The following is a 113,640-nucleotide window of genomic DNA, read 5'->3' as shown; positions in this document are numbered from 1 at the left end:
GAACAAGGTGCTTGTAGTAGAAATTCTTGATATCTTTTAAAACACTCCAGTCCTTCCCTATCCCAGCAAAATCTGCAGCAGTACATCCAACACTCTCACTATTTTTGAAATTTTGTGGCAATTTTATTTATTTGTGTAAAGCAATTTATTTTATTTATTTGTGTAAAGCATTTATAATGGCATTATTTATCATCAGTAACAACAGCCCTTCCAAGTTAGCTACATTCTGAATGAATGTGATCAGATATAACTTGGTGTGCCCAATGCACCCATTTATACACCTTGCTTTAAAAGCCAGAATGGTTGTTTTTGTACAAGCCAAACAATCCATATTTTGGTTTAACAGGATGTGTCATCCTAGTTGCAATCTAACAATCTCAATTCATAATGAAGAAAAAATTATGGGAAGGAAGTTCATGTCTGATTTTCTAGTTGCAATCATTTACTATTACTATTACCTGCGCCTGTAGTGCAGTGTTTAAAATGCAGTACTGCAGGCTACTTCTGCTGACTGCAGGCTGACTGCAATTTGGCAAAAAAGGCTGTTCTGGATCCTGCTAGCCGAAATTCCTTAGCTGATGGGATTCACAGTAGGCCTTTTTTGCCAGGACAAGTGGGGTAGGGGGACAATCCCGTTGAGGAAAGATGGTTCTCTTTCACCTATAATTGCACTGAAAGCCAGAAGGTGTTATTAGTTTTCCTATGATAAATTTGCTACCTTCCACACATTTCTTATTTCATTTAACACGCACATTTCTTCTAGGGTTTTTTATTTTTGTATTGTTTTTTATGGTAGGGAAAATAATGTCATTTTTTTTCTCTCCATGAAAATTTCAGTGGCATTTTCACAGAGGAGATGCAAGCTTAGAGGTGACATATGGTATGTATGAATGTGCTGCCGTTGACTACACAGGTCCCTTTGTCCTGAGGTTTAAAGCCTGATTGCATTGCAACACTGCAAATAAATCCCAGAATCAATATAATCAGTCAACTTTGTTAGCCAGCCAGAATATTTGTAAGATAGTAAAGGTAAAGGTAAAGGTTCCCCCGCACATGCATGCTAGTCATTTCCAACTCATCTCCGTTTCAAAGCCAAAGAGCCAGCGCTTGACCGAGGACGTCTCCGTGGTCATGTGGCCGGCATGACTAGACACCAAAGGCACACGGAACGCTGTTACCTTCCCACCGTAGTGGTCCCTATTTTTCTACTTGCATTTTTACGTGCTTTCAAACTGCTAGGTTGGCAGAAGCTGGGATGAGTAACAGGCGCTCACTCTGTTACACGGCACTCGGGATTCGACCCGCCAAACTGCTAACCATCTGATCGACAAGCTCAGCGTCCTAACCCACTGAGCCACCACATCCCATGTAAGATAGGCAGACATATAAATTGATTAAAAATAGTAAGATAATAAAAAGAAATACTATCAAAAAAATCCAAATATTTTGAAAAACAAGCTTCGCTAGGGATGTGAGAGAAATCAGAAGATACAGCAAATTTGCTTTTGAAAAAGAACCAGGATCCATTTCCTGTACAACCCTATGTATCTCTTTTCATCTATTATAACATTTTGAATTTAGTGAGTTAACATGTATAGAACTGAAGCCGGGTGTTTATTTTAAAAACTATTGTTATTTTTGACTGTTTCTAAAGCTAGTGAAGGACTAAAAATGATAGGGTAGAATGGTTGCTTGAGGGATTACTTTTTTAAAAAAAAAATTCTTAATTGCATTGCTTTTTCCTGTTTTAGTTTAGAATTGTGGTGGGTGGTGGTTTTAGCTGTTCCTTTCTTTTTTAACTGATGTGAGAATTTTTTTGAGGATGGAATATAAGCAAAGGTAAAACAAATAAATGTGTTTTCAATCTATCTTTGCAAAAAAAAGGGAGGGTGAAAAAATTATGTTCTGATTTTTACACCTTTTTACTGAAATAACTGACTTTACATTATTTTTTTAATGAACTTAACTTTCCAGCATAGAGATTAATTCTAGAGCTTCCTCTTTGTCCTGAAAAATGTTGTACAGGGCTGTTCCTCATCAGTATGTTAATGTGCATTCCTCTCATTTTTCAGCTGCCAAAAAGGTATGCTGCCATAATTGTGTGGACGCAAGGCTAAGTTCTATTCTACCTCAGTAATGAGGCTGGTGGCTGGTTCTGTCCTTATAGTTTTCTTGAGATATATGTCAAAGGCAAAGAATGGTGGATTCCCCTGGCTGTGTTCTCCCTGCCATGCAATGTCACCTGCAGGCTAGAAAAACAGTCATCAATTGCTGTCATTAATGTATGGAAAGGCAGGTTTGAGTAAAAGTGACAGGTGCCGGGGACAGAACCTTTCAATAGCTCTGAAGCTGCCTAAGTGACAGATTGCCAGCATGGAACTTATTCATGCCTATAACCTGTAACTCAGGTTATGTTCTATGTCTGAACAGAAATCTAGCAACCTTCTAAAAAATCAGCAAACCTGAGTTCAACTCATCCTATGCTTCTCTTCCATTTCCTCATCCTATCAGCCTGGATATTTTTGAACTTGGCTTTAATGGTTAATCACTTAGTTGCCTTTTTAGAAATAGCAGGAAAGTCAGATCACTATTGTGCTGAAGGGGCTGCAAGGAGTACCGAGCAATCTTGGACCAACTGTTTGCTTGTGGCCTGGCATTTAGGCTAAAAGAGATAACAGACAAAAGGATAGTTGGTTTAGCCTTAGACTTAGAATAACTTTATTGTCCCCTTAAAAGTACACTAATCAGCATACATTAAAATGAGATTACGTTGCATACAGCAAAGGGTAATCACCTCCAATATAAAGGGAGTGCAGAATTATTAGGCAAGTTGTATTTTTGAGGATTAATTTTATTATTGAACAACAACCATGTTCTCAATGAACCCAAAAAACTCATTAATATCAAAGCTGAATATTTTTGGAAGTAGTTTTTAGTTTGTTTTTAGTTATAGCTATTTTAGGGGGATATCTGTGTGTGCAGGTGACTATTACTGTGCATAATTATTAGGCAACTTAACAAAAAACAAATATATACCCATTTCAATTATTTATTTTTACCAGTGAAACCAATATAACATCTCAACATTCACAAATATACATTTCTGACATTCAAAAACATAACAAAAACAAATCAGTGACCAATATAGCCACCTTTCTTTGCAAGGACACTCAAAAGCCTGCCATCCATGGATTCTGTCAGTGTTTTGATCTGTTCACCATCAACATTGCGTGCAGCAGCAACCACAGCCTCCCAGACACTGTTCAGAGAGGTGTACTGTTTTCCCTCCTTGTAAATCTCACATTTGATGATGGACCACAGGTTCTCAATGGGGTTCAGATCAGGTGAACAAGGAGGCCATGTCATTAGATTTCCTTCTTTTATACCCTTTCTTGCCAGCCACGCTGTGGAGTACTTGGACGCGTGTGATGGAGCATTGTCCTGCATGAAAATCATGTTTTTCTTGAAGGATGCAGACTTCTTCCTGTACCACTGCTTGAAGAAGGTGTCTTCCAGAAACTGGCAGTAGGACTGGGAGTTGAGCTTGACTCCATCCTCAACCCGAAAAGGCCCCACAAGCTCATCTTTGATGATACCAGCCCAAACCAGTACTCCACCTCCACCTTGCTGGCGTCTGAGTCGGACTGGAGCTCTCTGCCCTTTACCAATCCAGCCACGGGCCCATCCATCTGGCCCATCAAGACTCACTCTCATTTCATCAGTCCATAAAACCTTAGAAAAATCAGTCTTGAGATATTTCTTGGCCCAGTCTTGACGTTTCAGCTTGTGTGTCTTGTTCAGTGGTGGTCGTCTTTCAGCCTTTCTTACCTTGGCCATGTCTCTGAGTATTGCACACCTTGTGCTTTTGGGCACTCCAGTGATGTTGCAGCTCTGAAATATGGCCAAACTGGTGGCAAGTGGCATCTTGGCAGCTGCACGCTTGACTTTTCTCAGTTCATGGGCAGTTATTTTGCGCCTTGGTTTCTCCACACGCTTCTTGCGACCCTGTTGACTATTTTGAATGAAACGCTTGATTGTTCGATGATCACGCTTCAGAAGCTTTGCAATTTTAAGAGTGCTGCATCCCTCTGCAAGATATCTCACTATTTTTGACTTTTCTGAGCCTGTCAAGTCCTTCTTTTGACCCATTTTGCCAAAGGAAAGGAAGTTGCCTAATAATTATGCACACCTGATACAGGGTGTTGATGTCATTAGACCACACCCCTTCTCATTACAGAGATGCACATCACCTAATATGCTTAATTGGTAGTAGGCTTTCGAGCCTATACAGCTTGGAGTAAGACAACATGCATAAAGAGGATGATGTGGTCAAAATACTCATTTGCCTAATAATTCTGCACTCCCTGTACACTGCGTAAACAAGACCCCCCCCCAAAAAAAGTTCTATATATTCCAAAATCTTGCCCAGAAGAATTCAGTGCTGACAGTAGGTGGCTATAGCGAACAGATCTCACTAGCCCAGAGATTACACAAAGTAGAAGCTGAATAGACAAAGTGGCTCCCTCCAGGTATAAAAATGGTAAAAAGAATGGCCACACAAAGCCACCCTGTTGGTAGCAGTGAACATTGCTTATAGTTCTCTTTTCTGGTCTAAATCAAGCAAAGAAAGGGAATCTGCAGATATCAAAGAAGTCAAAACTGGTACTTATGACCATATGATCAAAGCCCTGCTTCTTTAAGGTCTGTTGATTTTTTAAAAAAATTCTCTGCAGCCGTCTCTATACCAGAACATCAGTACTTTTAAAATATATAGATATAGCAGTCTTTCAAACAAGTATTAAATATGCTTTTTTAAAATAAGTCTAAATTCTTCCAGAAAAAGCATTAAACCTGCATGTATAAGACTGTGTAATAATGCCCAATCAGGCAGCCTCTGTAGTTGTCTGGGAAGGAGACAAAGGTGATATCACGCAAATGTTTGTGTAATGAAAATGTGCCCTCTAAAGGCAGTGAGGCATCTTTATGTATCATTTAGTAGGATGGGAGGCTTAGCCTTTGGCTAGGTTACAATTTTATAGACACTCCATACTACACTGTGACATCAAAATTGACATCAAATTTGGTGTCAGCTTAGTGACCCTATGAATACTTTCTCTCCAGAATGATCTCTCCGCAGTCTTTTAGGTCTCCCAGTGGTGCGTTCATCTAACTTGTAATTGAATCTATCATTTTACCACTGACTGTCCTCTTCCTCATTTTTCAACTTTTGACAAATTTTCTTCAACATCAACTGCAATAGACACTGCACAACTGAACCACAAACAACCCAATCACTTTTTAGCCTAGCGTGTTGAGCGAATCCAGCTGATGTGGTTTACTTTTTACTTCAGGATGTTCTCCAAACTAGAACATTATTTTTAAGTCTGAAAACCAAGCTTTTAAAGGATAATCATGTTGTACCAACACAAGCCAAGACTTACATCTGAGTTGAAATGCACAGGATCTCATAGCAGTGATTTCAGAAGCAAGCGATCAGAGGTTGAACAGTGTATCTGTAACGGAAAAGGAGCTTCTAAAAGAGTGGTGCAAGGCAGGAAAAGGGGCATTTTCAGGGATGGTACTCCTGCCCCATAGAGTAACTGAACCATTTATAGTTTTATACAATAGTACTTTGAGAACAAGTTCTTATTTTCTCAGGATTTTTGGTTTCATTTTTAGCATTTTTATAACTTCTACCAGTATTTCCATTTTCTATTGCCTTATTATATTTTTATTGCCATTATTACAGCTGCTACTGATTTTTGCAGCTGTGGTCTTTAAAAGGTTGCTTTAATACCATGCAAACTTTATGCAGAGCAGGATACTGAAGAATAAATCATTTGTGAAATTGGCTTTATTTGTATGCTGCCCAGTCATTTTGAGTGGAATAGATTAATAATAATAATAATAATAATAATAATAATAATAATAATAATAATAATAATAATAATAATAGTTGGAAGGGACCTTGGAGGTCATATAGATAGATAGATAGATAGATAGATAGATAGATAGATAGATAGATAGATAGATAGATAGATAGATAGATAGATAGATAGATAGACAGATAGACAGACAGACAGACAGACAGACAGACAGATACGGGAAGGACCTGAATGTTCTCTCCCCTTATGTGTAAAATCCCAGGAGGACGGGGTTGTGGGCGCTTTTCCACCTTAGAAAACAGAGAGATATTGGGTTAACCTTCGATCCCAATCGTATGTTGATATTCTTAAAAAATGCAGGCGCACCAATCTCCCTCGTCCAGTGAGCTCGTAAGGAGCCGCAGGAGGAGGCTCGCGGCCCCTTTTCTCCAGCCTGGTCCCGTGAAGGCCGGACCAGCCACACCCAGGGTACAGAGACGCTGTTATTTTCCTCTCCGGGAAATGAATCACCCTCGGCCAGCTTGGCTCTGAATCCCGTCGGCTGGCCGGGGCTTCCTTGCAGAGAGGAAGGCGGGAGGAGAGCTGAGCGGGGAAGCGGCACCATGGCTGGGATTGCCGCTAAATTAGCCAAAGACAGGCAGGTCGCGCAAGGGCTGGGCTCCAACTCCAAAGCCGTGAAATACTTGAACCAGGACTTTCACACGCTGAGGGACGAGTGCCTCGAGGCGGGCAAGCTCTTTCAAGACCCCTCTTTCCCCGCCGCAGCGGCTTCTCTGGGCTACAAAGAACTAGGGCCAAACTCGTACAAAACAAAAGGCATCGTCTGGAAGAGGCCGACGGTAGGCGACCATCTCGCAGATGCTGGCGGGAGGGAGGGAGGGAGGGAGGAGGGAGTCCCCCGGAGAAGGGGGAGGGGAGGAAAGGAAAGGAAGCCCAGTACCATTTTAATGTCGCGTTTCTCTCCTGTTCGGGAGGAAAGGAGAACGACCAAGGGGCCTGAACGGCAATGGGTGGTTAATTACTGGGAAGAAACCTTTCTGTTTCTTTCATCCAGATCCCCGAACGCGTGCGCGAGGGTGTGTCGAAGGTCACCACTGACGCCTTGCAGATCGGGTCGGGGTCGAGTTGTGCTCCAATATCTGCGTTGGCTTCAATGCTTCCGCCGGTTAGATAGAAGGAAACCCAACCAAAAAAAAAAAAAAAAACAACCCCATCAGCCAAGACTGCCCTGGCAAATTCGACACCACTTTTTTATTTATTAACAATATTTATTTGGTGCCCAATAGTCAATCTCTTTGAGAGGCTTACAAGTAATTCTACAAAGAGTTTAAAATGCCATCAAAACGAGCAAGTAATATATGTCATGGATTCGGAAGGTTGAGGAGTCTGCTAAACGTTTTGTGCTTTTCAGTCGCCCCACCGCCTACTCCTGCTGATGTAGGATTGGTATTATATTGCAGATTATTTGGAATGTGGGATGATGATTATTCAGGTTTTAGGTAAATTGTAAGGAAGGATATCCAGTTGTTTCTTGGATGTTCTAGAGTTAAAACTATCTTTCCAGTATTTTTTCAACTAATCATTTTTTTTTAAAAAAGGCATATGCTTTTAATAAAATGTGTTAGGAAAAAGTGCTATTTATTATAGATTGTTGATATATTTTGTTTTTGCCAGCATAGACAAATACAACTCTCCTCTTACAAAATTCTTTCAGTATGACTCAGTCTGCCTCAATGCCCTTCCGCACAGAAACATTTCTAATGCCTTCAGCAAGAAACCAACAGACCTTTATTGTATTATCTGAAAAAACGATGTAAAACTAAAACTCAAAGTCCTGTTTATAGTGGACTTTGTGTAAGGCTAAGCCATTCCCAAATTTTATTAGAGACTATGCTGAGAGAGAATTATGAGAATCTGAGATCTGGAGAATACTAGATTGGGGAAGAACGATTTGCATGCCATATTTACCAGCACACGGATACTGTCATTAATATTTTTTTTCATGGTGAAATCACCTTGGGAATAAATATGCCTATATTAAGAGTGTCTGTGCCTTTACTGAATGGTTTCAAGCATTCCGTCTTCCATATTTTACAATTCAGAGATTGTACTCCTCGTACATTAGATTTCACCCTACATTCATGCTGTCACCTATTCCTTCTTGGGCCTTCAGGAGCAAAGATATGTCATCATTGCTTAATGTGGTGCTCTCCAGATGTGTTGGACTGGAATTACTATAGATCCGATGCTCATTCAAATGCTCATTCAAATTAAGTGGGTAGTCCAACACACTTAAGAGTGCATCCTGATGTTCTGTCCTGATGTTTCACATTCTACTTCTTTCTTTTATTTATCATAAATATGAAACTCATCATATTCCATTTACACATTGTAGTTATAAGAACAATAGTCCAAAAATATTTGACAGGCTGCACTTCACTGCACTTCTTCGTTTCCTTGCCTGCTCTTTTTCACCAACCTTGATTTCTTAATCTCCTTTAGATAAATTCATTGATGCATCTTCTGACATCAGTTAACTTTACATCAGTTTACTTTGTAGAAGCAGCTGATTGCATATTTGCATCCTTTAGTTACCAAGCAGAAGGGGCTTGTTTCCTTTGTGACAGAAGTCTTTTTGATATAAATGGAATATTTGGTTTAGAAATCTCAGTATGTTTCCCATTGCCAGGGATACATGCAAACATGTTGGTATATGCAACTACATATACACAGACCTACATTTTATAAACATTCCTGAGTGGATGCCAGCCATAACTCCAGATCCCACTCAATTCACTCTTTGAGGATGAAAGGACAGTTGAAGAAAACACAAGCTATTTATTCAAAGAGCTGGATTTACAAGAGTCGGTACAAAGTTTGCTGCAGGTTTTACATCAGTTTATAAGGTGTTCAAATATCAGTTAATCCAGAAGAATGTGGTTTTCTAAGAGCCAGCAAAATGAGAAGAAAACTACACAGATTATGTTAAAGCAATAATAAAATTAAAATTGAACCGTGCCTGTCCATGCTCCCTTCCAAGAACTTTGGGATCTCAAGATACTGGTTTTAATTACCCAAACATTTAAATATTCTAGCTCTCTCTTGTTACAAACCTGTCGTATCTGCAGAAGAGACTCATCTGAGAACATTGACATTAGCCAAAGCCTCTTCTAGAAAAACATAGCAATGTATGTCACTTCCAAACTAGTGCAATTTACAGCACTTCATTTAGTGTCTGTTCAAAGATACAACAGCACTGTAAAAAATTGACTTATGACCATTTTCATACTTACAACATTGCAGCATCTCCATGGCCACATGATCAAAATTCAGATGCTTGGCAACTGGTTCATATTTACGGTAGGATGTTTGTGTCCCAGGGTTATATGATCACTTTTATGACCTGACAAGCAAAGTCAATGGGGAAGCTGGATTTACTTTAACAACCGTATAACTAACAACTGCAGTGATTCATTTAACAACTGTAGCAAGAAAAGTAAAAAATGGGGCAAAATTCCCTTAACAAATGTCTCAGATAACAGCAGAAAGTTTGGGCTCAGTTGTGGCTGTTAGTTGAGGACTACCTGTGTGCACAATTGCCAATGGTCTCTATGTCTTGGTTCTTTTTAGAAAAGGAGCATAAGGTGCATCTTTTTAATTTGGCAGTTAAAACAGAATAACTGGAATACAAAATCAACAAACAAAGGAAAAAAGCCAAACAGTGCACCACCAAAATGGAAGATCAGGCTGGAAAATAAGATCCGCATGCTAAGATCAGATAAGGTAAAGGTAAAGGTTAAGGTAAAGGTTCTCCCACACATGTGTGCTAGTCGTTTCCGACTAGGGGCCGGTGCTCATCTCCGTTTCAAAGCCGAAGAGCCAGCGCTTGTCCGAGGACGTCTCCGTGGTCATGTGGCCGGCATGACTAGACGCCAAAGGCGCACGGAACGCTGTTACCTTCCCACTGGAGTGGTCCCTATTTTTCTACTTGCATTTTTACGTGCTTTCGAACTGCTAGGTTGGCAGAAGCTGGGACGAGTAACAGGCGCTCACTCTGCTACGTGGCACTCGGGATTCAACCCACCAAACTGCTGACCTTCTGATCGACAAGCTCAGCGTCCTAACCCACTGAGCCACCGCGTCCCTCAGATCAGATACAAGCAAGCTAAAACAGTTGGAAAAAAAGAAGCTGAAGAAAAGAAAACCAAAAGAATAGTGGATTAAGAAATATCGCCTAGAAACAAGGAAGATTAAAGAAGCACTGGAAATAATAAAGCAGCAAATAACAGCTATAGCCAAAACAAGGAGCAGATATGAAGCTTGAATTGCTCACTATAGGCATAATCTCCAATTTCAGTCAGAGGGGCTAATTCTGGGTATCACAAAACCAAGCCTTAAGAACACATTTATGCAAAGCCAGAACTGAGAAGACAACAATAGACAGCAAATACTGCCTCTGCAAAGAAGCTGAAGAAACAATGGACCACCTACTTACTTGCTCAAAAAAGATTGCACAGACTGATTATAAACTGGCATGACAAAATACCAACAATGGTGCATTGGAAGATCTGCACGAAATGCTATTTGCCTGCAAGCAAGAACTGGTGGAACCATAAAATAGACAAAGTAATTGAAAATAAAGAAGCCAGAATGCTCTGGGACTTTAGAATTCAAACAGACAGACAGAAGTACCTAGAGACAGCGGAATAGAAGAGAACTGGGGGGGGGGAATCATAAAATACAAAGACCTGCAAATAGAAATAGAATAACTGTGTCAAAACAAAGCAAAGATATTATTATTAGTGATAAGTACCTTGAACCCCAAATCCCAAAATAACTAGAGCACCACTTGAACACCATCAACACTGACAATATCACCACCAGTCAGTTACAAAGGGCAGCTTTACTTGGAACAGCTTGCATCCTGTAATGATACAATAACAGTGTAATAGAGTTAGAAGGGACCTTGGAGGTCTTCTAGTCCAACCTCCTGGAGACTCTATGCTACTCCAGACAAATGGCTGTCCAATGTCTTCTTAAAAACCTCCAGTGACAGAGTTCCCACAATCTCTGGAAGCAAGTGGTTCCATTGATTAATTGTTTTCACTGTTAGGTAATTTCTCCTTAGTTCTAGGTTGGGTCTTTCTTTGATAAGTTTGCATCCATTACTTCTTGTCCTGCCCTGAAGTGTTTTGGAGAATAGATCAACCCCTCTTCTCTGTGACAAATCCCCAAATATTGGAAGACTGCTATCAAGTCATTCCTAGTCCTTCTCTTCATTAGACTAGACATGGCCAGTTCCTGCAACCATTCAACATATGTTTTAGCCTCCAATCCCTAATTGTCTTTGTTTCTCTTCTCTGCAGTTTCTAGAGTCTCAACATCTTTTTTGTATTGTGGTCAAAACTGGACACAGTATTCCAAGTGTCTTACCAGTGCAGTACAACATGGTACTAACAGTTCACATGATGATATTATCCCTCTGTTGATGCAACCTAGGTCTGCATTGGGTCTTTTGGCAGCTGCAGCGCACTGCTGGCTCATGCTTAAGTTGTTGTCCACTAGGACTCTTAAGATCCTTCTCACAATTATTGGTGTTGAGCCAGGCATCCTCTATTCTATCCCTATGGTTTTTCTTTACCTGTGTAAAATTTTACTTTCCTCATCACTGAATTGCATTTTGTTGGATAGGGCCTTCTGGATTTTGACCCTATCTTCTAAAGCAGGGGTATCAAACTGGCAGCCCGTGGGCCGGATGCATCATACCGAAGCCGTGCCCACCCCATTGCCGGCAATGCAAAAAGAGTCGTGGTATATCGTGACACATCACGTGATGTGGCGAGTTTGACACCCATGTTCTAAAGTGTTGGTTATTCCCCCTAGCTTGGTGTCATCTGCAAATTTAATGAGTTCCCCTTCTATCCTCTCATTTAAATTGTTTATGAAGATGTTAAAGAGCTTTCCTCCATATAGATGTAGTTCCATGGAGAACTATATTAAATTATATGTTTAATACCATCAGACAACAACATCTCCCTATTCCAGGTCATTGTGAAGGACTTTATAGGTGGATAAAAACGTCAAATCTAGTCTAAATTTAACTGACTATGCAGTGAATGATGATAATGCTTTTGGGTAATGCTTGAATGGTCCTGCTTAGGTTATATAAACAATGGCAGTCATACCCTAAACATTGGAAATAAAAGTGAATTATGTTTATCTCAGTGGTATGAAGAGCTTCACTTGCTGTTCAATTTCATTTGTTTAAACAGAGTACTTTGTCTTCTGTGAGATTTAGCTAAGTAATCTGATTGAAACATTTATGATTTATGTTGAGAAATATAATCTCAGCATCTCATAGACATTGATTCCACAGCTCAGGGGGTCTATAAATAAAACACAAACTCACCTTTCAGTTGAAGACTGACTTCTGGTGACTAGATCCAGATAAGATTATTGACCATGTTATGGAAATTATGCCTTCTTTGAGATGTTTTTTCAACTCTCCAGTCTAGCAACAACCCTGCAATTCCCAGAAGAAATCCTCCATCTAAATATTAATCATATCCTTAAAACAATAACTCTAAAAGTTTTGTTTTATTCTTTATTTTCCCAGGAATTGTGTTCCAAACCTCAGTTTATTATTGGAGGTGCCACCCGGACTGATATCTGCCAAGGGGCTTTAGGTAAGGTATGATTCATATGGTTTACTTTCTTCTTGAAGCATCCTTAACATTATGTCTACATTGCTGAAAATGCCCTTTCAGAAACTGATGTGTTCTTTTCTGGGCTGCATGCAATCCACGTTCTTCACGGCTTTTAATGCATATCTTATCTTGTATATTGTATTGTTGTTGATGGTGAACAGACAGCTGAAATTGGAGGGTTCTGTTATAGCTCAATTCTTGGAATTAAAGAATTCCTTAACTTCTCTCAGGGCCCCTATTTTCAGGGTGGCCTGCCATTCTGGGGGAGGGGGGAGGAGGAGGCGCTGGGGGAGCATTCTTTGCATGCTTTTGCTTCTGCTGTAACAGCATGGGAATTAGGGAGGGGGATTGTCTTTAGAGATGGAACGGACTCCCTCCCTGCTGGTTCCAGCCTGACTCCAAGGCCACTGTGCCCTAAGGATGACTCATTATCTCTCCTGTACCTCAGAGTTCTCAAAACAACCCTGCGGCACTGTAGAGCAATTAGCGGGATTGGGTTTCAAAGTGGGAAGAATAGCTTGGTGCTTTCCGCGGGAATGTTAGATTCCGCTTGACTTTACTGCAACCACTGTTTCTCAGTAAAAGTTCTTTTGATTAACCACATGGTGTCAAGAGTCACTTTCCTGAGAGGGCCAGCTGGGGCAGGTCCTTACAACTTCTTTGTTTTTGAAGGATGAGAAGCATTTAGTCATACTAAAAGTAGTTTCTGTCTTATGTTAATTATTTGGAAAGATTTGTAATATATACAATCATCTCTTATGTATGATAATTAGAAATAGAGATGAGAATTTAAAAAGACAAAAGGCAATTTATAAATCTTTATATGAACATGCTAGAAGTTGGAAACCACACTTAGATTTCTTTCTCTTACCTCTTATCTCCTGTCTTTAATTTATTTTGCTTGCTACTTTTTCTATTTTTCCATACTTTGCATAACATTATTTACCATGCAAATGAATAGTTTGACGGGTATGTATTTATGCATAACATCTGCATAATACTTAATCTACAATTAAAGATCTTCCCACAGGGCAATAAAACATATTTTTTTTTAAAAAATAAAGATCTTCCCACAGGGCAGTTGCTGAGAGTAATATTTGTGAATGGGGAAAATTCAGTTAAGCCAGCTTCAGGGATGATTGTTGCTTGTTTTCCCTTTTTTTTTAGAGAGAGAGATAGTTTTAACAAATGTAGCTGGACTTCCAAAAGCTGGTCCGCAAACTACCCATTTCATTTTAGTTTAACTGAGCATATAAAAATCATGTTATCCAATATATTCTCGCTCCTTGCATTTGCTTGAATAGATAGAGTTAGAGTTGTTGGTGATTACCAATATTAAAATGACTTAATTTGGCTTCTGTAGACTGCAATGTGTTTAGTTAAGATAAGATTTGTCTTATAAACATTATGAGATATAATTGTTTTACCTGTTCACATGTAAGATAGCTATGTTTACTTAAGAAATGTAACATAAGGATTCTCTGTCTTAGAACCCATGAAAATTATAGGCATTTCAGTATATATTTCCATATGTTAGAATTAAAAAGTAATAATGATTTTAAATCTGCTTTTAGTTAATTTATAAATTAAGAAATTCCTTAAAGATCCATCATCTCAATAGCTTCTTGTTGAAGTGTGGAAATTCACTAGCTTCCTTCTGTTCCAGTCAAGTTTCCCAAGTTTGCAGTTCTGCCACTTGTGAGTCATCTGATGAAGTGAGCTGCGGTTCACAAAAGATTGTACCTTTAATAAAACAGTTATTCTGAAAAGGTGCTATCAGATTCCTTTTGATTTTTGAATAACATCATTTAACTGGCTGTACTCCTACAAGTGGAAAGTATGAAGATCAATTCTGTTTTCAAGACCCCAGGTGCTTAGCTATTATATAGGGATGCTGGATATGAAGCACTTTATTATGTTGCAGAAATAAACACGCACAGTCTCAATTTGTAGAATCAGAAAGACCATGGAAAAATAAAATTGGCCATTTTGAATCCATAAACTCAACTCTGACAAAAGGTACTCATGAATTCCAACAGTGACCTCCAAATATTGATCTACAATTACCAGTGTTCTTTACATTGGCCAGTTAGTATTCAGTAACCGCAGGATCCCTATCCATACACTTTTAAATTGAACCAGTAGAATTTCTCTTTCTAGAAAAGTCTATAGAAGTTGAATAGTGGCTCACAGAGAAATCCAGTGTTGCACTCCCACATTGCTACCAAACAATGGTAAGAAGTGTCTGCCATCTTGGCCACTAGTTATACTGGTTGGGAATCTTGGAAGTTATAGTTCCAGTACATTAAGACAGTTCCAGATTTCAGACATCTTAAATAAGGGGATGGAAGGCTTGATAATCACTTTCTAGTCCTTTGGTTACTTTGACCAGTGGGAATTGTGATGTGAACCACAATTCTGCCCAAACTTGTTTTCTAAAAATGGTAATTGTTCAGACATTTCCTTTCAAGAACTAGCTATGCTATGCAAGTGCAGAAAAGGAATAAGGAATACTGAGGCAAAGAAATTAAAAGTATGAGATATGTAAAAGAAAAAGAAACATAGCTGAAGCCTAGTTTATAACAATACATTCACAATTCCTCTCCGTGAATTTTTGCAAATTAGTCCTTGTTTCTACCACAATCATATACCACTTCATACGTTGCCTTTTATTCTTTTAACTTCTTACTTCTTTCTTTGTCAAGATTGCATCTTCACCATCCAACCATGAGCTCTTTGGTCTTCCCCTTTCTCTCTACCAATTCACTCTTCTTATGTTTGTTTTACAATTCAATCCTCATTTATTCTGTGTATAATGAAACAGTTCCAATGTACTTCTTTTGTACTGATCATTTTTTTTACTCAGTCCACATTCATTCAGCACACATTCATTCTTGTCGTGATTTCTTCCTGATTTACCACATATGCTTTAGCTCATTTTCACTTTTATTTATATCTGAATTTACATTTAGACTTGTCCTGATATGCCCTTCACTTGTCCCATATAACAAAGTAGACAGAAGCATGCTCTTATACACAGCCATTTTTGCTTCTTCTAGCAGTCAGTCCTGGCAACAGACCATATAGTACTTACTACCTGTCTCTCAGCATTTATATATTGTGCACAAATTGTTCTATTTACTGCATTTTTTACCATTTATATATAATTTGCAATCATTCACTCCATTTCCCCTGTCAAATACCAGTATTTTGGGATTTGCTATATCAGTTTTCAGATACATACTTCTCATTACATCATACAGTTCATCTGACAGTTACTGCAATCCGTGATAACTTCTCTAACAGTCTTCAAACCAATTCATCTGTCAGAGATGTTCTAATAGATCCTGTAGTGCTCAAGAGGTTGGACGGCATGTTCTCTGAGATAACTCAGAGATTTAACTCTATGATTTTATCATTTTTGAAGTAATAATTCTTGTACATGATTTCACCTTATCCACAGTCTCTTTCATTTTGTTATTCTGTCAAGCATCCATTTTAAAACATTTCGTTAGTTTAGCTACATGCACTTCTGTGGCATTCCATAATATTTATTTATTGTTTATTAAATTTGAATTTTTAAATAATGAGGTATGTTAGGCTGAGAGAAAGAGACTGCCCATCATGGTTTTGGTCAATAAAAGCTTTAAGTGATGCTTTTAAGTAAGATGGAGAAGGTATATACTAACATTAAGGACAGTGCCAGACATTTTGGCAATGGGAGACTAAACCATGAAAGTAGATAAATCAGCAGAGGCAGTTTAGAAAGTTTTTTACTGCTTCAACCTGTTCAATTTCAAAGGTTATAGCAGAAAAAGAAAGAGAGGGAAAGAAACAAATGTGTTCACTGCATACTGTCATGATGCTATCAAGTTGTTCCCCGCTCCAAAAATCCTGCTCCCTCTACAGACAGTTTTAGTGAATAAAACAAAGAATCTTCACAGTATGGTGGAATGACATCATTATAGAAAAATATTTCTTTTTCTTATGCAAATATGCTTTTTAACGTAGGATACATCTGCCCCCTCCCACTTAGAGGGAAACTGTTTAAAGGTCATTGCTGTAATACCATGGCAACATCTTTGGGAAAATGTATAAATATTAAACATGTTTTTTCTATGAAGACATCATTAATTTCCTTCCTTTTGCTTCAGTGATTCATTATATCCAATGAACTAAACTTCATGATTATATGCAACTATGCACCAATAACATAGACATTTATTTAGCTATATTAGAGCTTTAAGACAAAACACTCCTCAAGTATACTAATGAATACCCAGAGAGAATTCTTTAAATCCAAGCTGTATGAATCCTACTTGGCAAGAAATTTGTGAAATCTTTCATGTGGAAATTATAAAATTGATTTGGCTTGTGCTACAAAGTTACTGTGAGCCATAAATGTGGTAAAAGATCATTAATAGTAACTATTTTACTGAACACATTGTATAAAAAAGTGTTTGGATCTGGAAATACCTGGTTTCCTCATATAATATCATGATAAAATATTGGCAGCTATTACAGCCCCACTGTACCCAGATAGCATACTTGTTTAGGCTTCAATGTTCTCCCCCAGGTAGGATTGGGCTTTAAGATAGCAATCCTATGGGAGGCAAAGTGGGAGGAGACTAAGGTTTTGAGACGTTCCTCTTTGCAGGTAGAGAGAGATACAGACAGTGGTGGGATCCAAATATGTGAACAACTGCTTCTCTGTGTGGATGCCGCTTCCGGAAGTCCATTCTAGGCCTGGGCAACAAAAAATTAGCTACAGGTTCTGCCAAAGTGTTGCGAACTGGCTGAATCCCACCACTGGATAAAGAGAGAGAACTCTTTGGAAAGTGAAGGTCTACCACCAGAGACCACCAGTTTGCTCTGGTGGTATGGAATATCAGTGGAGGACTCAGGAGGCCTTTAATCCAGAGGAACCAGAACTCTGCTGACTCACAACTAAAAATGGAAAATATTATGCCAATCCTATCACAGGCAATCTTTCTTTTTCTTTTTAATGTCAAGATTGTGGTAATGTAGGAGGCGTGATGGCTCAGCAGTTAAAGACGCTGAAATTGGCAACTGGAAAGCTGACAGTCCAATTTCAAGACCTGAGCACCATGTGAAGGGGTGAGCTCCCATTCCTGCCCCAGCTCCTGCCCACCTAGCAGTTCAAAAGCATGCAAATGCAAGTAGATTAATTGGTACTGCTGTGGTGAGAAGGTAATAGTATTCCATGCACCTTTGGTGTCTAGCCATTCTGGTCACATGACCACAGACGATGTCTTCAGACAACACTGTCTCCCTTGGCCAAGAAACAGAGATGAGCACCTCGCCCTAGAGTTGGATATGACTGGAAACCTTTACCTTTTTTTCTAATGTCAAGAAGAGTTTAACAAAGCTGAATTGTAGGTGAGAAGATGCTTCTTCTACACTGGAAAAGCTCAAAAGCTACTGATTAATCTCACTGGGACTCTGTCTCTCCAAACCTATAAGGTTGTTTTGATTACCCACACTGATTCATGTGATATTATAGCAGCCTGGGAGATACAACCCATTGCTACAGAGTGTTTGTTGCTACGATAATGGTTGGAATGAGAATCTTGTAGATGGACTAAAAGGCCTAGTTCTTTTTCAAAGAAATATCATCAAGAAAATAATAAATAAATAAATTAGGTTAATTTACCTTTATCTTTTTTTCATATTTCATATGAGAAATATATGGACCTTGCCAAAAATATTGATACAAATGTCATTTTTGCAGCAGAAGAGAAACCAAATAAATAAATAGTACTAATAATCTATATTATTGAGTTAATGTATTCACGTATTTCCCATTTCCAAATATCTGTGAACATTTTGACCAAATTCCCTGTTATATCTTGCCAGAGAAACTGAATAGCTGATCATAAGACAAGGCACATGAAGACAAAGCAGAAGCACATCTAAGATAAACTCTGCTAATCCAAATCAAGAGTTTCCAGCCAAGAAATCAAATGAGAACACAAGAGGCTATGGATAAATAGAAATATTGTACCAACAACATACTGGCGGCAACTTAGCCATTTATTTAGCTCCCTTATTCTCCAAATGTTCCTGGAGAATCAGCAGGATCCTGAGCCAGAACACAAGCTGATTCTTATTTCTCTTTTTAAGGAGAGCTAAGCGATAGGAAGTTTTTGCTACTGTGAGAGACTGGGAATCAGATGAAGGAGGATTTCAGTGGGTTTAGGAGGTGAGGTAATGGGAAGGAAATATTTCAAAGAGCCTCTGCCTTAATTGTCTTGCTTGCCTTGGAACCTACCAAATCTTGAACAACCATCAAGGTTGTTTTTATCCCTAGCTAGTATTAAAGATACCTTTCTGAAATCTGTATCTTTCTTGGATTTTGAGTTAGCCAGCTATTGGAGCTTGTCAGCTAACAATTGTGTGATGCAGCTTCTCATTTGGTCCTCATTTGTTCTTGCTACTATCTCTAGTTCTGGGATTCTAAATAAGGTGTAAATCCAATTGAGGACATTTAATTCCCTGACCCCACAGCTTTGTTTTAAGTGGCTGTTCTCCATGGTGATAGATTCAGGATATCTCTTTAGGTATACTGTTCCCTCCTGTTTCTGGAATCAAGTCTTGATTTCCTACACCTAAATGTGAGCAGTGACTAACAAGCAAGTATTGGGGTGCATAACACTAGAAGGCAAAATCACAAAACTGTGTCTCATTTACTTTGGCCATGTAATATGGGGGAATTCACTGGCGAAAGCAATTATGTTTGGAAAAGTTAGTGGTAAAAGGAAGCCAGGCCATCATAGAACACGGCTGGACACTATCAAAGCTGACAAAAGGCAGAGTATAGAATAAAAACTCAAAGAAACAGTGCAAGATCAGAAGATGTGGAGAGACCAGGTCCATAGAATTGCCAGGATCAAACTCAGCTGAATGAATAACATCATCATCATCAAATGTGAGCAAGGAGATGAAACTTATACAAACTGTTTTTGAGGACAGAACCTATATTAAAGTACAGCTGATTAATTATGTGCCATGAAGTCAATGTTGACTCTTAGCAACCACTTAGATATACTTTCTCCAGGATGATCAGCCCCTAGCCTAGCCCTTTACATCTTCTAAATGTGAACTCATTCAAGTTGTAATTATATCCATCTATCTTATTGCTGATTATCTGTTAGGCATAAAAGACCAGGACTGTACATGAAGTTCCAATTAAATTGCTTTATTGCTCATGTCTATGCACAGGGAATAGGGATGCGGTGGCTCAGTGGGTTAGGACGCTGAGCTTGTCGATCAGAAGGTCGGCAGTTTGGCGGGTCGAATCCCGAGTAGTGCCGCATAGCAGAGTGAGCGCCTGCTACTCATCCCAGCTTCTGCCAACCTAGCAGTTCGAAAGCACGTAAAAATGCAAGTAGAAAAATAGGGACCACTACGGTGGGAAGGTAACAGCGTTCCGTGCGCCTTTGGCGTCTAGTCATGCTGGCCACATGACCACGGAGACATCCTCGGATGAGCGCTGGCTCTTCGGCTTTGAAACGGAGATGAGCACCGGCCCCTAGAGTTGGAAACGACTAGCACTCACGTGTGGGGGAACCTTTACCTTTACCTTTTTATGCACAGGGATCTACTCACTATTTTTGGCACTAGATAAGAGTTAATGGAATTCAAGGGGGGTTGGACTTAGTCTGCTTGTGTCTACATAGAGATTCTAAGCCAATTCCTCTTTTGACTCCACTCCCAGGTTCTGCCAGTCCTTCTCCTACATTGCCCTCTTTTTCTATTTAGTTTTTCTGTTTACACCTTTCTCAGGCTCTTTGGATAACATGTCCAAATTTTAATAAGGACATTTGTGCTTGTGTAAAAACAGACTTGATTTATTCTATGATCTCAAAGTAATATTATATTCATTTTAACTCACTGCTCATTGCCTGTGCCCCATGTGTGAGGCAAAATACTATCCCAACTGGAACTTGAAAATTGTTAGTTATTCTAGGCAAAATTGTTACTTATTCTTAAAGATATCTTTACAAAAGGAAAATGTTGTGAAATCAAATCAACATTGTTAGTTATTTATCTCTGGATACAGACTGTTTCGACCTCTGAAGCACAACCAACAACATTCAGTGCCTGCCATAACGATCAGCTTGCATTAAACATAAAATCAAAGAAGCCTGTTATGTATGACTGGTTGAGCTGAAGAAGGCAAAGTGAACTGTCTAGTCCCAAAAATTCTTATGGGAGATGAACGCATGTGTAGGAGTGGCATGTGTAAGATGAAAGCAGAACTGCCTTGAATGGGATGGGTAACTAGAATGTTGCTGGTTTAGCTATGAGGTTCTTGGTTCCCTTTGAAACTGTTGTTGCCTGCACAATCCTTGATAGGTAATTCTAGGAGTGTGGGTGGGAGTGCGGCATCTGCTGTTTTCAATAATTTGGGGGATATTTCTGAAGCTTTTCCTGATAGAACATATTTTGGATATAGTGATTGTTCTCACACGCATAGCAGTGGCAGTTTTTATCTGGCATTGATAGAACAAGAGTCATCTGGAAACCCCAATGTATACCAGTGGAGCCAAGGGCAAAAGACGTAGAACTGAAGCATTCTTTGTTTTGATTACCAGAACTGAATGGGGCTCATTTTCCCTCTGAACAAAAATCTGTTCAGAATCATCCCAGATTGTACATTTCTGCTGTACAATTTGGGCAGTTGATGTCACACCCTGTTGATCTGCAAATCAACCAATAGATTCTATTCTGGTTTCTTCTTATCCTAATAAAATGGTTGCTCTGAATTGGTCAGTGGGACCAATTTGTTAATTTTTGTTCTCTGCCTTTAAGTAGCATTTGATTTTATTTTGTTTTTTTCAGGAGACTGTTGGCTTCTAGCAGCCATTGCTTCTCTCACTTTGAATGAAGAAATTTTGGCTCGTGTGGTTCCCAGTAATCAAAGTTTCCAAGACAGTTATGCAGGAATCTTCCATTTCCAGGTATCAAGGAGTCTGCTTTTCTGCTGTCTCACTGGGGCAAAGTTTACTGGAAGAACAGAAGGGGCCCTTCTAGATATAATTTGTCCCCAGGAAGGTCATGGTGCTTTCATGGCACTTTCTTAGCAGTGCTTTTCAAGTAATTCTCCACTTACAGATACTGATGAAATATAAATTTCCGGGAAATGTTGAAGACACAAAATGAAAGGGGAGGATAAAATTCTAAAAAATGTTAGAAAAGTATACATTAATATAGAGTTTTGCAAAATGTAGCCTAAATAGAACTAGCATAATAAATAAGTATGTATAGATATTTAGTCAAGGCTAATGACATGAACTGGTGCCATGGTGTTGATCAGCAACACTGGTTTGAAGTTTTGGAGTAATGTAACATAAATGAAAGTGATTTAGATTTGATACAAAAATCATTATCTTAGCATATAAATGGTAACAATAGGAACAGCAAGCATAAAGAAATCATATGTGGGAAAATCTGTCAACAGTAGAATAGTTACGAGATGATGTGGGTTCTCCGTCTGGATTTTTTAAGAAAAGCATGGACAGCCACATCTCATGAACAGCTTAACTAGATGATGCTTGTAGTCCTTTCCAGCTCCACAGTTCTATAGTTATATATTTCAATTGTTCTTGAATAAAACCATATTCTTTGCCAGAGCAGTCTTCCCAGCCTCCAGAATTTCCAACCAGCATTGTTGATCGAGAAAAACATGGCTGTAGTTCATGTCATTGGGCTTTGATTGAATTGTTTTCTTTCTCCTTTCAGTTCTGGCAGTATGGAGAGTGGACAGAAGTTGTTGTTGATGATCTATTGCCGACCAAAAATGGAGAACTACTTTTTGTTCACTCAGCAGAGAGAAATGAATTCTGGAGTGCCCTACTGGAGAAGGCCTATGCCAAGTAAGTAAAGATTAAGAACATTCTGCTGCTTTATGCCAGCTTCAGAAATCTTCTCTTATTTTATACTAGATTTGTTTCCCATAAGTGAAATGCAAAGCTAAGGGATGATATTGTGGACAGGTTTATGACTCTGAAAGCACTACTTAACATGTTTGAACCCCAAGTCTGGTAGCTTGAACCTGGCTGAAAAGAACAAACTTAGAATGAAAGAATTCAAAGGCTAGAAATTTGTTCTAACAGAACTACTAAACAGAGTTCATAATCCTTGCACACACAATTGTATTTCTAATTTCTCCTCTCCCATACCTTTAATGTTTTGGTAACTTTCTATTGCTTTTCCTACTAACATTTTGTAAATATCCTATGAATAATACTGATAGTACATTTTAGTAACACATTTTTAAGATAGTAATAAAAGCAATGTATTCAATATCCATTAATCTTTTCCCTTAATTTATAGATACAGGTAGGTAATCATGGCTGGATAAAAGAAAGAAAAAGAGAAAAGAAAATTAAATGTATTATGGGGGCAATCCTTTTCCAAAATGTGTTTTTCTGGTGTTTTTTAAAATAATACCTGCAGGAAGAGGATTAAGTTGGATAATTTTATTTTGCATTTTGCTTCTTCGTTTCTGTGAGCTAGAAAGAAAGGAAGGAAGGAAGGAAGGAAGGAGGAAGGAAGGAAGGAAGGAAGGAAGGAAGGAAGGAAGGAAGAATTATCTCCCTGTTAATTTGTATTTTCTGGATTAATATTTGAACCAAAATATGGTTCCCTCTTTTCTATCATTTGTAAGATAATTATCAGCTCAGAAATATTTTTAAAGGGCTTATGTTGAGGAAAATTTTAAAAACAGATATTTGAAAAAAAAACTGCATAATTTTGGAGGCACTGAACAGAACAGCTTTTTGATTTAATATTGATTAATATTATGCCAAGTAGAAAAAATACTGATTTCAGCATCCATATTCCATACAGTATTGTACTTCGGGGGAAAGCTTCTTTAGTTAAGCTTTGCCCATATTCCTCATAAAACATTCATTTCTAACTTTCACAACCCATGACATTTGTTTGGAGCCAAAACAAGAGTAACATAAAGCCATACCCATAACATCAGGACATAGTTTACATATGCATAAACTATATATACATAGTTTAATACGACATAATGGTGGATAACAGGCTAAGGGAGAAATAACTCTTTCTGATAGAGTCACGTGAATAGAATAGAGCTGGAAGGGACGTTGGAGGTCTTCTAGTCCAGCCCCCTGCTCAAGCAGCAGAATCTATATCATCTCAGACAAGTAACTTGTCTAGTGTCTTCTTAAAAATCTCCAGTGATGAAATGCCCACGATTTCTGGAGGCAAGGTGTTCCACTGATTAATTGTCCTCACTGTCAGGAAGTTTCTCCTTAATTCCAGGTTGCTTTTCTCCTTGATCAGTTTCTCAAACCATTGTTTCTCATCCTTCCCTCTTTGGTGAATAACATGACCCCCTCTTTTTTGTGGAGCCCCTCAAATACTGGCATACTGCTATCATGTCTCCCCTATTTCTTCTTTTCTTTAGATTAGCCAAACTCAAGTCCCGCAGCCATTCTTCATATGTTTTAGTCTCCAGGCCTTTGATCATCTTAGTTGCTCTTCTCTGAATTTTTTCCAAACTCTCAACATCTTTTTTGTGATATGGTGATCAAAATTGCCTGCAGTATTACAGGTGTGGTCTTACTAGGGATTCATAAAGCAGTACTAATACTTCGCTTGATCTTGATTCTTTGCCTCTGTTTATACAACCCAGTATTGTATTAGCTTTTTCGGCTGCTGCTGCTGCACACTGCTGGCTCATAGTCAAGTGATCATCCACTAGGACTGCGAGGCCCCTCTCACAGTTACTGTTTTTGAGCCAGGTCTCACCCAATCTGTACTTGTACCTTTGATTTTTCCTGCCTAAATGTAAAGCTTTGCTTTTCTCCACATTGAAGCTCATTTTGTTGGATAGAGCACATTGTTCAAGTTTGTCAAGATTTTTTTGGGTCCTGAATTTGTCTTCTGGGGTGTTGGCTACTCCTGCCAGTTTGTTGTCATTTGCAAATTTGATGAGTTCCCCTTCAATTCCCTCATAAGTCATTGATGAAGATTTTGAGGAGCACTGGGCCTAAGATGTAACCTTGTGGTACCCCACTGCTTACTTCTCACCATGTGGATGTGCTGCCATTGAGAACTACTCGTTGAGTACGGTTTGCTAGCCAGCTACAGATCCATCTGGTGGTGATGTTGTCTATTCCACCTTTTTCTAACTTACCAAGGAGTAGGTTGTGGTCTACTTTATCAAATGTTGATGTTTGATTTCTCAAGAATGAAAAAAGAGACAGTGTAGACATCTAAGAATCGAGTTTCATCTCTGTTAAGAAGGGATTTCAAAGACAAAGTTATTAAACATTAAAGGTTTGGGTTGCATCTTTCACAGGGTGAATGGTTCCTATGAAGGTCTTTCAGGGGGGAGCACTACTGAGGGCTTTGAAGACTTCACTGGTGGAATTGCAGAGTGGTATGAGCTGCAGAAAGCACCTCCAAACCTGTTCAAAATAATCCAGAAAGCTCTTCAGAAAGGTTCTCTCCTTGGGTGTTCTATTGATGTAAGTTAATACTATACTCTCAAAGTTCTTTTAGGTGCAAAGGAATTGTTTGACATAATGGCATGATAGTGCAGAATTTCAACTTTCTTGCTAGAACAGAAATCATACCCAAAAGCTGGAGAATCCATAAGTCTTCCCTTCTTTAAGAATGGAGGTACAGCTTTGAAGTGGGCCTTCTTTGTCTGCCAAAGAGCAAAAAAAAGGCCAAATGAGTTGTGCTAGAACAGGGGTGTCAAACTCAATTTCATTGAGGGCCGCATCAGCATTGCGGTTGCCCTCAGGGGGCCGGGTGGGTGTGGCCAGGGTGGGCGTGGCCTACTGGGTGGGCGTGGCTAGAGTGTGTATGGCCTACTGGGTGGGCGTGGCCAGCTCTACATCGTTCGCATCAAGGGTGCCTATGGGGGCCTGGGCAGGAGTGGGACAGATCTGAGGGTCTCTGGGCCAGGGCCAAGGCAGTGGGGGCCGTTCCCTCACTGTTTCCAGGATGGCTTCGCGGGCCACATGAAACCACTTCGCGGGCCGGGTCTGGCCCCCGGGCCTTGTGTTTGACATGTCTGTGCTAGAAGGATGAAAGCACTGTATCTTCCCCTATATTCCTATGCTGCTTAGCCTGTCTTGCAGCAAATATATGGATTGAAAAAGGCTATAGATGTGGAATCAGCTGCTGCTCTTAGTGTCTAGGCATCTTTCTACATTTAGATAAATAAACGCTAAGCCTCAAACCTTCTAATAGCTACAGTGATTGACCAGAACTAGGCAACATTCCTGGAAATCTTCGCTGAAAAACTTGAAAGTAAAAAGTGAGCCATTTTAATTTCTGGCTAACCAGCTTAGTTGATAAGAAGCAGATATACAGTAAAGTAAAGCAACTGACTCAGTAGCAGATTCTGAGCAAATCATTAATAGTGAACATTGTTAAACTGTTCCTCTGCCAGTATTAAATCTTGCTGGCATGAGCATTCAGATTTTCTTTTGCCCTTTTGAAAGCACTCTGAATCCAAACAGAATAGAAAACCCTCACAGTGTGGCAGAAAATTATCTGAGATAATGCAAAAGAGGTCTTTTGATGAGTTCCACATATAACTGTGGTCTCTCCTGTCAATCCTGGCTCTTTGTTAGCTGTGAAGCAAATGCAGATATTCTCTGTAAGGTTTTCTTTTGTACTAAAGTGGCTATGATGACTCTTCACTTATATTTCTCAGTATACAGTAATTGTCTGCAGAACTAGACCAAACAGTAAAGCTTCGACTATTAAGCAGACTTTCTCAATATTAAGGGCAAATGCCAAGGAATTATTTATTGACTATGTATATTTCTCTAATGTTGTTGCTGATATTATCCAATGAGCTTCTCTACTCTCTAAGTTTTATCACAACTGTAAATTAAGCCAAGAGAATTCATACAGTATGCTAAGCTCTAAATCATGGCTTATAAACCACAATTGCTAGCTAGATTATGTATGAATCCAACCAATGACTGCTTTAATTCAGCTGCCAACCTTTACAGCTGTGATAATGTCAGATCTGAAAACTGGTCTCTAAATAGGGAGTTAACCCATCACATGTAAACTTTACCAGAATTTCATTTTAAATTGTAGGAGGAACACAAAAAAATGAGAACAATGCTGAATCCCCCCCCAATTTTGGGAAACATTTTCTACCTACATACTATTCACAGCAACTTTCCTACCAGCAAAGATGATTTTTAGAACTGAAACCCAGTTGAGGAAAACGACCTAGGGCATGAGCCAACTGTGACACAGGGAAAAAATTGGCTGATGAGAGCTTGTCTTTGCTCGATTGTTGTGGCCGTTCTGGCTGTCCATGTGATTAGGGCAGATATATGTTGAAAACCTCTTGGGTGCTATCATCACATGCAGTTTCATTCCAAATAGGAAATTGAGGTGGAAATTCCCCTCGCCCCAATTAAAACATCCTGATATTTTGTCTCAACAAATAGGAAAGAAAATAGGAAGATTGTTTTCTTGCTACCAAAATTAATGCTAGTTGCATGAGTTTCAGGCTGGCCCCTCTCCAATAAAGTTTTAATGAAAGATACAGATGGCTCTAGTCCTCATAGGGGACTTTTTTCAAACAAATGACAAACATTCAAGGTGGCAGATAGCCAAAAAGGCAGAGATGGGTGGGTGGTGGGAAATGGCTAGGTGGGGGGAGTTGAAATGCTCCTGAGGTCATAAGTGCAGGTGGGCTGCCAAAGTTTTGAATTTTGTTCACATGATTGCAGGAGTGCTGCAACAGCCCTAACTTAGGGGACCTGGCATAACTACCATTTGTTCAGTGCTGCTGTAACTTTTTCAAACAGTCACTTAATGAATGGTTGTTAAGTGAAGACTATCTGTACCACCAGCCTCAGTCTGTTGTTGTGCTAAACCACTTTAATCATGATTTACCAAATAAATCACAGCAGACTGACTATATAAGGCATGCACTATGATGATTTATAAAACCAAATAGTGAGTTCTTACAGTATCTTAATCCAGTCAACCAAACCAACCAACCAACTATCCAACCAACAAGTCACATTATGGGTTAGCATGGTATGGCAACCCATTTCTGCTTCTGACCCAGACATTTCCATTATTCATCAGGACTACTAGCTATTGTAAAGTTAAACCTCTTTCTAGTGGATTCTGTACCCGTTGCGTTCCCCAGTTAAGATCTGTCCTATTGCTGCCTTAGTTTTCTAGAACTTAATTTCTTCATGTTTCTAGATCACAAATGCTGCCGAAACTGAGGCAGTCACAACCCAGAAGCTGGTCAAAGGTCATGCATACTCTGTCACAGGAGCTGAAGAGGTAAGGTCTTCATTTTGGAAAAAGGGAAAAGGAGTGTTAGTATTACATACTTGACTCATACTTGAATCTCAGGGTGGCGGCTATTCCAAAGAATATGGTGGCTACACGAACATGATAAGATATTCCCATGAACCAGTTTTGTGTCCAGTGCTCTGATGTTTCCTTTGCTCAAATGGTTGTTCTGTGAGATGGTTGAGTGTTCTTCCCTCTTGTGGCTGCGTGGTTTCTTATCAGTCAGTTGGTTCATTTAACCTGAAGAGATTTTTGTATGGTTTATGTAATTTGCATCATGATGTCTCACACAATCTCGTGTTATTTGTGTAATGACACTGTGATTCATGTATCATCCTTGCCTCTCTTTGCCTCTCCTCACTTTCCCATGCACAGGATACCAATAAACAAACCACTTTACATTTAGCTTTTTTGCCAAGAATTGCACGAGAAGCTGTAATTGGCCCCTCTCCCACTAGAGAGCTATTTATTTCATTATCATAGAGACATATATACTGTATAAATAGGTGCATCTATGTGCATGTATGTGTGTGTTCGTAGCCAAAAATTTTAAAGTACTTTGCTTCCTTTTTCAGTTACCCTGTCTATTTAGCTTGATTTTTTTCCCCCTTCTGATCCTACCAGGTGAATTTCAGAGGCAGCATGCAGAAACTGATCCGGATCCGAAATCCCTGGGGAGAAGTTGAATGGACTGGAAAATGGAATGATAAGTGAGTGTTAAATGCGCAGGCCAGAGCTATTTGCTGCCCAGTGTGAGCAAATGTTTCACATGATGTTTTGCATCATGAATTATGACAAAACTTTAAACTTCCTTGAAAGCTTGCTGGAAACTATTGACCCAAATTCCATGGGTTTTCTATAGCACTTACTGGGATATCTTCTCTTTTGGTGAGGTACATAACCCTCGTTCATTAAAAAAATATGGATTTTTTCAGCTTTTAATATCAGCCCTGTTGTGTACTGGGTTCGTTGTGCAGGAATGAAGACGAGGCGAGTGAGTTCAGCAAAGATCATGGTTTATTGCTTGCAGGATCTGAACTGGGGAACAGGGCTGCAGATGCCTGGCCCCTAGGCGGTGGCCAATAGGTTTGAAGCAACTTATTGCCGCCCTAGGGGCAACCAATAGCAGCGCTGGAGATGGGTTGTCTGAGGTGCTGGGAGCCGTTAGCTAGCTTCCCTGCCCAAACAGCCTTCCAGCAATTACCACGTGGTGTTCCCTTAACAAAGCAAGCCCAATACATTATAAGCCCCCTCCGACTAGCAATGGGGAAAAGATGCTCCTTTACTTTCCCATCACAACTGCTGCTCTTTCAGCTTTTGCCCCAAGCATGGATGCATTTTTACATTCTGAATTGTGTGTCTAGTTGCTCCTTCCATCACCTGCCAAAGTTATAGGAAAGTTCTGTTGGCTTTAATGAAGGGTGGGGGGAGGGAATGGAATATAGTTAATTTTGTGCATCAGCAGGTACCTTAAATCAAGTATTTTACAGCTAGTCCTCGACTTACAACCACAACTGAGCCCAGAATTTATGTTGCTAAGCAAGATGCTTGTTAAGTGAGTTTTGCCCCATTTTACAACCTTTCTTGCCACAATTGTTGTGAATCACTGCAGTTGTTAGTAACAAGGTTGTTAAGTGAATCTGGCTTCCCCATTGACTTTGCTTGTCAGAAAGTCGCAAAAACTGAGCACATGATCCCGGGATTGCAACTTTCGTAAATATGATTGTTAATTGCTAACTGTCTGAATTTTGATCACACGACCATGGGGAGGCTGCAGTGGTTGTAAAAGGGTCATGTGTTACTTTTTTCAGGGCCGTTGTAACTTTGAACAGTCACTAAATGTACTGTTGTAAGTTGGGGACTATCTCTATTGTGCAAAACTCAAATGTGAATATTCAGCTTTCTGAAGATAGACAATGGCAGGACATCTGAGATGTCAAATAGAAGGAAACACTTAGATGAGTTCAGTGATGTGGTCTTCATTAGATGTACTGTCTACAGTTCACTAGATTGAGGGAAACAATATTCTTTAATAAATCTCTACCTTGTTTTTACAAAAATAAACTGTGTCAGGTCAATTTTCAAGCCTGCTGCTTTTTCCATTTTTGTATTAGTATTATTCACTTCAAGGAAAGATTGCCAAACAGAAGGACATCAAATCTAACTTTTTCATTGTGGACAAATTATTCTCCCACTGACATATACAGTTGCAAGAAAAAGTATGTGGACCCTTTGGGATTACGTGGAGTTTTGCATGAATTGGCCATAAAATGCGCTCTAAATGTCATGTAAGTCACAACAATAGAAAAACACAGTCTGCTTAAAATAATACTACACAAACATTAGCTGTTGTCATGTTTTAATTGAACATAACATGTAAACATTCACAGTGCAGGGTGGAAAAAGTATGTGAACCCCTAGCCTAATGACTTCTCCAAGAGCTAATTGGAGCCAGGAGTGAGCCAACCTTGACTCCAATCAGTGTGATGATATTGCATGTGTTGCTGACAGCTGTCCTGCCCTTTAAAAACACACACCTGGTTTGGGTTTACTGGTCTCAAGAAGCACTGTCTGATGTGTACCATGCGTCACAGAAAAGAGCTCTCAGAAGACCTACAATCAAGAATTGTTGACTTGCATGAAGCTGGAAAGGGTTACAAAAGTATCTCCAAAAGCCTTGATGTTCATGTGTCCACGGTAAGACAGACTGTCTACAAATGGAAAAGGTTTAGCACTGTTGCTACTTTCCCTAGGTGTGGTCGTCCTGTAAAAATGACTGCAAGAGCACAGCGCATAATGCTTAATGAGGTAAAGAAGAATCCTAGAGTGTCAGCTAAAGACCTACAGAAATCTCTGGCACATGCTAACATTTTTGTTGACACATCTACAATAAGGAAAACATTAAACAAGAATGGAGTACATGGGAGGACACCACGGAGGAAGCCATTGCTGTCCCAAAAAAATATTGTAGCACGTTTGAAGTTTGCAAAAGAGCACCTGGATGTTCCACAGCACTACTGGCAAAATATACTGTGGACAGATGAAACCAAAATTGAGTTGTTTGGGAAAACCACACAACACTATGTGTGGAGAAAAAAAGACACAGCACACCAACATCAAAACCTCATCCCCACTGTAAAACATGGCGGAGGGAGCATCATGTTTTGGGGCTGCTTTGCTGCCTCAGGGCCTGGACGGATTGTTGTCATTGATGGGAAAATGAATTCCAGAGTTTATCAGGACATTTTGCAGGAAAACGTACGACCATCTGTCTGCCAACTGAAGCTCCGCAGAGGATGTGTGATGCAACAGGACAATGACCCAAAGCATACAAGTAATTCAACAAAACAATGGCTTCAACAGAAAAGAATACACCTTTTGGAGTGGCCCAGTCAGAGTCCTGACCTCAACCCGATTGAAATGCTGTGGCATGACCTTAAGAGAGCGATTCACACCAGACATCCCTAGAATATTGCTACACTGAAACAGTTTTGTGAAGAGGAGTGGTCCAAAATTACTCCAGATCGTTGTGCAGGTCTGATCTGCAACTACAGGAAATGTTTGGTTGAGGTTATTGCTGCCAAAGGAGGGTCAACCAGTTATTAAGTCCAAAGGTTCACATACTTTTTCCACCCTGCACTGTGAATGTTTCCATCTTATGTTCAATTAAAACATGACAACAGCTAATGTTTGTGTAGTATTATTTTAAGCAGACTGTGTTTTTCTATTGTTGTGACTTACATGACGTTTAGAGCACATTTTATGGCCAATTCATGGAAAACTCCACGTAATCCCAAAGGGTTCACATACTTTTTCTTGCAACTGTATTGGCTCAGCCAATCTCAATGTATACTTTGACAATAAAGGTTCATTCATTCATTCATTCATTCATATAAAACATAACTTAAAAACTTAACTTTTAGTTTTCCTTGTTCAAGATGGCTCTATGATAGCTTCCTGTTTCTATTTCCCTATTTAGCTAAGGTGTTTTTTTCAAATCATTGACTTATAATTTAAAATAAATTCCCCTTTTTCAGTAAAGGGGGTGAATTAAATACTTCTGTTCTCCTTTGGACAACATGCACCTTTTTTACTGCTAAACACACATCTTTTCTATATTTTCATTTTCTATTTCTAATCCTTTTATGTATTGATATAGCTTTTGTATTTTTCTAGATTGTGAATAATATACTTGTAGAACTGTACTATGGACAGGGTGCATTTTACTGCATATATAATATTTCAGGTTTATTTGCACTTATGTCTTGTTACTGACCTCTAAGATTAATTTAACAAGTCAATTTTAGTTGTATTTTTCAAAACACAACAAAAGCTATAATGATCCTTTATGATCATCCAAAATGTTTCCTATGATAAACATAACTGGGCACATGTGGAGTTAATATGTCATGAAAACCCAGTCAACTGTTACAGAGGGCAATTTTTAAGTAAAGTATCCCTGAGTTATTTTGCATGAACTTACAAAATAACTTACTGTGGGAAAAGAGTTACACTAATATTGAAGAAATAGTCAAATAGAATCATTAAAGAAAGGATGCCAAAATAAAATGTGAATGCCAAAAATAATTTTTAATTATTTTAAATAATTAAATTGAATTGTTGAATTGTCCCGCAATGAGTTGTCCCCTGGCACGTTGGACATAACAAGTTGTCCTGCAGTGAGTTGGTCATGGTGAGTTGGCCATAGTGAATTGACCATGACAAGTTGTCCGTGACGAGTTGTCCCATTCCACCCTGGCCATCTGTCACAGGTTGACAGGGTAAATATGTATCTTGAGATAGAAGAAGACTATACCAGCAAATGCAAACATTATGAGATTGGATTCTCTTGAGCCATGTTGTTTGGGCCCTCCAGGATAATACAGTTATTATCCATAATTCTGAGTCTACCATTTCAAATAATGTTGGCTTCCTGTATTTAGGTGTCCAAACTGGAATGGTATTGATCCAAAAGTGAGAGAGAGACTGACCAGACAGCATGAAGATGGAGAATTTTGGTATGGCTGGTGACTTCCTGGGAATTGGGAAAGAAGGACAGTACAGTATATAATCTATCTATAATGCTTAAATAAGTTGTCACATCACTATATTTCATCAAACTATAATAGGGATATATTACATAGATTCAGATGGAAATAAGCATATTAAATTCTGGTCCATATCGCTATATGGGGACCATAGAGGATCAGAATATATAGAAGAAAATTTGTAGAAGAAATGTTTCATTTCAATGCTGGAGGGGTGGGTGGGTGGGAAATAGCTGTTCATTATGTTGAGGTTCTATTGCTAAACAATAGTTCAATTTTCCTCAATCTTTTGCCCTTTAGATAACTTTGGATTTCAGTTCTTAGAATTCTCAGTCAATGTGGATAGAAAGAAAGATGGGAATTGAATTATAACATATCTTGAGGCAAGACACTGTGGCAAGTTAACTTGTCAAGGAGGCTTGCTGTCATAGCGACCAATAATTGTTCTTGGTTTTCTTTGAAGCTGCAACAGCAGAAGGGAGGAAACGTGTCTGAAATGCCTTTTCTAAGTATGGTATTTATGGCATTACTCCATAGGATGTCATTGAGTGATTTCCTGAGGCATTACTCTCGTCTTGAGATCTGTAATTTGACTCCAGACACTCTGACCACTGACATGTATAAAAAATGGAGGTTGAACTTGATGGATGGAAACTGGAGAAAAGGTTCCACAGCTGGTGGATGCCGAAATTATCCTGGTAAATCATTTTTCAGCCTGTGCTTGCCTTCATATCCATATCTGTTCTGTTGTATCTTCCTAATAATCGGTGAATAATAAAATTCCCTACGAGTAGTCTTTGACTTATAACTGGTTGCCTAACTACTGTTCGAAATAATAACAGACCCAGAATGAGTGCTTTTATGGTCAATAAATCCCTCCCTAATTATGGGTAGTTTAAATATGATGTCACATATGGGCAAAGGTCTATCAGTTAAATTATTTTTTTGCTGAAATTGCTTTGATAAACGGAAAACAAGCTCTGGGATATAGAATTAGAATTAGAAATAGAATAGAATAGAATAGAATAGAATAGAATAGAATAGAATAGAATAGAATAGAATAGAATAGAATAGAATAGAATAGAAGTCTTCTAGTCCAGCCCCTGGTTCAAGCAGGAGAACCTATACCATCTCAGACAAGTGACTGTCCAATCTCTTCTTAAAAACCTCCAGTGATGGAGCGCCCACGATTTCTGAAGGTAAGCTGTTCCACTGGTTAGTTGTCCTCACTGTTAGGAACTTTCTCCTTAATTCCAGGTTGCTTCTCTCTTTGATCTATTTACAGGAATTTAGTTTATAATTACTTCCATTCAATCAGTGAATATTTATTTATAGTTCAATACCAAAGGACATTTGGTATTGGACTATATTGAACTAAATGGTTTGGTATTGGACTAAATGACATTCATTTATAACTTGCACTGGAATTTAATTATTTAAAAGAAGATACCCACACCCCTTATCTGCGAGAAAATCATTCTAAAGCTTGATTGTAGGTATACTTTTATAAAGTAAAAAGGTAAAGGTTCCCCCGCACATGCGTGCTAGTCGATTCCGACTCTAGGGGCCGGTGCTCATCTCCGTTTCAAAGCCAAAGAGCCAGCGCTTGTCCGAGGACGTCTCCGTGGTCATGTGGCCGGCATGACTGGATGCCAAAGGCGCACGGAACGCTGTTACCTTCCCACCGTAGTGGTCCCTATTTTTCTACTTGCATTTTTACGTGCTTTCGAACTGCTAGGTTGGCAGAAGCTGGGACGAGTAACAGGCGCTCACTCTGCTACGCGGCACTCGGGATTCGACCCGCCAAACTGCCGACCTTCTGATCGACAAGCTCAGCGTCCTAGCCCACTGAGCCACCGCGTCCCTTATACTTTTATAAATACTCTTAAAATGGGCACACCACTCTAAAATGTGCAGGGCTGTATCTATCCAAGCCACAATTCCTTATGAAAATCAGTAGAGCCTGGGCATAATTTTAATGACTTCCTTTCTTTTAATTAGATACATTTTGGATGAACCCACAATATTTGATTAAACTTGAGGAAGAAGATGAGGATCCAGATGACCCAGAAAGAGGTTGTACCTTATTGGTTGGCTTGATTCAGAAACACCGTCGGAAGCAGAGGAAGATGGGAGAGGATATGCACACAATTGGCTTTGCAATCTATGAGGCAGGCTCTCTTTTTTTGTGTTAAACCGAATTTTGAGATAAAGATAATAGATCACTATTTTCTAGCTACAGAACTGACACATTCAGGAATATCTTATTAATGAATTGCAATGTTAAAGATTCATGTATTCCTCACAAATTAATTACATGGCTCCTCCTTTTTAACATAAGTGCAGTGGCGTAGCGTGGGGGGTGCAGGGGGGGCCGGCCGCACCGGGCGCAACATCTGGGGGGGCGCGCTCGCACTGAGCTGCTCAGGGAGCCCCAAGGGCTGCACAGAGTCGGCTTGGCTCCGCTCTCGAGCTGCTCTTTCTTGCAAAGCGAAACGAGTCCGGCAGGTGAGATGGGCGGCCACATAAACTGAATAAAATAAATAGAAGTGCCCAACTCTCTGCCCAGGCTCAGGCCAACCGCAAGCGCCCCGCAGGCGCCCCGGCAGGCTTGGCCGAGCGAAGATGGACCCGCCGGCCGGCTGGCCTAGCTTCGTGTGCATGTGTGGCTTTATTTAGCGGGGCTCACGTGAGAGCTTGAATGCAGCGGCTCTTGCAGGTCGGAGCCCCACCCAGCCGCCCTCGAGAGGGACCTGGAAGCATCCCGCATGCGCGCGACTCTTCTTGGAATGTCTACGCCGCTGCGGGGCGCGTCTTTTCGGCAGTGCCATGACGTCACCGGGTTAGGGGGCGCAAATTACTTGCCTTGCCCCGGGTGCTGACAACCCACGCTACGCCACTGCATAAGTGTATGTTCATTAAAACAGTTGCATGAAATGGTGATTTATACAAGGGTAGAGAATCTTTTCCATTCTAAGAAACAGATTGCTACTTGGGAAATCTCACAGGATCTAAACAAACGAGATTGGGTGGGCTTCTTTTTCTCTGAAACCTCATCTTGGGCCTGTTGGGGGCTTGCGTGCATGTGAGATGCCAAGTATCAGAGAGATTTGGGAAATAGGGGAATAACTTTATATAAGATGAGTCTGGACATTCTAGAATTTGGGCTGAATCCATCTTTGCTGGGACTCAATTTTTTAAATTTTTACCTGTGTAAAATCAATGCATGTTATGCTCCATTAGATATTTGAGTCTCACAACCCACCTCTTCTAGTCATTTTTATTTGTCCTTTGTAGTCAATCATAACTCTGCTTTTTATGACAGTACTTTTCAAAATTCCAAATGCATTTGTGGGCTCAAAGGATTTGGGGATCCCTATAGAATAGAGCCTGGTAAAAAATAAATAAGTCCAAACAGTTCTAGTAAAATTAGAACCATGATGTTAATTCCTTCCTTCCTTCAAACTATGTGCCTCCAAATCAGTAAATAGAACAATTTACTGTTATTTAGTAAAAAAAACACCTCACAACCAATAAAAACATCTATAGTGAGTGTAATTAAAATCAAAATTATAATCAGTATTAGACCATGAAAATACAACAGTTCAATTGAAATTAAGAAATGGCAACAAGTAATTAGTCACCAAATGCTGTGTGGAGGAGTTCTATCTGAAGTAGCTTCTAGAAATGTGAGAAGTATTTTAATTCTACAGGGAGGCTATTCCCTAAGGTTAGAGCAGTGGCTAAGAAAATACTTCCTGGGAAGGATCATTGTTCAATGTTATTAATAAAAAGTGTATAATTTGTTTTTCTTTTTGCTTTTCCACAGGTGCCGGAACAGGTATGTGGTGTATATGTTTTTGTAAAACAGAAAACATATTTTAACTAAACATTGTATTAAAAAAGACCTCTCAATGTTAAAACTACTGTTTTAATTGTGGAAGTGTTGTTCTTCATGATCTTTTACGAACAATGATCCATAACAGAAATTCAACCTGAGCAAGTTCAGTTTTCTTACTTTAGGAACAAAAAAAACATTTTTCATTTTTGAAAACTTTTGCATTGTTCAAAAACAATCTGTGGTTAAAGTAAGAATCAGATATTTAAAACACCAATTTTGGTTTGTAGTGCAATTTTGGGAGTGTCTGTAAATTTACTACCACGATTATTCCTCCCACACACAGAGCCATAGAGACTGCTATCGTGGCTTTTGATTTTTTGTAGATGTAGACAGTGCTTTTTTTGTAAAAGAAAAAGGTGCTGGAACTCACACATGTCATACAACCCACCTTGCCTACCCTACAAGGTTCCATCCAAAAAAGGTGCCGGAACTCCGTTCTGAGCGTTCTATGACAAAAAAAGCCCTGGATGTAGATATTCTGGATTCTGGATAACTCTCCTATCATGAAGATTGACAGAATGTGGCTTCATCTTCTGATGGGCTAATGTTACATTGCTCTACTAACATAGTCATCTGAATAGGATTCTGGTAGCTTAAGAGTAATAATTTCTGTTTTGTCCTTTCCTTTCATGAAGTCTTCTGGCGAAAAAAAGGTCCACCTGAACAAAAACTACTTTCTCACAAACCGAGCAAGGGAACGATCCAACACATTCATCAATCTTCGGGAGGTGTTAAATCGATTCAAGCTTCCCCCAGGAGAATATATTATTGTGCCATCCACCTTTGAACCCAACAAGAATGGGGACTTCTGCCTCAGGGTTTTCTCCGAAAAAAAAGCTGACTCACAGTATGTCAGGCATTCGCTAATCTACCTTCTCTGTCTTCTGTATAAGTGGAATCCATAGATATGAAAGTACTGTGAAATAAGACAACCATAGAGGGGTATTGTGATAGCTGAAGGTCTATAGGGAAAGCTTAAAGGAAAGAGAACTATTCTCAAGGCCATTGTCAGAACTGAGCCATGGTCATGAAGCTAACAATGAGCCTGTATTTAACTTTACTTCTGTAGGGCTCAGATTTTTTTTTATAATTTCTTACAATATCCTGTTTTTATATTGGTTGTGAATTGGAAAGTAGGGGGAATATCACCAGAGATCTCAAATCCAAAACAATGTAACTATAATTTGCTGGTGAAGATAAGTGAGAAAAACAAAGTAAAAAAGCTGAACCAAGATCCACTATATATTTGAAATAAACCATTGAAATATATATTTTAAATGCTAAGTATTATTTTGCCCTTCCCATTCATGAAAATCCCTGAGTGAGAGATACCACAGTAGTAAAATACTATAAGATTAATTAAAGGTCTTTTAAGAGACAAAGCAATTCATCCACAAGCAACATCAGGTACAGCTATGTTCAATATAATAAGATTCTAAAGACTAGATATAAAAACTGGTGCCAAAATGCCAATGAAATGGGCACTTGATGGATTTCTGAAAGGCAGGCATTCCAAAATTAAAACACCATCTTCTGCTATCATTTATTTTTTAATAATAAGAAATGATGGACTGCCTTTCCAATTTTTAATAGTATTTGATATTTACCTGAAGCCTGGATCCCCATCAACATTCTCAATGCTCTCTGCTTCACCTAATTCTATTTAACATTACACACACACACACACACACACACACACACACACACACACACACAAACATATATATCTTAAATAAGACTAAAAATGCAAATCTTAGGTGTGTGCATGTTAGAAAGAAAAAAATCAAACACCAGGATACAAAAGTAAACAAGCTGTTTAATATACAAAACACTTAGCTTTCATCAGCTAAACTGCTGACGTCGTCAGAGCAAGAGTAGGAGATCCGGGAGTCTGCCTAAACAGCCGGAATAAATAAATATATATATAGTTTTATTTATTCTTTAGATTCAAAATTAAAGAAGCTACTGTGCTTGAGGCAAAATATTAGCATTGAGTTTGATCTGTATTCCAGTAATGTCATTGGTCTCGCAAAGATCCTAGAAGTAGCCAAACATTGGATGGCTACAATTCAGTGTCCTGAAAAAAAGCAAAGATGGTAGAAAGCATCCTGGGAAGCTAGGGAGGAGGTATGGAGGTAGTCAACCTCACTAGTTCAACTTCTGGGACTTGGCATGCCCAGATTTGAGGGCATCTCTGGAATATACTTTCAAAATTCAAAATATATTCATTACTACCTCCACCCAAAATTTAGGGACACCCTTCTTCAGAGTGTATACATTAGCCTTTTGAAGTAGACCAAGCCAAGAAGTTTGAATGGAAGTGTAGTTTGTTGAAAGGGGCGGAGCATACAGAGTCTTGAAGGCCTGACTGTTGCACTGAACCTCTTTCTAGTGCTTTCTCTGGTCCCCAAGCTTAAGAGATGCTTTTGTTTTTGAAATCATTTCTGTATACTGTAGATTCTTCAACATCATCTGTGTACAAATTCTTGTGTCCACTGAAAACCACAAATCCCATTGCTATGTATGAGAATATTTGTCCATCCATTTCTTTATTTTGTCATTTTTTTCTTTTAAAAAAAACAAACTGTTTTTGGATTTTTTTGTAATTCGATAACTAAAAATGGCAATGTTACAGTATGTTCCTTTTCTGTGGATAGCTCTCAAAATACTTTTCCACAGATGGCTCAGTGCATGCATAGATTCACCCTGTCCCAGTTGTGTCCTCTTCCTGTCTGAAAGTCAATCATAATCTTTTTTGTGTTAACTCATCTAACTATGTTTATTTGTAGAGTTGTTGATGATGAAATTGAGGCCAATATTGAAGAGGTATGTTAGCTAATAGGAATATTTGTTTTGACTGCACTTCGGCTACATAAGCCAGGATTCCCAGTTGGTCATACTCGCTGGAAATTCTAAGAGTTGTCTTATGTCTCTTGTCTTGTCTATTTATACCGTATCTCAGTATATTTGGTATATCAGTATATCAGGTGGGATGGGCAGCTTTGTGAACATTTTGTGTTAAAGTTTGTTGTACCTTTGAACACTGATCAAATGGCAGAAACGCTTGCTTCTGATAGAGTAGCCAAATGTTGATGGAATCAGGAGGAAGACCAAGTAGCACTTCATATTAGTCTGGCTTATAAAATCTAATTCTGAGTGTTACACTGTGAAAGCTGACTCATAAAACTGTTCTGTACCAGCCTACTACTGGCCCTGCAGAAAAGGCAGGGACAACCCCTTTTACAAGAAGGCAAGAGGCTGGAACTAAGCCTGCCAAATTTATTAACTTAAAAACATAAACAGAGAAAAGAGAGCAAAGAGAGCAAACACGAACCATGAAACAGGAACTATTCAAACGGTTGCCTTCAGCAAACCAGCCCTCCCACACATTCCCCTTTTAAACAGTTCAGGGCATGGCTTCTCTCTGCCTCCTTCCAAGGTGCCCCATTGCCTTCCTCTGTTTACTTCTGATTGACTGCCTCCTGCGTTGGGCGTCCTTGAACAGGGCCAGCTGTGGGTCATTTTCATCCACGCTGTCAGGCTCACACAGGCTCTCATCAGCAAGCTCTCCAACACCCTCAGCAACCTCACCAACAACCCCCTCCTCCTCCTCTGAATCATCCGACCCAACTGCCGAACCCACAGGCTGACCCTGAATCACAACAAAAACTTTCACCCTTCATGAAGACATAGAAGCAGCAATGTTCTATGCTCAGAGGCAAAACAAAAGATATGCTGAATACATTTAAGGCATATTTTCTTCTTTATGAAATAGCAAATACTATAGCAGAAGCTTTTAAAATTTTATTTCACTTGCCTTGGCAATTCTTTTCTTTTCTAGAAAGAACTCACTGAAGATGAAATTGAACCCAATTTTAAGAAATTATTTAGGCAATTAGCTGGAGAGGTGAGTGAATGAATGTTCCATGGGGAAAAATAGACAACTTTGGGCAATCTATGGCTGAAGTAAGATTCTAAAATGCCACAGCAGAATATGGCTTGATAAAAACAATTAGTTTCAGAAACAATATTTAATACATGTGTCCTTAATGCTATCTTTATCTCACCTTTACCAGGATGCTGAGATCTCAGCCTTTGAACTGTGTAATATTCTGAAAAAAATCTTAGCAAAACGTAAGCATTTCCTTCTTCCTTTTCTTGCTTTAGCCTTGCCTGGCTGAGTGTTCTCCACAGAATCTGTACTGTAATTCCCATTAACCCCTGTATTATTTGACTGAAACCCCAGAATTCTGGGGGATGAATAAGCTGGAGAAAAATTAGTTTGAAAACATGCTGTCAGTGGTTATGAATGAGTTCACAAGGCCAGAAACAGCTTCTACTTAGATGCTTAAGAGCAAAGGAGATCCAGAGCATCCCAAAATGTGAATAGGGGCCTGATTAGATATCCAATTCCTTTTTTTACAAATTTTATTTATTTTCTAATATTACATTCACATATTTGAAAAGCAACGTGGTGGCTGAGTAGTAGTAATTCAATTACATACAGAAATCATTAGTACAGATTTCAGATTGCTACCATAAACATTTCCTCTCTTTTTCACTTCATATATACTGTCTATTTGTAAATTAAAAGACAAGTTTTATTCTATCAATCACATAGAAAATAACTTTCTTACACATATCCATAGTATTTAGTTTACACATATTCTAGTTATTTTAACATACAATCTTTTAGACAATCAATGACCTAATAGATTTTTCAGTTTCAATTTCCACTAACATTTAGATTTAAGATTTAATATTTATTATTCCCAAGATTTTTAATATACTCCCAATTCATCTATCACCATTCCTTACAAAATCTAATATTCAAAATAAACATCCCGTCTACTTAACTTCTCACCCTCTATGTCAACAAATTAAGGATACAATATGATATCCTTCCTTTTTGCTAGTTTTCAGTTTTTGTTTTTTTTAGTAATCAAAATTTCTTTTTATTTCATTTATTTCATTTCATTTATTTCTTTTTATTTAATACTTCCTCTCTTCCTCTTTGTATCTGCTATCTCTTGCTTAAACTAATAATTTTCATTTTTAACGTTCAATATAGACCTATTTATTACTTTCAAGAATACATTATTCACCTTTATTTTATTTATTTTTATTTTTATTCCATTTATATCCCGCCCTTGTCCGAAGACTCAGGGCGGCTTACAAGCTTAGCAGTAGCCTTCATTCTATGTATATGCCTGCTTATTAGGGCTTTCACACACACCCCAAGCGGCATTATTACAAAGTCAGCTTAATTGCCCCCAACAATCTGGGTCCTCATTTTACCTACCTCGGAAGGATGGAAGGCTGAGTCAACCTTGAGCCTGGTGGGATGCGAACCTGCACTAATTGCAGGCAGGCTGGTGTTACTTAAGGAGGCATTAGCCCACTGCTCCACCAAGGCTCTTTACATGACCTTTATGCACAAATCAATATTCAAATTAGCTATTAGTATTTATACTGCTAAATTTTAATGACCAAATTTTTTTCTTTATCTCAGTTCATAACAATGTCTTGTATTCAACATACACATCTTATCTATTTAAGTATATTCTGTTTTAGATTTCAGTAAGATGGTCGAAAAGACCATTCGGTCACCATTTTTTTGAGAGGACTAACAAATTGTCTCTATATTTTTCCATCTCAATGTAGTTGTCCTGTTTATCTTCTCTTCAGTCTGTTCTTCTTCTTGATCTTCAGGTTCCTTCTGATTTATGTAGAAAGTCTTTTCCTTTTTCCATCTTGTCAATCCCTTTTCTGGGTTTTCCATTGACTGTATTTGTTGATCAGTTGAATCTTCTGTCATAATCTTTAATTGTTCCACTTTTTCTGTTATATTCTGTGTAGGCTTTGTAATCAGAGAATACAAAAAAAGATTTTGTCACTGAATAGGGAAGACAGCTGGGCTTCTCAGAGCTGATATCTCAAGGTTACATAAGTCTTATCTATTGTCTGGGCTGCTGGCCAAGTCTCTTTTAAACAATAACAAATTGTAGTATAAGGTTGAGCCACAGGATGTCGCCCCTACTATTTAAAGTTTTCTTTTAAATCCAAAGTTTTTATAATCTTTTCAGTTTTGCTTCTTTTTTATAAGTAAAAACCCCCATCTTCAGTAAGCATAGAAAATCTTTTAGTCCACAAACTTTAAAAAATAGAATTCCAATGAGGATCAAGTTATTCTTTCAACGTTTTAAAGTCCAGCACTGTTTCGAGAGAGAGGGATAAAATCTCCCTTCCCTCTCCACAGTAGTACTTTAAACAGCTTATGCAAGTAAAAAAAAAAGTTTAAGAGAGGTAGATCTCACCCAATCTCATCTGCACTGTGCTTTAAAATTGCCTGGTGGTAAGTGTGACTGGCTATCTGCAGCCTAGTGACGACCCAGATTGCTATGGCTGGTCTTTTGTCCACCAGTTTGGAGGGCTGCCCTGAATCAAGCGAAAGGGCTATTGCCCTCCCGCGATCCCCTCCTTGCTGGTTGCCCCTACAGGGCATCTTTTGACCCTTTCCTGGGTCCCCAGCAAAGTGAAACTGGATGCTGAAGATGGAGCTCGCCTCCCAGACGTCCATGGCAACTACATTGGCAAACCAGAAGTCCAGGGCCTGGCATGCCATGGTAGTCCATGGGGTCACTAAAAGTTGGACACAACTTTGCTACTGAAAAACAATGCATTTTAACCCATGTTTGACCCTTCTGAATAAACTCAACATTTATTTGTGCATTTCTTGAAGCACTAAAGCATCTCCAAAGTTCTGCACTTATTTCTTTTCCCCTTTGATTTTTAATACTGGATGAATTGTCAAATTTACTGTGTTATTTGAGCCTCATATGTCTGAATTTGTTGGTACGGCTTTATACAGAAGTAGTTATAGCTGATCCTGCCCTTTTTGCTGAGTGTGTGACTTTTTTGGCTCATTGTCATAATTGTAAGGACTGAAAATCAGAAATGAGACTTCTTAGGGTTACCATATCTAAGAAGCAAAAATAATCTGGATAATCTTTAAATGTAAGAGTAGAGTGAACGATACCTCTGGTTTTTTGCTGCCATCTTGTCATTGTCCATTTTTTTGCAGCTCAGATAATAGTAGTTTTTAGAATCTCTCAGTCATGTTAATGATTGTGAAGTACTTCTTACAGGAAGATAATCTAACACTTTATTGTTATTTCATTGTAGGCAAAAGCTCCTTTTTCAGGCATTTTAAGTGATATTGTTAAAACATTATCTTCTCTTGGTGTGGCAACTTTATTTATTTTTTTCTTTGCTATTAATTGAATTGTATATTCAATCTAAGCCAGTTTCATCACATGTAGAAAAAAGCAACATAAATAAAGCACATCCATTAAACTTTATGAAAGAAAACCTTTAAAATTTTTGCAAGCAAAGGAGATGACTTTGGGCTTGAAAAAGCCTTATTCTTTAATGGCTGTGAATTTATTAGTGCAATAAAAGACCAAGAGAACTTGCAGTGTGGGCAAGGGAGGAAAGTTATCAGTGCTTAAAATTAGCTTTTTAAAAAATGATATAGAGCTAGATGAATAGAATAATTGCAAGAGTAGCGAAAGATTTTAAAGGCTTAGTAAAAGATTTCTATGTGTAACAAATTTGCTGTTTTTCTTTGCAGGTCAAGATATTAAATCTGATGGCTTTAGTATTGAAACTTGCAAAATTATGGTTGATCTATTAGATGTATCCTTCAGTGTGTGTGGTATATTTTCTGTTTAAGGCTCTAGTGGGAAAAAGTGGGGGCAGCAGAATTATGGATGGTCATTAAAACAGAATGAGGAAGATGAACTTGGTCAAACGTTTATAGTGTGCTTTTTTAGTGTTCTAGTTAATGAAATCCTTCTCATAGTTAATTTCTGTATTTAATAGATGTATGCTGCATCTCATCCCTTGGGTCAATGGACAGAAACATGCTGATCATAGTTTCTTTATTTTACCAGATAGTGTTTGTCTGAGGAAGGCACACCCAGTAGCAGGATATTCCATATTGAACTGCCAAGATTCAGTTCAGATTGTGGCAGGATGTAAATGTAATAAATATTTAAATTGAATGGTGACATATCTATAGCTAGCATGTACATTAAAAATATGTTTGGTAGCAACGATAGAAGATCTTAGGCTACCAAATAAACCAAACAGTAGTGCTAAGCTATATGTAACTTGAGTATGATCCTCGTTCATTCTTTGTATATTCATAAACAAAGAAGGATGCAGCTAGTTATTATACCTCTGCCTTTATTCACATGTGCAAAGAATATTTTTGCCTATACCACATATAAACCTTAAATCAGGCAAACCCTACCTGAGCTGAAAAATTGTCACTAGATGGCAGTAAAAAAATATAGAAAATGGTAACATGCCACCATCTACTAGTGGTCTGGACTTTAGAAGCCCAAATTTGGCATGCCTAATAAAATCAAAGTTCTTCCTGGAGTTCCATTGTATTGTTCTCCCACACACCCCGTCCTGCAGAGTTTCTGTGCTATAATTCTACCTCAGCTACCCAAGATCTTCTGCCTCTAATGCAGAATGTCACTTGCTTCATGACATGTTTGGAACATCTTCCTGAAACAAATGTATAAGCCTTCTTAGCTCCCGGGCTTATGTATCTATGAAGGATTTGGCTGTCTTGGTTGGAAATTCTTGAATCTGCCATCTCAACAAATCTGGAGGTATCAAGTTAGGAAAAGCTGACTTAATTTTCTTTTCCAAGCATAAATTCATACGGCTCCTTTTTTTTTTTTTTGCATTCTTACTCTACTATAATTGTCTTTTCCCCTCCCCGTCCTTCTCCAATATCAAATGTTAATGTTCCTTGAAGAAGGATTTTTTTAACTATTGACATTTTGTAACAGTGTATGGATGTATATGGTGTTAGATGAACATGCAATGAAACAATAATATAAGACAAAACAGATCAACTACTACATTATATAGGTACTCTGTGACTTACAACTGATTGCTTAACAATTGTTTGAAGTTACAATGGATCTGCCCAGACCTATTTAGAAAACTCTGTTTTCAGACTTAATAACAGTTGCCCACATCCCCCACAGCCATAGGATTGCATTTTGGGCCCTTGGCAGTTAGCTCCCCAGCAAACGTCCGCTTGCAGCCTCTCATAGTAATATGAATATAATTTACAATTTTTCCTGGTTTCTAGCATTTACTTCTAGTTTCTGGTAAAAAAAAATGCTAGTTGGGGAAAATGGATTTGCTTAATGACCATTGTAAAAACATAGTTGTAACTTCGAATCTGATGTTTTGATGCAAAAATAAAAATACAAAAATACCAATGCATAAATACAAAGAACACCCCCAACTATGGCTACACATTTGATATATCCGTATCCACTTTGCACCCTCCACTCCTACCTCCTCCAAAGATGCCCACCCCTCAAATATAGGAAGTAACAAAATGGTTATTTATAAAGAACAGGTGTCTATCATATGCCTAAGTATAGGTTTCTTTCTACAAAAGTAGCAAGTGTTTAGTAGAAGGTAGCAAATTAGTAGGAACTAAGATTCTACCCTGTAGGCTGATGTGGGAGAAATGTAGCCAAAGAAAACTACAGTGAAAGAAATTTGGATTTTTTTTCTGTTTAAATTGGAAGTTTCTTTAACCAAGCAGACTGATGGAAGTGGTAAGCTAGGGCTGAAAGAATTCCACGTACTTTGGACAAAGATTCAGAAATACCAGGTAAAAGTGACCTTTAAATAAATTAATGTGGGAAATTTTGATTGTTTAAAATATACTCTAGCAACTTGGATTGTGTAGGTTTGGATGGGTTTCCTGGTACGAAGTGTCATTGATACCAAGCAAGATACCTACATTGTTGCTCTGAGTGCATAAAACGTAAGTAGCCTTGGCTTTTATAGTAGAAAGTGCAACTTGTCCATTTGTTCTTGCTTGCTGGGGAATTTTGGGAGTTGAAGTCCACACATTTTCAAGCTGCCAGGGTTGAGAAATACTGACTTAAATATTATTCCATTAAACTTATAGTGCCCGAGATAAATTTTCCAGAAGAAAAAGAACACTTATTTTATCAAGAGAAGAAATGTGCATGAATAATAAGGAAATAAAAGGGACTATATGTATATGCTTTTTTTCCTTCAGATAATTCAGTATTTTTAATAGAGAAAAATGTCCTTTTTTCTACATTCTCTAGAAAATTTATCGGGATATAGATGTAGATTGTTCTGGCACCATGAACTCCTATGAGATGAGGAAAGCTTTGGAGCAAGCAGGTACTTGTCGATCAAAAGTGGAGATCACCAAAGACATTGTAATGATTAAGGCCCAATACATATAGCTTCCCTTATCGTAGCTGCTTCCAGATGTGGTCCTGAAAAGTTGCAATACCCCATAGTTACCTCCCACAACTGGATGTTCTCCAGATTGTTCTTTTAATCACCTCCACACCTACCACTATGCCAGTGGGTGCCCTTTCTAAGAATCACAGGAAGCATAAACTACGGAGTTGGAGGACATCTAGTTGGGTAAGGCTGGAAAAAACAATTCCAACACTTCGGTAAGGTTTGTAGCAATTTCCAAGCTTCTGCTTATGTGATCAGAATGTTTACCTTAATATATTAAAACAATTTAAAGCATTTTTAGAGCAGCTCCTTCTTGCTTTGTATTCAGCTGCACCAAGGATGCATCTGTAGCAATTAGAATTTTACTTGTATTTCAGGATTTAAGTTGGATTGCCAGTTGCATCAAGTCATTGTGGCCCGTTTTGCTGATGAGCAGCTGATCATTGATTTTGATAATTTTGTTAGGTGCTTGATTCGACTGGAGACTTTGTTCAGTGAGTATCTTTAATTTAGGCTGGTGGTCTTAAAATAATGCTTTTGTTTAGTTTTTAACTTTACTGAGTTCCAGATAGGCAATATGAACTGTTTCCTCATATCAAAATTTGTACATGTGCGGATTATGCACAATTCTTAAAATATAAAGGGCACTTAGTGAAAATAAACAAACTGATCTTCTAGCTTTAACTAACGGATTGTAATTATTTACCAAATGGAACAATGCTTTACATCCCCATAATTACACATCTTAGATTAATTACAGACTTTTAGGGGCAGGTCTAATAGCTAAGAGTGGTAATTTTCTTCCTTGTTTCTCTTGATGAAATAGTTTTTGCTGCTTTTTTCTTTCCTGGGAGAAACTGATGAACTTTATTAATTCATTTTTTTATCCCCTTGTAGAGATATTTAAGAAACTGGATACTGAGAAAACAGGAACAGTACAGATGAATCTTGGCACTGTAAGTTAGCAAGCCTGTCAAAATCTAATGGAACAAAGTCACTTTGGAGGAAAAGCTCCTTTTTGTGTTTGCTACTTTAAAACAACCCTGAGTATACATATTCTGTTTTTAGATCAGGCACTGCAAATCTTCTATTAACTAAATATCTAGTTCATAGATGTGCAACGTTTCTTTATTTCCTCATTAAAGTTGCTAGGGACGAAAAAAGACAGGGTAGGAAATTTTGCAAAACACTAAGATTGCAGTTTCTATGCAGATGTGGCTGACATATGACAGGCTATGCCTCAGGAGAGCAAGCTGCCATAATTAAGCTTTGAAACCAGGAGAAACTCATAAAAGCTCATGTTTTTTCTGTGCTTGCCTAGACAGATTCCATAAACAGATAACGCTTACAGGTTTTAAGCGACGAAACATTAATAGACAACTCATTGTGTGAATTAAAATAATTCTGGACTACACTCCATCCTCCATAAGTCAAACTTGTTCACTAATATTTCACATACTTTTCTTCTTGATTAAAAACAATGTTTTGGCAGATGCAGAAATCCCTCAGCCCCTCTGCATCCCTAAACGCAGAAGCATGAATTTGTTTTTGTGGCTGCTTATTTAAGCACAGTCTTGTTCATAAATGCACCAGAGACAATGCAGCATTTCAGCAGACTCAGAGAGGGAACGACACTATTACATGCCACGGATGTATCTTGTGTATTCTTAATTTAACTTGAAAATATGCATAACCCAATACATATCATACCCTGAACATCACAAATCTCTTAAAATGCTGTAATTCATTATGTTGTATCAAGAAATATATTCTACTTGAATACAAAGGAGTAGATGACAACGAATGAAGCAGATATTATCAGCTCAAGAGCAACTTAATTGTGCAGATATTAGCTGCATTCCTCAAAAGATTTTGTACTAGAAAGTTACCGCTCTGTCAATAATTACCAACCGAAATCCAGATGGCCCCCGACCTCCGTACCTTCCGTCGCGACTTAAAAACTTTCCTGTTCCAGCAGTCCGGCCTGGCATGATAGCGTTAATTGGGGTCCCAGTTTGTTTTCATTAGTGTTTCTTATTATTTTTATTGTTCAATCTGTATACATTCCTTCCTCTGTACACCGCCCCGAGTCCCTCGGGAGAAGGGCGGTTTATAAAAACTAATAAATAAATAAATAAATAAATGTACTCAGGCTCCCCTCTGGGCCATGTTTAGAATTTTCATGGATTAAGAAACTAACACTTCCTCAAGCAAGGGGAAGCAACCTGGCATCCTCTATAAAGTTTAAAGCTTCAACCCAATCATTCTTTCTAGTCTAGCCAGTCAGAAAGCGTTATGAGACATTGCTAACCTATGGTATAAAATTAACTATCTGCAAAATATCAGCATTTGTAAATATAAGAGGAATTCATATGTAGGATTTGGGGCTTTTACGAAATGTAGAGATTTTCTGACTGCCAGTCAAATTTCTCTAGAATTTTTAAGGGTCAGGTTTGCTTTGTGACGAGCATTTTTCTACAGAGAATTTTAGTTTTGGGAAAAAAAAATATAATTCAGATAAATTTTTATCTAAATTGCCATAGTTTTATTTAAGGTTGCTTATCACATGTTTTTCCTTCTCTTCCACAGTGGTTGTGCTTTACTACCATATGAAAAAGCAATGCACAAATGGCAAAAAGCTCTCTTGGGAATCAACCTGGAACATTTTTTAAAAGGGCTTATTATACATCTTATGGTGTATAATGAGCTCCGGATGGCACCCGACCTTCGCTCCTTCCGATGCGATCTGAAGACTTATTTGTTCGAACAAGCCAGCCTGGCCTGATGGGGGAGGGGTTTGGATTTTATTGTTGTTTTAAATGTATTTTAATCTATTGTTGTAACTTGGGCATCTCGTTTAATTCTTTTTTAATTTTTGTATTCTTGTACTTTTATATGTTTGCCCTGTTCACTGCCCTGAGTCCTTCGGGAGAAGGGCGGTATACAAGTAAAATTATTATTATTATTACTTATACATGTACTTATGGTGAAGCTGCTAAAGAGAGTACTAAAAAAAAACAAAGCAACTGCCAAACAATCTCAATATATTAGCTGTAACTGTTTATATAATACTATAATATTTGCTTAAACTCTTCCAGGTTTGCCGTAAGGTAAATTTCCTGGAGTTGCCATTCTATTATTTCTAAGTACCTATATTGGGAATGGCTGCATTTTCTATTAGAAATTAGCTTTGTATTACAGATTATTTTAACCATCTGAAATCTGATTCATCAATAAAGAATGCTTTTGCCATTCAAATAAAAGCTAGTCAATTCATAATGCTCTCGGTCAGATTTCCTTTTCTCTCTTCTCTTTTCTCTCTTCTTTACTGTTCAAATAAATTCCTTGTTTTGAGCTTTTTCAGGAAAAGGTTTTTTTTAAAAAAAAAAATCTAGCAGTGTAACTTGAATATAAGTTAGAAAGATTGCATTTATCATAGAGCAAATCTACAGTAAAACCTAGCAAATGCTTATTTGCAATGCAGCAAATCTCATAAAATCTGTTTCACTTATTTGCGGTGTAATGAGAGTTTTCACTAATTACTTAACAATACCAATAAGGTTTTTTTTGTTTTTAAAGATTTTTAGTCTATCACTTGAGCCACTGATATTTTTAACCAGTAAAATGGAATAAATCGCTTGGAATTATGAAGTCTCAACATTTATTTGCTATTGTGTTATCCTGCCTCTAAAGTGTAGGTAGTCCTCAGTTAACGACAATAATTGGGACTGGAATTTCCATTGTTAAGCAACATGGTTTTAAAGTGTGACATTATGTGACCACATCACTTAACACCCACAATTCCTATCGATATTGTTAACTGAATTCCACCAGCCATTAGGAGAATTGCCCTGATCCAAGTCATGCCCAGCTTAGTGTCCCTCCCAGCCCTGAGTTTGGTAAGGCAAGGGACTGCTTCCTCTTGAATTCCCCCCCCCCACACACACCCACACCATCTGTGCCCTTTTGACCACTCTGCACAGCAGCATTCCTTGGCAGCAGTGATGGGGCTGAAGTATAGGCTTGGTGCCTTCAGCAGTCTTAGTTAGGCACCACTGCCCCCATCTCTACTTCAGCCCCAGTACCATTGCTGGGGAGTGCTGCCTCAAGCTGTAGCCAGCTGCCAAAGTACAGAGCCCCAGCTGGCCTGTGGCCTTGTGCTCTGCAGGCCCTGTTGATCTTTGGCCATCTTCCTCCTGCCGCTGATGAGGTATGCCCAGGCTTAACCTATGCAAGAAAACAGCTGGCTGTGCTAGGCCTTCTTTCTGAGCCTGTGCACACTACTCGCGAGGTGGGAGTATGCTGCTGTGAAGCACCCCTGCTTTCGTAAGTGCCCAAATTTTGCTCATGTGACCCTAGGGGTGCTGCAATGGCTGTAACTTCGGGTTCTGGATGTAAATACCATTCATTCATTGCCACTAACTTCAAATGACTGTTAAACGAGGACAACTGTAACACACAATGTTTATTTAGTTAACAGAAAGATTCATCAGCAAAGGTAAGAATGCATTTACTGGGTGTGAATGTTCCCATAAAGAGGCTTATTGTATACATGTGTGTGTATACCCACTTGTTGCAAAAACTTATCAGACTTCATCTTTGTCATTGCCAACACATATTTTTGTCTCAAAAGCTTAATGAATGTCCAAAGTAGTAAGGGGGCCACAGGATGCTTGATGCAGGTGGGGAGATTACCATAATTCAAGAAGATATGATCTTGCCAATAATAGATATAAAGCAATTTTAAAACAAACCGTTTCCTTTTCAGATATCTTTCTTCTCTTATATCCCCACCCAACCCTCCATACAATCTAATTGATCAGGATAAAGTAATATAACTTAAAGGTCAAGTGCAATGTCATTTTTATAGTAGTTACAGATCACATAAAAATATCCCTGATAACCAAGAAATGCTGACAACATTGGGAGTCACAAATTTTAATCTTTATTGTGCTCACATCAGCACATGAGAACAGCTCAATGACAGGAGCACTGTGTATTCAAAGAGTACAAACAAACTGGTATTTTCTGAAGCAAATGTTTAATCACATTTAAGGAAAAGATAGTTGTAACAAAATTTGTGAGATGCAAAAACTGGCTTTTCTACATTTAATACCGAAGTTACAAATGTATTGTTTATAAGGGAAAAAATACACCCCACATACAGTAAGCTACATCACATGTGCCATATTTCAAATACTTTGGAATCCTAAAATGCTACTGCACTTAAAATTATTGCTCAAAGAACTGCTTTAGATTCCTTAATTCAACAGATTTCATGTCATTTCATCCCATTAGCTCTGCTACTAAGACATTTTAAAAACACAATGTTACTAGTTTCTATATGAAAAGGTTACCTGACTTAACATTGCTCTGTTTCTACAGAATGGAATGAAAAGATTTAAGAGACTGGCTGGAGCAATTGTTGGATTCTATCTTACTAGTAAGTTACAAAAGGGGGTGGAAAGAAAGCTACTGTAGAAGCAGATAAGGCAGTGATTGACCATCAGGCCTAATTTGCCTAAAGGAGAAACTAATTCATTGCTTGAAAATAGCATTGTAGAATTTCTTCTATAATTTTTATCCTTCATATATTTTCAAGGTATATTCCACCTTGCTTTTACATCACATTATTACCAAAACAAGTCTCACAGATGCATTTCTGCAGATGAAAAGGAAAACATACTGCAGTTAATACTTCATAAAATTGCTTCTAACATTTTCATGCCAAGCTTCTTTGCCTTGGCTTAATCCTTGGATATAGCTGAAAAAAAGAAAAAAGAGAGGTTGTTGTCTCAGGTCCACAAGTCAATACATACAGTAATTACTTTAAAAAAACACCTGAGCTGCTCTCCTTGAAGCTTTCTTAAGAGGAATATGTACTATATATACAGAGACACATAAAGGTAAAGGTTTCCCCTGTCCAGTTGTATCCAACTCTAGGGGGTAGTGCTCAATTGTTTCTTAGCCAAGGGAGCCAGCATTGTCTAAAGACCTTTCCGTGGTTATATGGCCAGCATGCCTATATGCCAAGGCGAACAAAACACTGTTACCTTCCCACCTAAGTAGTATTTATTTATCTACTTGCACTTGCATGCTTTGAAGTTGCTTTGTTGACAGGAACTGGGGCAAGTAACAGGAGCTCACACCATTGTGTGGTGCTCAGGTTTCAAACCCAGCTTTACACTGACAAGCTCAATGTCTTTAATCACTAAGCTATCATATAGACCACCAAAATCATGTGGCAATTGCCAGAAGTCAAGACTACAGAGGGAAGAGGGAAGTAGAGACACTCTGCAGTATCTATTGGGTTCATTTTGTGGATTAATTAAGATCTCAGTGAGTAGATTTGATTCAAGTGCTGCATTTCTGCACCAGGATTCTTTTTAAGGTTAAGGTTAAGGTTTATTAAATTTAAAATTAATATACACTGTTTGTTCCTCTTGTAGGTTCCCCAGTTCTCTAAAACACTATAATGTATTTTTGGAATTCATCCTACCTATAGTCCAAGAAGCCAACTTGCAACAAGCAAACTTCTTTATGAAATAGATCTTTATGAAATCAATTTCATCTACAGAAAAGGAGCTGCCATAAGATAGAGATTACTGATTTTATCACATCACTAAATATTGAACATCCAGGAATTTAGAATAAATCATGCTGGCATCCTAATTTAACTTGTAAGAAACCGTGACAATTTGGAAGATGAGGGAGACCATTAATGCAGCCAAATCATTTGTGTAAAGGATATATGGCTATCAACCTATACTAAGAAACATTTACAACTATTTCAACCTACCCCAAGCAAGTTCCGTGGCACGTAGCCTTCTCTGTCACTTAGCTGAGCCCACCACCATTCTATTTCTTCTTCATCTTCCCGGCGAAGGACTGTCATGCAATCCCCTCCTTTAATGGATAACTCATCCTCATTCTGAGCCTCGTAATCCCAGAGAGCATAAACTACTCCTTTGTTCATTATGCCCATTTTTTCTTGCACTCCTGCAACACACGCACCAAAAAATCAGACCAAGTGGTCTTAACAAAAAATTATTCCATAATAATGCTGACTACCATATAAATTCTTAACTAAGTAAAAAAGCCAAAAGTCACAGAATTACAGCAAACATAGTTTGTCTAGGAATGTTCAAGCCATTATAGGAGCAGCATTAACATAAATACAATCTGTACGGGTGGGTATAAAAGTGACATAAAGTGGGAAATTATACCTGCAATGCATGTGAAGATGCATTTTTTAAAAAAATATTTGAGAATTTTACATACAGTAAACTAAAATCCAAAGAAAAAGAAACTAAAGTTATGACATATAGTATGATTTTAACCTTCTATTCAATAATTATAATTTTATAATCCTCCTTATTATATAATTCTCTATAACCCCTTAGTCTTCTTTTTCGATGCAAGTTTCATAGCATTTTTTCTTTCAGCAAAAAATGTTTTCCAGTGTGCATGTGGAGATACTATCTGAAGTAGTAACAAAACACAGCATGTCCAATATCCCCATTGGGGGACTGGAGGCTAAAACATATAGGGAACGGTTGCTGGAATTGGGTATGTGTAGTTTAACAAAGAGAAGGGTGAGGGGTGACATGATAGCAGTGTTCCAATATCTCAGGGGCTGCCACAAAGAAGAGGGAGCCAAGCTATTCTCCAAAGCACCTGAAAGCAGGACAAGAAGCAACGGATGGAAACTAGTCAAGGAGAGAAGCAACCTGGAACTAAGGAGAAACTTCCTGTCAGTTAGAACAATTAACCAGTGGAACAACCTGCCTCCAGAAGTGGTGAATGCTCCAATACTGGAAGTTTTTAAGAAGAGACTGGACAGCCATTTGTCTGAAATGGTATAAGTTTTCCTGCCTGAGCAGGGGGTTGGACTAGATGACCTCCAAGGTGCCTTCCAACTTATTATCTCTGTTATACATGAAAATCCTACTTAGAATGCATGAGTTTCAATGCTTTGCTTTCTGAAATTTGGGATTACAGAAGTAGAACCAAATAATGTTTTTCATTTGATGCCACAGCTAGGAACAGGCATAAAACTTTCGCAGAACCTCAGATGTATAGACGTGCTATTTTCTAGAGCTTGAAAGAATCTTCTAGACATAAAAGAGGAAATCTGGGGTGGGGGGGAACTACAACTCTAAGGAACCCCATTTTGGGCACATACCATAAAGAAACTGAGAACACTGAGTATAGCCTTCTTCCATTTCTTCACACTTGTCTGCTGCAGTCTGCATGTCACTATATGTTGTGGCAAACACAGCAGCACCTGATTCCACTAGAAATTTGCACACTTGGACATTATTGCAAGATGCTGCACAATGCAGTGGAGTCCTATACATTGCAAAAGAAAAGAAAAAAGTAACAGAATGTTTTCAATCACTTTCTACAAATACCCAGATTGATGGTGATTGCTCTTTGGAACATCCTCTTCCTGGAGATTAGGTTAGCCTCAACCCAGTGTCCTTTTCTATAAGGTTATGCCACTAGGTATGAAAACTGGAATATGTGAGAATCCATGAGAAGGTTGTACTGATGGCTGAAAGTTTTTTTTCACCTTGAATGCAAAGTGGTATCCATTGTGATTGTAGTAGTAGTAGTAGTAGTAGTAGTAGTAGTAGTAGTAGTAGTAGGTTTTTACTGCTGCTCACTTTTCATAAGTCACAAGGTTAAAATGGGTGCTATATATAAATAAATCTACTGTAATAAGTATTAATGGTTGTTATGGCTTCTGACAGCTTTATTTCTAACAACAGCATTTCCCCAAAGTTGCTTTCTAAGCGCCATATTTTTTCATCTTACTCAGGGGTCTTCAAACTTGGCCCTTTTATGACTTCTGGACTTCAACTCCCAGAATTCCTCAGCCACCACAAGTCATAAAAGGCCAAGTTTGAAGACCCCTGATCTTACCCAAATTCCTCTTTTGCTGATGACAGTACTGCTGTTCTTATCCTAATGCTTTGTATTTTGGGCCTATTGAAATCACCAACTATTCTAATGAACCAAGGGCAATTCCCACCTGCCCCCATCCCTAAGAAACAGGAAGATGATTATTTCTTTTCTCAGTCAGAGATACTGAAATGGATATAGACTTATCATGTATTTACTAGATATCACAGCATGGTGGAAGGCTCCATTAAGGTAACTTACTTATGCTAATTCAAAATGCCAAACAGCATCCTTACCATCCATCACTATCTGCAGCATTTACGTTTACACCAAACTGTACCAAAAATTTCACAATCTCTGAGTGACCAGCACAGACAGCATTGTGAAGTGCTGTAATGCCTTCATCATTGGGCAAACTGGGATCTTCAACCTGTGCAGCAAAAAGAAAAGGGAATGCTAAATATGCTTTCCATTATGCCACCTATCATTTTATATTCTACAATTTCTTAGATTGAATACCATCTGAAACTCTTTAGGAGTACTGATCTCGTATTTCATCCCTGCAAGTTGCTATAACACGTGCAGTACTAAATGTAGGTCAAGTCTAAGTTCTTAATAAGGGAATATGGAATTTGTACCTCATAAATAATCCGCTGAACAAGGTCAAATTCCCCCTCAAGGGATGAATCTAGAAGCAAAGCAAGTGGATTGAATTTTACTCGCATTCCGTGACTAATCCTGTCTGAGCCAATTTTGCGCAGGTTTGTCCGCTTACCCTAGAGGAAAGAAAACAATGGTATATAGGAGCTTTTTCACTGAAAATAAAAACAATTTTAGTTAATTTCAATATTATAGAAATTTAAAAAATAATTTAATGTGACCAATTATTGCATTATATTAAAAGTTACAATTTCTTAATTGATATACTCAAGTAAAAAAAAATTTTTTTTGAATAGACTAAGCAATATATATTTCATTCTTTGTTGTTAGCTGCGAAGTCGTGTCCGACCCATCGCAACCCTATGGACAACGTTCCTCCGGCCTTCCTGCCCTCTACCATCTTCTGGAGTCCATTTAAGCTCACGCCTACTGCTTCAGTGACTCCATCCAGCCACCTCATTCTCTGTCATCCCCTTCTTCTATTGCCCTCAATCTTTCCCAGCATTAGGCTCTTCTCCAGTGAGTCCTTCCTTCTCATTAGGTAGCCAAAGTATTTGAGTTTTAGCTTCAGGATCTGGCCTTCTAAAGAGCAGTCAGGGTTGATCTCCTCTAGGACTGACCGGTTTGATCGCCTTGCAGTCCAAGGGACTCGCAGGAGTCTTCTCCAGCACCATAGTTCAAAGGCCTCAATTCTTTGGCGCTCAGCCTTTTTTATGGTCCAACTTTTACTGCCATACATTGCAACTGGGAAGACCATAGCCTTGACTATACGCACTTTTGTTGACAGGGTGATGTCTCTGCTTTTTAATGTGCTGTCTAGATTTGTCATAGCTTTCCTCCCGAGGAGCAAGCGTCTTTTAATTTCTTGGCTACAGTCCCCATCTGCAGTGATCTTGGAGCCCAGGAAAATAAAATCTGTCACTATATTTAATTCTAGTAAGCCCTAAAAATAGATCATCCCCAAATCTGCCCCCTGTTGTCTTAGACGTGATTAACTTCATGAAAGTATCAGGCATTACCTTCATTACATTTCTTTTAACTGATTCAAGCATTTTCCTGAGCCTATATGGCTACACATGGGCCAAGGAACCACGGCAGCTTTTTTAAGGAACAGCTTAAGAGGAGTTAAAAAGAGGATACTTCTTTGAAGCATGTTTGTAAATAATTAGAACACAACAGTGCAGTCAGTGAAAAGTTCTTCAAGATGATGCAGGATGGCAACCAAGAGCCAGAAATAAAGAAGCTAAGAAACAGCAAATCCTGGACTGTCCCAATAGCCATCTAAATAGCACCTTAGTGTACGTAAAATTCCCCCAAAAACCAAATAGTGTCTGGCGTTAGAAATAGTATGGTGTTATACATCAGAAGCAAGTAACACAATTATTAGCATAACATGCATTAGTTATTCCCCAAGTGGTAAAGATTTCACCCCAATACATGATTATGCTCAAATATTTGTTGCTAAAGCATCATCATAAACTAGAAACTAACATTTAAGAATGGAAGCAGGCAACCAACGTCTTCTTCATAAAGTAATCACCAGGAAAGAAAGTGGGGTTTAAATTAATACTTTAAATGACTAATCTGATAAAAGTAAAGACTGAAGAATGTTAACATGAGGGAGAGGCTCAGCACAGTTTTTAAAATTCAAATATTTGAGCCTGGAACACAAACATAAAGTGTATCACCTAGATAAAAGGAGTGAATAGCTGCCACTGAGCAAATAACAATAATTTATAACTATATAAACACCACTGATATCAGAATACATTGAAAAGGTAGAATATAACACAAATAGTCTTGTCTCCTTCACTTTGTTTTGTTCTAGAACCAATAGAATATTAAGATTTGGAATAAGATTTGGAATATCCTAACAGGATTTGCAAAAGTATGCAAATAATTAAACTAAAGCATTCTGACAGATAAATATATCCTGATGCTGACAGTAACTCAGCAAGCTACACAACTTGTATGATAAGCTGAGATTTGAAAAGTCTTTATCGTTTTTCTAAAGTGTAGTGTATGTTATAGCACATATTGTACTCTACATTTTCAAAACTATTCCACAGTGAATTTTTAAACATTTTAAGATGATGGCAAATTGAAGCATCAGTGAAGAGAGAGCAACAGAATGGAGAGCAAGATACTATCAGAGAGGAGGAAAATTTAGGAAACTGATTGATTTTGAAATGCTACAATGGTCTCCCCAAATTGGCAGACTCTAGACATATCAGTATTCTCAAGCCAACTTGTACTTCTTACTATGTTTGTGTGCTTTTGAGTCAATGTTGACTCCTGGAGAAGTCCCCGTAGCATTCTTGGCAAGTTTTCAGAAACAGTTTCCCATTGCCTGCTTCCTAGGCTGAGGAAGTTTTTTTTAAAAAAAAACACCAATCCTTTCTATCTTTCTTTTTAAGTTTAAACACTGGCAGTGAAGATCAGTGAGTGTGTGTGACTGGCCCAAAGTCACCAGTGGGTTTTATGCCTAAGCTGGGGCTACAGTCTCCTGGTTTCTAGCCTAATGTCTTAACTATTACACCAAACTGGCTCCCCACTTCTTACAGTACAACACAGTTTATCAATGAAGGCATCTGATCATCACAAACTTCAACATTTGAAAATGAGGTGCTGACCACGCTACTTTTTATAACAGAGATATTTAACTGAAATGGATAATAGCCACTATCCATTACTTTACCAAAGACATCCATCCGTCATTTCAGTTTGAACAGGGCTTTCAATAAATGAAGTCTGAAGATATTGCACAGCAGCAAATTATGTCTAGCAATCAATACAGCTGAATTACCTTAGAAAGAATTATACACTGCAGAAGTGGCACAATAAATCATCTCACTTCATAAGTGTCAAAATTATTGAAGCAGTGTTTTTTTACTTACAGGGGGCAAAGAAAATTGTCCAGTGACTTCAGGAGGTTGCATATTGAATGAGTCCTCTCCCAAGTTCTCTGGTTCTCCTGAAGGATACGGGGGTGGTGGGTAGGGAGGATACTCTTCCATGTATAGGTCAATAGGCAAAGGCACATCTAAACTTGGTTCTTCCATTTCAGGCTGGATAAGGGAAGTGATGTCAGAGGTCCCCTCAAGGACACTGTCTAGTCCTGATGAAGGCAGAGAATTAGTATTGGAATCAGAATTTGGGCTTTCTGCTTCCTCTGAAATAGTTGGCTCAGGTGGAGTAGGAATCACTTCTTTTACCACTTCTGGGTTTAAGTAAGGATTTGGGATTTCTGCTGAGATTTCGGTAACTGTAGCTGAAGTTTGCTTTGGGGGGTATGATGGGGCTGAAATGGTCTCCATAGCAGCCAGTGTTGTCCTCTGGTACAATAATTTCTGAATGTTGGGCCCATTAGGACCTTCTGGCTCAGTAATAGAACTACGTTTCTTCAGTGGCCTTGGTGCATTAGACAGCTTCTTCCGAAGGGCCTCCAGATCAGCATCACTTTGATTTCGGTACGGATTTGACAAGAAAGGCAAAAGCTTGGTTGGGCTGAGTGGGCGAGGAATACGTTCTGTTTCATTATTTTCACTGGCTGAAGTTGTAGATTCCATTTCAGGCTCTGGACTAGCTGGCTTGCCTTGTGTATTTGAATAATTATTGTCCATCTGCTGCTGTTGGTTTGGGACACCAGCTGCAGCAATAACTGGCTTTCCATATACTAAAAAGCAATTCAGAAAGAAAATCATAAACACTTGGCAAAAACCCCCAAACAAATGCACTATCCATAGTCAATTAATTAAATTTATATCAAAATTGATAACATGGCTGATTACTCCAATCAGCTATGCAGAAATCTTATTCATTATATCCTTAGGAAATGTAAGGGAGGTGTCTTTTTTTTACAATTCTTTCTATCTTTCTTTTTTAAGTTTAAGCACTGGCAGTGTAGACCACAACAGAAATAGAGAGAAAAATGAAGTATTGGAAGTTTTTTTTGACAATTCCACTACAACTTGACTTACATTTTAATATTGCCAATAAAAAGCAACTTCTCTCTTAAGCAATGTAAGTACTTGCGCACTGGAAATGTCAACACATTAAGCACATGGTTTAGAGAGAAAACAAACCCTAAAGCAATAGTCAATCAGAATTAATAGTCTTCAACATTGGGTTGGGCTAAAATTATTCATGCTTAGTGCAGATCCACTGTAACCTCTGGAACATACTATGACTAACATATCCCACTGATTACAATGGGTACCTAAGTACAATTAAATCCAGAGCCATAATACTGTATGTAATATCCTGCACTTAAGAAAAGGTACACATTTCTCTAGTAAAAGGGGAAACTGTTGTAACTTAAATTATAGTATTACAATTCAACATCTGAAGATCCAAATCAAAATCTAAATGAACATCAATTAAAAATTTTTTTAAAAAATGATGATTAACAAGCATGTCTTCCACAAAAAAACAGCTTGATCAGTTCCAGGTTAGAAGAGAATACATATTTTTCTAATCTGCCTTAACTCAGAAAAGGAGTAAATACAAATTGCAGGCTTCCTATTCTTTCGTTGTCATTCTGAAGGAGTCTGAAGTACGTGTATTTGATAGCACATCTAGCTCTTCAACCCTCCCCCCTCTTCATTTAGTGGTTAGCTATTTCTTCATACTTCATAAATTTCATTGTATCTAAATAGAACCTATTTGGATTCAACTCAATATGTAAGTAATCATATATTAAAAAGGGGTATCTTAAAATAGGGTAGATAAATTTGGGACTGGAGTCCACAATTTCTTTTAATTATTGTGGCAAGCCCAGAATGTTTGGAGGTTTTTTTTATCTTCAATATTTAAGGCAGCTGCTCTCAAACGGTGAAATAATAAGCAGCTTGGAAGAGGGGAGTGTGGCTTATATATTTTTTAACTTCATCAAAAGCAAAGCAGGAGTATGGACAAAATCTACCCCAGATTTTGCCTATGAAACCTGCTGTGAGCAGCTGTGATATTGTTAAATCGGGGAATCCATATCAAATATAGATTAACATATAATTATTAAATGTAACTGGCATTTTTATTTCTTGAGCAGCCCTAATCCCCAAAACTAACAAAATAGCTAGGTTTTTTTTTTAATAACAGCTGACACAAATGCATTTGTAATTTTAGGACTCATGTTGCTGCAAACCACTGGCTTAATTTTTCTCCTTAAAAGACCTGCAAAAAAGGACCAGTCTTTCCTGCTCCAACTGCTCTAGGGAGGACAAGATGGGAGGACTACAACCAACTTGCAAATTATTAGCCCTTGCTTTAAATAGAGTGACTCCTTGAATTCTCACCACAGTTCAAGCTGCTGTCCTCTTTAGAAGTGGCCTTTAGTAAAAAAAAAAAAAACAGAACATGACATAGCAAAGCAAACATATCCTTAAATGCTTACCACTTGGGAAGTGAGGTCCTCTAGTGTGGGCTCGTGTCAGAGCACTCTGCACTGCCTGTTGAAAGTTCTTCCCAGGAGTTTGTTGCTTTGTATACATGCTGTAGATGGAACTTGTGGTCACAGTCTGTGGCTTTCGAAAAGGTGGTGGAGGGGCTTCTTTGGTTGGCTGAGGAGTGAAAGGTCTCACAGCTGCTGCAGGAGGACTTTCTTGTTTGGGAAGAGCTAGATCCAGACTAGGAGGAGGACCACTTGGGGAAACACATATTTTCTGTTGAGCATATTGAGATGCTGATGGTGTCAGCGTGGCTGCTGGCTTCTGCTTACTTCCTGCACTAGTAATTGTCAGAGGCAGCTTCTGGATGTTACATTCAGGCTTAACATCTGATGAAGGAACCTGACCAGTCTGGCCAAAATAAGGTAAGTTGATCTGTTTTGGCTTGGTAGGAACAGGCGGTGGTATTTTTGCGACACTTTTAGTGCCCATCTGTAAGTCAAAACAGCCAAGAAAATAAGACATTCAAAAGAAATATTATTTTACAAGGATAAAAGCAAAAGATAAATAGTACACAAGATAATGCTATCCAGTGATGAGATTCAGCCGATTCGCACCAGTTCAGTAGAACAGGTAGGTAATTTTGGTCAATTTCAGTGAACCGACTAATGCCCCCGCCTAGTCCTTTTTCGCAAGGCCCAGAACGTGCGTGGATGCCACTTCCAGAAGTCTGTTCTGAGCCGGGGAGGCCTCCCAGGCCCAGAATGGCCCACCAGAAGTGCATGGGCACCACTTCTAGAAGTCTGTTCTGAGCTGGGGAGGTTCTTCAGGCCCAGAATGGCCCACTGGAAGTGCGTGGATGCCACTTCCAGAAGCACGGAAATAATGATGGACCAAAAACAGATACTGATGGTAGCAATATATGCACCAAATGATAAACAAGAACAATTTTACCAAAAACTATATTAAAAAATGTTAGAATTGGACTATTGGAATTTTTGTACAATGGGAGACTTTAATGCAATAATAGATGGAACTTTGGACTATAAAAGGACTAAACAAGGGAAGAAAGGAAGAAATGTATTACCTAAAGCAGTCTTTAAAATGGCAGAAGAACTCTGTATTCAAGACATATGGAGAGGGGGAAAAATCCAAAAAACCTGCAATATACGTTTTATTCAAATAGACCTAAATTCTGGTCTAGAATTGATATGATATGGACATCCTTGGAACTTAGCGTGTTGATACAAGAAATAGAGATAGAAACTAATATCTGGGCAGATCACTTCCAGAAGTGGTGTCCACACAGAGAACCGGCTGTTCAGGTATTTGAATCCCACCACTGATGCTATCTGTATTACCCTGCTCACATACTGTATTAGGGTTGGGGTTAGATGTAGTCACTGATCTCCAAAACATAAATACATAAATATTAAAGGCTGAAATCTCACAAGACAGCCAAATATTGCAAAATCTCAGTGTTCTCACAAGAATCCTCATGATATTTGGAACATTTTTAATCAGGAAGAGAAACAAAAAAAAAGGTTCCCCTCACATATTTATGCTTTTGGCATCTACAATATCTTGCAAAATCATGGCTCCCATTGCTTGAAAATATTGCTGATCCCTTGCTTAGGAAATTACATATTATTATTATTCATTACATAGCATACAAAGAACTTCCACCATACAAAATTAATGAAGTAAGTTAGGCCAAGAGGAATTGTCTGGCCCTAAGTAGTCCAACATCTCAGAATATTATGTACTGAGCTCTTTCAACACAAGCTCAGCCCTCTTTCTATCTGTGTAGTATTGAGCTGTCAAGAATCCCCAATGTTTGGACCTGCACCAAGGAAAGGTGTGTTGGTTATACAGGATAATGGAATACAACCAACAGAATAGGAAAGAGCTATTTAAGCTACCAGGCTTCTGTGGGGCCATCACAGGAACAAGAAGAAATAATTATAAACCAGCCAGAAACCTTCAACTGACATTCACAGCAATACAGAACACAGAAATAATAAGTAAATATACACTCCATAAAGAAACAAACAAAAATTTGGTCGAGATAAAAGAAATTGCAGAGTAAGCTGAATGGGACAGAAGACTGGTTATGAAAATTGCCCACTTAATCTTGTAAGAATATATGATAGAAGATTGTGCTGAGTGTCTTGAACATCCTGAACTGACAGGTAGAGCCAGCTTGTCATCAGGTGAAGCATTTGCACATTTGGATAAATTAATCCTAAACTTGGAACATAAATATTTGTGAAGAGGAAAGTGAGGCTACAATTCCAGTGTTCTTTATTTTCCCTCCACCACTAAGAAATGTGATTAAGAAGAGAAGGAAGAATAAGATAAAGCATAGAATGTATATAACAGCTCCCCTACTGATGGAAGGTCCCTTTCTTCTGTGATGCTGAAAATTTGCTACTTGAATTTCGGTGCACACCTCAGAGTAACCCCTGTTGTTTGCTGAATTGTTCTAGGAAATGGAGCAATTTCCCTTTATGGTGATCTCAAATATTAATTAAAAATCAATAGGAAATTTTTATCAGTATCAAATTGACTTAAATATTTCTCCTGGATTGTATAGAAGTCAAGATAAAAAAACACTTTAAAATACCTGGCCATCGCGCAGGAGGTCTTCGCTACTCTGATTTTTCCTTAGTGTAGTTGTTGTAGGCACAGACGTACTTCCGTTTGATTCAACAGAATCAAACATGGAAAGGGGACGCACTTTCTTTTCTTTTTCTCTAAAAGGAACATCTCCTTCACCAACTATAAAAAAACAGACTTGGAGTTAAATTAAATAGGTATTTGATATCTCTATCACAAACACAAACTAAGAAATTATCAGGATTCTTTAGAGCTTTTAAGTTAGATATAAAGTTGATTTCAGCTAAATAAACACAATTTAATTTAAATAAGAAAATCTGTATTAAGCCTGTATTTCAAGAACAAGACACAATGAAGTCATTCTTCATTATTATCTATCATATTTTCAGAAAACTCTTGCAAATATGAAATATAGAACATACTTGTATTACAACATAGCCATAAGATCCTTTATGAAGAAGCAAGCATTGGATATGAAAGAACGTGAAGGCTTCTTGCTGAAGAGATCTGACAAATGTCAGCAGGACCATGAAACTAAGCAGATATAAACAAAGCAGGCATTGCTAACCAAGTTGAGAAATTCTACTAGCCAAAAAAGGAAAATATTTGTAGCTCAGGGATGAAATGTGGGGTCCTTGGTGCTTTCTGAATTTGATTGTTTTCTTGCAGATGTTTCATTACCCAAACTAGGTAACATCATCAGTGCTAGTGGAAGTGTGCCTACAGGCATGTTTTTCCAATTTGCATGCTTTCTGAAGCATTTAACATTCATATGTGGTACCAATAAAGGAGAATATTTGTAGCTCAGGGTTGAAATTCACTGATGATGTTACCTAATTTGGGTAATGAAATGTCTGCAAGAAAACAACCAAGCTCAGAGAGCATTAAGGATCTCTCTTATATTGGCCATTCCAGTATCTAAAGGAAGCACCAGACCTCACTGACAACAGAAATGAGGCCTACCCGGTACTTTAGGTCTTTCTACGTATATTAGTCTGTAAAAAAAAAAAATCACATATGCCTCATGACACTTGCTACACTTTTTAAAATCACAGTCTGGCACATGTCTAAATGTGTGTCTTTCATCCTTATTCTGGAAAGATTTTGTAATACTAACTAAAAACGCTTAGCTTAACAAACCGTCAATGAAATAATTTACTGAAATCCCCACAGGAGGGAGTTTACCTTTCCCTTCAACGTTGCTACTGACATTTATCACTGAGGAAGTTGAGCCTTGATTGATAAAGTTATCAGCACTTAAGTTATTCCAATCACTGATAGCAAGTGGGGGTTTTGAAGCAGCAGTTGTAGTTCCTGTAGAGGAGTGAAGAACAGAGAAATTAATTTTAAACTTACAAAACTTTATTTTGATAGATGCATACATAAAAGGCATATTAATTTTCACATACTACTTTTAACCAATTTGTTAATTTTGGTCAAAGCAGGCAAATATAAATATTACATCATTTTGTCTTTTTATAATCAATATTAGTAGCTAATAAAAGAATAGATAGATAGATAGATAGATAGATAGATAGATAGATAGATAGATAGATAGATAGATAGATAGATAGATATAAAATGGGGGTAATGCTAGCCCCAAACAGAAGACGCCTACTTATGGTCAACTCATAACTAAAAGTTAAGTCTGGATGTTATAAATCATGAAAATAAATTAGGCATGTTCTTGTGTTTATCAAATAGCTGAGTATTTCCAATTTTCACACTAGAAAAATACAGAACACAAATTTCCTAACTATACTCCTGATTATGGGGTTCATTTAGTATAGTACATGAATGTTATCCACAAATATACCAGTAGAAATATTCAGACACCGCAAATTAAACACTGCTACTTGCTTTACATATTGATAATGGCAACAGACAGCTTTTTAAAAAAATCTGTACAAATTAATAAAGATCGTGAATGAATGATGTACAAACCCCATAACAAATCTCTGTTCAATCTTTGTTTCTGAAGCAAAGATATAACTTTGTAATAAAATATTTTACATTCTTATGAAAATATCTTCTTTGTAGCAGCTGCAAGAAATGTCAATTTGGAGATAAATTCACTCATTCAGAGCTATTAGCATTAGTGCACATATAAACAGGGAGATGAATTATTTTTTCTAACATTCATCCAGTTCCTTAAAGAAGCCTTTACTTAATGTTTTTTTTTGACAATGAAATTTCCCAGGCAGAGCAAATATTAAATAAATTCACAAAACTATCAACAAAAATAAAGTATGAGCATTTTAAACAATGTTATAAACCCTTCTAAAAATATAGTGAAATAGTATGAATCCTATACTACATCTTTCTTTCATCCAAAATGTTTATGTTAATCAGTATCAAAAGCTGAAGTCCATAAATATTTTTGTTCACTGAAAGCACAATTAGTGTTGCAATTATTAGGATCTTTTATGTTTCCAAATAAAACTATAATTGTAATACTTTTACTTCCAAGATTTTATGTCCACAATAATGTCAACATAACATAGAATATTTCCTAATACTATTAATGGTATATAATATAAGCAAAAACAAAAATTAGATCATCAGTTTTTACACAATGAGAATTCTAAATAATTACCTAGAAACAAATATCAATGTTTTGCATTTATATTATATATTTAGCTTTTGATATAGATCCAATATATAACCAGTATATCCTACTGTATGGTCTGAAAGAATTCTGCATTTAGAAGCAGAATTTCAAGTAATTCAACTAATTGAAGAAAGCATATACATACATAATTTTTAGACATCCTGTGGAATTAATTAGGCTAATTGCCCTACTTAGCAATCTGCATGACAAACTGATAGAACATAAGCTGACAGGGAGGAAATGTCAAAACACTTCATACAAGTAGAAAGCAAAAAGGGGAAAATAGCATTTACCACTAGGAGCTTTTGTCTGTGAAAGAACACCAGATCTCATGTTTGGCAATGTCTGAGTTTTTAATGGACCATCAGCAACTTGCAAGTTTGGAGTCCCATCTGGAAAGGCTGGTTTGACTAATAGTTCGTTTCTTGAGGCAATACGTGGCATGGTGGAAGACTGGATATAAGGACCAACAGCTGCCACTCGGCTTGGGGCAGATACAACTGGTTGTGGCTGGTTCCCATCTGAAGACACCTAGGCAAGATTAAAATTGCAGATTAAAAAAGAAATTAAATAGTGTTGACTCAAAACTAGTCCAGGACAAACTCAGTATAAAAAAAATCAAGCATTCATTCTACAGAGAGCATGAAGGGGCAAAAGCATTTCTCCTTATTTAAAAACTAGGTAGATTAATGCTGATGTATTATTTCAGATATAAGAAAAACTCAAGGAATACAGCATAGAGACCCTCAGCAAATATCACATGTCCACTCATCCAGCTAAATAAGCTTCCATAGCAGAATGGGATTTTTGTTTTATTTTCTGGCACTCACTGGTACATTCTCTTTCTGCTGCAGCGCAGCTTTCTTTTTCCACAGCCGTTCCCTCAGCTCATTAACACGCTTATCCATAAGTGCCACCTCCGAGTTGCGCTTGTTTAAAGAGTCCCTCTGTAGTTGCAGCTTGGCATTCTGCTCCTGGTTCAGTTTGTTCCTCAGCTGAATGCAAAAGAAGCAACTTTTCAGGATGATGCTGGAATGCATCTGACAATTAATAGAATATGATGCAAAAGTTTGGGAGAAAGAAGTCTGGAAAAGTAGCTCTGACTAGATTTTATTTCTTTCCACAAAATGGCCGGTAATTATAATTGTATGCACAAAATAACCTAGAAGATAGCATAACCTCTGTACATTGTTGGGGATTATATAATTCTGGTTTACTAAGGGTTTCCCCCCCCAAGACAGATGGCGATAAAACACATTTAGCCCTTCTTGTTGTCTGCAGGGTAGAATTCCAGTTACCTGAAGCTCTTTATACAGGCGGTCAAGCTCAGCTACAGAAGACTGGTTGTCATGGTAACCGTCAACCCGGCCATTCTTCAGCATCTCCAATTGCCTAGTAAGTTCTTCTACCTTTGACACAGCCAGTACCAGTTCTCGTTGTTTTTGCTGAAACAAACTGTTCATCTGCTCAATCTCCTCCACTAAAGAGGAAGACAGAATACAATAGCAGTAGTGGAGAAATGACCAAATGTTGGCTGCTCCCAAGTTGGCTCTTAAAGGGACAAAAACCCCATATTGCTCTCCAGCACAGAGCCGGAAAAAAGCTAAGCATAAAGTTTTAAAGGAAAAAAGACATTTTATCAATCCTAAGCAAAACTGAAGCTGGGGAGTTATAATTTCAAAATGCCCCACCTGATGAGAAATATTACTTGAAAACAATTACAGTCAGAATGTGGAACATTTTAGCCACAAAGCCATTATTTCATCATGGGAAACTTTCTTGAGTTTATGTGCAGGGGTAAGCAAGATAAATGGCCAAGCCCTACCCGAACAGTCACATATTTGCACTCTGTATGATATTTTGCTTTCAACATGAATGTATAATGAAACAAAAATGCAACAATTTCAAAATATAGCAATTTTAAAAACTTTGCCTATCTAAAGAAATTGGAAACTTTTTATCTCCTATTTGCAAAACCAGCATGGATAATCATCAACCACTAGCCTTCAGAATAGTGTCTGTATTGGTCTGCTTATGTTGGTCTGCTTGATTAGTAAACCAAGTCTCATAAAATAAAGAGATTAAAAAAAACTTGAAGGAATGTGTTTGTGAGAAATTTTATAGTCTGCATGTCAACTATGAAATAAATACACCATTGTCTCCACATTCAGATCATTTCATAAATGAAAGGAGACCAACTTAGTATCCCTCGATTAACTGCTCTTATTCTGTAATATTCAAAGGTATCGTCTTCTACCTTCCTAATAGTTAAAATGCTATTCAAATATTGCTTTACAGAAGTAAAGCAAATCAGGAGGGATTTGAAATTAGAATACTACTACTAACACTTAATTTTATTTACTTCCAAAGCTAATATATATTTCTTTATTCAAATATAATAATGCACACAATGCCAATTACACACTTCCCATGGTTTTAGTTCTATTTTCTATACAATTCTATTCTATTTTCTATAATAATTCTGCTCAGTTATGATGCATATGGCCATTCTTATGTGAAGATGTTAAATTCTATGCATTTTATCCTACTTGGTAGATAATAAATGTAAAAATACAATCACAGGGAAGCAAAATGCAGATGGGACAGGAAAAAGTACTACATACAAATACGTAAAATTACTTCCAAATTGCCTTTTCATCAAGAGAGCTTTATCCACAAATAGTTCACAATCTGAAAAAAGGGTTTAATCCTAATATAACGCTACTAAACTTTTAAAACTAAATCTGTAAGCAAAGTGTCCATATCAATCATTTTCTCTAATCAGACTCCAAACTTTCTGTATTAAAGTGGTCTACAATATAATAAGTAAAAAGATGGTTTTAGAGCATATTTTTCTCGAAGGAGCAGAAAACGTTTATGAAATGGAACCCTGAAAAATATTCCAGCACATCGCTAATTATAAATATCTAAATATTAACTTTAGAATCAGAATTTCAAAACTGAATTATAGCTCACCTAATTTCCCATTACTGAGCCGTTTCTGCTCTACATGGCCTTTAAGCGCTCTCACTTTTTTCAGCTTGGCTTCCTGATTCTCAGCAATTTCTTTTAATCTTTTCAGCTTCTCCTGCTCTGCAGCTTGTTGCTGCTGCCGCTGATCCTGCTGTTTCAGAAATTTTAAACGCTGCTCCTACAGGTATACAATGTAAGCATTAAGCCAACTTTAAATACGTTAAAGATAATCCTCCACTTACAAACATTTGTTTAGTAACCATTAAAAGTTACAGTAGCCCTGAAAAAAGTAACCTATGACTGGTCCTTGCACTTACAATGTCGCAGCATCCCAGGGTCACATGATCGCTATTTGTGACCTCTCAGCTGGCTTTTGACAAGCAAAGTCGATGTGGGAAAGCAGATTTGCTTAATGACCACATGCTTCACTTAAAAACCGCAATGATTTGCTTAACCATGACAAGAAAGGTCATAAAATTGGGCATGGCTCACTTAACAACTGCCTTGCTTAGCAATGGAAATTCTAGTCCCAATTATTCCTAAAATAAACTCTCTGCAATACATCCAGTGAGCACAATTCATTTGATTACTTTGGTTACTAAACACAAGCCAGCAGCAGCACGTGACTCACCAAAGAAAGACAATCCTATTAAATTAAACCTATGGTTTAAGTTACCCAAATCTCCCAATTGTCAACACACCTGGAGAAGGGGTTTGTCAATTTTAATAATCAAAATTACCTTCAAGGAAAGGATTCAAGTATGCACAGACACACTTTTGTAACTCTTACACATGTGCGGGAAGATTTCACTCTCTTATTAATCTTCCCAACTGAAGAATCCTAGAGTATTCCAACAGGACAAGACTGATCCTTGGATAATAAGCAAGGGAAACATACTCTATCCACTGATATTCAATACATTATATACTGTATGTTCAATTAATTTAAATGGATAACATATTTGACATTGATGGTGCCTGATTTCATATCTCAGCTTTGCCATCAATTTAATGGGTGTCCTTGGAGGAGTCTCAATTTTCCCGTAGGACTCAGGGCGGTTTACAAAGTATTTAAAAACATCAATACAATACAAGAGTTAAAAACAGTTAAAATAATTAAATTTGATCCCTGAGGGGGAAAAAAAACTCTCAGCCTGGGCCGGAAAGCTCAAAGAGCCAGGTCTTCAGGTCCCGGCAGAATGACCAAAGGTCGGGGGCAGTCCTAAGCTCCACGTATCTAAAGAATTCCAACCCACTTTTGATGAAGAAATACATACTTCATAAAACTCATCTTTAAGAAAGTTACTTTGTCATTCTTTTCTGAACAAAATTCATAAATTATACACATACACATAAAACACACACACACACACACACTACAGACACAAAACATATTTCAACAAACCTTGTTAGCCAGCAGTTGCTGCTGTGCTTCTATTTGCTGCTGTTGTCGTGCTGCCATTTCCTGCAGCTCTGCCAGGGTCATGTCCATCCGAGGAACAATGACCTTCATTTTTAAAAAAAAATGATACGTAAATGATACTTTGTTGAAGCTCACACAATAAATTTGCCACTCGGTTTCAAATATAAAAGGCTGCCTTAGTATTTGGGGGTTGTTTTAAAGAAGGAATTGAATGTGGAATGATAGTTTCCTGATTAAAAAGACCATTAAGTTACTGGTAGATCTTTTATCGAATGGACACAAAATAAAATAATGAAAGAGAAACTCTCCAGAAATGGCCATGTCTACTAGCATCCAGCTATCAACTTTCTTGAGTGACTAAATACCAGAAGCCAAATGAACCACCCAACATGCAAATTATGGGAGAATTCAAGTGCACGATGCAAATGCAGGCTGCTTGCCAATTTGACTAGAGGCTAAAAAATAATTATTCTCTCATCCCAAATATAGCAAGTACAGTAGAAAACAAAATCAGGAAGTTTCCATGAAGAACATTTCACACAGAGATTTTATCTTCATCCCCAAAGTTTAAGGAAGCCAGATTTTTTTAAACTTTTCTTAAAATTATTTTCCTCAACTCTCCAAATTAGAGAAAAATAATACCTCATACTGTACTTCATCTTACTATACTAGTACTTGTTTATCTAGATCAAGTATGAAGATGCTTATAACAACTGCCAGTCTTTACAAAGATACTGAAGACCTGTTTTTTCTTACAGACCCTGAATCTTGCCTCTGGCATAGTATTTTTATTTTATTATGCTTAATTATCATTTTTCTTTATATTTGTAACCTTCACTTTATTTATAAAAATTTAAAGGTTGCCTGACTCTGGATGGCTTATAATTAAAAAGAGAAATATTAAAACAAAAAATCCAAAAAAAAAAATCCAAAGAACGAAAAATTATGGGTGGCCTAAAACATAAAAACAAAGTTTCAAAATATTTTTTGTCCTTGAATCTCCCAAACGCTGCACAGCACAATTTCCTAATTCCTAAAGGTTACGGCCCACTTGTCTGTAGAAGGAACTGATTACATAGTTCTAACTGAAAGATACGGTAAGTCTCTTTGTTGTAAGCAATTTGCCATTGCTTAGTCTGAGCAAAACTCCCTTTACAACAAAACTCCAGGGTGACAACATAGATATTGCCATGAATTTTTTGGGGGTAATAATATGGGTATTATTTGCCATTTTCTTTTCTTTCATTTTCAAAATGTCAATCTAGATTACGGTCCTAGATTGACAAGGTTGGCCAGATGTTACCACCTGTTTGATTGCCTTAAAACACTGTGAAATGTTCTGAAAATAAGACCTCTGTAAACTTACTAGAATAAATTATGTGCTTAGATTTATTTGAGAGTGCTAACTGAAAATACTTACTCCATTCTCCATTCTCCTTTCACCTGGCATTTTAATGCCATTTCTCTTTAAACTTGGATCTTGCATCCGTGGCCCACTCCCTTTATTAAGTAAAACACAGAAAACACCACTTTTAAAGAACAGAATTTGCTTAAGTATAGCTTTCCTTTTATACAACTGGAAAATTGAAGTGGTAAAAGAATCGAATTGTTTTACAATTTTAAATCAATGCTTAAATAGTAAATAAATACAAAAATAAATTCAAAATTCACATCTCTAAATCAGTGAAGAATGCCTTGTCAAGTTTGTTGAATGGCTGATTATGCAATAAATTCATTAGATTTCTCTGATACACTATATAGAGATAAATAAGAAAAGTTTTTTTCATGAAAATTAAAGTACACAAACCACAGAACAAACAACCCAGCAATTATGTAAAATAAAAACAAAAGGACTGGCTTATTAAAAAATAGTGACACTTATGCCATTATAACATAACTACTTTGGGGTTGTGACAAGAATTCAAAACCAAATTCCAGAAAAAAAACATCTCTCACTGATTCATTCATTTATTCAGTCAGTCAATTTAGAGGCCATTCAACTCAACAAGACTCTGTACAGCTTATAACATTAAAACCAAGAAAACAATAAAGCAGTGAGAATGAAGGTTATATACATCCAGAAGAAAAAACACTTAACTGAGTCACATTCTACAAGGGCTGAACACCATTCTGGTTACTTGAGAAATAAAAGAATGAACAACGAATTTAAAATGTTGACAACTATACATTTTGTTCATTTACTAATATGTTACTTCCCATCCATTATATCTTTTCTCATTTACTTTTCTCTTTTGTGTAATCATTAATTTTACTCTTTGTTTTAAAATAAATTTATTTAAAAATAAATCACTTTATCCAAGGCCTATGAGTATAGCCAATGCATTTTTTGAAGATCATCAGGGTGGGAGTGCATGGTTCTCTGGGGCAATACTGCTCCAAAGGGCAGGGACTGCAACAGAGAAGTTACGCTTCCTAGCTCCAGATAGAAGGTACTTTTTGGTCAAAAATACTTGGAGTGTACTCATTCCGCTCAACCTTTCAGGATAGGATAGTCTCCATCATTTTAGCTCTTACCAGTTTCTCGAGTAGGAGGTCGTTCATGGCGAAGAAAAAAACGAACCTCATTTCTTTGGACTCCATAGCGCTGCAGAAGATCCAACATACGCTCATTATTAGCTACAGGGCGTTCTGAAAAATAGAAAGCAATTTTGACATATTTTCCCAATTGTGCTTTCCATGCTAAGCATGTGTTTCCTGTTTCATCAACACGTGTTCAGTCACCATGAATTATTTATCTGATTTATCAAAATGCATTTTGACAAATAATCAGTGGTGGGATTCAAATATGTGAACAACTGGTTCTCTGTGTGGATACCGTTTCTGGAAGTAACAAAAAATTAGCTACCGGTTCTGCCGAAGTGGTGTGAACTGGCTGAATCCCACCATTGCAAATAATATTTTTATGTTTAAATGTTGTAGCTTCATCCTGCAAATACAGATACCAGAAGGATGTCCCTCAAAAAACAGTAAAAAAAATATGGGGAACAAACCTGGGCCATACACAAATTGAGTTCTACAGAAAGTTCTATAAAACCAAATTGTTTTTCCAAAGCCAAAGAAATAGGAAACATGGAGACATCTAACAGTTATGACATATTTCTCTAATACAAACATTAACAGCATTATTAGGAAAATCCAACATTTTATGAGTAATCTGCAAATGAAAAGAGACACTCTATTTCAGCCTCTCAAAGGCACAACAGAAGTCTTTCTATTACTGAAACCAAAGCAAGATATATCCCAATTGGAAAGACTAATGTAACTTTATAAACACATCTATGGGGATCTACTGTCTTCTTTTAATACTTTCATCATCTTTCAACTTTTGTAAAATTCCAAAAAATGTCCCAAAAGCTATAGTACTGCCTCATCAAATAATATTTTCTGAATTTATTTATTTAGCATAGGGCATCTACAGAGGTCATGCAATCACTGATGTGTGTGTGTGTGTGTGTGTGTGTGTATACACAATATAAGAAATAAAATATTAAATTAAGATAAAACCATAATAAAATCACCATAATATAGAGCCACAGAATTGAAATGTAATACTGTAGAGATGTTATAATTCAATATCTGAGGAAGTTAACCATCTAAGTCAGGGGTGTCAAACTGCCAGCCCACAGACCAGATGCGTCATCTAGAAGCCACATCCACCCCATTAACGGCAATGGCAAAACAGTCCTATATGTCTCGTGACGTAACGTGACATCACGAATTTGACATGTCTGATTTAAGTGCTCCTAGTAGTGTGGGTGTGACAAGATCATCCCAGCTGCCTTGAAAATTTCCTGAGGAGACATTCTTGAACTATGTGTGTTATAGTTTGTTCCAGAGCGCCACAGTCACATTGTGGGCTCTCGACCATTCCACACTTAAAGAGCTTTGCCTTTCTGACATGGCGTGTTCTGATTCTATTCAGGTGTTCCCATATTTGTCAAGGCAACTGCATTCCTGGAATGTTAATTTTACTAGATATTTATTTAGACATTGTAACTGGAAAGAAAAATGGCTACTGTAAATCTTGAGACATAGTGTTATGTCTATAGCTCAAACAGGAATATATATTTTCAATTGGGAGTTATAGTTCTTTGGTAAAGTGAGGGTTTAGCTTATCAGACATTACATTTTAATATACTGCAGTAAAATTAACTGAAGTTAAAGAATGCCTATATTCTAAGATTCATTCTGCTTAACAGTCTTGGTCACAATCATAGCCTTCTACTATCAAGAACTACTGGCTTAACATGACTACAAATGACAATCAAGATACAACATAGTTATTAAGCCAGATATTTTACTTATGAGTTATTTTTAAAGATTTGCAACAGATACAAACAATACGAAGTGATGTTTTCTCTACTTACTTCATATAAGAAGATACATAGGTAGTCCTCGAACTATAACAATTGAGCCCAGAACTGTTATTGTAAATTGTTGCGGTCATTAAGTGAGGTGCCCCTGTGATCACCTCGCTTAACAACCACAATCCCAGCTCCTCTGTTAAGGTTGTTAAGCAAAGCACAGGGTGCCTTAAAGGGCGGGCTCAGGCCCATGCCTGCAATGCAGCACATCCCCAGCTCACCTGTGGCCTGCTCTGCCCCACTCCCTGAGGCATCCCTTGCACAGCTTCCCACCCCACTGGGTCTTGGGTCTCGTCCCCACCATGTCATGCCTTGCTCTGCTTACCTCTTTCAAAGATTACTTTCCAAAAGAGCACCCAGCCAATGCAACATGTGATCTTCCACAGAGGCCACATCATGCCATTCTGGAGGTGGGTGCCTTTCATGTGATCTCGCAGAAGGGCACCCTTTTCCAAATCGCATGTTTCTGGGGTGTCACTGAGTTTTTAATAGTCCTTGAAATATTTGTTCTCCATGAATTTGTCCAATCAATTTTTAAAGCTACCCAAATTAGTGGCCATCATTACATTTTACAGTTATTTCTGATCCCTAGTCCCAGCATTTTGAAAGGTGGTGGTGGTGGAGGGAAATATCCCTGTCCACTTTTTCCATGTCACAGATGGTTGAAACCTACCTTCCACCAGCTGGCTCTCTTTTTAAACTAGAAACTCCCAAATAATCTAATCTTTTCTCATCAAATACATGCTAAAGATCATTCTGGTTGTTCTCTTGTGCAACTTTTCCAGATCTGTTATAGCTTTTTCAAATCTGTGACCAAAACTGTACTTAGTATTCTAGATGTGGAATTACAGATTTGCATAAAGTACAAATGTTTACAATGTTCAGATTTACTTTGAATCTTTTCCCCTCCTATATAAACCTATCCACTGAGTACAGAAAACCTAAGCCCATCGGTGCGTACAGTATATGAAGTTAGAGGAGTGGGCTTTTTTTTTGTCCAAATAGGTATTACTCTGCATATATAAATTGAATTTTATTTTTAATTTGGATTAGCATTCATCTGGATTAAAGGTGAGCTTTTAATGCTCGCATTTGCATCGCAGCACCCTAATAACCTTTATTGGACATGAGCTTTATGGGTAGAGAAGGAAGCTTGTATCATAGTTATGGAATGCTCTTCTTAGGAAGGTTGATGCATTTTACATCCGTTTTACTATCTTAGAGTTATTAGGCAAAAAAACCTACCTATTCTGGTATTTTAAGACATGTAGCATTTATTTATTTCTAGAAAAGTTCCCCGATATTATAGAACTTGAGGGTGATGTGCTATGTGTACAGTAGTTTCTCTAGCTCTGTTTGTGAATAAGGATAAATGCTGCCAATGGGAAACAGAAAACAGTAGAGTGCTTAATATTTGTATTAAAGATGCATACAAAACCTTATCTGGAGAAGAATCTAGAACTGCCAGCTAAAATAGGATTTCGACTCAGATTGCTAATGGATCCAGACTCCCTTAATATCGAAACAGATTATTCACAACTTAGAAAGCACTTTTTCTAAAAGTGTCACAAATATTGAATAGTTTATGATCCTTTACATGATCCTGTAATTAACTATATTTAATTAAACTTGATTTCATAATACAGATAATTCTATACATGGCCATGCAAGTAAGTAAAAGGATCGTGATATACATACCTGACCCACACCATACTTCAGCCAGGTGACATTCAGTCTCACCAGGCTCTTTGCATAAATCTACTACATCTTTGCAAGTAGTTTCTGAAGTGACTGGTACTTCTGTGAAGTGTTGTTCATTGTTAGTGAGGTACACTGTAAGAAACATCTGGAAGAGAATAGTTGTGTTCTATCAGTAACATTCATGACCTAAATTACAGGTTCTAATGTTTTGCTCATATATAAAATATTTCCCATTAAATATATATCTTGCTGCACGTTGATGATGTTGGAAAAACCATCAGTCACCTCATTTTACTAAATATTAATTCCTCTACCAAAGGTCTAGGAAAAAAATACAAATGTTAGGTAAATGCAGCCACTTGATTTCACTCCTCTTACTGCATTTTCAAGTCAGAGTACAAAACACAAATTCTGCATAGTAGTTTAAATTTAAATACATGTTTTAGACTTTGAAATGTATATAAGGTATCCTTGTGGGATGCTGACCAGGAATTTCAGAAGTTCTGCAATATATAAGGAATATGGATACTGGTTCTAGCCTACAAAAATTCAGATGACCATTAGAACATCAGAAAAGTGTTTGTATGCAATATATGTCTCTTCTATCATCTTGTGTTCATTCAGTTTGATGTTGCCTATACCCAATAGCCCTGATCTACAGAGTACTTGGTTAGGGAAGACTACTCTAAGTAACAAATGCATTCACAGTTTATTCCATTAGAATTAATTAATTCAAAAAAGAGAGAGTTAAAATGTTTCTTTTTAAACAAGCTACTATATTCTTGGTACCTAGACCTAAGAGTCTTTTAAATAATTATGTTGAGTTCTTCTTCAGAGTAGCTTGTTAAACTATGGGGCACATTAAGTGAGTATCTATCCATCTTATAATCATCTTCCTATAAACCTATCAGCATATCATGGGTTAGCTATAGAATTATGGATTTTTACAGCTGCATCTCTATATATGGCAATAATAATCCAACTGTTTATTAACTTATGCCAAGTCTTATATCTTCTACTTTATTAGATTTGGAACTGATCAATAATATTTAGGGTCTAGATGAACAGTAAATTTTTATATTTGAAAACAGCTAATGAATAAAAACAGCTTATTTTGATATTTTAAAAAATTAAGACCAATTCTAGTCACAATGCTTAACTATTGACTTCAATATCAGAGGTAGCACACATCAGTTGTTGGGAACACAAGACAGATGCTGTATTCATGTTCTGCTTGTAAGGTTCTCTTAAGTATAAGCTTCAACATTATGAAACCACCATTTTATTAGGTTTGATCATATTTAGTTTGGCATTTATCTTCCTTACTTGAATCCACATTATTAAAAATCCACATTATTAAAAATGCTTGCCCTCACATTGCCTAAATAACTGCCTGTCCATGTGCTAATTACATCACTGCTGAATACAGACGTCAGTAAAGAGGAGCCTCTAGGACTGGATTAAAGAGTATAATAGGAAAAACAGGTGGCCATAAGAAAGTACAATTAAAATGGGAGACATCCACATTAAGGGTATGCATGTGAACTAAAAAGGTAACTTTTCTTTCAAATTGTGGTCAACTCTTGCTGACCTCACAGACATGCCCATGGGATTTTCCTGCCAGCAGTAAAATTAGTTTGCAAGCACTTTCTTCTGGGATTTTTTTTTTCAGTTTCGTGGTTTACATTACAACCTTGATATTTGTTGGAGGTCTCACTACTTCTATCTACTAACCAGGCCAACCCTGCTGAAGTTTCCAAATCAAGAAAAAAATCAGTCAAGTGTTAACATATGTTGAGACTAAATGTGCTATTCAATGCAAATATTGTATTGCCAGTTGTGTTGTTTTGGTAGATTACTGCATTGTCCTATAGAAATGAATGTCCTTCTAAATTCTTAAATTGAAACTCTTTAATTGCAAGTTCTTCAATTTTGTGTAATTTTTGTCTAAAACTTATTTAAAATATTTCCTAATCTCAGCACAACCATAACTTTTATCTAATGTCAAATAATTACAAAGTAAGTTCTTCCTGCTTAATAAAAGTCCTGAAGAAAGGTCTTTTTAAAACCTGAAAAGAATGGATTCTAATGTATTTCAAGAGGAAGTTGATTCTGAATATTAGGATCTAGATGGAAGAAAATTCTAAAATGTGAGTTGGTTCAGTACTTCAAGGACCACTGCCTGATGGGCCACTGGCATCAGAAAGTGAATCTATAGTCTGTGAGCAGTCTATTTCTAGGCACTGTTCCTGGTTAATGCCTTCATTTACTGAGACCCTCCAAGAAAAAAAATGCTAGAAATCATTCCTGAAGCACCAGCAGAGAAAGATGAAAGCAAATTCTACCAACATGTTTTGTGGCCTTGTTGGCACCTACACCATGACCATGAAGGAAGCTAAATGAAATTATTGATTTTCCCTCTTTATCTTGATGGACCAGGCATCCAGGGGTCCTCTTAATTTTCTTTTAGGGGGAAGCCATAAGAGTGATCTTCTGCACAGTTACATGAGCAATTTATATAGCACTTTGCCAACATCATTTGGATTTGCCACAGTTTTGACTCTGAATGAACATTCTGTAGTGATAACCAGAGGAATATCTTATCCTGTGATTTGGGATTTTTCTGGCCTACACACTCTGAGGAAGTGGACAGGCTGCTCTTTAGACCATCCTCTGTCGCATGTATGTTAAACCCCTGCCCATCCTGGTTGTTGTTGGAAATGGTGGTGTGACCATGTGGATCCATGTCAATATCTTATGTAAAGTACAGCTTCCTGCTGTCTTAAAGGATGCCACATGCATCCCTTGCTGAAGAGACCATCTCTTAGGCTTGTTGCCTTGGATAACTTTTGCCTGTTCTCCAACCTCTCATTTTTGGAAATGGAAAGCATGAGAAGGACAATCAAAATAGATCCACTTGACTCCTCTGTTCGGTATAAGATGGGGCAGAGACAAAATCTGTCAACTCTCAAGATTGTATTATTATACTCTAGATAAAGCACTATTCCAAGATCTTTGTATTGTGTTTCCTCACCAGGTTTCACCAGGTTATATTATTATAATAATTACAATTTCAATTACATATAATTATAATAATTTAAATAATTATCATTTCAACTCATATGCTGCCCGACTTGAAGGACTGACATAGTTATACTGTTCCTAATATGTGGAATAGATCATAGCACTGTGTGTCATCACAAATAGCATATATAGATAAGCCCCAGGCTGAATTATAAGAAATTATGCCACAAGAAGAATGGAAACTGCACCTGCCAATATCAAGATGTCTCTCCATATAGGCATGCCCAGCCCATAAGCTATGATGGCTTATGATTGCAATCATTACCCACACCAGGGAATATGTTATTTGGTGCTTCCCAACAAAATTTATGACAACTGTAATCCATAACCTATCAAATGAAAATAATGGTCACCCAGAGGGAAACCACCCACTATGCTCCTACTGTGGTCTCTATATTAATAACTGGTCATTTCTCTTCCTTTCAGCAGTGGATTTAATAGCTTGTGTATTGTTATAGCAAGATATGTAAAAACAGTAAATATTGCACAAAACAACTATATGTTCTACATTACCACCAACATTTTGTAGCTGTTCTTCTTTATAGGATAACTATCAAGTGAGAAGCTACAAAAAGTTTCATATTTTTTAACAAAAACAAAAAAATATTTTAAGTTAAATTGGGGAAAGCAATACAAGATCAATAAGTATGTTATTATACAGGATTATACAGTTATACATAAAACAGTCAAACTGTTCACAAAACAAGAAACCATTTAAATATTTCTCAATATTGTTCAACTTACCTGATCCTGGAAAATACAGATATAACATCTTACAGGAACCGCAAAGAACTTAATACTACAGATATTTTTGTCAGAAATATTTCTTTGTAAAATGTTTTTCTATATCTTTTAGTACTACTTGTTAAATTATTTTTGCAATGTTTGTAATTTGCTTAAAGATCAAATACTAAAACTAACCTACCAAAAAGAAAATGCATCTTCACATTCTGTAATGTTGCACAGCTCTTTATTTCCCTGCATTAAAGTAAACCTTAAGAGAAAGACAAACTTGGTATTCTGTCAACATCTGATGGTCAACATACATTTTTGTTTGCTCAGTTACTACAAACAGTTGATGTTGATTTGGCATTCAGCCACGATTGTAAGAAAGGAAACAGTGATGCAAATTAGGTGGAGCACCAGAGGAAATTCAGTATAATTGTTTAAATTATTCTGCTATTGAGTAAGATGAGGGATTTTTCCCCCTTTTATTCATTCCTTAAGTAAGCATAAAGCCCTTAACTCTTACCCTTTGCCATTCACAGTAATCTCCATGACCTACATAATTTACATACAAATTGTAATTAAAGTTTTCTGCTGTTCAAGAACAGAAGGAATATTTTTGATATTCCACAGACAATTAAGATTTATCAACATTCTGACTGTCGTTATTTTATAACATAATCCTGTCTATGTCATCTATAAAGACGTATTACTAAATCAATAGAGTTCATTTCACAGTACACATTTAGAATTGCACTTAAGATGCTCATGTTGAGCCTTGCTTCTAGAAAATAAAAAAGTGTTAATTTATCAAAGCACAAATTATATTTATATCATCTTCCAAGCAATCTCCATTCAAAGTGAGATGACAAAACATTAACATTTATCACACTTCACAATCACAGCTTTCAGGACAAAACAAAATTATCCTCAGATAACTTAAGGGATTGTTGTCAGATGTTAAAGCTTGTTTTTTAAAAAGGTTGAAGAACAAGGGTCTTTATATTCTAGATCAGAGGTCTCCAATCTTTCTGGGCTTGAGGACTGGAGGGAAGGAGAGCAGCTTCAAAATTGGTGTGCACGTGTGCTCGCGCATGGGGCCACGCACACTGGCTTGGCACTAGCAGCCCCATTTACGCATGCGGCAAGCGCTGGCGCTGTGTACATGCATGAATGGCCACGTACCTCCCACGGTAGCTAGTAGCCCATTCACACATGCGCAAACGGGCCGCACAAACTGCCCAGGCTAGCGGTGCATGCACAAACGGGCTGCAGACACCCGCCCGTTGCTAGCATTCCTGTTCGTGCCTGTGCGCATGTGCAAACAGGGCCACAGGCGCTAGTACGAGTGGGGGGAATGCACGCCCACCAGCCAGCCATTTCCGCAGCCCGCTGGCCAAGAGCCCATGGCCCAGTCCCAGACCATAGGTTGGGGACCCCTCTAGATAAATGAAAAAGCTGATGCCAAAAATAAGTCAATATGTACTTTACTGATTATAGAAAAATGTTCAATTGTGCCAATAATATAGGGCTATGTAATAACTTTAGTAAAATGAGAATGCCAGAATTTCACTGTCCTCATGCAAAATGTAGAGAGAAATCAGGAAGCCATGGCCCCACAGAATATGATAAAACAGGGAGGATCCGGGTCAGCAAAGTGAGGCAAGGCTATACCTTCTCATTTATTCAAAATATATGCAGAATATATATATTGAGGAAAGCTGGACTGGGAAAAGATGAGCATAGCTTTAAAACTAGAAGAAGAAACACAATAATCTGCATTGTTCTGGGAACACTACTCTGATTTAGCTGAAAATGAAAATGATTTTTAAGTATGAGTAATAAAAGTCAAGGAGCACAATGGGGGGGGAAGCACAAGACTACAATTTAATATAAAGAATGGCAACAGGTATAGTAACCAAGTCTAGAACTGACAATGAAAACACTGAAGTGGTAACTAATTTTTGCCTTTCAGGACAATCAACAATAAAGAAGTCAAGAAATACTCTACAGATCCACACTTGGTAGGGGAACAATGAAGTCCTGGACACATATTGAGATACATACAAAGGTCAGAATTGTGCAAGCAATGATTTTCACTGAGATAATCTATGGAACTGAAAGCTGGACTTTAAAGGACAGGAAGAATACTGGCACTTTTAAACTTTGCTGCCAGAGATGACTCTTGAGAATACCATGAAGAGACAAGAAAAAAAAATGAACACAGAACAAACTGATCCAGATTTCTCACTTGAGGCACAAATTCAAACTACCATATTTTATACACATTATGCAAAGAACCCAGCCCCTTGAGAAGTCCCTAACGGTGGAAAAGGTAGAAGAAAATAAAAGGGGACGCTTGGCAAGAAAGCAGATGAACTTAATTACAGCTGCAGTGACAGCACCCCTGGGAGACCTCAAGGGCCATAGTGGTAACTGAACAACTTGAAGAAAGTCTATCTATATAGTAACAGCAATAGCATTTAGAGTTACACACTGCCCCATAGTGCTTTACGGCAGGGGTCCCCAACCTTGGTCACTTTATGATTTGTGGACTTCAACTCCCAGAATTCCTCAGCCAGCACGGCTGGCTGAGGAATTCTGGGAGTTGAAGTCGACAAGTCATAAAGTGACCAGGGTTGAGGACCCCTGCTTTACGGCATTCCCTGGGTGGTTTTTTTAACCATTCTCAGAAGAATGGAAGGCTGAATCAACTTTGAGCTCTATCAGGATTGAACTCCAGGTTGGGGGCAAAGTTGGCCTGCAATACTGCACCTACCCATTGCGTCACAAGGGTTTTCTATATAGTCATTAAGGGTTAACACTAACTTGATGGCACATAATTAATCAGCCAAAGACTAAGACAAACGTGATTTTACAAAGTGAGCAACCTTTAGTATTAAGCAAGAGTACTGCTTTATATGAATAGGATTTGCTATTGCTACTCTCCTCCACCAACTATGCCTCAAATTCATCCAGTTGAGTGGGCTGGGAGGGGAAAAATAAATTCCACTGACAAGAAAAGCACTGAATAAAACTAAGAGTCACTGTGATCAAATGTGAAGGCGATTAATAATTATTATTAACAGTAAATTATTACTCTGCTCTTGATTAATTATAAATAGTTTATTAACGTGTCTCATGCTCCAGATCAAAGTTTGGAACAGCATTAATAGCACCTTTTCGAAGGTTCTTAAAATACATAATTTACAAGTACAGCCTTACACAACAATTACAGGTTTTTAAAACCGAAAAATTGTCATAGAGACGCCATGTCACATTTTCTGGTATAATCATATTGCCTTCTTCAGAAGTTCCATGTAAGGTAATTGAATTTCTTTTGCAGGAAATCTTAATGAGTGGCATGAAAATGGTGTAAGTTTACCATCCCCGGAAAGAGCAATTCTAAATCTCAACCCAAATGGCAATATAATTACATTACTGTCCTGCTCACTATAGCCACTGACCATAACCACAAATTTTAAACCACCTCTATATATTGTTTGCAGAAAATCATAAATCAACTTGGCCTTCATCTAGCCTAATATTGACTTAATGATCTATTTGAAACATCCAGAATTTCATCTTTCAATGAAAAAGGAGAAAGCAAATGTATGACATCTTAGAACAGATGTGCATATAACCTCCCTCAAAAGATTCAACAGTAGACCTCTAAATAGCATATGTTGAGCACATACACTGGAACTTGATTCTGCCACATAAATGCCATAGAGTGAAATACTCATCTTTAGATCTATTTTTGGGAGAGGGAAAAAAGTAAGTAAGGGCAAGGTCCTGGGAAGCAATCTAATGCCGGAGAGCTTCCAATCCAGTCTTTCATTTCAAGAGACATCCAATACTCCATCTTATAGAAGGGTCATATTTACCTTCTGAAAAATGCAATCTATACCTGTGAGTACTGAATAATACACAAGATTAAACAAGAACAATGTACTTTCAATAAAAACATGGATAATAAGATATTTTTGACTGGTAAATATATTGCAATTTAATTCTTTAAACAGTTGTCTGATTATTTAAATAATAAAACTATAGTTCAGATGACTAGCTTCATATCTGAAATGTGGTTAAAAACAGAGTCAGCATTTTTTTAAAAAATCAATACTGCTTTCAAACAGAATAAGGTCAAATAAGCAAAATTTTGCAATAAATATAAATTTCTGAAGAGTCATCAATATGGTGAAGGAGACAAAAGTCACTCTACAATACTGGGGGGGGGGATAATGCCCAAATGTTAAAAATGGTTTGTCAGTCAATCAAAATTATATTTTGATTACCAACAAGCTTTCTACTATAATTTCTACAGAGGTTCCACATTCCATTGCACTGCCCCTCTGAAAGCAGGACATGGTCGCTTTCGGGGCAAATCAGTGGCTTAAGTCCAGTAAAGCTATATTCATAGAGGGCCTAATGCATGCTATTAAGAGACGCTCAATTGTTTGATATACTATATTCAATCCTATTACAAGAAAAAACAGGGTTGGTTCAAATGTTATTATTCCAGCAGGTATTATAAAATCTCCCAAGTGGCGATTCTCGCTATAGAAACCGCTATTTGGTAATATCCTAAGTGAGTCGGTCAATGCTAGCACAGGTAATCCTTGCTTAATGACCGTTCATTCAGCGATTGTTCAAAGTTACGGTAACACTGAATAAATTTTAGTTATGCCTGGTCCTTAAAATTAAGGCTGTTGCAGCGCCTCCAGGGCCACATGATCAAAATGAGGGCACTTAGCAGCCCACTTGCACTTAGCATCACAGGGGTACTTCAACTCCCCACACTGCTTATCTCTCCCCCATCTATTGCCCTTTTAGCTGCCTTGCACTCCACTGTCCCTGCTGCCCTTCCAGACCCTCACAAGCAGGGCAAGCAGAGCCCATATTCTGCAGAGACAACAGAATGCAGAGCTGCCAAAAGAACAGTGATGGGAGGAGGTGTGGAGGAGCATAAGAGGAGGTAGTCCCTTACTTTCACTGGGGTTTGGATTTAGGAGACACCAAACCAGGAATAGCTTGGATCGGAACGGGTCCTCCCCATAACAACCAGTAGGATTCAGTTAATGACAGCAATAGGGAGTGTTGTTAAGCAAGGCAGTCACATGATGTCAGTTTTATTATCTTCAATTTATTAGTCAGACCACTGAAAGAAGGAGTACTACTTCACTTGGACATTATAGTACAAATTTATCCTTCTTTCCCAGTAAAGGAAAAAATGTTAGTTTTTAAAAAAACAACAATAAGACCAATACTATTTTATCTCTTTCATCCTGCAGTGTCAAAGCAAGGGAGAATGGAGTTAACTAAGGATAGGAAAGCACACGGAGTGTGTGTGTGTGTGTGTGTGTGTGACATGTGTAAGTATGTATGTATGCATGTATATATATACAGAGAGAGAGAGAGAAAGAGAGAGAAAAATATGAACTGTTTTTCTTACTATTTCAAGAAAAGAGAATTTCCACATCTCTTGATGCATCTAATGACGTGTTGCGACGTATCACAACTTTTTTGCCATTGCCGGCAATGAGGTTTTGCTCTGACGCATCCGGCCCACGGGCTGGCAGTTTGAAACCCCTGCCATAACTCATAATTTTTAAATAAGTTCTACAAGTTGGCTGGTGTCCATTTATTATGATTGATTAAAATTCTTTACAGGTTAGCATAAACCAGTTAAATTCTGAAGCTTTTGCAATGTATTTTTTAAGCAGTAGTAATAAATCTAATCATCATCTTGTTTTTACAAATTATGCTTAGAAAACTCAATTTATGAAAATTTCATGTCAGGGAAATGAGGTAAAATGATCATTAACATAATCTTTTAATACTGTTTTATTTATAGATCAGAACGAAAAGAATAGCATCTCCATTTAAAGATGGGGATACTATAGAACTGCGAAAACTGTAAAAGATTGCCAATTCTACAGGTTAAATGTCAAAAGATCAAAGATTTCTAAAATGAAAATTATGGCAAGGGAAGGTTGTAGAGTTATAAAATTATAACTTGTATATATAAAGTAGCAAATAGTAAGTACAATGTGTACTTCTTGCAATTAAATTCTGTAGATTATCGGCATATAGAAAATAGTGCATTAAGACTGGTGAATTTGCTCTTAAATTATGGCAGCTACAAGCAACTTAAATGGCTTCTGGAAATTAGATCACCAAAAAAAGATATACCTAACAATAATAGCTATAGGGAATGTTCATGTTCAAGATCAATGACTAAGTGCACAGACTGTAATAAGTTATTCTTGATAAAGTCAATAAGCATTAGCAAAGCATGCCTTAGTATAAATTATGAGCTTGATTTAAAACTTTTTTGTTGGAGTAATAGTGCTTTAGATATATAGCATTAGAAATGTGCTTTTCCATGTTCAAGGAGATATAATCTTGTGATTATACCTATCCTAGGATGCCCAGTACTGTACATTCAAGATTCCTGTTGGTTCAGGCCTAACTCAATTTAGTCCACCATCCTGCAAATCCATGGCAATCATTTTCCAATATTACTATTCTAAATATTTTCAGCTTTCTTACCCACCAAACAGGTTTTTCAAAACAGAAAGCCACAGCTTAAGATATACAGTTTTATTCATTTCTTAATATTAATGGGAGCATTCTTTTATGGGAAACGAAAAAAAACTAACCGCTCTCAATCCTGTTAAGTATAAATGCAGGAATAATTCTTACATTCAACACCTGTATTCAAAAAATTAAAAAACATGAAAACTCAAAATTTCAACCTGTTAAAGCTGTCTCAAAGTAACAATAAAAGTAACACTTAAGGTCTGCACCTATGCTGCAAAAAAGAACAGTGATCTAAATTTAGATGCTATTTACTTAGTTACCAGCCTTGCAAATTTAAAGCTGTTTAAGACAACACTGCAATATGCATCTACTTATACACTAAAGTATATTCAAGATATCACAATGATATGGAGTAGCTCCTAATTAACATTTATTTCTTTAAAGTTTTTTTCAGAATTGCTTTTCTGTTCACAGATGCTCGACAATAAATGGATAAAAAATAATGAAATAATTTCATAATAAAAATGCATTTAAGGCTGGGATCCTATATCTACTGAACCAGGCGGAATCATTACTCCAAAGTTCACTTCCCCTAAATCAACGTCAAATCATAGCACAAAATTACAGAAGACATATTATCAAATCCGATCTTTTCCACAGTACAAAAATTTAAAGCTAAAGCATTTTCCAAACACTGCTGCGCCTATTCTGTTGTGGCACCCTACCTTCGGAATATAATCTCAAACTGGTTAAACTGGCCCTAACCTACTGGCTTTTTGTAAACAAATGGCTTTGCCACTGAGCTTGGGGATCCAGGTGTACAGTACAACCTGTGCAGTGCCTTTGTGAAATGTTGATTGCTTTTATAGCTTGGCTGCCAATTGTATGATTTTTAATATTTTATATAATAATTTTATATTGTGCACTTTTGTGTTGAACCTAAGCTACCCAGAGCCATATATTTGAGATGGGTGGCTATATCAATTGAATAAATAAATAGCCATTATCAACATATCCTATTTCTACAGTTTAACTAATTTATGTCAATTGGTTTGATTACATGCCTTCAAATAGGTGTCAACTCTTAAGTGACTAGGATGATCTGTTCCTAATCTGCTCTATCAAGTCTCCCATGAGGGCTGCTACTGTTATTAACTCCATCCACCACGCTACTTATCATCCCAATCTTAATATTTTCTTCCCATCTTTTCCACTATTATGGTTTCTCTAGAGAACTGGGTCTTTGTATAACATATTCAAATGTGACAGTTTGAGCCTGGTCATTTGCGTCTCAAGTGATAACTCTGGATTTACTGTATATGTTCTATAATCTGTTTCTTTTCTTGCTTCATGATATTCTCAAGAGTCTTTTCCAACACTTAAGTTCAAAGTGTCATTAGTCTTTTTTTTTTAAAAATTCTGTTTCTTTATACTCCAACTTTCACTTTTATAGTGTTAAAAGAAAAAACACTGCCTGCCCAGCTGGAAATAAATTCTGCATTCTGCTTTTCACCATTGCTAGATGGAATACATATCTTCTTGGTTGGAGAAGAATAAAACCTGTAACACCTAAGTAATCCTATTTTCTCTTTATAACTGTTACTGTTTTGTTGCCTTCACTGAACACATAACCTATTGACTCTTCTCTTTTTGCTGTGAATGTTTCTAAATAAGTATGGATCTTAGCAGCATCTCTCAACAATAAACGCTCATTTTGAACTTTTGCTTTCCAGACGCTATCTCCAGAGTTCCAAACTAATTATGTTCTTATTTGTTGATTTAGCTTTCTTTCTGCTTTTACATATAATTTTTTATTTTTGGCATTTCAATGAGGATTTTTTTGTGCAACTACATAGGCTTCTATTGCTGCTTTATATTCCTTTTCCTTCTTGAAATTGTTAATAATTCCTTTTATGAAGAATTTCCACACATCCTGAAAGGTTCATCATTGCCTATTTTTAAAATCCAATTTTGTGAAGTCCAGATAAAAGCTTGACTATATCCAGTTCTCTAAAATACCAAATAAATACACTGATTTCATATAAAGTTGCAACAATCCATACCACCGTGATACATCCCCTATAATATAAACAACACCCTGTGTCAAGATCTGCTCTGATATCTTCCTTGTGGCCACAGCAAACAATACAACTTGTTTTGTTACATCATGTTCATTTATATCAGTCAGCAGGAAGTAAACTTTTTTCTTCTAAACTAGTTGGATTAACAAAGTAGATTGAAACCACAAAAAGTGTCCACCCAGAGCTGCATACTAGCTCCCTTGCTTTTCATTTTGATATAAACAGCATTGTAGTAGAGGTTAATAATCTTTCCCTTTATATTCTGTCAACCGGAAGTAGAAAGGTCCTCATATTACCATACAACTATACAACATAGTACTTATGTCTACATTATTTGGAATGACAATTCTGACAGTATTTGCCACTCATTCTAGAAATGAGTACTTACATGTAAAAAACAAGATGATAGTATTTGCTAAAAGATCTTAAAGACTAGATGGGCACTAGATGATGAGGTAGAACTAGCAAGTAGTTGGGTAAGCAATTTACTGAAACATTATCATGAAAAAAATATAGCATCAGCAAGAACAATGGCTATGAGATTAGTACAGCCTACACTCAAAATCTTCCAGGGCAAAACAATCTCACCATTAATATATAGAACCCCAATTTGAGTTATCAGTAAACTAGAAGAATTAGAAGAGGTTCAGAATAAATTCATGAGATCATTTTTAGCCTCTTCCTCATGTACACCAGCAGCAATATTGAGGTTAGTAATAGGCCTTCCACCAATTAATATAAGGCTAAAGAAAGCAACAATCTTACCTTACAGAAAATTGTAAGTCATGCTCAACACTGCCTTCAACAATGCCTTCATGAACAATTTAACATTAATTTATTGGTGAATTTGTGTCTAAATGATTCTTATAATTTTCTCTACACCAGAAACTGTTAAACAACAAATTATCATACCCTATTGAGGTACTATTCATTTTTAAAAGATTTTAGACAGGATAAAGAGTAGGTGTGTAAGCTTAAGCTGGTCAAGTAGTATCAATCTTTTAAAGTTTATTTACTTGCCTCTCTAAACAGGAATATTTTTTTACATTTTAAATAGTAAGGTGTACTACATGAAGCCTCTTGCAGTTATCAATTCCACAAATCTTAGTTTAGAATAAATCCAACAGAAAAAAAAATGAATTTTACAACAAGTTACTTAAACAAGGTTGGCAACTGTACTGCAAATATATTAACTGGGTCCCCACAACATTTTTTATGGATAGTCAAGAGATGGTTTAATTTAATAGTTTTTTATTTCTTTAAATTATTTCCAATAGTTGCCATACAAAACACTGCTTTAGACTACTCTTAATTTAAATAACATTTTTTGTGCGTCTGTGAGAGAGAATACAGTTCAAGAAGCATAAACCAAACACTCTCTATGGTACAGATTTGGACAGTAGCCATTTTGAACACAACTTACTTCCAAACAGATGCATTTAGAGCAGATCTGCCAGAACTTTTATCACCAACACATCACAATCTACAAACTGCAGTAATAGGCAGGGCTTCCATTCAGCAGCAGAATATATATACAATACTGCTTTTTCCTGAGGGTCCCATTTTCAGAGAGCACATGAGGCTGCAGTACCAAAGCCTACAATGGGACACAGAGATATTGTCAAAACAAGGATAAAAGCAACAGCAAGGAAAAGATTAACAGAAGCTGCCTTGATCCAGCTTTGGCAGTTATACCCTCCAACTGAAAACATAAATATCAGCAATACTGAAGAGGGTCCTCCAAATTTCCAGGCACTTTTTCATGAGATACAAATTACAGAAGGGAATTAGAAAGTCCAGTTCTGTAGAGAATCAAGTGTCCTATTTAATGTTCAAGATATTCATCATCCATTCTCTAACATGGTGGCAGTACCTAAGAAGTCTTGACATGTTAAATAAGCTAAACGATCATCAGTATGATTAGTACAATGAGAACTATCAAAAAAATCTCAGGGCAATAGGCTAGACTGAAGTCAAAAGCAAAGCAACAGAGGACAAGGGCAAATAACCTTTGAATTGCTTTTAAGAAAATTAAATATCCATGTTATCAGTAAATGTCAAGCTCAACCTGATGGAGTCTTCACTTTTATTCTATTACTTCTTTTAAATAACTATTTGACAAATGTGGCTATTCTACTAATTCTCAGTCTAAAACTATAGGGTTAAATCCACTGTTGGCCATTCACATACCCTGCTGGTATGTAGTAATGACCTTAGGAGACAGAAGGAACAGCTACAGTCTAGACCAGGGGTCTTCAAACTTGGCCCTTTTATGACTTGTGGACTTCAACTCCCAGAATTCATCAGCCAGGCATGCAGGCTGAGGAATTCTGGGAGTTGAAGTCCACAAGTCATGAAAGGACCAAGTTTGAAGACCCCTGGTCTGGACAACAGTCTGATAAATGAAATTTGAGTGGAAAGAAGAAGGCTGTGAAAGTCTCTCAGAATGGACCCTATTTAGTTTTGGGGAAAGTAAAAGTGAGGAACAGGAGGGGTACATTGAGACTTACAAGATTGATGTTAGCCTTGTGTTGTAGTTCATACAAGAAGCACAATAAGGAATTCTAGCTCTATCAGTGCTTAGCCCCTACATGTACTCTTTATACACTTATGATTGTGTATCATCTGACCCATCCACTGCGATAATCAAGTTCGCAGATGATACAACTGTGGTGGGTCTTATTTCAGGTGGGGATGAGACAGCATGTAGGGCGGAGGTACAAAAACTATCCATATGGTGTAGTAACAACAACTTGCACCTAAACATTGGCAAGACGAAAGAGATGGTGTTAGACTTCCGGAGAAAAAAGGAGGAACCTGCCCCACTTAACATCGGGGAGAACTGTGTAGAGAGAGTTTCCTCCTTTAAATTTCTGGGAGTCTACCTCTGTGAAGATCTGACCTGGAAAGTTAACACAACTCAGGTGGCTAGAAAGGCCCAACAGAGGCTTCACTTTCTTAGGGTCTTGCGGAAGAACAGGGTAGAACAACAGCTAATGACCCTCTTTTACCGGTCTACTATAGAGAGCATCCTCTCATATGGTATTGTGGTTTGGTATGCTGGTCTGACAGCCGCGGATAGGAAAGTATTACAGAGGGTAGTGAGCACAGCACAAGACATTGTGGGCTGTTCCCTGACACCACTGGATGACATCGCCAGGGCTCGTTGCCTTGGAAGAGTGAGGAAGATTCTCAGGGATGACTCACACCCTGGACGGTATCTCTTTACTCTCCTACCATCCAGTAGGAGATATAGGAATATAGCCAGCCGTACCAACAGGCTGAAAAATAGCTTTTATCCGTGGGCTGTTAGGCTTTTAACTGGGACATAATCTTATGCAGAATTGACTTGGGAGGCCGGTGTGTGGTGTAGTTGGTTCACATGGTGTGGTAGGATGGATGGTTTGTTGTCACTGTGTGTTGGGGGGAGAGAGCACGGGGGGGGGGGGAGACTCAGCTAATCTCAATGTACACATGTTGTAATTTGACAATAAAGGTTTATTTATTTATTTATTTATCATTATTGAAAAGGTACATTTAAGAGAATCTTGTGAATCTGAAAGTACCATTATCTAGGGTGAGGCTCTTCCTCCTGTCTCCCAATGTCATTCTCACATATTATTATATCTACACAAGATAATGCACCTGACTCCATAATTATCTCCTTCCCACTGACCCCCACCCACCCAAAGTTTCTTCTGAAGGTTGGGGATATTTCCTGCATTGTATGAGATATAACACAGATGATAGTGAAAGAACATTTACTATCACCAACCAATATAATTTATCAACTTTAATGAACCATGTACCATAATTGATGGATAAATAAATTGGGTGGCAGATAACTATTTAAATCCCAATGTTATTTATAAGTAAAGAAATCTTTGGGCTTGGTTTCAGGAGATTGTATACACAAAGTTATCTAAGCTATATTACACAAGTGGTTTACCACTAAAATGCTTTTACATCAGCTGGACATTTTGAAATAAGACCACAGTTTTAATTTCATGAAGCAATTTGAACTGTCTGCAGTAAAAATCTAGACAAACAAAACTACAAATGCCCAACAAATCAACTAACAAGCTGTTAACTGGCTTCTACCTTGCCATTGATTTATATCTGGAAGAAGTTTCATTAATGAGTATAGATAGTGAATAATGGAAAAATTTCATAGTATTTGAGAAAAATGTTAGCTTTGGCAATCTTGAAATGTCTTGACAATAAACCTTCTAATATTTCTATCACAGGTTTCAAAAACCTGGGGCAATCTAGAAGTTTTTAGTTCCAATTCTCATAAACCTAAGCCAAGATAACTAAAGATCATGGATTAGGCAATCGAAATGAACTCCCCCTGATTTAAATTATAGACACTTTACGCTGCATATTGGAAGTTACCTCCAATAATCTGATCCATAAGTGGAATGGCATCTGCTAGCAAAATGGATCCCTGCTACCCTTTGCAAAAATTCACACAACTCCAAATCCCATCCAGAGATTTGGGAGAGACTTGATAGCATAACATCATCATTCAAAGCCCACAACTTGATTATGTTTCAGTTATAAAACACCAAGTTATATTTCTGTAAGCTTATCCAAGATTTATAACATTAAAGAATAAACATGCAAAATTTAGTTGCTGAAATAGTCACATCATATCTGGAAATGCATTGTCTGTTCACATAATTTTTCCTTTTATAATTATATACTTTGGTACATTATCAGATGTTAAAAACTAATACTGTATTTCTGCTGGCAAGACAAAAATATTTAGAGGTAGAGCTAAGACTAGATTGCTTTAATGTGTTTTAGCCATCAATGGCATTATGCTACATCTAATGCACATGTGAAACAGTGAGAATTTTTGATCACTCCATTTGCTAGTTTTATCTTCATAGGCTGCATTACACTACACCCTACTATATTATATATCATATGTTTGTTGGAGCAGGATTATAGGACTTGTTTGGTTTCTACTACTAGACAATACTTGTTTAACCTTTCTGTGTTTGCTTTTGTTGCAATGGAGTTAAAAATCACTTACGTTTGAAAATGTCTCCTTAACATCATTAATCAGAAAATATTTCCACACAAATACTTTAAATGTCAGTTCTATATAATTCTATTTAACTAAGTATTTGACTGCCTGTTTGACCCTCCATGTAGGAATTCCTATTTTTTTAATTGCATACATTTCCATAAGTTTGTCACAGAAAAACATCTTTTGTATTTAGAAGACAGTGTCACAGAATGTCTGACTTATCCAGAGAGATTTAGGATCAAATAACTCCTAAGCTATAAAGGCAATAAGTGACCTTGGACTAACCATTATCTTATTCTGGTGAAAAAAATAGTCCTAATAGAAAATAGTTCCAATAGCCGAAGATCATTGTGAAGAAATGCGCACACACACAGAGTACACACATAAACACACACACACTGCATAAGAGCCCCTTGGAGGATGGCATATAAATAAGTAATTACAAAATTGATTATCCAGTAATTAATAGTTTAGCAACCCCCTTTTATTAACAGTTTTATAGCAATTGCCCCAACCAATTACAAAAACACACTCTGGAAATGTAAGACTATTATAATTTCTTTAAAAATTAAAATATAATTTGTCCAAATATATTACCTCTAATCTTAATTAAGACTAAATTAGTTATTATATTCTTACTTTCTTATTTACCAGTTAGCAAATCAATGTTCTACTATAACCATCTGAAAAGTTCAAGATATAACAATAATGCTATAAACATATCCTTCTTAAAATGTATTATTTTTTACTATCTGACAACAATTATGCAATTAGATGCCAAAGCTAATAAAATACCAGCAAAAGTGTTAATTTAACCAGTGTGCAAAGCATTAACAAGTGTAAAAAGTGTGACAGAATAGTATCAGAAGATACATTGGTCGAGAGACAACCCATGGAAAATAAATTGTGGCGTACTCTCGACAAATCGCAACAATTAGGTACCTAGAGTGGGGGGCATGATCAGATCAATTTCTTTTTCAAAATATATTTATAATTATAAACACTCTAAACCATTTAATAGGAAAGAGAATAGCAATGGGAACATTACAACAGCTGCAAAATTCTTGTACAATTTCACCTACATAGAATGCCAAGGATAAAGACATGGAGAAAACATTACAGTATCAATACAGATTATTAGAGGAGATGTTTTCTTGTACTCCTTTGGAGCTTACAAGACACAAGGTGAAATCTGATAATAAAGTAAAAACAAAAATATTATCTGAAACAAACCGTACAATATTGTAACCAATCTCTATCATTCACAGCAAATTTATATGGCATTAGATTGTTATCAGTAAATGATAACAGTAAATGATATCAGATTAAAAACAATGGGGTCCACTCCTGAGGGCAAACTCTGGATGCAACTTATTATTTAAAAATGAGGAAATTCTAGATTTTAATAATTATAGTTTCATAAACAAATATATGTTAATATGAACTGTAAAATTATGTGAAGAAATCTCCCTAAAAAACAAAAGGCTACTTAATAAGAAAGGCCTTTAAAGGCAACCGAACCACTTGCTTCCTTTAATTATGATACTGTACTCTTTTAAAAGAAACACACTATTATGTTTATTCATTTTTCCAATATTACTCTATTATTATATACTTCAATAATATATATTCTTCTGGATGATTTCTGCTAAACCATTAATTATAACACCACCATCATCAAAGGAAGTATTTATCTCCTTTCAATAGTTACTGTAAATATTCAGGAAGTTTAGAAATATGAAATATAAATAAATAATAACCAAGATCACTTAAAATCTGTTTCCAATTACAATATTGATCTATTAATGGAGTATGAAATTCTGTTTCACAAAACCTACTGAATACTGAAAGTTACCTAATTCGGTTATTTCATTAATGCAAAGTTTTCAATAGCATTGTAATACAGTTTGCTGAGAGAAATCAGATGATGCACTAGTGACTAGCCCAACACATTATATGTATTCCACTCAATGGAACGGTTGATAGCATTTGAAGAAACCACTTTTTTCTTTTTTTAAAAATGTAGAACTCTAGCCCTAAGGAAGCAGAGTGTAAAAAATACAAGACAGGAAAGCAGCTTTGCCGGAGTTTACAGTTAAGACACATGCAGGATTAACCTTGGTTACAATTTGGACAGACCTCCAAGGAATTTGAGGGCTTTATGTCAAAAGGTAAAACAAAACTTTTCTCTGAGGAAAGCAATGACAAGCCATTTACAGACTTTTCCAGTGGGGTTCATATATTGTGCTGAGCTATTATTTGTTTTACTGAATAAATAACATTGCTACAACAAATTTATAAAAAAAGTTAACTTCAAATCATAGTTTATAAAGCACTAGGGTGTGATTCACAGCATAGCTTAAAATCAGGATACCATTCTCAAGTTAGATATAATTATGGTGAACCAAGCCCTGGAAGGCAGGGGGAAGTGTCACGCTGGGACACCAGCAGAAGCAGGAGCTAAACAGGAGGAGGAAATGCATAGGAAAGTTGGGAGACAGGTGAGTTGCCGGACAAAGGATTCATAGTCTGCCATAAATTCAGAAGTACCACAGCATTCCATGTTTGACTTCTGCTGAACTGTAGCCAATTCCAAAATTGTTCAATAGAACCTCTAAAATGCATTTCATACACACCTCTGAAAACAAACAAGACTAAAATGATTCATTAGTAGTTCAGTGTATAACGTAAATACAACCCTGAACAGTTCATTATTCTTGTAAACCTAAAATTATCATGGTGATTCTTTTTACTCTTATATTTGAACAACACAAAGACAAAACCAAGAAACACAGCAAAACTTTTAGAAAACAAATTATGTAATTGTTCATATTATAGCAGGCACATACTATGGAAGCATACAGATAAAAAAATAAGGTCACTAGTTCAACTGTCTGCTTAGTAACAGGATTTTAAATTTAAACATAATTAATGATTATCTAGGTTCTACCTGAACCCAGCCAATGACAACTGCCCACCTCTTACTGCTAAATATTTTTACTGTTACAAGGTGTTTTCTAATATGTTTGAATATTCATTCCTGTAGTTTTATTTCATGTCCCTTACTCTGAAAGATAAAGAATGTGTGCCAGCCTTATTTTTGTCAGTGTTTATATACTTTCTATATAAACCCCTTGAATCGTCTTTTCCCAAAGTTAAACTTCCGCCATTCCCTTAATCTCTTTTAACAAGCTACAGCTTCTAGTCCTTTCATCCTCCAAATTACCTTTCTTTGAACTTGTTCTAAGTGTGTCTGAATCATCCTTAAATGTGCCCAGAACTGAACACAATAAACAAGATGTGGTCTGAAAAATACAACTATTACTTCCCATGATGTGGAAAAACATCGCTTTTGCTAATGTTACCTAAAATTGCACTTGCCTCTTCTGTAGCTACATCAGCCGCTGATTCAACAGCTCTAAACCAGTCATTATAAATCTTGCTTACGAGAAACGTCTTTCTCTTTAAATGCTAGGAAGCTATCTCTTTGGTACAAGACTTGTAGAAATCGGAATACTTTGGTTGGAGTCGGCAGATTAGCAAAAGTGTTCTTGAGAGTCTTCGAAGCCAGAGTGGCTCTCTCTCTCTCTCTCCATTTTCTCAAGGTTGCGAGAAGCAGGAACAGCAGCTCCATTTCCCGAAGCTCTCGTTCTCCTGAGCCTCCCCAGATTAAATCATCTGAGGACAATCGACCCTCTCCCTAAGCAGCAACTGCTGCCCATAAGGCACTCAGAAACAATTCGGCGTCCCTAATGCGCGTTCCCATACTAAATCTCTCGTTTTCGAACTTTTGCCCCCAATATTCCCACTATACGAAGTTGCTGAAGAAAAGGAAGAGGAAGAGCGGCAGCCGTAAGCCCCGATCCGCGTTCCACCTCGAGCCGAAACGACGGCGACCTGGGAGCGGACCTAACCCCTCCACTTTGGATCAGGAAAAGGGTGACTTCTTCCACCTTCCCCCCCCCCCCGCCTCCAACACACAAACACACACGTTCACGTACACTTACCGGCATCATCTTGGCTCCGAAACGCATTGAGGCGGGTGGTGCAGGTTCCGGGACCAATGACTGGGGCCTGGGGAGGCGGAGCGGCCTGCCGTCTTTTCCCTAGGAACCTGTTGCAAGAGGCGGTCCGGATCGCGACGCTTTCCAAATGGCCGCGCGCTTCCTGGCCTGTGATTCCCGCAAAGCCCCGCCGCTCTCGCAGCTCCGGGCTTTGTCTCTTCGAAGCCCGTCCGCGGTCTGCTTCGGCTCAGGCGGCCGCGGCCCTCCAGCCCACTCCGAAACTATTCCCCGCTGGCTCGGCGAGGCTGAGGAGTGGAGCCCCGCCTGAGTCCCACCCCCAAATTGGGCTGGGCAGAGCTTCGGCAAGCTCCGCTCTCCTCTCCTCTGCTCGCTCAGGATGGAGGAGAATTAGTGCCCTGGGGCCTAAAGCGAAATTCCCGCCATTAGTTTGGGAACAGCATCGCTTTCCACCTTTTCTGAAGCGTGGCCTGGGGTAGGTTCAAGGAATACTCTACCTGGCTCTTTAGGGTTGCACGAAGGTGAAGCTCACCAGTTATCTATCGCGGCTGAAGTATTCGGCCCTTTATCTTTGTTTGATCCTTGTGCGGGCAATTCCACCCTTTCTTTTGCATTAAATACAGCATTTTTTTTTTGTTTTGGCTAGTGTAGCAGTTTTTTTTTCGAGACGGAGATTTGTTACATTCTAAAGAATCGACCCTTGCATTCCAAGCAAATAGCTATATATTTCCCCAAGCCAGCTAAAGTTTTAAAACAATTTCATATCGCAAAAGGAAGTTTGTCGTTATAATACCATAGTTGGTAAATATTTGCTATGTATTAAAAGATGTTAGACTGAGATTCCATTAAAAGAATCCTATTTTTCCAACACTTGAAAAGTTTCAACAACATTGACATACAACCTCCCATCACTATTAAATTATCATTGCTATTAAATGAACATGGTTCAAGTGGGATTTGCTAATATGAATTGATTTTTTCCTTTTATGTTTTCACCCTTTTTGATTATGTAATGAACCCTGCTAGACTACAGGATGCTTTTTTTGTTTTCAGTGTCCTCTAAACTTAGTAAATGCAATTACCTCATAACAAGGCACTGAAACTGAATCACTAGCATACTAAGATTAAGTGACTCATAATATATGAAAGAAGTATGAAACTGGTTAAATTAAGCACGAGTAACAAGTAGAAGTTTCTCAGATCAGAGAGCACATTCTCATTTATTTTCACTACTGTATATTATTTCTGGATATCTTTTCATATTCAGTTTATCTACTAAGAGTTGGTTATATTGAATTCAACTCATTTTCTTTCAAAAGACTGAGTATAAGACTGCACCTTTACTTGTTTTTCAAAAATCCATTGTGATATAAACATTGAGCCATTTAGAATCCGTATCTTATTCATATTCAACTGACATAATCTCTCACAGAATTTTTAGAGAAACAAAATCTTGTTGGAAGATTTAAAATTTGTTTAAAATATGAAGTGCTTGTCTAAATCAACAACTTACAAACTATAAATACATAAAGCAGGAATGAGCAAATGAGGATGTTGGGGAAAGCTGAAGACAATTTATAGCATTTAAAAGATATGATGCACCCACGCTCCAGAAAGTAGCCAAGCTAGGACTAAGTGGGGCAAAGACAAAATGGAAGTTGATTTAATTAAACATTAAGCTTAGTTAACATGTTAAGTGCTGTTGATATTACGGTTGCCCATATGTTTATTTTACTTCCATCAAATTGAAAATGTGAAGATTTTGAGAAGAAATCTGTGTACTGTTATAAGAGATTTCAGGGACCATTTGAAGAACTGGAGCCTTAGCTTGCATACTTTTAGCATATAGCACACTGTCCAAGTCATACTAAAACTATATCACCTAAATCAGACATGTCAAACTCGTGATGTCACGTGACATCGCACAACGTATCGGGACGGTTTTACCATTGCCGGCAATGGGATGGGCACGGCTTCCAGATGACGCATCCAGCCTGCGGGCCGGCAGTTTGACACCTCTGACTTAAATGTTAGTGAATATTGCATTTAGGATATGTAAATCCAAAATGGATAAGAGCATGTATGATGAATATTTTATTTTTTAAAAAAATATATAGGTTATTTTGGGGATCAGAGAATCTACAAAAGCTATAATATTTGTTCCTCCTTTATCTTTCTCCCCCAAGCCCCTAATATTCTGGGGGCTTAATAGAACTTTTTAATTTTTATTAACTACAAATGAGATAGTTCTATTGCAGGATGAGAGTTAGATTTATGGTAGTCAAAAATCAGGAGAAGCCTGGTAGCATCTTTTCAGGCTAATACATTTTATTAAAAAGCATAGCTTTTGTGAACTATGTAAGATAGCTGTAATGCACTAAAATTTAGAACTTTTCATAAAAAATCTATTTGCCTGAGAAATGTTAACAAGTGTATTAAAAAGCAATCTTAGGCTAGTTGGTCCATGGGAAAATTATTTAAAATAACAGGTCACAGCTTGTCCCACCTTTTCAAGTTAATTTGGAATTGCCAGCTGTGGATTTTGAATTAGTTGTACTAGTAATCTAATCTAATTAGTTGCTCTCTACTAATCATATCTTAATACTCAAAGTGCTGTTTTGAAGTATTTTCTTTGGTCATTGCCATGACTGAGAAGAGGAAAAATATATTTGTAATTCAAAAATAAATCTGAAGCTTATATAATAAGTATGAAAGAGTTAATTGTACTGTTTGCTGTTCCAACATGTTGCTAAGAGACACTGTTGAGCTTAGTTAGCCAATGAAAAACATCAGTGATTACATAATAGTGTTGCTATACTTTTAACAGTCTTGCTCATCAAAATTCTGTAAGAATTTGATAGATTACATTAATTGGGAAAACTAAATTTTCATTGCCAATAAAAACTGAGATGTGTCCTTTTTAAAAAAATTCTGCTTTCCACTAGAAATCTCACTGTTTAGGAGCAATAGCAAATATAAATCTCATTATGAGTGTCAGTTCAGCCATGTACTCTTGATTGCTTTTTTATGTTGCCAAAATTGTTTCAGGCTGGAGAAGAATCAAATAATATTTTACTTGCTGGGAACTTAAAACCAGCAGATCTGAAATGTTAAAACCAACCATTTCCTTTTCTGTGCAATGTACACTAAAATTGCTATGGAAAGGGATTATTAGTTTTATAATAATATATAAACTTTATAGTATTCTTTAAAAGATTACTACCAATGAATTTTAACTTAGACTTTTATAATTCTAATTATAATCCTATTATTATTTTGCAACATCTTATTAATACTTCTGAATAATAATGGTTAATTGTCTTAAGTTTTGGTGTTGCAAGAATTATTGTTTGGTTATTGAGAGAAAGAAAATTGCAGATTTACTTTTAGGCAGGGCTTTTTTTCTCATAGAATGCTCAGAACGGAGTTCCGGCACCTTTTTTGGATGGAACATTGTAGGGTAGGCAAGGCGGGTTGTATGACGTGTGAGTTCCGGCACCTTTTTCTTTTACAAAAAAGCACTGCTTTTAGGACACTAAGCATTATGTTACATTTATATGGTTCTTAACAGTCTCAATGGTCCATTTTCAAACCCATGTGTTATTGTGAAATCATTACACAAGTGGCTGCAAAGGATCCAAATAACATTCCTTCAAATCACATGATCCATTCAGGAGTGTTGAAAATACTTTTCTGCAGATATCATTTGGATTAAGAAAGCCATTTTCCATTCACTCAGATTTAAATTAATGGTTATAGGCAAACTACATTTTCTCTGTAGCTTCCACTTCCATTCTAGCTGTGAATACTGCTTGAAATAATATATATAGTATAAATTAAATTGCCTTTTCAAAGTTGGGAGATTGCACTTGATTTAGAATGTGGTCAATAGCAGTCTGGTAGTACTATAGATGTGGTCATTATGTGGTCGTTAGGAGTATGGTAGGAGTTCAGTAGTACCACAGATGCAGTATTACAGTATCACATTGTTCAAGCCACAGGGTTTTCATGTGCATCATCATATAAATAACACAAATTATGTAATTAGTGCAGAACATATGATTGACACAAAATACACAGTTTACGGTACTTCATTTGATGTCCTTGCTCCCCTTTAGATGCACACGTATAGGTAATATACATTATAGCCCTAAGTTACACCAGATGCATTGGTTGCCAATTAATTTCTTGTCTCAATTTAAAGTATTGAAATTTTGATTATCATTATTGACTTAAAAGGGTGGTATCATGCTGTCTTAGGGATACTTAGGCTACATAAAGGAGGGCTCAGATGGTTATCTTCAGGGCTGCGTGGAAGAGTTTCTACAATACCTGATGGATAAAATCACTCAAATTTGCTCTTGGCTGGAGTCCATGTATCAAGCAAGTCTATTAGAGATGCCCAGGGAACACACATTTATCTGTTAATTGGGAGCAAGGTCCTTGGGGCTGTCAGCACTATTACTTGCTTAATAGATCCCCCTCTCTCTGGTTAGTGAAAGCTTCCAATAATGTTGGACTTCTGGGTGGGTGATTAAATACATCATTGCAGGAGGGGGTGTTCCTGACACCCTTTAAGGAGGCCATAATCCAGCCCCTCCTTGAGAAGCATGCATTAGACCCATCCCTAGCGTACAGCATTTGTCCAATCTCTTACCTTCCCCTTTTTAGGGAAGGTCATGGAAAAAGTAATTGTATTATAGCTCCAGAGGATTCTGAATGAAACAGATTAACTAGATGCCTTTAAGTCAAGTTTCAGGCCTGGTTATGGGACAGAAATGATATTGGTCACGCTTGTCAATAATCTCTGGCAAGAGTGGGATGGGGTAGTGTATTCATCCTTACCCTCCTTGATCTTGGCTTTTGATACCATCAACCATGGTATCCTTCTGGACCAACTGTGGGATTTGGGACTGAGTGGTACAGTATTGCACTGCTTTGGTTCATTTTTTCCACAGCTGATTCCAATAGGTTGATAGGGATGAGGCCTAGCCCACAGCTGCTCTTTTGTAGGATACTACAGAGCTCAGTGTTCTCTCAACTCCTTTTTTATTTATTTCTTTTATTTATTTATTATATTTTTATACCGCCCTTCTCCCGAAGGACTCAGGGCGGTGTACAGGGCAATATTTTTTAACATCTAGATGATGTTGCTTAATGAGATCATCCAACACCATGGGATGAGATAGCACCAGTGATACTCACCTTTACATCTCCATCCCTGGTGATCCAAGTTATGCTGTGGTTGCCCTTTCACAGTGACTGGAGGCTGTAGGAGCCTGGATAGGGGACAAGAGATGTCAATTGAACCCTGGTAAGACAGAGTGGCTGTGAGTATGTGGAGCCTCACGATCTGGAGGTTTATCATCTTTAGTTCTGGATGGTGTTGCACTACTCCAGATAGACCTGGTGTGCAACCTGGGTATGGGGGCCCTAGACTCATGAGACATGCTCGAAGAGCAGGTGGCAGTAATGGTTAGGAGAGCATTTGCACAACTTTGCATTCTGCACCCTTTTCTGAATTTTGAGGCCTTGCACTCAGTCATGCATGCCCTGATCATCTCCTGTTTGAATTACTGCAATGCACTGTACATAGGGCTACCCTTGAAAAGTATTCAGAAGCTACAACTGGTACAGAATGTGGCAGTGCAGACAGTTCTGGATGCCCCGAGAGTGGCACATGTTGCACTACTGTTATGTGGTGCATTGGTTGCTGCAGTGCTTGTCAATTTGCTTCTGGGTGCAATTCAATATGTTGGTTATTACCTTTAAAGCCCTTTATTGCATGGGTCCAAGATACCTGAGTAATCTATTTTTCCCCAGTGGGATCAGTCCATCCCATTTGTGCTGGCATAAGAGGATCTCATCAACCAAAAACTTTTGGCTGGTGAGATCCAGGAGAGGAGCATTATCTGCCATGGCAGGCATTATTGAGACATTTTGCTTCTGGAGATGAATTCCACCCAGCCTTCTGGCTTTCAGGAAGAGTCTTTAAATCCGGCTATGCTGGTTGGAATGGAACCTTGAAGGAGAAGCTGTAGGCCAGACATGTCAAACACAAGGCCCGGGGCCCGCAAAGTGGTTTCATGTGGCCCGTGAAGCCATCCTGAAAACAGTGAGGGAACGGCCCCCACGGCCTTGGCCCTGGCCCAGAGACCCTCCTTCTGCCAGAGACCCTCAGATCTGTCCCACTCCTGCCCAGGCCCCCATAGGCACCCTTGATGTGAACGATGTAGAGCTGGCCATGCCCACCCAGTAGGCCATACGCACTCTAGCCACGCCCACCCAGTAGGCCACGCCCACCCAGGCCATACCCACCTGGCCCCTTGAGGGCAACAGCAATGCTGATGTGGCCCTCAATGAAATTGAGTTTGACACTCCTGCTGTAGGCTATAGATGGAGATGGGTGGTGCAGTGACAAAGTGACACTGCTCCGCTCCAAACTCTGTCCTTAATCATTTGTCATTTTAATCTGTTTTTGCACTTATTAATGATTTATATCTTTATGTTCTACTACACTGTAAGTCACTCAAAGTTTCCTCAAACCATGAGATGTGTAGCATATAAATTTAATAAATAATAAATAGTAGTAGTAAAATAATAATAATATGAAATGACCTACTCAATAATAGCAGTAACTCTGCTCAAGCTTTTCTGAAGAAGTCCACTTCTTGCAACTGTATTTTATCTGGCTGAGTTCCAAAACTATTAGTAATAACTAATTACACTTTTCCTCAATAGCGTGTGCAGTTTTAAAATAATTATTTTTAAATCAGTCTATTCACATGTTTATATTATTTTCTTGTCAGTTAGAAGCCAAGTCCTAGGTGAAGCATGATGCCTTGTATTGACATGAATAAATTTGTACAGTTTTCTCATCAACAGCATGGAAGTGATTTGCCATTCTCTCAAGATATCTTTTGACTTCCCGTTTTATCTAAACCCGTGAGATTCCCTAGATCTCCCATCAAAGTACTGACTCTTAACTTCTGAATCCTGATAAGAGCAGACACTGTTTATTTAATCTTTTTTTTAAAAAAGGATACAGCTGATAGAACAAGCAACTGACAAAAAGAATAAAACTGATGACAAGCCTTTCTGTCAAAACTGACCTTCTATTCTCACTTTTCTTTTCATTAAATTGTTTTTCTTTTTGTATAATTTTCTCCAGCAATCACATTTGTGTATATCTTTATTTTAAAAAAAATCTACAGGAAAGTATCACCACATACTAAGGCTTCAGCTGCTAAGAGAGAAACTTGAAACATTGCTTATTGTCTGATTGAAGCAGTGGTTGATAAGGAAAGATTGCTACATGTTTTTCTTTCTGTTCATCTATAAAAGCACTAAATCATAGATCTAGTAAACCCAATAATCATGTTCCAATAGCTTTATAATTTTTCGCAGTACTGTATATGTTATTGATGACCCCTTGTCCACATCTGAAGTGTGCTGATTCTCAATGCTGACTTGAGAAAGTTTTTCACATTTATATCCCATACATCTTTTATTTACATATTTATTTATTATTTATTTATTATTATTAATCTCCCTTCTTATTCTTCTGTTAAAAATCTGAATTTCAATTTATCATAAAACTAAGATATAACAAATAGTTTAACAAGTGTTTACTGAATACAGTATATTGCAACTGGTGGGGTTCACACAAAATGTTAAAAATCATAAATTATGATTTACAAATTAAAAAATTGGATTCATGAAAAAAACATTAAGCAAATAAACCATATTATGTCTTGGTATTTTTGTTAACTGGATGGGTTAACTATTAAAACTTTCAAGCTGTATTTACATGCTATATTGAACTGTAAATTAACTGGATGTTAGTATAATGTATTGATTTGAAATCTAATTCTTGTGCTTATACTATAATTTTATATCAGGCAAATTCAGAAAATTGAGTTAATTGGCTGCAATTGGGCTGATAATCATGGTGAATTTGTGTAGATATAGTTGTGGGTTGCCTTGTGAATAAATCCATGTTTTTTTGTTTAGATCAGCTTAACTCCATTATCAGATAATAGATCATATGCTCCTAATATTAAATCTAGAAACTGAGTTATGACACAGAGCAACAACATAAGAGAAATTAGATGGACTGATTGGAAATGATTACTTGTATGTTCCTTTCACGTTGATTATTTGTACATTGTTGCTCAGATTATCTTTTAATTAAACTTCCAATACAGTGATGAATGCAAACATAACTTATGTAAAACATGGAATGGTGGATAAGACAGACAAAAAAGTCTGAATAGGGGACATGGCAACACCTGGAGACAATAGAACAGAAGAGAAAGAACTGGAAAAGATAACAAAATATTGTTGTTGTTGTTGTTGTTAGCTGCGAAGTCGTGTCCGACCCATCGCGACCCTATGGACAATGTTCCTCCAGGCCTTCCTGTCCTCTACCATCTTCTGGAGTCCATTTAAGCTCACGCCTACTGCTTCAGTGACTCCATCCAGCCACCTCATTCTCTGTCATCCCTTTCTTCTCTTGCCCTCAATCTTTCCCAGCATTAGGCTCTTCTCCAGTGAGTCCTTCCTTCTCATTAGGTGGCCAAAGTATTTGAGTTTTAGCTTCAGGATCTGGCCTTCTAAAGAGCAGTCAGGGTTGATCTCCTCTAGGACTGATCGGTTTGATCGCCTTGCAGTCCAAGGGACTCTCAGGAGTCTTCTCCAGCACCATAGTTCAAAGGCCTCAATTCTTTGGCGCTCAGCCTTTCTTATGGTCCAACTTTCACTGCCATACATTGCAACTGGGAAGACCATAGCCTTCACTATACGCACTTTTGTTGACAGGGTGATGTCTCTGCTTTTTAGTGTGTTGTTTAGATTTGCCATGGCTTTCATCCCGAGGAGCAAGCGTCTTTTAATTTCCTGGGTACAGTCCCCATCTGCAGTGATCTTGGAGCCCAGGAAAATAAAATATGTCACTACCTCCATTTCTTCCCCATCTATTTGTCAGGAATTGAGAGGGCCGGATGCCATGATCTTGGTTTTCTTAATGGTAAGTTTCAACCCAAGTTTTGCACTCTCCTTCTTCACCTGCAACACGAGGCTCTTTAGTTCTTCTTCACTTTCTGCCATTAGAGTGGTATCATCTGCATATCTTAGGTTGTTGATATTTCTTCCGGCAATCTTAATTCCAACTTTTGATTCATCTAGCCCTGCCTTTTTCATGATGTGCTCTGCATATAAGTTAAATAGGCAGGGCGACAGTATAAAGCCTTGCCGGACTCCTTTCCCAATTTTGAACCAATCAGTGGTTCTGTGTCCAGTTCTCACTGTTGCTTCTTGGCCCACATATAGGTTTCTCAAGAGACAAATGAGATGGTCTGGTACGCCCATCTCTTTAAGAACTTGTCATAGTTTGTTATGATCCACACAATCAAAGGCTTTAGCATAGTCAATGAAGCAAAAGTAGATGTTTTTCTGGAACTCTCTAGCTTTCTCCATGATCCAGCGTATGTTGGCAATTTGATCTCTAGTTCTTCTGCCTCTTCGAAATCCTGCCTGTACTTCTGGTAGTTCTCGATCCACATACTGCTGGAGTCTAGCTTGTAGGATTTTAAGCATAACTTTACTAGCATGTGACATGAGTGCAATGGTGCGATAGTTTGAACATTATTTGGCACTGCCTTTCTTTGGAATTGGAATGTAAACTGATCTTTTCCAATCCTGTGGCCACTGTTGAGTTTTCCAAATTTGCTGGCAAATTTAGTGTAGCACTTTTACTGCATCATCTTTTAAGATTTTGAATAGCTCAGCTGGAATACTGTCACCTCCACTAGCTTTGTTGTTGCTCAGTTTTTCTAAGGCCCACTTCACTTCACATTCTAGGATGTCTGGCTCAAGGTCAGTGACCACCTCATTGTGATTATCAGCGACGTTAAGCTCATTCTTGTATAGTTCTGTGTAATTTTGCCACCTCTTCTTAATCTCTTCTGCCTCTGTTAGGTCCCTGCCATTTTGGTCCTTTATCATGCCCATTTTTGCATGAAATGTTCCCTTCATCTCTCCAATTTTCTTGAAAAGATCTCTGGTCCTCCCTATTCTATTGTTTTCTTCTATTTCTTTGCACTGTTCATTTAAGAAGGCATTCTTATCTCTTCTAGCTATTCTTTGGAATTCTGCATTTAATTGGGCATATCTTTCTTTTTCTCCCTTGCCTTTCGCTTCCCTCCTTTCCTCAGCTATTTGCAAAGCTTCCTCAGACAGCCATTTTGCTTTCTTGCATTTCTTTTTCTTTGGGATAGTTTTAGTTGCTACCTCTTGTACAATGTTGCGAACCTCTGTCCATAGTTCTTCAGGCACTCTATCAGATCTAATTCCTTAAATCTATTTGTCACCTCTACTGTATATTCAACAGGGATATGATTTAATTCATACCTGAGTGGCCTAGTGCTTTTCCCTACTTTCTTCAGTTTAAGCCTAAACTTTGCAATGAGAAGCTCATGGTCTGAGCCACAGTCAGCTCCTGGTCTTGTTTTTACTGACTGTATAGAGCTTCTCCATCTTTGGCTGCAGAGCATATAGTCAATCTGATTTCTGTGTTGACCGTCTGGTGATGACCATGTGTAGAGCCATCTCTTGGGTTGTTGGAAAAGAGTGTTTGCTATGACCATGGTATTCTCTTGACAAAATTCTATGAGCCTGTGCCCTGCTTCATTTTGTACTCCAAGGCCAAACTTGCCTGTTATTCCGGTTATCTTTTGGCTTCCTACTTTAGCATTCCAATCCCCCATGATGATAAGGACATCGTTTTTGGTGTTAGTTCTATAAGGTGCTGTAGGGCTTCATAGAACCGGTCAATTTCATCCTCTTCAGCACTGGTGGTTGGGGCATAGACTTGGACTACTGTGATATTGAATGGTTTGCCTTGGATTCGAACTGAGATCATTCTGTCATTTTGAGGATTGTATCCCAGTATTGCTTTTCCTACTCTTTTATTGACTATGAAGGCTACTCCATTTCTTCTGAGGGATTATTGCCCTCAGTAGTATGCCTGATGGTAATCTGAATTAAATTCACCCATTCTTGTCCATTTTAATTCGCTGATACCTAAGATGTCGATGTTCAGTCTTGTCATCTCTTGTTTGACCACGTCCAGCTTTCCTTGATTCATGGATCTTACATTCCAGGTTCCTATGGAGAAAAATCTTTACCGCATCGGACTTTCCTTTCACCACCAGACACATCCACAGCTGAGCGTCCTTTCGGCTTTGGCCCAGTCACTTCATTCTTTCTGGCGCTACTAGTACTAGCCCTCTGCTCTTCCCCAGTAGCATATTGGATACCTTCCGACCTGAGGGGCTCATCTTCCAGCGTCATATCATTTTGCCTTTTAGTACTGTCCATAGTGTTTTCATGGCAAAGATACTGGAGTGGGTTGCCATTTCCTTCTCCAGTGGATCACGTTTTGTCAGAACTCTCTGCTATGTCCTTTCCGTCTTGGGTGGCCCTGCATGGCATAGCTCATAGCTTCATTGAATTACGCAAGCCCCTTTGCCACGACAAGGCAGTAATCCATGAAGGGGTAACAAAATATAAAGACTTGCAAATAGAAATAGAATGGCTGCAGCAAAATAAAACAAAAGTAGTACCAATAGCAATAGGTGCCTTGGATGGAAACCTAAAACAGCTGGAGCACCACTTAAATATCATTGGCATTGACAAAATCACCATCAGTCAATTGTTAAAGGCAGCTTTACGCAGAACAGCTTACATCCAGTGTGACAATACCTTTAACACCATGAAACAGCAACATATTCTATATGAGGTCCTTGGAAGGACTTGATTGGTTTATAAAAATGCCAAATCCAGTATAAACATCTGGCTGACTGACCATCCATAATAATTCAGTGTGTATACCACTCAATGCCCAACATCTTTGGGCAGTTCACAAAAAGCTATAAGTATTACAGAACAACATAACCGTATATTTGTTATAGCTATAAAAAATCCCAGCAAAGAATGGCAAAACCAGGCAGCAACAAACACACCTGCTCCTTAGAAGGAGACTACACCCATCCTAGCTAAAGGCCTGGGCAAACAACTAAGTCTTCCAAAATGCCCTAAGGATGTAGGCTACCCAGATCTTGGGTGGACCTCATTCCACTTCTACAACAAAGAAGGTGTGTGCTTCTGGGCTCCTGGTAGAAAACATTGTTTAGTTGAAGGCCCACAGCATGCCAAACCTGTCAGATCAAAGTGGTGGGCAGGTACTAAGGGAAACAGGCTGTCCAACAAGAAGCTGGATCCTATGCCATGTGGGGCTTTATGGGTAGTGACCAGCACCTTGAATCACTGTTGGAAGCAAACTGGCAATCAGTGCAGCTCTCAGAAGAGAGGTACTGCATAAGCTGTACTAGGTTCACTGCTCACGTTGTCATATTCTGAACCAGTTGAACTTTTCATGAGTCTTCAAGGACAACCCCATGTGGAACACAGTGCGATAATTAAGTTGCAAGATCACCAAGGCATGAATGACTATCTGAAGAGCCTCCCAAACTAGGAAAGGCCACAATTGGCACCCAAAATAAAGTTCTGCAAAGGCCTTGGCCACAGCTGCAATCTGCTTATCAAGTAGGAGCTGTGAGTGCAGGAAGTCACCAAGATTGCATTCCACTCTTGAAAGGGGAAGTTGTACTATATCCAAGGTTAAAGATAGTGCCATAACAGAAATAGTATATTATAAAACTTGGCACTTAATCAATTCATACCATCAGCAACATAAAAATCCAACATAGGAAAACCACAACTAAAATCACAGAGATTTAGGCTTTGTTTTATCAGTCTTTTTATGATGAAAAATTTACAATAAACAGGATAAGTCCTATTGACTAACATTTCTAAATCCTGCCTCAAAATTCCAGTTATGACCATCCAAACCATTCTCAACAACAGCCTCATCAGAAGAGTAAAAAAGAAAAAGAAGGTTGGGGGTGTCAAGACTGAATTGCTAAGATGCTTACTAACCTCTGTTGCTACTCAACTTTCCATAGAAATGGGGGGGGGGAGGGAGAACCTGGGAAAGAAACATGAGTTTCAAGAAGCCGTCCACGGACTGTGAGATCCAAGGTCATCAAAACCAGGTGTCTGACAGAGAAGTGGATCATTCCCATAACAAACTGAAGGGATTTGATTTGGCAACGTGAACACTTGGTGGGTGGGGGTTATGAAAAGCCATTGTTTAACTAGAGTTGATTTTGCTTCTTCAGTGCCAGGCTGTGTATTCAATAAAGATTATCTCTTATGGTACCTCAAGACCATAGAGTTTCTTCAATATTGAATTCACCAGCCGGATGGTTGACAGGGTAGATATATACTGTGCTACATAATGCTTATTAATATTTTTTGTATTTCCCCTTTCCACTCCATTTCCATGAAGTTATCCAAAATATCCAAATGAACTAAATTACAATACATTAAGAGTTGTTTTTCACTACCTTTTTCAGATGGATGTCCACATACACTCTATTTATGCATTGCATCAAGCTAAAAGTTTGGTTTAGTATGGTATATAACTTCTTTTAAAAGGAAGTATGCTTTATCATGCTTTATCCTTTTTTGTCTCATTCTTTCTGATTTTATACATTTACACAATCCACACTGTCTTCATACAACCACACAGATTGCTTCCTAATGGATTTTAGAAATTATTTAGAGTGCACTTCTAAAGTGCATTTCTAAAGTGAACACATCACATAGTGATGTTTTGCTTCTGTTTACTGTTTTTTAATAACAGGATTTTAAAATATTTGTGTTCTGGTATTCAGTTATGACTTTGAAATCATAATAAAACCACAGCACAGATTTACAATAGGTAACTCATCAATATAAACAAAAGTATGTGCATTTTTCAGCCTGATATCTGTCAAAAAGTAAGCAGGAAAGAGATATTATAACCTTCATGCACCCATATACACTTCAGATACTGGGAGCTTATAGTGTGTTTCTGAAGCTTATGTAAATCCTAAGAGACTAATAACATCCTTGAAATATCCTCATCATAGGCCATTTAGGATTTTAAAAGGCAAATCAATATACTGGGAAGGAAAAATAAAAAAAATCAGTTATTGGTGATATCGGATCTTATTTGGAAAACTGTGACTCTGGATTTACATAATCTTCAGAAGCATGCTGAAGTACCTGAAGTGCATATGGGGTGCACAAAGGTTTTATCTCTTTCCTGCTCATGTTTTTCCTGCTTATATTAGAGAAAGAGGT

At 37.6% G+C, this 113,640-nt stretch overlaps 2 protein-coding genes across 3 annotated transcripts; one reads left to right on the top strand and one right to left on the bottom strand.

Moving 5' to 3' along the window:
- Positions 1-6,427: 6,427 nt before the first annotated feature.
- On the top strand, positions 6,428-50,020 carry CAPN2 (calpain 2). Its single transcript, XM_083356020.1, has 21 exons — positions 6,428-6,724; positions 12,502-12,571; positions 21,458-21,576; positions 22,358-22,491; positions 24,954-25,122; positions 27,854-27,937; positions 28,574-28,659; positions 32,893-32,967; positions 33,535-33,695; positions 34,999-35,168; positions 36,827-36,838; positions 37,534-37,745; positions 39,688-39,724; positions 40,740-40,805; positions 40,975-41,032; positions 44,532-44,596; positions 46,545-46,613; positions 47,083-47,161; positions 47,608-47,724; positions 48,128-48,186; positions 49,820-50,020. Exons 1-21 carry the CDS (start codon positions 6,488-6,490, stop codon positions 49,841-49,843), a joined length of 2,103 nt encoding a protein of 700 aa, XP_083212146.1. The 5' UTR covers positions 6,428-6,487; the 3' UTR covers positions 49,844-50,020.
- A 1,685-nt stretch (positions 50,021-51,705) lies between these two features.
- TP53BP2 (tumor protein p53 binding protein 2) lies at positions 51,706-99,668 on the bottom strand. Of its 2 annotated transcripts, XM_083355932.1 has the most exons (19): positions 99,376-99,668; positions 81,903-81,971; positions 77,891-78,038; positions 74,343-74,456; positions 73,228-73,307; positions 71,790-71,891; positions 70,388-70,562; positions 68,710-68,891; positions 68,242-68,406; positions 67,705-67,942; positions 65,986-66,114; positions 64,808-64,962; positions 62,190-62,673; positions 59,695-60,473; positions 56,776-56,913; positions 56,434-56,567; positions 55,416-55,582; positions 54,030-54,229; positions 51,706-52,994 (listed from the first exon to the last, which is right to left on the bottom strand). In XM_083355932.1, the coding sequence occupies exons 3-19, from the start codon at positions 78,036-78,038 to the stop codon at positions 52,953-52,955; spliced, it is 3,432 nt and encodes a 1,143-aa protein (XP_083212058.1). In that variant the 5' UTR covers positions 81,903-81,971; positions 99,376-99,668; the 3' UTR covers positions 51,706-52,952. The 2 variants fall into 2 exon arrangements, with proteins under 2 accessions (XP_083212058.1, XP_083212057.1); XM_083355931.1 differs by lacking the exon at positions 81,903-81,971.
- Between the last annotated feature and the right edge of the window lie 13,972 nt (positions 99,669-113,640).

This window comes from Vipera ursinii (genome assembly GCF_947247035.1).
Source record: "Vipera ursinii genome assembly, chromosome: 1".
Lineage (NCBI taxonomy): Eukaryota > Metazoa > Chordata > Lepidosauria > Squamata > Viperidae > Vipera > Vipera ursinii.
This window is presented reverse-complemented; position numbering and strand designations above follow the sequence as displayed.

What these genes read in the sequence shown, in the direction of transcription:
- TP53BP2 (XM_083355931.1), bottom strand. Translation starts at nt 99,402, where the DNA reads ATGCGTTTCGGAGCCAAGATGATGCCG. An exon ending in GACAATTTTCTTTGCCCCCT is followed by an intron (nt 56,914 to 59,694) that starts GTAAGTAAAAAA and finishes TCTTTCCTCTAG; the next exon opens with GGTAAGCGGACAAACCTGCG. An exon ending in GCTGCAGATAGTGATGGATG is followed by an intron (nt 55,583 to 56,433) that starts GTAAGGATGCTG and finishes TGCAATGTATAG; the next exon opens with GACTCCACTGCATTGTGCAG.
- CAPN2 (XM_083356020.1), top strand. Translation starts at nt 6,488, where the DNA reads ATGGCTGGGATTGCCGCTAAATTAGCCAAAGACAGGCAGGTCGCGCAA. An exon ending in CTGTCACAGGAGCTGAAGAG is followed by an intron (nt 27,938 to 28,573) that starts GTAAGGTCTTCA and finishes TGATCCTACCAG; the next exon opens with GTGAATTTCAGAGGCAGCAT. An exon ending in TACAGATGAATCTTGGCACT is followed by an intron (nt 48,187 to 49,819) that starts GTAAGTTAGCAA and finishes TCTCTTCCACAG; the next exon opens with TGGTTGTGCTTTACTACCAT.